The 138,564-nt window shown below is 47.4% G+C and overlaps 3 protein-coding genes across 7 annotated transcripts in view; 1 reads left to right on the top strand and 2 right to left on the bottom strand.

Annotated features, from left to right (window-relative positions):
* The first annotated feature begins 32,565 nt into the window (after positions 1–32,565).
* On the top strand, positions 32,566–105,702 carry KCNH3 (potassium voltage-gated channel subfamily H member 3). Its single transcript, XM_080994451.1, has 15 exons — positions 32,566–34,308; positions 68,687–68,920; positions 69,855–69,989; positions 81,730–81,860; positions 82,042–82,294; positions 87,167–87,324; positions 89,307–89,514; positions 91,154–91,420; positions 93,860–94,059; positions 97,237–97,486; positions 98,352–98,566; positions 100,344–100,627; positions 101,737–101,840; positions 101,978–102,045; positions 104,595–105,702. Exons 1-15 carry the CDS (start codon positions 34,233–34,235, stop codon positions 105,195–105,197), a joined length of 3,186 nt encoding a protein of 1,061 aa, XP_080850577.1. The 5' UTR covers positions 32,566–34,232; the 3' UTR covers positions 105,198–105,702.
* A 2,078-nt stretch (positions 105,703–107,780) lies between these two features.
* MCRS1 (microspherule protein 1) lies at positions 107,781–126,057 on the bottom strand (the record flags this gene model as incomplete). The annotated part of the gene is made up of 14 exons (XM_080994704.1): positions 107,781–108,277; positions 108,858–108,985; positions 110,287–110,374; positions 111,509–111,591; positions 112,304–112,396; positions 113,056–113,084; positions 114,639–114,714; positions 114,809–114,947; positions 116,473–116,581; positions 117,402–117,511; positions 118,929–119,087; positions 119,336–119,474; positions 122,530–122,659; positions 125,904–126,057. The coding sequence occupies 14 exons, from the start codon at positions 126,055–126,057 to the stop codon at positions 108,191–108,193; spliced, it is 1,524 nt and encodes a 507-aa protein (XP_080850830.1). The 3' UTR covers positions 107,781–108,190.
* Positions 126,058–131,532: 5,475 nt separating this feature from the next.
* ITGA7 (integrin subunit alpha 7) overlaps positions 131,533–138,564 on the bottom strand; it is a 91,980-nt gene continuing 84,948 nt past the window's right edge. For all 5 annotated transcript variants that reach the window (XM_080994402.1, XM_080994406.1, XM_080994404.1 and 2 more), the window contains 3 exons: positions 138,235–138,333; positions 136,596–136,721; positions 131,533–134,148 (listed from right to left, as the gene is read on the bottom strand). In XM_080994402.1, coding sequence (XP_080850528.1) covers positions 133,969–134,148; positions 136,596–136,721; positions 138,235–138,333 — 405 coding nt within the window. In that variant the 3' untranslated portion in view covers positions 131,533–133,968. The remainder of the gene's footprint in view (positions 134,149–136,595; positions 136,722–138,234; positions 138,334–138,564) is intronic.

Genomic DNA, 138,564 nt, shown 5'->3' with positions numbered 1-138,564 from the left:
CCATGACTTCCCTACTCTTATTATCAATTTAACTTGTCTAAAGAATTGTTCTCATAGGACAAGCATTAATAAATTGTGGTGTGTTCCAGAAGCACAGAACTGTGTAGGTTAGAATAGGATGGGGGCAATAAATGGCAAAGCAGTTCATTTAGAAAAGCATCACTATTACATCAACAAAATATCACAGCTATTTGAAATAAAATTTCTCTCCTGTTTCTCAAACCTTCCAATCAACCAGAGGGCAACAACATCTACCTGGTTGCAGACTGAAGCGTTTACAACAGCGAAAAGGATATTCAAACACACCAAGGCGAATCAAGTACATTAGAGGCATGGGTAGTAGTGAGAAATGAGTGAGGGCAGCGTGTATTTTCATCTTTCATTGCTTGGAGCACATTCACTTTCTGTCTTGGAAGCTTAATCAAGCGCACCTCAGCTACTTGGTTTGAGAAGATGGGTGTTGGAACATAGGCAACAGATGTAGGGAACCTTTTCTCCCTCCAGATGTTGGCGAACTACAACTCCCAGCCAGTGGCATTGGCATCGCTAGCTAGGGCTGATGGAAGTTGTAGTTCAGCAACATCTGAAGGGACAAAGCTACTAATCTAGGTTGCAGGATTAACCATTGCAAACATGATACAGTTCTGTTGGCTCGAAAGTGTGTAGTGGTTAGAATAGGATGCATGTTTGTTTTCCATATCCTTGAGTACGGAGTACTGCTTCTTTTTGCTGGTGTTCACCAATGGATCTAAGTGCCAACGGTGCTATCAAGGAATCTAAGCTCTTCATCCAAATCCTGCTTGCAGCTTCATGCCATCTCAAAATGTGATTCATTTTTTAGCTTTTTTTTTTTTTTAATCCTTTCTCCTAGTGCAGTGTTCAACTTGTAAGGGGAGAGGGGGAGCTAAGAGCAGGTGACCTCCTAGAATTCAGCAGCAGAAAATTCATGTTTTACAGAGCTTGGAGCAAGCAAGCTTATCCTGATTTTCCCAGTGAAGCCTTTTAGTTGTCCCCTGCCGTATATAAGCCACACATTTGAAAGTAAAAGAGATCCACTGACTCGCTTATTAGGAAGATGCTATGAGAAAGGTGTTTTCCTCAGCGAATATAATCCCTGGAGTAGCTTGTTTTGGTTTAGCTTTATATAATTAGGAATATACTTAAGCTGAAATGAAAAATGAAGTACGTGGAAAGAAGTCTATCCGTAAACAAAGCCTTCAGCTTTGTGAAGTGGATTTGAATAATCTTCGTCTTACAAATGCCTTGAAAATTTACTCCTCTGGTGAGCCTAAGCGTTCTTAATTGGAGACATTTTGGCAAATATCAGGTTTCCATTTCTCCCAGTCCTCTATTCCCCCTGCACCCATACCGCTGTCTCTGCTGCTGGCCTGCTGCTTGCCCACAGCAGGTGTAGAGGGTAGAATAACCTGCTGTACAGGGATGAATGAATTAACTCTTAGGTCCTGTGCCAAAAGTTTGCAGGAAAGCATCCAAATACGCTCCCACTGCAGCACAAACTTTTGATCACCATTTTTCTTACAACTTGCCCTTTCTCAAAAAAAAAAAAAAAAAGCTTAGAGTGGCTAACGAAATTCTTAGACGGTGACAAAATGAGCAGGGAGCATGCCTATGTTTCTGTAGCATTGTTCAGTTTTTTAAATGAAAAACGTTTTAAGTCTTCCTGATCCTGGAAGTCCTGAGCATGAAAACACTAACCTTGCCACAGAGGGTGGTTTCTCAAAAGTTTGCACCACGTGCTGGAGAGGCAATTTATTTTTCAGTTTAAACCCTAGGAGCAGCTTGCCTCTATTTGTGTAAATGACTGCAGTGGAAAATGAAATGAAAAAAACAATTGCCTCTGTGTGTATTTGTCTCTCCGCCCCACCCCACCCCAATGTTACACACATAGCTTTATTGAACAGTGGCAATGGAGGATATGGAGCAGTTGGGCTTCCCTTATATCGTGGTCAGCCGTGAAATGGTGAAATTGGAACTGTAGAGTTGGAAGGGGCACCGAGAGCCATCTAGTTAAGGAGTTACGCAAATAATGGTTCTCAATAGATACCATTGCATTAAGGTCAGTGTGTGTACTTAAATCTTTGGGGAAGACTCCAAAAATGTTGAGCTTTGGTTAGACAAAAATCCCAAAGTCGTCCCCGTCCCCCCCCCCCCCATGTGATTTTTCAATCGACTTGCCTAAGATCCAGGACAAGGCACCACATTTTGGAAGTTTCCTCCAGGCAGCAATTCTGCCTTTGAAATCTTTGAAATACTGTTGGTACCGATTGCCAATCAGCCGCACTGATAGATACGGTACTTTCCTTGTGGGCTAAGAGCTAGGAGATCCGCAGAGGAGCAAGCTGGAATTGCAGATGAAGCTGCCTGCAACTTCTCCCCTTCAATGGGCAAGTACCGTATTTTTCGCTCTATAAGACGCACTTTTCCCCCTCCAAAAATTAAGGGGAAATGTGTGTGCGTCTTATGGAGCGAATGCAGGCTCCATGGCTTCAGCGAAAGCAACGTGAAGCCTCCGAAGCACAACGGGAGCGCTCCCGCTGCGCTCCAGAGGCTTCGCGTTGCTTTCGCTGAAGCCAGGAGAGCAAGAGGGATCGGTGCGCACCTATCGCTCTTGCTCTCCTGGCTTCGCTTCGTTGGAGAGGCGCTGCACAACTTTCCCTCTCTGCGCAGCGCCCCTTCAGCGAAGCAGGAGGAGAAATGGAAGGGGCTCCGTTTCTCCTGCCGCTTCGATGAAGGGGCGCTGCGCAGAGAGGATTTTTTTTCTTGTTCTCCCCCTCTAAAACTGGGTGCGTCCCATAGAGCGAAAAATACGGTGATAAGTGAGTGGGAATAGGGCGGAGGTGATTGTGCAAGTGCAGGAGAGGGTAGCTGGGCTTGAGGGATGCAGAACGAGAAAGCACCAGGGTGACATCACCTCTCTGGTTCCTCATCAACTCATAAGGACTGTCACTTGTAGCTTAAGGTAAAGGGTAAAGGGACCCCTGACCATTAGGTCCAGTCGTGGCCGACTCTGGAGTTGCGGCGCTCATCTTGCTTTATTGGCCGAGGGAGCTAGCGTACAGCTTCCGGGTCATGTGGCCAGCATGACTAAGCTGCTTCTGGCGAACCAGAGCAGCACACGGAAACGCCGTTTACCTTCCTGCCAGAGCGGTACCTATTTATCTACTTGCACTTCGGCGTGCTTTCGAACTGCTAGGTTGGCAGGAGCAGGGACCGAGCAACGGGAGCTCACCCCATCGCAGGGATTCGAACCGCCAACCTTCTGATCGGCAAGTCCTAGGCTCTGTGGTTTAACCCACAGCGCCACCCGCGTCCCTTCAGTTGTAGCTTACTACTCATAATAACTCCCATCCTCCTTGTCCCCACGGGCAACTGGGTTGCTAATCAGCATGCACAGAAGCAAGGGTTCCTATCCTATTCTCCCTCCCCTGCCCCCCCGGCTATGCAGACCCACCGGTCTGAATCAGTTCCAAACGGTTTAGACCAGTTCCTACCAGCTTGAACCAGTTCAAACCGGCTTTGACCGGTTCTAACCGGTCTGAACCAGTTCTAACCGGTCTGAACCAGTTCCAACCGGTTTAGACCGGTTCCAACCAGCCTGAATTGGTTCAAACTGGCTTCAACCGGTTCTAACTGGTCTGAACCAGTTCAAATCGGCTTGGACCGGTTCTAACTGGTCTGAACCGGTTCTAACCGGTTTGAATCATTTCCAACCGGTCTAGACCGGTTCCAACCAGCTTGCACCGGTTCAAACCAGCTTTGACTGGTTCTAACCGGTCTGGACCGGTTCCAACCGGCTTGGACCGGTTCAAACTGGCTTCGACCAGTTCCAACCGGTTTAGACTGGTACCAACCAGCTTGGACCGGTTCAAACCAGCTTGGACCAGTTCTAACCGGTCTGAACCAGTTCCAACCGGTCAAGACCAGTTCCAACCAGCTTCAACTGGTTCAAACCGGCTTCGACCGGTTCAAACCAGCTTTGACCGGTTCAAACCAGCTTCGACCAGTTCTAACCGGTCTGAACCAGTTCCAACCGGTCTAGACTGGTTCGAATCGGTCTGGGCTGGTTCCATCTGATCTGGGATTGTTCCAACTGGCCTAGATCTGTTCCAACCAGCCAAGACCTGTTTCAACCGGTATGATCCGGTTTCAACCGGCTCAGACCAGCTCCAACCAGTCTGAATTAGTTCCAACCGGCCGGGACCTGTTCCAACTGTCCTAGACCTGTTCCAACCAGTCTGCACCTGTTCCAACTGGCCTGGACCTTTTCCAACTGGCTTGGACCTGTTCCAACCAGTCTGAATCGGTTCCAGCTGTCCTGGACCCATTCCAACCGGTCTGAACCGGTTCCAACTGGCTCAAACCAGCTCCAACCGGTCTCAACTGGTTCCAACCAGCTCGGACCAGTTCCAACCGGTCTGAACCGGTTCCAAGCAGTTCAGACCAGCTCCAACCGGTCTGAACCGGTTCCAACTGGCCTGGACCTGTTCCAACTGGCCTAGACCTGTTCCAACCAGTCTGCATGTTTTCCACCTGTTTCAACTGGCCTGGACCTTTTCCAAATGGCTTCGACCCATTCCAACCAGTCTGGGCCGGTTCCAACCAGTCTGAACCAGCTCCAACCGGCTTGAACTGGTTCTGACAGGCCTGGGCTGGTTCCAACTGGCCTGGACCCATTCCAACTGGTCTGGGCTGGTTCCAACCGGTCTGAACCGGTTCCAGCCAGCTCGGACCAGTTCCAACCGACTCAGACCAGTTCCAACCAGTCTGAACCAGTTCCAACTGGCTCAGATCAGCTCCAACCGGTCTGAACCATTTCCAAGCCGCTCAGACCTGTTCCAACTGGCCTAGACCTGTTCCATTCAGTCTGTACCTGTTCCAACTGGTCTGCACCCGTTCCAACCGGTCTGGGCCATTTCCAACCGGTCTGAACCGGTTCCAACCGGCTCGGAGTTGCTCCAACTGGTCTGAACCAGTTCCAACCAGTCTGGAGCTTTTCCAACTGGCTTAGACCTGTTCCAACCAGTCTGGGCCAGTTCCAACCGGTCTGAACCGGTTCCAACCGGCTCGGAGTTGCTCCAACTGGTCTGAACCAGTTCCAACCAGTCTGGAGCTTTTCCAACTGGCTTAGACCTGTTCCAACCAGTCTGGGCCAGTTCCAACCGGTCTGGGCTGGTTCTAATCGGACTAGTCCTGTTCCAACCAGCTTGGGCCAGTTCCAACCAGTGTTGGCCAGTTCCAACTGGCCTAGACCTGTTCCAACCAGCCTGGACCTTTTCCAACTGGCTTTGACCTGTTCCAGCTGGTCTGGACTGGTTCCAACCTGCTTGGGCCAGTTCCAACTGGTCTGAATTGGTTTCAACCGGTCTGGTCTGGTTCCAACCGGACTAGTTCTGTTCCAACCAGCTTGAGCCAGTTCCAACCAGTGTGGGCCAGTTCCAACCGGCTTGGACTGGTTGGAACTGGCCTGGTCCTTTTCCAACTGGCCTAGACCTGTTCCAGCTGATCTGGGCCGGTTCCAACCGGTCTTGACCTGTTCCAACTGGCTTGGGCCAGTTCCAACTGGTCTGAACTGGTTGGAGAACAACCACATCTGGGAGGCATCCAGTTGAGCTAGATAGACCATTTGTATAAGGCAACTTCCTATGTTCCTGTGCTGATAGTTGAACTATATTAGAAATCATTATTAGCATTACTTTTGTGTGAGAATACAACCAAGCGAAAATTTTCACTTCCCCAAGGAGTTGCAGACAAGCAAAGCGTGTCACAGGCAACCCAAACATATTCCCTTGTTTCCCGATCAGTTGTGGAATTGAGTCATCTGTCTATATTGGGCAGGGTATTTGCTTTCCAACTTTGTAGAATTGTGCATTTAGCCAGAAGTGTTACATAAGAAGCTGGATCCTTTTTTTTCCGTTTAGAAAGCCACAGGAATATAAACCAGAATCACTGAAATGAAAGTTTTCCAATATGGTAAAATGCATGGAAACAGCCCTGTAGCAAGTGAAGTGTTATTATTTAGAAGAGGCGTCATTTGCTGCAACCCCCGGTGCTGGTTGCTGTTAAGATGGCTAACCATAATTAGAGACACTGGACCTCAATTGTGTTTTGATCATTAAAGTAAACAGTTTTAAATTATTTCATAACAAACTGTGACCTTATACGCACGTCACACTAAGCCACATTTATGTGTGGCTTTTTTTTCATTTACAACAAGTAAGGGGGAAATTCTTTTTAAAAGATCTCTAAAAGAGATTAGAAGTTGGAGGAAAAGATGTAGGTTCTGACATTCTAGTCACTGGCCAATCAGGATTGAACCTAAGCAGGGAATTGTATGTGTACAAGTATGGTTCCACTGGGGAGAAAACTCCTGCTATGGCGTGGAGTGAATGAACACTAAATTAAAGAGCCAGTTTTTGTTGCGATCTATCATAACATGTAAGGGACGCGGGTGGCGCTGTGGGTTAAACCACAGAGCCTAGGACTTGCCGATCAGAAGGTCGGCGGTTCAAATCCCTGTGATGGGGTGAGCTCCCGTTGCTCGGTCCCTGCTCCTGCCAACCTAGCAGTTCAAAAGCACCTCAAAGTGCAAGTAGATAAATAGGTACCACTCCGGCGGGAAGGTGAACGGCGTTTCCATGCGCTGCTCTGGTTCGCCAGAAGCGGCTTAGTCATGCTGGCCACATGACCCGGAAGCTGTACGCCGGCTCCCTCGGCCAATAAAGCGAGATGAGTATCGCAACCCCAAAGTCGGCCACAACTGGACCTAATGGTTAGGGGTCCCTTTACCTTTATCATAACATGAAGTAGTGAGGAGAACAGTTCAATGGCAGAGCACATGCACTGCAGTATGTTTGTCACAGAGCTAAAATTCTCAAACTTTGGTTCCCAGGATTCCTTGATGCGAGGGGGAAGCTAAAGTGAGAGAAGTGTGGGTGCAGAAACCTCTGACGTTTTTATCTGTCAGCTTGACTGTAGAAAGTAAGACACCTGTCTGTTGCTCCACCCACTTTCCCCCTGGCCTTCCTCGCTCACTCGCATGCAGCACCTAAGGGAATATGGCTGGGGGGGCGGAGTCCCCCTGCTTTAAGGTGCCGTGAAAGTCGGTTATGCTGCAAAAACCTAAGCAGGCGACCCCTCCAAAATCCATTGTTAACAGTTCTGCAGCAGCTTTTCCTGTTCCACTCCTTTTGCAATCCTTTTTATACAGTACACACAAATACACACACACACACACACAGAGAGAGAGAGAGAGAGAGAGAGAGAGGGAGGGAGGGAGGGAGGGAGACTTTCCACTTGCTGCAGCAAGTAGCATACTTTCATTTTACCCCACAGTAGCAGGTGGGCAAATGGGGTAGGGACAAGCCCCGCTGTCACTTATTAAAGGTAAAGGGACCCCTGACCATTAGGTCCAGTCATAACCGACTCTGGGGTTGCGGCGCTCATCTCGCTTTATTGGCCAAGGGAGCCGGCATACAGCTTCCGGGTCATGTGGCCAGCATGACTAAGCCGCTTCTGGCAAACCAGAGCAGCGCACGGAAACACCATTTACCTTTCCTCCGGAGTGGTACCTATTTATCTACTTGCACTTTGACGTGCTTTCGAACTGCTAGGTTGGCAGGAGCAGGGACCGGGAAACGGGAGCTCACCCCGTCGCGGAGATTCAAACCGCCAACCTTTTGATCAGCAAGTCCTAGGCTCTAAGGTTTAACCCACAGCGCCACCCGTGTCCCGTCACATTATTACACACTTTTAAAAAAGCAAACTTCCTTGATATGTGTTCCATTGCACAGACAATAATATCTTAAGTAGGTTTAAAGAACACAAACTATTCACATAAGAATTTGACTGAATAGAAGTCTCGTAACTAGCATTTAATCATATACCGTAACAGCATGTTGAAAAGATCAAAGGTGTGTGGATGGTGTGTTTTGTTTTTTCTTCCTTTCAAAGCAGTAAGCAGAACTCATTAATTTGATGCGGACTGTACCTTCTGGAACAAAAGGTGAGGGGTGAATTTGGGTTTCCCTTTTAAAGAGACGTGTCCCACCGTTTTGTACTTAATTTGAAAATGTCAGCAGATAAGAGGTTACTTACTTTATTTCACTGTTAAGATTTAGACTCTGTCCTCCAAGCCTATTTTCAGGACTGCTTGTAATGAAGTGTTAAACACAGTAAAAACTCATACACAAAGGCTAAGAATAAGCTTATCTGTACAAAAGCAGACTAAAAATAACGGCCACTGAATATTTTGGTGTTTTGTTTTGTTTTTATAAGAGAGGGCATTCCTAAAGCCACAAGTTCTGCTTATGCAGGGAGGGTTTGAATGTGCACATCAATATATGTCCTTTTAAACAGGGTGGGGTATTGTTTTTGTTTGTTACTGTGGCATGCATTTTTTGTGCTTTCATGTTGCAAACTGCCCTGTGCTCCTTGAATGAAAGGCGATATAGAAATTTAATAAATGAATAAAATAACGTGAATATACCAAGGAGCTCAGAACAACAGCTGGCCCAGTGAGCTAGGTCTGACTGCAAGTACGGGGCTTCCTCAAAATCACACTGTGTGCTTAATTGCTAAGTGGGCATTAAAACCTGGCTTTCCAGTTTCCCGGTTTTTTCACCAGCATGCATTTGCACTGTATTTCTGAATACCAGTTGCTAGAAACCACAGGAGGGGAGAGGGTTTCCCACAGACAGGCACTTGTGAATACAGGATGCTGAGCTACAGGGGCGTCTTACCCATAGAGGCTAGTGGCGTGGGGCGCCCTGGCGCCAAGTTCTGGAGGGTGCCAGGGAAGAGGCGGAGGCTGGATGTGGTGCCTCCTGGCATCAGCTCGCTGCCCTTGCCCGCCTCTGCCATGCCGCGCCAAAGCAGCACTGTGCCCGGAGCCTCCGTCTGCCATGGCCACTACAGCATGAAGCAGCCAGCTGAGCTGGGAGGTGCCGTGTCCAGCCTCTGCCTCTTCCCCACCGGAGGAGCTGCCCTCCAGCCGCTGCCTGCCTCCTCCAGCCCCGCCAGCAGCTCTGTCCTCCCTAAAAATCTGGGAAACGCAGGGGGGCTCCAGAGAGAGCTTTGCACCACGGTGCAAGATATGCTTAAGACGGCCCTGCTGAGCTGGATGGTCTAGGGGCCTGATCCCGCAGGCCTCTTCTCATGTTCTTATGCCACAGACAAGTCCCTATTTGGTAAACTCCTCTCTCTATTTTATCCCTTGCTTGTTGGACTATTGTTAATGTCGCTAACATTGCAATTCATCGTTGTCTAGCTGCCTTTTCCAGCAGGGTCCTTAAATGTTGAATCTCTGGGAGGGGGAGCGGCCACACCTTGATTCTAGTATGCACCCACCCATGTGAATATGTGTTTAAGCCCAGGACCCTCCAAGGGTCCCTATTTTCCAGGGACAGTCCCAGATTTAGAGAAGCTGTCCTGATTTCTGATTTGATCCCGGAATGTTCCACTTTTCCTTAAGACGCCCCTATTTTCGTCAGAGAAATGTTGGAAGGGATGGAGTTATGTGACTCCCGAGCTAAGGAGATAAGTAACTATACAACCTTTAGAGGGCATCCCTGTATAGGGAAGTTTTGTTTTTTTAAGTGTTTAAGGTTTTATTATCGCCTGGTGGATTATGAAGTGCGGGAAGCATGAGGCCTCGATGAGCTTCCTTAATAAGGTACGAGTGTATAACTGAGGAAAATTTAAATCTGAAATCTGCTGCGTATTAATATAGCAGGGCATTGTGTTCTGCTGTAAGAGACTTGCAAATCTAGTGCTGTGTTTTAAGATCACTATTGGTGAATTGGCAACAATTAAGTAACAAAACCAAAGCATATTTGGAACACTGCAAAGGGAAGCTTTTTAAAGGTTTATTATGTTTCTATATATGTTGGAAGCAGCCCAGAGTGGCTGGGGCAACCATTACAGATGGACAGGATATTATTATTGCAGTGGCGTAGCGTGGGGGGTGCAGGGGGGGCTGGCCGCACCAGGCGCAACATCTGGGGGTTAGGGGGCGCAAATCCACGGGTTAGGGGGCACAAATTACTTGCCTTGCCCCGGGTGCTGACAGCCCACGCTACGCCACTGTATTATTGTTATGTATTGAAGTTCTCATCCTGGCCACCAGGGGTATTGTGTGTATAGTTTTCACTCAGGTCCACGTCAGTTAATTTAGGCGGGAAACCCTGGGTTGTCGTTGTTACAATGTTGACAGCCGGCTGCCTATAAATGCAGGCCGGCTGAGCTATTTGCTGTTCAGTTCAGTTCCAGCTTACTTATAAAGAACTACTTGGAGAAATCTCTGTGTCATCTACTATGTCCACTATTTAATAATAATTATTATTATTGACATCCCTATTTTCCTCAGAGGAATGTTGGAAGGCATGTAAGCCTACTGATGCTGAGGTATAGCCATGAGTTGCCACGTTAGCAACAGCCGCACTCTCAGAACGGCCAAACCCCAGTTCCCTCCTCCCCCTGATAACCAATTGAGCAAACAGAGCGAATTACTTTTTAAATTATTATTCTTCGCATAGTGACAGTGCCCCGGGGAGTGCTGAGTCAGTGGGTTTGCCGGCAAGCGAAGCGGCCCCCCCCCCCCCCGCTTCTAGCCAAGTTTCCTAGACACCTTCCCATCTCTCTCTGTTAGGCCTGTCACTCCCACTAAAATTTACAGAGTCAAGAAAGGCATTGGAGGAAAGAGGGCTGTCATTTTGTTGTGCTGGGACTAGAGAGAAAGAAGCCCTGGGGTGAACCCACAAGGAAGATTGAGGCGCTGAGCAGAGCTTCCTATTTACACGAGTGGTTTGAGCCAGGACAATTGCGTGCATGGATTGGGGGTCAGGACTCTTCATGCAACTCTGGTGTAAAAATTGCCAGCTTGGCAAAGCCGGGCCTGTGTGTCTCCTATAAATACACCACAGTTGGTACATTCTATCATTTATGGCGGCTGTGCAGGATAATAAAAGAATTTTGGGACATGGTTGTATAATGAGCTTAAGAAAATGTTTAAAAGAGTAAAAAGGTAAAGGTAAAGGGACCCCTGACCATTAGGTCCAGTCGTGACCGACTCTGGGGTTGTGGCGCTCATCTCGCTTTATTGGCTGAGGGAGCCGGCGTACAGCTTCTGGGTCATGTGGCCAGCATGACTAAGCCACTTCTGGCGAACCAGAGCAGCGCACGGAAACGCCGTTTACCTTCCCGCCGGAATGGTACCTATTTATCTACTTGCACTTTGATGTGCTTTAGAACTGCTAGGTTGGCAGGAGCAGAGACCGAGCAACGGGAACTCACCCCATCGCGGGGATTCGAATTGCCGACCTTCTGTTCGGCAAGTCCTAGGCTCTGTGGTTTAACCCACAGCGCCACCCGTGTCCCTGTTTAAAAGAGGGTTCCCCCCAAATCCAGAAGTTTTTCTTCTGGGAATAGTAACGACAGAAATCCCAAAGAAACAAATAATATTATGGATGTACATGACACTCGAGTTCTATTTGCACAAAAAATGGAGAGCAGATACAGTACCACCGAGAGAAGAATGGCCTGTCAAAATATTAGAATACATAGAACTAGTCAGTATGACAGAAAGATTAAGAAATAAAGAGGGTAAGAGACTGAAGGAGGACTGGATATTATATACGGAAAAATATTATAACAACAAAATAATCGTAACAGGCTGAAAAAATACTCAGCAGTATGTGAGATTATATAAGACAATGAAAATAATTTAGTAGTATTTATTCAACTTATACACCGCTCTATACCCGGAGGTCTCAAGGCAGTTCACAACAAGACCACAACATATAAAATCAAACCAAAAGCAGTAACCCAATAACACCCCCCCCCCCAAAAAGCCACATTATAAAAGGGTGTTGGATGTCAATCCGATCAACCAAAGGCCTGGTTAAAAAGGAATGTTTTTGCCAGGCGCCTAAAGGTGTATAATGAAGGCGCCAGGTGAACTTTCCTGAGGAGAGCATTCCACAGATGGGGGGGCCACTGCAGAGAAGGCCCGTTTTGGTGCTGCCACCCTCCGGACCTCTCAAGGAGGAGTCACACGAAGAAGGGCCTCAGAAGATGCTCTCAAGGACTGGGTAGATTCATATGGGAAGAGGCGGTCCTTGAGGTATGGAGGTGCTGAGTCGTTTAGTAGAGTAGGAAAACGCAGTTAAATAATAATAATAATAATAATTTATTATTTGTACCCCGCCCATCTGGCTGGGTTTCTCCAGCCACTCTGGGCGGCTTCCACAAAGACCAAAATTACACTAAGATGTCACGCATTAAAAACTTCCCTGAACAGGGCTGCCTTAAGATGTTCTATAGTAAACAGGAAACCATGGAAAGAGTGGAAGGGAAGTTTAATTCAAGATAAAGTGGATTTAAATAATCTTGGGAGACTATAGATATGTTGCTATTACTATGGGTCAGATTTAAGGTGCTGGTTTTGACCTTTAAAGCCCTTCACGGCCTAGGACCCTCGTACCTCTGGGACCGCCTCTCCTGGTATGCCCCATGGAGGACCTTAAGCAAAACCCTAGTGGTCCCGGGCCCTAAGGAAGTTAGATGAGCTTCAACCAGAGCAGGGCCTTTTCAACACTGGCTCCGGCCTGGTGGAACGCTCTGCCTCATGAGACCAGGGTACTGCGGGATCTGATTTCTTTCCGCAGGGCCTGTAAGACAGAGTTGTTCCACCTGGCCTTTGGCTTGGAATCAACTTGATCCCCTCCCCCTCTTTCCTTTTTCCTTTCTCTTTCTGTGATGGAACTCCTATTTGGGGACTTCCCTGGCTTTTTTCTGGCCCACGTAGGACCAGTCTGGATAGTTGGCCTTGGTGAAGATTTGACGTTTTCATCCCCCAAAAAGTTTTTGATTTGAGTTTCTACTGAAATTAATGTTGTATTTTAATCTTGTTTTTAAGTTGTATTTTAATAAATTGCTTTTATACCTGGTGTTAGCCGCCCTGAGCCCGCTCTTGGCTGGGGAGGGTGGGGTATAAATAAATGTTGTTGCTGCTGTTGTTGTTTTATTATTAATATCTACGCTCCCCCCTTATTTTATGTATGCCTATAATATGGTATGTGTTGACAACAAGATATAACAGAAAAGCATACACAAACAAACAAACAAACAAACAAACAAACAAACCGACAACTTCGGACTAACATGGCCAGATGCAAGAGAGGATTCCTGCACTTCTGAATAGTTGTGAATTTCAGAAGGCTGGAATTTGCGTGACAAACACCTTGCAAGCAAGACATAGGACTGGTGGTTTATAGCTAGCATGGTCGGTCACAAGTTGTGTGGTCTGCATCCCCTCCAACATTTCTCCGATGAAAATAGGGACGTCCCATTCCACAGTGATAGTTTTAATATTTGTACCCCACACACTGAGTTGCCCCAGCCACTCCGGGCAGCTTCCAACATATATAAGAACCTAATAAAACTTTAAGCATGAAAAACACTTTACTATACAGGATTGCCTTCAGATAGCTCAGGGGTCCGATAACTCCATACCCTCCAACGTTTCTCCAATGAAAATAGGGACGTCCTGAGGAAAAGCAGGACATTCTGGGATCAAATCAGAAAGCAGGATGCTTCTCTAAATTGTTCTCTAAATCGTCCTCTAAATCGCCTCTAAAACAACTTTGCACCCCCCCCAAAAAAAAGCTCAGCAACTTTAAAAATTAATTAAAATCTCAATATTTTTTTGTTTCTGGATATTCACTTTTTGAAATATGGCAACCCTACATCCTGGGCCTTCACATCCCAGGTTTTGGAACAGTTAGAGGTGCTACCTTTTTCTGTGTCAGGTTCCTGCACTTGTCACAGCTGAAGCTTTTTCCACTAATGAACTTCTTTCTTGGGGAAAAGCCTCAGCTGTTAGCAATTATGAATCTCTCCATTACTGACAAAGGTGGCAGCCCTGTTAAACCAGAGAGAATATTTATCGCTCAATAGCTTCTAATTAAACTGAAGACCCCCCCCCCCCTTGAGGTTTCAAGATCCAAATTTGGCCAAGATTAGGAAACAGGATATTCTCGGGGCCGAATGACTTGAGCTGGGGCAGAGAGATATAACTTATTTCAGTTTAGTGCTGGAGTCGATCACCGTCTAAACTTTGCTGCTCAGTTTTTCTCAGAACAGATCGCTATCTCTTGGTGGATTATCAAGTCCAGGAAGCACAAGACCTTGGTGTGCTTCCTTAATAGGTAAGAGCCAGGTACATGGTGTAAAACGGGGGGAAATTTGATTCTGAAATCTGCTGTGTATTAATATAGCTGGGCACTGTGTTCTGCTGTAAGAGGCTTGCAAATCTAGTACTGTATTTTAAGATCACAGTTGGTGAATCGGTGACAATTGAGTAACAAAAGCAAAGTGTGTTAGGAATACTGTATAGGGAAGCTCTTTTAAGGTTTAAGGTTTTATTACATGGTATGTTTTTAAAAAATAATATTTATTTGATTTTACAAGTATAAAATTATAACAATGCAATCATACACATCCAGGGCTTTTTTTTCTTAAAAAAATGTTTAGGGGTACTCTCATTTTGACCCAAGAAAATCACCATTTTTTAGTTCAAATTGGGAAAAATAAATACAGTAAATGGACAAAAGTACAGTGGTACCTCAGGTTAAGTACTTAATTCGTTCTGGAGGTCCGTACTTAACCTGAAACTGTTCTTAACCTGAAGCACCACTTTAGCTAATGGGGCCTCCTGCTGCTGCCACGCCGCCGGAGCACGATTTCTGTTCTCATCCTGAAGCAAAGTTCTTAACCTGAAGCACTATTTCTGGGTTAGCGGAGTCTGTAACCTGAAGTGTATGTAACCTGAAGTGTATGTAACCTGAGGTACCACTGTACAAAGATTCACAAAATGTTTAGGGGTATGCTTACCCCTACATTCCCCCCCCCCAGAAAAAAAATAAGTCCGCATGTTTATACAATTCTTGTTGTATGTCTGTATTCATTTACCACTACTGTTAGTTATATTAGTTTCCTTATACATTTTGCTTCTTATTATTTTCATTATCCATCATCTTTCCCGTTATGAGGTTTGTTTCCAATTCTACTGGTTTTACTATTTCATCTTATCTTTCCTATATACAACATAAATTTTTCCCATACTTTTTGAAATGTTTCCTCGCCCTGTTGTCGAATTTTCCCTGTTAGTTTGGCTATTTCTCCATATTCCATTACCTTCCGTCGCCGTAGGATTGGACTTTTAGTCACTTTGAAGAAACCAAGCTTGTCGCTGCATCCCTACACATCCTTCCGATACTTTTATAGCCTTTCTAACCTCGCTCTCCTTTGCTTAACTTGTTCTGCAGAGCGCTGCAGATATTGCCAGTGCCATAGAAATAACAGCATCTCCAAAAGCAGGTATCATTAGGAATATGATGTGTCACTCGGTACAAGAGACATTTTCTTCATGTTTAGGAATTGGGAGAAGGTTAAATACTGTCGGGTTGTTGTTGTTTTTTTAACCTACTAAGCTTTAGCAAAGAAGATTTTGATGTGTGTGTGTGTGTGCGCACACTCTTGAATACAGATAGACTTCTGTTGCTTTTAAATGCAGGTGCCTTTTTTTATTCACATATATCTGTTCTCATATCCTTTCACAGCCAGCCTGCCTGTAAGCACAACAATAATTGCCAGTGCATCAGGCTTTTAAACTATGTTTTGTTCACTTAGATAATGAAAGCTCACGAAAGCGCTTAAAGTGGCCCGAAATACTCTTGGAGTTTTCTATCCCTTCTCCCAAAAATCACTGTTGTTGTGGGCGGAAGGGGTGGAACTATTAAAAGCAGGCAGATAATAATTCTGCACTCCAAAAGAAAAAAGAAAAGGGGGGGGGGGAGGCCTATGCTAACTATGAGTTAGAATAGGGCACATTCACAGATCTCAAAGCAGTGTCAGTACATAGCATAATATCCAATGTATTTTGTAATCTTGTGCATAGTTACCCGGAAGTAAACTTCATTGAGTTCAGTGGTGCTTCCAATTCCGTTATTCCTGAAAGGCAGGCCTTTGTTTTGTTTTGTTTTGTTTTGTTTTGTGGTGGTATGTGTGTGTTTTTGAAACGTCAGCTTCAACATCATCTTTAGCTCAACGTAATCTCCCAGGGACGCGGGTGGCGCTGTGGTCTCAACCACAGAGCCTAGGACTTGCTGATCAGAAGGTCAGCGGTTTGAATCCCCACGACGGGGTGAGCTCCCGTTGCTTGGTCCCTGCTCCTGCCAACCTAGCAGTTTGAAAGCACGTCAAAGTGCAAGTAGATAAATAGGTACTGCTCCAGTGGGAAGGTAAACGGCGTTTCTGTGCGCTGCTCTGGTTCACCAGAAGCGGCTTAGTCATGCTGGCCACATGACCCGGAAGCTGTATGCCAGCTCCCTCAGCCAGTGAAGCGAGATGAGCGCTGCAACCCCAGAGTCGTCCGTGACTGAACCTAATGGTCAGGGGTCCCTTTACCTTTAATCTCCCAGAATACTGCCTATTTCTAAGCCTCTGTTGATAGACTCATCCTCCACAAATCGGTATAACCATCTCTCACTCGTATCTAAGGTAGCGGCCACCAGGATGTTTTATGATAGCATAATCCATAAAATAATTGTGTATTTGGGTGAAGGTATGGTCTTACTTTGTTCTGTTTGTCCTGGCTCTTCCACCAGCCAGTTTCGTTGGGCCGACCCTGTGCTCTGGAAGTATGAGAGAAGTAGGAAAATGTCTTTTTATAAACTTACTTCACACCGTGCATGATTTTATAGACCTCTGTCATTTCCCTGTCTGCTTAGTTGACTTTCCTGCACCTTGCAAGCTAATAAACCCCACAAGGAAAAAATTTAGGTAGTCATTTTAGGAAAGAGCCTCAAGCCTTTCATCGTTTTGCTTGCCCAGCTCCATCCTTGGGTGTCTGTTCTGAGAAGGAGTAACCCAAATTGCTACAGTATTCCAAATGTGACCAGGCCATAAATGCATTATAACAGTGATTATAATAACGGGGTGGGAAGGTAAATTAGGTTCTCTTGGTGATTTGATCACCAAAGGTTTCTTATTGCCAATGGTAGTAACAACAAATTTATTTTCCCCCCTCCAAAAAATCCAAAAAAACCCCTCATCCTGCTGACATGACGATATATTGTGTTGCCAAGGAGTAACCAGCCATAAGTGGGTTTTTATGTGGCATGACAGTGAGCTCAGTTCAATTCTGATATTCAAAATAAATTCCTGAGCTCACCATCATTAACCACGCTCTGTTTGGTGGATCTCTGTTGTTGTTAAAACAGCAAGAGCAACAACCCAAAGCTGATTCTGCAAGCCTGAAGATCTGCCCATTCCTGGATTTTAACACCTTATTTCCAAACCCATCTTCATTGCTGCTGCTTACAGAGTTGGTGTTTTAAGTGAACTATCCACACAAACCTAGGCTCTGTGTCCTGGATCCTAACCCCCAGTTCCGTTTAGATCTCTATTAATGTTATTATTTTACCCATAAGTGCTTCACTTTTCACTTACATTGCCATTTGTGTTGTGAACCGCCCTGAGATCTAAAGATGAAGGACAGTAGACAAATTCAATAAACAAATAAAATACATTGAATCTTTATTGCCAGTTAGCCCGTTCATCTTGTTTGGAGAGATCCCTTTAGTGTTCTAATTGGTTGCAATAATTTGGTGTCCTCTGCAAACCTGCAAATTTGGCTGCATCACTGGTCAGTCTTAGCTATGCAAAATGTATAAATATTTAAAAAAAACACCAGCCCTCATATGTGACCTGGGGTGGGGGAACCCCATTGTTTAACTCCCTTCATTGTTTCCCATTTACTTTCTGTTTCCACTATTTAACCAGCTTCTCATCCATAAGAGACCAGCCCGATATGCAGTCTATAAGAAGACCAATCCTCTTATTCCTTTTTTGCTTTCAGCACAATAATTATAATCTTCTGGGTAATGAAAAACTTGAAGGACAGTTATTCCATTATTTAATGTGATATAAATGTATGAAAACAGTTTTAGCAGGTGTCAGAATGCTGCAATGTCAATTCCACCTCCCTTACTTTTTACTGCTTTAACAGCTGTGTGATGAGCAGAAATTCGGCGCATGAAACTTCTTTCGTGAATGCATTCTTCCTCTTAAGAGGTCCATGTAAATATCTGAGCCCATGCAGAGGGGGTCAAAGTATCTGATTTTCTAAAATGCTATATGTTTTTTGTAAGCTGCTTTGGTTCAGTCTGCAACCCATTGAACTCAATGGTACTCCTGAGTAGGCTTTGCAGGGGCCTGCACTGGTAAATAAATTATAAATCCCAAAAAAAGAGTCCCCCACAGCCTATCTAGTCGAGTGTTGTCTATACTTCCTGGCAGTGGCTGATCAGTGTTTTCAAACAGGAAACTTTACTGATGCTGTTAAGTCGTGGGTTGACATAGCAGCCGGCACAGCGATTTCTTCAAGTAGCTCTTTATTATGGTAAGCTGGAATAGAACTGACTGCGAACAGCTCAGCCGGCCTGTATTTATAGGCAGCCGGCTGTCAACATTGTAACCACAACAGCCCAGAGTTCCCGCCTAAAATAACAGACGCGGACCTGAGTGAAAACTATCTACAGACCTGAGTGAAAACTATATACAGTATCCCCCTGTTGGCCCAGGGTGAAACTACACTACATAACACCCCTCCCCACCGAGATAAGGCGTTAGTTACAATCGTAATGGTTTCCTTATATACAGCACTACGCGTAATGGTTCAATTAAGCACAAAAGCATATCGGTTACATTTCCCATACTTAGACCAACAGTGATACCTGTCCAACAACATAGTCCTTTAAATAAGTTGGGCGCTTGGAAACTCTGCCAGACCGCCGGGGACTGGTAGCCAAGTCCGGAGGGCCACACAGTTCTCGCTGAGGCTGTGGTGCGACCCTAGGTGGCGTTGGAACCAACTCCCCTGGATCCGCTGCTGTGGGTGGAGCCTCCGCAAGTGGAGTGGTCTGAGTCTGTTCTGAAACGGCTTGGTTCGGCTCCACGCTGGCAGCTTGCGAGGGAGGTGTAGGTGGGGCCTCGCCATCTGTACGTGTCTCTTCTGGAGCCGCAAGCGCAGTTGGGGGCACCTCGGTAGTGTCCAAGTCCCCAACCCTGCGCCTAAGCTGGTCTATGTGCCGTCGCCACAAGCGTCCGTCTTCGAGTGCCACCTGGTACGAGCGAGGTCCAGTGACTCCCACTACTGTGGCTGGCACCCAAGGGATGTCCCCCACATAGTTCCGGGCAAAGACCTGGTTTCCTGGGACAAATGACCGTGGTGCGTTGGCACAGCCTGGGGGTTCAGCCACGGCAAAGTCTGGGTGTAGCCGGTCGAGCGGTGACCTGAGGCGGCGGCCCATAAGCAGTTCAGCAGGACTCCTCCCTGTGGCCGCATGAGGGGTGATGTGTTGCACGAACAAGTATTCGGCGACCCGCTCATGCCAGTCTCCCCGGTCCAGGCGCGCCAGTGCCTCTTTTGTCGAGCGCACCATTCTTTCCGCTTGCCCGTTGCTGGATGGATGAAAGGGTGCCGTTAGGGCATGGCGGATGCCCAGTCCCAAAAGATACCGCTCAAACGTGCCTGACGTGAACTGCGGTCCGTTGTCAGAGACAAGGACATCAGGACACCCATGCGTTGCAAACAGGCCTCGCAGCACCCGGATGACAGCTTCGGTAGTGGTGGAGGGCATCAGGGCGACCTCCAGCCATTTGGAATAGGCGTCCACCACTACCATAAAGGTCCGGCCGTGAAAGGGGCCAGCCAGATCGATGTGCACCCTCGACCAGGGTGTCTTTGGCGTCTCCCAGGTGTGTCCCTTAGCTGCCGGTGGTGCAGGCCTCGACTCCTGGCACGCTTGACAGGCGGACACCCAGGCAGTGATGGCATCGTCCATATTAGGCCACCAGACGTAACACCGAGCCAACGCCTTCATTTTGACAATTCCCGGGTGGCCAACGTGCAGAGCCTCCAGGACGCGCTGACGGAGTCCCTGGGGAATCACGACGCGGTCTCCCCACAGCAGGCAGCCGCGATGAGCTGAGAGTTCATGTTGTCTGGTTGCGAAGGGCTGGAACTCCGATGCAACAGGCCCTTGTGGCCACCCCCTCCACACCCAGTTGAGCACCCGGCTGATGGTGCGATCCTGGGCAGATGCGGAGGCCACAGTGGCAGCCGATACAGGCGCTGCCGGAAGATCCTCAATCAGAAGGAGCGATGAAGCTGGAGCCGGGTCTTCCACAAATGCTGGAAGAGGGCAACGGCTGAGGGCGTCGGCATGGCCCATCGATTTCCCCGGGCGATGGATGAGCCGGTAGTGGTAGGCAGCCAGGAAAACAGTCCATCGCAGCATGCGTGGTGAGAGGACCGGTGGAGTTGGACGATCACCGGCGAGGAGGCCCAGGAGTGGCTTGTGGTCAGTGATGAGGTCAAAAGTCCTGCCATAGAGGTATTCATGGAACCTCTTCACTCCAGCCACAAGTGCCAATGCCTCCTTGTCGAGCTGGCTGTAATTCCGTTCCGTCGGAGATAGTGTCCTGGAAAAGTAGGCGAGCGGTGCTTCTCTTCCATCTGGAAAACGGTGACTAAGGACAGCACCGATGCCAAAAGGTGAGGCGTCGCAGGCAAGGACCAGCGGCCTGGATTCACTGTACTGTACCAGCACACTGTCTGAAGAAAGGAGAGCCTTGACCGCGTTGAAGGCCGCCGTCTCCCGATGACCCCAGGCCCAAGGTGTCTTAGTGCTAAGGAGTCGGTGAAGAGGCTCAGCCACTGTGGCTTTGTGGGGCAGGAACATGTTATAAAAGTTCAGCAGCCCCAGGAATGCCTGCAACTCCGTTTTGTTCTTTGGGGTGGGGGCCTGCTGGATAGCGCGGATCTTGGATGTGGTTGGATGAAGACCGGAGGCATCGATAAGATAGCCCAGGAACTCTACCTGTGGAACGGCGATCTGGCACTTGTCCCTCTTTACCTTGAGCCCGGCCTCCTGGAACCTGGTCAGCACGGCACGGAGGTGCTCGAACAGCTGCTGGTGTGAGTCTGCAGACACCAAGACGTCATCAAAATATGGTACCACGCCCGGAAGCCCTTGCAGGAGACGCTCCATAAGGCTTTGGAAGATGCCAGGAGCCACACTCACCCCGAACTGCAACCGGCGGCAACGGAAAGCCCCCCGGTGGGTGACGATCGTCTGGGCTTCAGCAGTGGCATCATCGACTGGCAGTTGTTGATAGGCTTGGGCAAGGTCCAGCTTAGTGAAGACCTTACCCTCACCCAGGGAATGCAGCAGGTGTTGGACAACAGGAACCGGGTAAGCGTGCTGCTGAAGTGCCTTGTTGATCGTGCACTTGTAGTCAGCGCAGATTCTCACCGACCCATCTGGCTTGACAGGCGTGACGATGGGGGTTTCCCACTTTGCGTGGTCAACCGGCTCCAAAACTCCTTGGGCGATCAGTTTGTCCAGTTGTTCGTCCACCTTAGCCTTGAGAGCAAAGGGAACCCGGCGTGGCTTTAGCTTGATGGGGGCGACTTGTGGATCAAGGCTAAAGGAGATGGGCGTACCTGTATATTGGCCCAAGGTGCCGTCAAAAACCTCGGCAAAGTCTTTGACCAGACCCTCAGTCTCTGCGTTAGAGATGCAGTTGATGCCGGTGACTTCCAGGCCGAGGGCATCAAACCAGTCTAGCCCTAGGAGGCTTGGCCGCTGACCTTCGACCACCACCAACCGGAGCAGGCCCGAAAAATCCTTGAAGGCGATCCGGAACCGGCCAACGCCTACCACGGGAATGTCGTTTCCCTGGTAGTCTCTCAGGTGTACGCGGTGAGAGTCGAGTTGCCTTTTGGACACTCTGGGTACCAGTCTTTTGATGGTGCTCCATGACACGATGGACAGGGCAGACCCGGTGTCGATCTCCATGTCACATGGAGCTCCTTCAATGAGCACCGTGACGTTCAGCTTGCGTCGCGTAGGCGAGTCGGTTTGGCCAATCGTGGTTCCAGACGGGCAGCGGCAGTTGGTGAGAGCGAAACAACTTTCCTTGGCAGACTGGAGTGAAGACTTGGACTTGCGAGTCGATGAAGGGGGGGTGTCAGACGGAGCCGATCGGCAGACCTTAGCGATGTGGCCCCTTCTGGAACACTTCCTACAGATGGCGTCTCTGAATCGACACTTGGCACGGGAATGGTTGCCTCCGCAGCCAGCACATTCCGGTTGGCCCTTGGACTTCTGTTGGAACTTCCTGCGCTCCCGCTTTGTCTGGTGCACGTCATCGTCTTCACTGGAGGATGCCTCCTCACTGCTGGCCTCTTCATGATGCACCGGAACTGGCTCCCTAGCAAGACGCGGGCTGCTGGACTTGCGGATCTCCTGGGCGGAGCGTTCAGCAGCTTCTGAGGCCACAGCCTCCTCAATGGCTTTCTGTAGCGTGAGGTCTGGCTTGGCTAGGAGGCGCCGTTGCAGATGGATGTCCCGGACCCCGCAGACGATTCGATCCATCAGGGCATCGTCTAAGTCTCGGAACTCACAGTGCATGGCAGCCTGTCGCAGGGCGGTGGTGTAGTTGTTGATTGACTCCCCCTCTGCCTGGTTCCGGTGGTAGAACACATGGTGGGCAGCAATCTTGGACAGCTTTGGTGCGTAGTGGTTGCGGAGCTTCTCTTGGATCGTGTCCCATGGTGTTGCCTGGACTGCTTCAGGTGCAACCAACGCTCGGGCCGTCTCAAACACCTCAGGCCCACAGAGGCTGAGGAATAGGCCCCGCTTCCGCTCCTGTGATACTTCTGTCAGCTCGTTGGCTTGGAGGTAGCAGTCGAACCGAGCGAGGTAGGAGTCCCATGATTCAGAGGCTGGCGCAAAAAGCGGTAGAGGCACAAGTGAAGCCATGATCCCGATGCCGGCGTGAAGGGCGATGGATGGAACACAGTGCTCTAGCCAGAACAGTCAGCTCTGAATTGGTTCTGCCCAGTGATTTCGCTCAGTGATTTCGCTCTGTGATTCAGCTCAGTGATTCAGCTCAGTTCAGAGGCTGGCCGCATCTGGCTGTGCTCTGATGTCCATCCATCCCATCCTCGTCGCCAGTGTTAAGTCGTGGCTTGACATAGCAGCCGGCACAGCGATTTCTTCAAGTAGCTCTTTATTATGGTAAGCTGGAATAGAACTGACTGCGAACAGCTCAGCCGGCCTGTATTTATAGGCAGCCGGCTGTCAACATTGTAACCACAACAGCCCAGAGTTCCCGCCTAAAATAACAGACGCGGACCTGAGTGAAAACTATCTACAGACCTGAGTGAAAACTATATACAGTATCCCCCTGTTGGCCCAGGGTGAAACTACACTACATAACAGATGCTCCCCGGAAATGACAGGGGTTTAACCCTGAGTATTACAAGAGAAATGCTCTGCACCTATTGAGAGGGGGGGAAGGCAAAATGGGCTGGGCTACCTGGGTTGCCCATCATCAGGGAACTCACAAACTCTGTCTAATAGTAGCCCCATGACACCTCAGAACTACATTCTGGCACTTCAAATCACAGTGGCTCTGAATGAATCACATTTTCCCCAGCGAAAAGGACATTACATTTTGAATGCTGGCCTGGCGGAAGAATGCAATATCCATGAAAGTCTTGGATTGAACATTTTATTCTTTAGAGAAAGTGTGTGGTTCCTGCAGACACACATTTTTTGTTGTTGTTGTTTAGTCGTTTAGTCGTGTCCGACTCTTCGTTACCCCATGGACCAGAGCATGCCAGGCACTCCTGTCTTCCACTGCCTCCCGCAGTTTGGTCAAACTCATGCTGGTAGCTTCGAGAACACTGTCCAACCATCTCGTCCTCTGTCGTCCCCTTCTCCTTGTGCCCTCCATCTTTCACAACATCAGGGTCTTTTCCAGGGAGTCTTCTCTTCTCATGAGGTGGCCAAAGTATTGGAGCCTCAGCTTCAGGATCTGTCCTTCCAGTGAGCACTCAGGGCTGATTTCCTTAAGAATGGAGAGGTTTGATCTTCTTGCAGTCCATGGGACTCTCAAGAGTCTCCTCCAGCACCATAATTCAAAAGCATCCATTCTTCGGGGATCAGCCTGTGCAGACACACATACCTACACACATACACACACAACCCACACAGCAGCATTACGTCTTTGTTGCTTGATTTTCCAAGAAGGACCTAACATTTTATTCTGATCTTTTTCAGACATGGAAAAGAACAGTCAGGCATTTGAAAGTTTTGATGAATGGATCTGAATTATGTTTCAATCTGCCACGGTTTCTGTTTTGCTTTTTTTTTAACTCGCCTCTCAGGTGCTGATCCCTCAGCATATCATTTTCACAGCTACCTCCTCATTTTCTACCATGAGGGCTAGAAACGCTTACATTTTTTTAAAAAATGAAAGTTAGGGTTCTCCATGGAACCTGAAGGAGGAATACAGAAATGAGCACTTTTAGACTGCTTGGCCGCTTCTCTCTCCTCCTGATTCCATCTTCTTTCCCTGCCTCATTTTTTTTACCTTCCCATTGTACCCAGAAAGTATTTTCACCGCCCATCCCACACATGCTGTTCTGGAGACAAAGACTCTGCTTAATAGGTCGGGTGCTCGCCTACACAAGAGTAGGAGATGGTACTGGAGAAGCAGGTACACAGCGAGAGAACACCCCCGACCTTGTCACTCTCTCTTCTTTTGCTGATGTGTAGATCAAACTTGCCTTCACTTCTGTTGCTGCTAAAGACGCCTTAGATTATTTAATTGCCAGTGGGACGGGGACAATTCTAATAAACCCAAGACCTCTCTATCTGAAACAGGCTGTTGTGTGAGCAATGGACCCAGACCTTGTTCTGAGGCGACTTTTATTACTAACTGTACTTGTGTGGAGGACGGTCACAAGAGCTGTGTGTACTTCACGTTTCTGCAGAAGCAGAGAATTTGGCAGTGGTTGGAGAATCTCAACTTCCGCTTTTAAAAGAAGAGAAAAGAAAGACAGGCTTCTAGCCCCTTTAGCTACAAACAAAGGCTGGTTACATTTCACAAGCCAGACAATAAGCTAACTAGGATGTCCAGTGATCAGATTGGGGCCTTAGTTACGAGGTTTTAAAAAAATCCTCATCAATAGCACAATAAATAAAGTAAATTAAAGTAAATAAACCCCTCTGCTCATTTTGTGTCTTAGGCTGCAAAAATTAGGTTACTTAGATGGAGTCCGACGCTTCCACCTTTAATGCATAAAGTGTAGATATACAGTGGTACCTCAGGTTAAATACTTAATTCGTTCTGGAGGTCCTTTCTTAACCTGAAACTGTTCTTAACCTGAAGCACCACTTTAGCTAATGGGGCCTCCTGCTGCCGCTGTGCCGCCAGAGCACGATTTCTGTTCTCATCCTGAAGCAAAGTTCTTAACCTGAGGTACTATTTCTGGGTTAGTGGAGTCTGTAACCTGAAGCGTATGTACCGGTAACATGAAGCGTATGTAACCCCAGGTACCACTGTACATGATTATTGCTCCTAATATCACACACTACAAATACCTCTTTCATCTAGAACAACAATTAAAGTGTACAGTCTGTTCTGTTACAACTGGCCAATAGCAATTTGCTCCAGTAGAGGCTTATGCACAATGATCCCATCAAGTGTTACTCCAGCGTAAACCCAGGCAGGGTCAGTTATAGCAAAGTAAACCCAGTCAGCAGACTAGAACCTCTTGCATTTCACGGCTTCCCAAACACACTTTCAGGATTAGAATGGGGGAAAGGGTGGCCATCAGAAAGGACATGAAAGCCAAAATCTGTGCACTGTTTCTAACCTGGCAAGTATCTCTTTTTGTTTTTCTTAAAGCAGGGCTATCCTGCCTTTCTGTTTGACAGTCTGCCCCAAAGGCAGCGAACAGTCATTTAAAGCACATTAATAAAAAGGACAATTTACAAAACAAGCCAAGTAATTTAAAACAGCAGCAACGAAATCAAAGCCAGTGTAATAAAATCGTCTGGGAACCACATGGCAAATGAACCGAAAGCACACTGAAATAAAGCAGTCTTAACCAGGCATTGGACCATCACAGGGCGGGGGTGGGGAATCAGCCCCACAGGTTGGGCACTGCAAGCAAGAAAGCCTTGTCCGGCAAACCAGCCAGCTACACTTGTGATAGTGGCATGGGACGCGGGTGGTGCTGTGGTCTAAACCACTGAGCCTCTTGAGCTTGCCAATCAGAAGGTCGGCGGTTCGAATCCCCGCGACGGAGTGAGCTCCCGTTGCTCTGTCCCAGCTCCTGCCAACCTAGCAGTTCAAAAGCACACCAGTGCAGGTAGATAAATAGGTACCGCTGTGGCAGGAAGGTAAATGGCGTTTCCGTGTGCTCTGGTTTCACTCTGGTTTCTGTCATGGTGTCCAGAAGCGGTTTAGTCCTGCTGGCCACATGACCTGGAAAGCTGTCTGTGGACAAACGCCAACTCCCTCGGCCTGAAAGTGAGATGAACGCCACAACCCCATAGTTGCCTTTGACTGGACCTCATCATCCAGGGGTCCTTTACCTTTTGCCTTTAGTGGCATGGGGCACAGAGCAGGGGCTTCTCAAAGACCTCAGCAGATTGGGGCGGCAGACCAAGTGTCTGTCTTTACAAAGGACATGTGGCTGACGGCCCTATACAGTGGTACCTCAGGTTAAGTACTTAATTTGTTCCGGAGGTCTGTTCTTAACCTGAAACTGTTCTTAACCTGAAGCACCACTTTAGCTAATGGGGCCTCCTGCTGCTGCCGCGCCGCCGGAGCACGATTTCTTTTCTTATCCTGAAGCAAAGTTCTTAACCTGAAGCACGATTTCTGGGTTAGCGGAGTGTGTACCCTGAAGCGAATGTAACCTGAAGCGTATATAACCTGAGGTACCACTGTATTTGAAGGGCTGCTGGGTTTAAAGATCAAGAATCATAAGGCCGGGAGAGCAGGGCCCACAGGTTAGCTACCTGTGGCCGAGAATAAGATAAACATAGGAAGCTGCCTTATACTGACTGATTCAGACCATTGGCTCGTCTACCGCAGTGTAGTCTACACCATGGTTTCCCAAACTTGGGCCTCCAGCTGTTTTTGGACTACAACTCCCATCATCCCTAGCTAGCAGGACAAGTGGTCAGAGATGATGGGAATTATAGTGCAAAACAGCCTTACCTGGAGATGTTGGGGACCAAACAGAGGACCTTCTGTGAGTGATGCTCTGCCACTGAGTTATATCATTTCCCCCAAACAATTCTGCATCAAGCAGTTCCTCTGGAGATAACCAGTGTGGTGTAGTGGTTAAGAGCGGTGGTCTCGTTATCTGGGGAACCGGGTTCGCGTCTCCGCTCCTCCACATGCAGCTGCTGGGTGACCTTGGGCTAGTCACACCTCTCTGAAGTCTCTCAGCCCCACTCACCTCACAGAGTGTTTGTTGTGGGGGAGGAAGGGAAAGGAGAATGTTAGCCGCTTGGAGACTCCTTCGGGTAGTGATAAAGCGGGATATCAAATCCAAACTCTTCTTCTGAAGCACCCCCTTATAAACTTGAAATGAAATGAAGCAAACTTTTAGAATTTTAGTGGTTTTCATTTCAAACCTTTGCAAATCCTGCTTTTATATATATATATATATATATATATATATATATATATATATATGCGCTTTTCAAGTTTATACATTTCACTGATTTTACAATCATTTTAACATTTCAAAACCTTCCTCCTCTTTCTGTGGTTCTTTAAATTTATTTTTAATATCTTCTGCATATCCAAATTAACTTAATTAGCTCATTTATTCATCTAAATAAATACTCTTATAAAACTGCAGGTTATGACAATAATCCTGCCAATGTTCTTATCTGTTTACAATTTATCTGTAAATATTCAATAAACCACTTCCATTCTTTTATAAAAAGTTTATCTTTATTTCTTATTCTTCCAGTAAGTTTCGCCATTTCTGCATATTCCATAAGTTTTTGTATCCATTCTTCCTTTGCTGGGACTTCTGCTTCTTTCCATTTTGGGGCAAGTAACGTTCTTGCCGCTGTAGTAGCCTACACGATTTACTTTCCATAAAAGTTTGGGTAGTTCTGTCCCTATAATTCCCAAAAGAAAAGCTTCTGGGTGTTGTTTTTTAAAAAAGTTATTTTGAACATCCTTTTCAATTCATTATATATCATTTCCCAGTAAGCTTTAACCTTACTACAAGACCATCACATATGATAAAAAGAACCTTCTTTCTCTTTACATTTCCAACACTTACTTGATTTAGATTTATACCAAGTAAATTGCAAATCCTGCTTTTGAAACTCCGAGAGGTCCTTTAAAAACAGCAAACAAATCTTAACATTTTGGGTGAAAAAGTATGACCTGCTCTATTTAATCCTGTCTTTTTTAACCTTGCCTTTTTCCTTTAAAAAAATTACAAGATCCACCATAAAGGCAGTTTATGTTGGTTTTTTAAAAAAGGATTATGAGTAAATATAAATTCAACAATTTTATAAGCTGGGAAATTTTTCTCAAGATGTCCCTCACCCCTCTGAAATTTTCCTCAAGATGTCCCTCACCCCTCTGAAAGAATCCACTTATTCTCAAATCCCTCACTAGGTTTGAGGGCTGCTAAGTAGATTCTCAGAGAGAGAGAGAGAGAGGAGAGAGAGAGAGAGAGAGAGAGAGATTTTGGCTTCAATCCTGAACCATTCTGGAGGGAGCTGGTTGTGCTTCTCTTGTGGGACCTGTTGCCGAGAAACAACACCGAAGGCCAAATCTGTGTCTTTGTCATGCAGGAATAGCAGCAGGTGATGCATCGGAGTGAGACAGTGAGACAGCTGGAGTCAACTGCTATGAAAGAAATCAATGCTGGGATGGGCATGTTTTGAACCAGGCTGCTTATATAAACTCTTTCAGAGGGTTCCAACGCTTACAACGTACATGTGCTGCACGTTGTATCTGTTCAATCTTCTTTGTTTCAGTGCAGCTTATAAAAAAGAGGTTTCTAGCCCTCATGGCTTTTGAAACTTCCTTATTGTAGATTGAACAAAGGCTTGCAAAAACAGAAGATCTGCTCATTGAAAGCGAGTCAAACGATCTTTTTGGCACTACTCGGGAGTAGGCCTCCATGGGTGCAAGAGAAGCAGGGGCATCATATGAACCTGCCCGCCCTATGCCACTGAGGCCCCATCTGTACTACAGTGGTACCTCAGGTTACATACGCTTCAGGTTACATACGCTTCAGGTTACAGACTCCGCTAACCCAGAAATAGTACCTTGGGTTAAGAACTTTGCTTCAGGATGAGAACAGAAATCGTGCTCCGGCGGCGTGGCAGCAGCAGGAGGCCCCATTAGCTAAAGTGGTGCTTCAGGTTAAGAACAGTTTCAGGTTAAGAGCGGACCTCCGGAACGAATTAAGTACTTAACCAGAGGTACCACTGTATGCTTTATCACAGCATCACACTTTAAACTGTCACAGCTTCACTCAAAGAATCCTGGGAACTTGTAGCTTATAAAAGGGTGCTCTGGGAACAGGTGGCGCTGTGGTCTAAAGCACTGAGGCTTTTGGGCTTGCCGATCGGAAAGTCAGAGGTTCAAATCCATGCAATGGGGTGAGCTCCCGTTGCTCTGCCCCAGCTTCTGCCAACCTAGCAGTTCAAAAGCACACAAGTGCAAGTAGATAGGTACTGCTGCGACGGGAAGGTACATAGAGTTTCTGTGCGCTCTGGTTTCCGTCACAGTGTCCCGTTGTGCCAGAAGTCATGCTGGCCACATGACCCGGAAAGCTGTCTGTGGACTAACGCCGGCTCCCTCTGCCTGAAAGCGAGATGAGCACCACAACCCCATAGTTGCCTTTGACTGGACTTAACCGTCCGGGGTCCTTTATCTTTTTTTATATAGTAGTATTGGGGGTGATGTTACTGGCCTACCTTACAGGGTTGTTGGAAGGAGTACTGAAATCACGTGTGTGAAGTGTTTTGAGCACTTGGGGAAAGTAGCATATTGCGATATGAAGTCCGTTTTACCTGCGGCATATTAGAAGCAGGACACTTGAATCCATCCGGCAAGACCATTGAAATAAACAGGACACACCTGTTCATGTGACTGCTTATTGGAGGGTGCGTTTGTGTGCAGCAGGTATACAAGTTAAGGACCCTCTCATCTGTGCAGTATCAACAACAGCACAATAGAGCCATTGTCGTTGCTGGTATCCCTACCTTAGTTTTAAATAACCACCACCACCAAAAAAAACAAAGCAAACACCACGGCTGAATCTCTTTACTCAAGCTGAGTTAATTTAAATACAGGTGTTGCCATTGAAATTTCTTTCTATTGAGTGCAGGAGTGAGGAGGTGTTAGAAACAACCAGGGGCTCTACTAAGTATTATTTCACAAGCAGAGAGTGAAGGGCTTTCCTGCTGAGTTAAACTGCTCCCTTTGGAAGAGGAAAATAACAGGCATTGATTCTTGTTAACAGGCTCCCCCAAGCAGATGAAACTTCAGGGCAACCTTTATAGGGTGATTTTTTGGGGAGGGGGGAAGAGGGAGATGTAGGGACTTCCAGTGCCTTTGGAATAATCTGTTTAAAAAGTGTACAGGTTGAACAGGCATCACTTGGGTGCAGAAACCAGCATGCAGACAGGCAGCCCTAGTCTCAAAGCAGCACAAATTCACCCCCTCCAAATCTAAATCAGCCGCCAGCCAGCCAAATCTGCTTTTGTACAGCTCCTCTCGCACAGATCAAGACTGGGCAAACTGGCTTCAGCCCCTTCCCACAGTGCAGACAGAGGTGATTTGATGTGGCTCAGGAGGAGGTGCAGAGATTTCTCCAGTCGGCTCAGTATAACAACACGACTTGCAATCTTTGCCAGATTTCATTTGGGCAAGGCATGCTTTGCGTTTTGCAGAATCCAACATTGAGAGCCAAACGTACAGTAAATAAGACACTTGTACTACTGCGCAGCCATTGCTGTTGTCATGTCTGTGTGGAAGAATTTCCTGCACTCCAGCAAAATCGGAAGTGCAGGAAGCTGCGCCCCCCCAATTTAATCCTCCCATGCTGTTTGACAGTGCAACTGTCTCCCTTGGGAGGTGGTGGACTCTCCTTCCTTGGAGGTTATTAGGCAGAGGTTGGATGGCCATCTGCCATGGATGCTTTAGTTGAGATTTTTGCATTGCGGGGGGTTGGACTGGATGACCCTTGGGTATCCCTTCCAGCTCTGTGATTCCATGATTCTATGCTGTGGTGTCTGTGGGGAAAGGCAATGGATGTTCAGGCAGGTAGATTCTGTTCTTAATGGTTTAATAATATGAGTAGCCATGAATGGAAAAGAAGTCAGTAGGGACTGGAAACCTGTCCTTTTTCTTACTTGGCATCTGTCTCTGGAGTGCACCTTCAGGTCAAAAACTTTGTAGAGTTAAAGAACCTGCTCTGGATGTAGATACTGAAACAGGAGAGACATGTTTCATTGCAGCTGGGGCAGATGAAGGTGTCCAGTTGTGCTGATGGAGGGGTACCATGGTTTCTTCTTCCTGTGCACCTCCCAGTGGTCACTTCTCCTCTGGTCTCCTCTGGGGATGCGGGTGGCACTGTAGTCTAAAGCACTGAGCCTCTTGGGATTGCCAGTTGGAAGATCGGCAGTTCGAATCCATGCAGCAGGATGAGCTCCCGTTGCTCTGTCCCAGCTCCTGCCAACCTAGCAGTTCAAAACCATGCCAGTGCAAGTTGATAAATAGGTACCGCTGCGGTGGGAAGGTAAACAGTGTTTCCGTGTGCCCTGGTTTCCGTTACGGTGTCCCATTGAGCCAGAAGCGATTTAGTCATGCTGGCCACATGACCCAGAAGGGTGTCTGTGGACAAACACTGGCTCCCTCAGCCTGAGAGCAAGATGAGCGCCGCAACCCCAGAGTCGCCTTTGACTGGACTTAACCATCCAGGGGTCCTTTACCTTTATCTCTCCTCTGGTCACTGCTGTGGATACACAAACTGTCTACAGGTGCTGCGGTCGTCTCTGGAAGGGATTTCCACATGGCAGGGTTGATGTTGCTAGGCTTCATGTCCTGTTGGCAGACCTCTTTATAATACAAAGTTGGTCTGCCAACAGGCTTGGTGCCAGCTCCCCATTGAGCACGTCCTTGAGGATCCTGCCATCTTACCTTTCGTGGACATGACCAACCCAGGGCAGACACCACTGAGACAGGAGTGTGCAAACATGCTGGGGAGAGCACACATTTGTTTGAGACTCTGCCCCGCCATGTGATGCCTCAGACCTTCCTGACACAGCAAATGTGAACGAACATTGTCCCCTTTCCCTTGGACCATTCCCTTTAAGTGTAAGGAAAGAGGGGTTAGTTTTAGTTACTTAATTTTAAAAGTTTGACACACTTAGACTTAGTGGGTGAGCTGCTCCTGTGATGTGCAAAACTTCAGCCAATTTATTTCCATTGTACCAGAAGCGGTTTAGTCATGCTGGCCACATGACCTAGAAAGCTGTCTGTGGACAAACGCTGGCTCTCTCAACCTGAAAACAAGATGAGCGCCGCAACCCCATAGTCGCCTTTGACTGGGCTTAACTGTCCAGGAGCCCTTTACCTTTACCTACCTGCTACTAAAGGCACAGAGCTGGCATATAAAGTGCAATCCCTAAAGTTAAATTATTTTGCCCAATTTCAGCTTTATGGCTTGCAATACAGAGCCTGTCAAAACCCACTGCTGTGGAGTGGCATTCTGATATTTGAAAACGCCGTATAAACTGGAGAATCTCTTCCCTGCTAACTCTGGAGATCTCTGTAATATTCCACGGCCTCTCTCACTGTGGACACTTTGAAGATGCTATGGCCGGGTAGAGTCACATGAAGTGCATTTATGGCAGCCTCCCATGTGAAGACCCAATGCTTTTAAAGAGTGCACATTGGAGCTAATTGCTGGGGGCCGAGGGGTTCCCCCATAGTTGACGGGCCTTGCCATTCAAATGGTGCACGTGCATCTCATCATGTGATCAATTATGCCGGGCAAGGCTTAACCCCCCCATATTTTATTCAAGTTGGCACGCCTGAGGGTGCGTTTTTTTCATCCTCAGTCCATTTCAGTTCTCTTTCTTTCTTCAAAATAACAGACCCAAGTTTTGTGCGTGTGTGCACGTACGTGTGTTCTCTGAGACACGTGTAACTTCTTAATCTGCCAAAGCAAAAAAAACAAAACCAAAACAAAACTCCAAACTTGCAACTCTACAGGTTGGCTGTCCCTTTAAGGGAGAGCCACCGGGTGTGTCTTAAGTAGCTATGGTAACTTTCAAGTTGAGGATGCTGCGCGATGCTCCGGGTGGCTGAAATTGACGAAAGATGGTTCGGAAAGGGGAGGGAGTGGGCTTCACTTAACAGCCGCTTCTTTCCGAGGATTCGAATAACCGCTGGCCGAGGAGCTGCCAAGTCACGCGAATGACAAAGCGGAGCAACTTTCGGCTCGGGGACGGTTTGAGGATCTGCAGAAGAAGAAGTGGCGACGGCAGGAGGAGGAGGAGGACGGCGGCGAAGGCGGCTCTGCGCTGAAAAAGGCAGCGCCTGGAAATTATGCCCCGGGCGGCCAAAGCTTTGCTGGCGATCGCGACGCCTGGCAGTTTCTGGGACTTGCCGTCGGAGTTGCGAAGGCGCACAGACCGGAGCGAGCCGGGGACGAAGATGTTGGCGCTGCTGCAGCGGGGACTGCCGGGTCCCAGATGGGGGCGCGAGGAGAGGGCAGCCGGTGGGGAAGAAGCCCTAAGCCCCTACGGCTCCGCGGACGGGGACGCATCCTAAGCAGGTGGCAGCCGTCGGGGGACTTCCAGCCGGGATCTCCAGACCACGACCCGGGCTTTCTTCTTTTTCTCGCTCCGTCCAGTCCAGCCACTTGGAGGGCAGAGCCGGACTTCGCGCCAGGCCACGACCGAAGGGGACTAGGGTCCGTCTGCCTTTGGGGTGGCTGCTCATTTGCGAAGGGAGGGCGCCCCCTCTCCTTTTTGCCGTTTCTTTGCCGGATGCGCTTGCCTTGCTGTCTGGGCACGGGAGAGATCCGAAGGCTGGGGCAGCTGTAGACTTGGCAGCGAGCCCCGCTGCGCCCCACAAGAAGTGGGAGTCGGGTGGGTGGAGAGATCCTCTGACTTGGGGAGACTAAGGGTGTTTCTTCCCCCTCCCCCCCCACCCCCACGACTTCTGGATCTCTTTTTCTCCCAACCATTGGACGATGGAGAGGTCCTCGAGCAAGTCCTAAAATGCCGGTGATGAGGGGCCTCCTGGCTCCCCAAAACACCTTCCTGGATACCATAGCAACCCGCTTTGATGGCACGCGTGAGTTGACTTCCCACCCTCTCTTTTTTTAAAGTCCTCTTCCCTCCCCCACCCCCAAATCCCAACCTTGTTGCCTTGGCCTCCGTAGGCAAGCTCGAGGGCTGTCACGTCTAGTTGTTTTCCTTTGCAGAAGACCTCCACTCGCTGGGAAAACCTCTCTCCAAAATATGTTCAGGTCCCCCTCACTCTTACCACTCACAGTTCCATTCCTGAAACCTTTCATCCGAGCCAGCCTAGATGGGCTGCTCAAGGAAGCGGTGGTGATAGTGGATTAGCACTCATTCGAGCTTAAAGGCCTGTTTCGGAGGCAACACGATTCCTACATTCAAAGCGGTCCTTCTGGGTGGGGAAGAGCAGAGCAAATTAAAACGGCGTGCGTGTGCATCGTGCAAGGGGACACATGCTGGGAATCTGCAACTAACTGTAGCTCCCCAGGATGTGATGTGCACGCAACACACTTGTGCATTTATCACATGTGGTGCAAGCCACGTATGGGCTGGGTGCTATTCTTGAGTGGGCTGCAAATTCAGTCAGATTTCTCCCCCCCCAATCTCAATGGACTCTCCAAAAACCTATACAAAGGTTGTTGGCGTTTTGTTTTTTTTATGGTTTGCCACTGGGGGTTGTCAGTTACAGACCGTGGCCGCAGAAACAGTATACCTTTTAAAGCACATTCTTTCCCTCAAAGAATTCTGGGAACTGTAGTTTTGTTAAGGGTTGCTGGAGGGTATATTACAGTGCCCAGAATTCTTTGAGGGAAAGAATGTGCTTTCAAGGTATAGTGTGTGTGAGCACACTCCATGAGAGGGCTGCTATGCCTTTTAAGATATGCGCTAAAGGTAGAATTTCATCAAGTGGAAATTCTCTCTCCCCCCCCCCCCCAATTCAGTGAACCACTGTGGCTAAGGAGAGCAGCATTTAGTAGAAATCATGGCTTTTATGTCACTTACAGCAATCCCTGGAGTCTCCATTTGGTGACCCAAGTGATCAGGTATCCAAAATAGCTTTTTCTTTGTTTCTTTTACTGTGTTCAGGATCTTTTTCTTTCAGAATTTAGGCCTAGGATTCCTAGGGGATGAATATGCCCTTTCTTTCTTTCTTTCTTTCTTTCTTTCTTTCCGTGCTTCATGTATAAACCTGAGAATGCAATGTGTGAATGTGATAGACATGTTTGCAAACCTGTGTGTCATGAGATACACTCCTTAGGGCGCCATTATGAACTGCACTTTCAGGTTGTATACACTTGTGTGGCATGTGAAATGGAACTTGGCTATCTTGCATCGTGTGCACCTGAAATGTGAGAATACAACAACCGGGTGTCTATAGACACAGGTACTCTGCAAGCTGCGATTCCCTGCTGGGTCTACCCTTGGCAACAAACCTTCATTTGTCATCCATATTCTGTGTGAAAAGGGGAGCTGGGCAAAGAGTCCTTTTTTTTAACAGGACTGGGCTTTGGAAAGGTTGACAGTTCAATTTATGCCCCTGCCATTCTTTTATGGAGATAAGAGTGGTCTGTTCTGTGGTGTCAGAAGGGTGTAGCTAGAGATCTGATTTTTCATTTTGACTTTCTTCCAATGAGCTCAGGATGGCATACTCAGTGTCCTTTTATCTCTCACAACAACCTTGTGGGGTAGGTTGGGCTTGAGAGGTGATGACTGACTGGCCCAAGATCTCCCACTGAGCTTCTCTTCTGAGCAATGGTTTGAACCTGAATTTCCTCACTCCAAGCCCACGACTGCAGCCACTATCCCGGGACTTGGGTCTAAACCACTGAACCACTTGGGCTTGCTGATTGGAAGGTTGGTGGTTCGAATCCCTGTGACGGAGTGAGCTTCCACTGCTCTGTCCCAGCTCCTGCCAACCTAGCAGTTCGAAAGCATGCCAGTGCAAGTAGATAAATAGGTACCCCTGCGGCAGGAAGGTAAATGGTATTTTCATGCGCTCTGGTTTCTGTCAGGTGTTCTGTTGCGCCAGAAGCAGTTTAGTCATGCTGGCCACATAACCCAGAAAGCTGTCTGCGGACAAACACTGGCTCTCTTGGCCTGAAAGCGAGATGAGTTCTGCAACCCCATAGTCGCCTTTGACTGGACTTAACTGTCCAGGGGTCCTTTACCTTTTTTACCTTTTTATACCATACAGTCTCTCAAAATAATAGAGCAAAAACAATTATTGTCAACATAAAAATCTAAAGAATAGAGGTGAACTGAAATGGCTGGATGTGTGTGTCTGAACTGAAATGGTGAACTGAAATGGCTGGATGTGTGTGTGCTAAGGAGCAGGGTGTCCTTTTTGATGAGGGAAGTGTCCTCTTTACCTTTTGTTACGATGTTTATTAGTGTCTTCCTTTGGAGAGCTTGGAAGGCCACACTTTTGCTAAAATGGGGGCGAGTCAAGGGATGGACCATGTAGATTTAAGTAAGGTTCCCCCTACTCCCCTTCCTTAAATAATTCAGGCATTGTTGAGATGGCTCATTGTACTATGGGGAAGAAGCAAGGGTTCTGGGATGAAGGACTGAGTCACACAACCTTTTTAGAGAGACTTTTTCATCACCAGATTGGCTCCCCCCCCCCCCCCCCGGTTGAGCAAGTTTGAATTGACTTGTGATGACAGGTGATTTGACTTGGCAGCTCATGATCTCTATTCAAAGCTGTATACAATTAATTGCAAAAAAACCCTACAAAGAAACTACTACCATATAGAAAATAATGCACCACTACCATATAGAAAATAATGCACAACTTGAGTGTGGACCGTGGTGTGTGTGGCTAACCTGTGGCCTGCCAGATGTTCTCCAGCTCCCATCAGCCTCAGACAGCATGGCCAATGATCAGGGATGATGTGAGTTGTAGTCTGAAAACATCTGGAAGGCCAGGGGTTCCCCGCTTTTAAATGGACACATATAGAAAAGGACATACTGAGTTTTCACTACACCAGCCCAGCTAGGAACTTGTGCTTGGCTATGACTTCCCAATGACTGTGGCTTCTCACATCAGAAAAGGCTTGCATGTGTGATCATCACATGCACCTTTCTACACCCAAGTTGCACATCAGTTGCTACATGGAAGTACCTTCTGGATAGGAATGGTGTGAAGTGCTCTCCTAAATTAGTACTAAATGCATCCTGTGCCCTGTGGCTGGCTATGTTTAGCTTGGAGAAAACGAAGCGAGCAGACTTGAAATATTGGAAGGGTTGCCACACAGAGGATGGAGCAGGTTTTTTTGCAGTGTTCTTCAGCCTTTGGTCTCCAGATGTTGTTGGGCTACAACAACCATCATCCATGGTCAATAGCTAAAGCTGGCTGGGGATGATGGGAATGGGAGTTTCACAACATCTGGGGTCCCAAAGTCGAACACTCTTCTAGAGGACAGGACCAAGGGGTAGAAATTACAGGGATGCAGATTTAGGATAAAGGTTAGAATAAATCTCCGACAGGCAGGAGCTGTTCAACACTGGAACAGACTGCCTCAGGAGATGATGGGCTCTCCTTTGATGAGAGCATTTAAGCAGAAGTTGAGCAGCCAACTTTCAGGGATTCTGAAGCTGGCACCTGCATTGCAGATTCTGCAGTGAGCAAGGGAGTTAGACTAGATCTGCAAAGATACCTTCCAACTCTGGGGGTATCCGTCTCAATAATTGCAAGTGTGAAATAAATTCTAGTTGCACAGTTGGACTTTCCCCTCTCTCCTCCCCACACCACTCCAAAGAAAGGGGGGAGGTATAAAAGGAGAATTCCTGGATGCCAAGATCCAAGGTTGGGACAAGTATACTTTGGCGAGAGAACCCCTGCAGAGATTTTAAATCACAAAATATGCAGCAAAGTATGGAGAGATAGGCTATTATGTAAAGGTAAAGGTAAAGGGACCCCTGACCATTAGGTCCAGTCGTGGCCGACTCTGGGGTTGCGGCGCTCATCTCGCTTTACTGGTTGAGGGAGCCGACGTACAGCTTCCGGGTCATGTGGCCAGCATGACTAAGCCACTTCTGGCGAACCAGAGCAGCGCACGGAAACGCCATTTACCTTCCTGTCGGAGTGGTACCTATTTATCTACTTGCACTTTGAGGTGCTTTCGAACTGCTAGGTTGGCAGGAGCAGGGACCGAGCAACGGGAGCTCACCCCGTCACGGGGATTTGAACCACCAACCTTCTGATCGGCAAGCCCTAGGCTGTAAGGTTTAACCCACACCGCCACCCACTATTAGACCTTTAAAATATGCTCTTGTGAGTTACAAAGCTTCCTCCTTCCCCATCATAGAAAAAGACCACACATTTAGGTAAATTTAAAATTGTTTACTTAGAAACTCTCCAAAGGTCAGTTTCATGTGTTTTTCCATACTGCATCCAGGAAAATGTTGCACATGCAGTAAAACCTGCCTTGGTTACAGTGGTGAAAGTTCCTAAATTATTGGTATAGGAACTCAAGGAAGACTTGTTAGAGCCATGTGGCTAAGCTGAAGCAACCAGTTCAGACCTCACATGCTGAGCTCATCAGGTAGACAGCAAGAGGCTTGATTGCCTTCCTCCCAAGGCGAGGGGGAGAGACCTAGCTAAGCCTGGCAGGACAGCTTACTCTATGGCATTAACCCCTTAGTGCATAAATTAGACTTAAGCATGTTGAGTATATGAGGCTGGTTATCCCACAATTAGTAGGTGGTGGTTTTTGGTTTAAATTATCCCACTTTTTAGCAAGGAACCCTCAGGTCTGCTTCCTTGCTTTGCTCTGGTTCTAATTGAGTTAATAGGAAAGGATGAGAGGAGGGGAAGGGAAGGGATGGGGGAAAAAGGCTTTCCCTATTCTGCATTCTTGTGTGCATCTTGTGTACTATTTTCTCGCTGTACCTCCACCTGACTTTTCCTAATGGGAGAAACACAGAGGCCAGCCCTACCATTGGGCAGTGGAGACCAGCCCATTAGGACAAAAGGGGTACTGCTCCACCAGCCTCAGCCTGCTCTCCTCCTCTTTAACCCCAGCCCTTGTAGAACCCAGAGGGGAGGAGGATGGTGACAAAAGTAGAAGGAGTTGCTCTGTCAGTCATTGACTCGGACTTCCCTGCCTTCTAGTCCCAATGGCCAGTAGCCGCTGCTGCCATTAGGCAGAGTGTAGTGACCTCCTCAGACAGCAGATACTAGGGAGCATTTCCTTGGCTGTTCCCTTCTTCAGAGGACAGAGCTGTGTCCTGCACTCCCCTCCCCCGACTAGCCTGTGACCTTCAGGTGCAAGAGGTGGTGGTGGATACTATGACAACACTAGTACTGAAATAACGGCCAGTCCAGTTCATGGAATGCTTGGTGGTGAAGGGGGGGGGGATGAGGAAGGCACCATCTTGTCCTTTGCCTCAGGTGGCAAAATGTCTTGGGCCAGCCCTGAAGCAGTACGTATTATTGATTGATTGAATTTATATACCGCCCTATATCCGGGGGCCCCTCTAGACCAAGTTTGGTCTTTTAATTGGGTGTATTCTGCAACAGGTCATTGATGCAATAATAGTGCATTTGTGGTATATTTATACTGAGCTATTTACTTGCTTTGTTAGTGGTTCTTTGATGCTTCCTCAATGTCAGTGCATTGCTGCTGTCTGGAAGTATAGTGCAACAAAAGTGGGGCAAGGCTAAGCTGGAACATTTGTCGTATTTTAAAAAAATAATATAGGGTTTCAGAGGAAATCAAGTGATGTGCACTAATGGGGGGGGGGGCAGCATGCCTGCCCCAAAACTTTTGCAGGTGCAAACAGTATTGAAATCAAAATCAAGTACAGTGGTACCTTGGTTCTCAAACACAATCCATTCCGGAAGTCTGTTTGACTTCCGAAACATTTGAAAACCAAGGCGCGGCTTCCGACTGGTGCAGGTAGCCCAGAAACAATAGCCGACAGCCACGTCGGATGTTTGGCTTCCGAAAAATGTTAGAAAACTGGCACACTTACTTTTGGGTTTTCATCGTTCAGGAGCTGATTTGTTCATCGACTAAGCCGTTTGAGAACCAAGGTTCCACTGTATACCATCATGAGCACAAATAATCATGAATGCACAATAACAAGGATGGTTGGCTGGGGCTGGGGCCCGCTAGGAAGTTTACCACACAAGTCCCATTGCAGTGATTAGCAACAGCAACATTTCTACAGAGTTTGCAAATTATGTGCCTCTATTATTAAAAAAAATAAATCAAAGAAGTGTCCCGTCTTTAAAGACATCTCCTGTTCTCCTCTCTTCTCTTCTCTTCTCTTCTCTTCTCTTCTCTTCTCTTCTCTTCTCTTCTCTTCTCTTCTCTTCTTTCCCCTTTCTGGTCAACGGATTAAAGTGGTGGCGACCCATTTGGTGGTTTTGTTTGTTTGACCCAAGCACAAACTACTTGGGACCAGCCCTCTTGGGAATGCAGTTTGCCCAGGGTTAGGATAGCCTGGATAGTTCAGCTGGTTAGAGCATGGTGCTGATGATGGTAAGGTTGCAAGTTCGATTCCCTATTTCTGCATTGCAGGGGGTTGGACTAGATGATCCTCAGGGTCCCTTCCAACTCTATAATTCTATGCAGAGGAGTTTGGATAGCCAGGAGTTTCTGAGAAAAAGCTCTGTGTGTTTTGAGGGAAGTTGTGGGGGTGCGGGAGGGAGAATTTGCTCCCAGCCAAGCTTACTGTATCTTAAGCGTACGCCCTGCAGAAGGCTTCTTTCCGCTTCACAAGTTTGATCTTCGAGTTCTGAAGAAACTCTTGCATCTTATTCCCTTAAGAGAAGCTTCCATGAGGCAGTAGCAGCATCTATCTACCTCTTGCCCATGGGATGCGCTTTGCTTTGCTTTCCACACCACAAGAGACACACATGTATCACGGTCTCTCTCTGTCTCTCCCCCCATCCCTATGTTCTGCAGAGCTGCTGACCCATATCAGCAGATTAGCCTGTTCCCACACATTGCACCAGACCCTTCTAGTCTTCTTCTTCTTTGGCAATCACTCATAGCTGAGTAAGATTGTCCTCCATAAACAGTTTTAACAGTGAGTCCATAAGTGACTGTGGAGGCCAATTCTGGATCCACATGTTCTTCCACAGTGGGGACATAGGTTTCTGGGCGGGAGCTGATCACGGTGAGGGTTTGCCAAGGGTGCCTTCCTCTTAGCGTGTTTCTCCCTTTCATCCTGAGTTCAAGTGTCTTCGAAACTCATGACATCTTTGGTAAAGGCTGTTCTCCAATTGGAGCGCTTGCAGGCCAGTGTTTCCTAGTTGTCGGTGTTTATACTACATTTTTTTAGATTTGCCTTGAGAGAGTCTTTGAACCTCTTTTGTTGACCACCAGCGTTACACTCACCATTTTTAAGTTCAGAATAGAGTAGTTGATTATAGTAATCAGGCATCCGCACAACATGACCAGTCCAACAAAGTTGATGTTGGAGAATCATTGCTTTGACACTGCCAATCTTTGCTTCTTCCAGTACACTGGTATTAATTCACCTGTCTTCCCAGGTGATGTGTAAATTTTTTTGGAGACACACCCTTGATGGAATCTTTTAAGGAGTGGGAGATGGCATTCATAAGTGGTCCACGGTTCACAAGTATACAGTAAGGTTGATAGTACAATAGCTTTATAAACAAGCATTTTGGTTTCCCTGCGAATGTCCCGGTCCTCAAACACTCTACACTTCAATCACTTGCAGTACCAAAGGAGGGATGGCAGAAATCCAAAAGGAATAATGAGATGGCGGGGATGGCAAGTCTGTAGCCCAGGAGTGCAACACCTGCTTTTCACAAGCCTGGATAGCTCAGTTGGTTAGAGCATGGTGGTGATCACACCAAGGTTGCAAGTTTGAGCCCCTGTGCGTATGGGACAGCTGCATATTCCTACATTGCAGAAGGTTGGACTAGATCAGGCATAGGCAAACTCGGCCCTCCATATGTTTTTGAGACTACAATTCCCATCATCCCTGACCACTGGTCCTGTTAGCTAGGGATGATGGGAATTGTAGTCCCAAAACATCTGGAGGGCCAAGTTTGCCTATGCCTAGACTAGATGTTCATCAGGATGCCTTCCAACTTTGATTCCTCGGTGTTGTTGGTGAGATCCCCATTGAAAGGCTCTGAAGGTTAGGGAAGACCTCTGCCTGGGGGCCAAATCTTACGCTATATCATCACTACAGCACGGAGAAAAATGTACCGAGGAAGGAAGGAAAATCAATACCTGTGTAGCACATAATTGGGAGAAACTATTCCCAAATGTGATCTGTCTCTCTTCCTCACTCTCTCTCTCTAAAGCAAAAGTTGTGGTCCCTGGGTCAGGCAGTGGCAACCCAGTGGAGGAAGAGCACGAGCTGGCTGGCTGGCTGTAGAAGCGAGTGCCTTTGAGCAGGCTCAGCTCTTTTCTATTTTCATATTATGTAGCTAGCCTGCTTACGCAGAGAAAGGTACTCTTAGGAAACCTGGGTTACAGGGCTTGATATCAAGTTGTAGAACAGATTTAGTGTGGGCTGTAGTGTACCAACAAGCCCTCTTTCTCCCCCTTGTTTTCTTTCTCCTCCCCTCCCCTTCCTCTCCTTGCAAAAGCAACTTGGTCACATAAACCTTTTGGGAGGATATTTTCAGAGCTCCTGTGCCCGTGGTTGGAAGCTGACATTACAATATACTATGAAGTTTTGGTTTCCTCTTCTCTCTCTCTCTCTCTCTCTCTCTCTGTGTGTGTGTGTGTGTGTGTGAGAAAGAGAGAGGGAACTTGAGCTGGTGTTTAAGCAGTGGAGTCTGTTGCATCTAGTCACCCTTTAAGGTGGAATGTGGAAGGAGGTAGCAGGCTCTAAGAGGTGCTATTTCACACCTACACCTGCTAGAAAGGAGAAACATTCAATGGTTTACCCCTAATTTTTTTAAAAAAATCTGGTTTTTATATTGGATAGCAGCTGGATTTTATTTTTAATTTTTGAAAAGCGGGATCTTGGAGAGCCACGGCCATTCAAGGACCCTTCAGATGACCTGCTTAATCAGCATTCAATCTTGCTTTGCTTGCACAATGCTTACAGACTGGTTAGACCCGTGGTTCCCAACGTGGGGCACATGCTGCACAAGGGGGCAATTCGAGCTTCTTTAGACCAAGTTAATGGCCTTTTAGGCTTCCTCCACATAAATAGGAGTTCACTTTTTGAATAATAAGATTAGCATATGTCACAAGGGGGGTTGGGCATCAGGATTTTAAAGAGAGGCTTAGGTGGGGCATGGCCAAAAAAAAGGTTAGACTATGCCCAGTCTATGTTGAGTATTTGTTTTGATTTGTCCGCAAGGTTGTTTATACACCCCGTTACTTTCCAAACCACCAAAAGACTGATTCTTTTTTAAAAAAGTGGATTTGCTATGCTAGGGCAACAGAATGCTGAAATCCATTTTCACTGTGCAATTGCAGTTGGATCCCTCCTGCAAAACAGTGACAATCTGGGGACACCCTCAGAGACCACAGTGCTGGATGACAGAGGCCAGTGGTCTTGCTGAGTTCTACTTCCTTATCTTTTTGCTTGGAGGTCTGCAGCTCCAAACAGGGAGCATAGAAAGCTATGCAGGGCTTTGGTTCTTAAGTCTCACGCAGAGGAGGATTGCATGGAAGCTTGCCAGGAATAAAGGGCAATGGCACCGCTGCTGTTGCTTAAATTTGTCACACGGGTGTCCTTCCTCCACCTTTCCCCTTCACTCTCCTTCCCTTGTATGGCTTGTCTTTTTAATTTGTTAGCCTGAGTGCAGGACCTGCCCCCATTTAATGGATGTGAATGGCTTTGGGAGACGTTTGCCAGAATGCCTAGGGAGGGGATTCCGCCAAGAGGGGGATTCCACAGGGGGAAAAGCCCTGCTTCTCACACTTGCTCTTCTTTTTGATTAAAAGTAAATTAGGTACGTTCAGGCTAGTGTGCTTTTAGGTGTTGTTGTTTAGTCGTTTAGTCATGTCCGACTCTTCGTGACCCCATGGACCAGAGCACGCCAGGCACTCCTGTCTTCCACTGCCTCCCGCAGTTTGGTCAAACTCATGCTGGTAGCTTCAAGAACACTGTCCAATCATCTCGTCCTCTGTCGTCCCCTTCTCCTTGTGCCCTCCATCTTTCCCAACATCAGGGTCTTTTCCAGGGAGTCTTCTCTTCTCATGAAGTGGCCAAAGTATTGGAGCCTCAGCTTCACAATCTGTCCTTCCAGTGAGCACTCAGGGCTGATTTCCTTAAGAATGGAGAGGTTTGATCTTCTTGCAGTCCATGGGACTCTCAAGAGTCTCCTCCAGCACCATAATTCAAAAGCATCAATTCTTTGGTGACCAGCCTTTTTTATGGTCCGGCTCTCACTTCCATACATTACTACTGGGAAAACCATAACTTTAACTATACGGACCTTTGTTGGCAAGGTGATGTCTCTGCTTTTTAAGATGCTGTCTAGGTTTGTCATTGCTACTTTTAGGTAGACTCTGGTTTTAGCAAGGCTGTTTGAGCTAAGGTTTGAAGTCTGGAGTTTCCAGTCTAAATCCTTTGGGCACTAGACCGGATGCACCCATTGCCCAATCGAGAAGATATTTTGAACTACGACTTCCACCATCCCTAGCCATTGACTATGCAGGTTTCTGAATTTTGGGCGTTGGGGTTGGGAGGTTTTGAAGTCCAACAACATCTGGATTTGGAGAATGCTGCCATGTTGCAGATAGCTACTGGTTTAGGGGGAGCATGAAAATCCATACAGGATCACACCATCCCATGAATTTCTCTGCCCATCACTGGCCTTGCTGAGGATTCTCCAACATACAAGCAACCGATAAGCCATGCTATCTAAATGGAATGTCCAGTTTCAGAAGCAGTTACTGGGGGACAAAGAATGAGGGCAGCTTTTGACTTCATGTCCTGGTTGTGGAGAGATCAGATTTAGTCACTGATAAATGGTTGCAGAGTTATCGAAGGACTGGCCCTTCCGCTAATGCCACGACACTGCTTTTTTGTGTCCCTTTCTTCAAAGAGTTTTCCTTTCTGGATGTAGCATTCTGGATCCACAGTATATTAAGGTCTATGGAAAATGTCGGGTCAAGACAGTTTCTCACAAATCCTTAATGCCCCATCCGGTCAATTAAGGTTTATATACTATTGTTGTACTGTGTATTTTGGGTTTATGGACTGCAGTAAAACTGTGTGTGTATTAAGGTCCACATCTAGGGTTGGCATTCATGTCCTGGGAGAGGCTTGGTTTGCTTTTAACAGCCACATAGTATGTGGAAATCCAGAAGTCATGTGACCATTTCCCAGCGATGCTGTACAGTGGTGCCTCGCAAGACAAAATTAATTCATTCCGTGAGTTTTTTCGTCTAGCGAATTTTTCGTCTTGCGAAGCACGGTGTCGGAAAAGTTTTGGAAAAGCTTCAAAAATCACCAAAAACCTCAAAAAAGGCTACCACACCACGTTCTATGAGTTGCTCCTCGAAGTCAAGTCGCAACTGTATTAACGGTGTTAAGAAAAAGGAAACAAACTTGCAAGACGTTTTCGTCTTGCGAAACAAGCCCATAGGGAAATTCGTCTTGCGAAGCAGCTCAAAAACCGCAAAACCCTTTCGTCTAGCGAGTTTTTCGTCTTGCGAGGCATTCGTCTTGCAGGGCACCACTGTAGTATGAAAAGCTGCACCTGCTGGACTTCTGCCTACTTTTCTGTTAAAGGCACAACTCTACTTGCATTCTGCTGCTGGTTGGAGCATTCTAGCATTTAAAAATGAATGTTCTTTCCTTTTTTTCTTCCTTCTCTAAAGCAATTTAAGCAGTTCCTATAACAATACTACTACACTGTGTGTTTGTTTTTTAAATTAATAATAGGGCACACCTCTGTAGCATGTATAAGATTATTTAAATCAATTGGGGCATTTTAAGAGACGGAACTTGAGGGGAATACATTTGCAAATGTCTCTAGGCATGGCAGCCGGGGGGGGGCGACGACAATGCCTGCATAAATCTATAAATAAATGATCCCTCCATGTAGTACTTAGTAATATCGCTGCAGTTGGGCTGCTGTGTAATTTGAGTAATCTGGGTCCATCTCCTGCACCCTTTCCTGTTATTTTGGGTGCAATTAGAACTCTACCGCGGCGACATGAACACGCACATTGAACTCTGGCATTCTGTGCCCGCTTTGTACAGTGTGGTTTGTATCTAATGGTCTTTCTGGATATATTTTTTTAAGGTGGGGTAATAGTCTTGAATGAGACGAGTGTGCTGCTAGCCTGACCTGCTGGTATATTTTTAAATCCTAGGAGGATTAGAAGTGGGAAAATAAAAGTATTCAGAAAGAGAGGCTTTTGGGTCTTTTTCCTGTTTCCCCCCTCACGTATCATTATCACAAGGGTTAAACTCTGCTAGATGCAGAGAGATGATCCCTCATTAGCGGGCATTGCAAATGTGCCTCAGCTTTGAGATGAGCTGATATTAGCTCACACTTTCCCTTCCTAATCATTGGCTAAATTAGTCAGATTTCTGCAACACTGATAGTTACCATATCTCCCTAAAGAAGATACATCTGCTATGTTAAATATGTGTGCGTGGATATGCGGAAGCATAAACACACACCTGTTACATAAAACAGATGCAATAGGTGCAATTCTATGCATGTATCCTTGGAAGAGGGACACGGGTGGCGCTGTGGGTTAAACCACAGAGCCTAGGACTTGCCAATCAGAAGGTCGGCGGTTCGAATCCCCGCGACGGGGTGAGCTACCGTTGCTCGGTCCCTGCTGCTGCCAACCTAGCAGTTCGAAAGCACGTCAAAGTGCAAGTAGATAAATAGGTACCGCTCTGGCGGGAAGGTAAACAGCGTTTCCGTGGGCTGCTCTGGTTCGCCAGAAGCAGCTTAGTCATGCTGGCCACATGACCCGGAAGCTGTACGCTAGCTCCCTCGGCCAATAAAGCGAGATGAGCGTCGCAACCCCAGAGTCGGCCACGACTGGACCTAACCGTCAGGGGTCCCTTTACCTATCCTTGGAAGAAGGTCCCACTGTGTTTAATGGGTTTTACTTTCAGTGTGCATAGAATTGCAGGCCAAATTGGTAGTAACTGCTGTGGAACAGTTGCCTCTTTCCCCCCCGTGCTGCGGAACAGTTCCGTGCTCTTTGCTTGCTTTCTAGGCTTGGGTCTGAACAGTTTTTCCCCCTGCCTCCAAGGGAAAACTCACTCTTTAGTGGTAGCTTGGAACAAATGGCAATCGGGGGGAAATCTGAATTTCCGTTTGCTCTGGTTGAATGCCAAAGAGAGGTTTTCCCTGGAGGAAAGCAGCAGGACAAGGCAAAATGTGGTTAAGCTTTGAGAGACGGAGCTAGACATCAGAAACTCTCCGGTTTGAATGTTACCTCAGCTATAACCTGAACTTTGCGGCCTTAGACACTTCCTCTCAGCCTCAGTCCTTCCCTGTGAAATATTGTGGGGGGAATGTTGGAGGATAATTATACTGACTTACCTTCCAGGGTTGTTGTTGTTATTGTTGTTGTTGTTGTTGTTGTTGTTGTTGTTGTTGTAAGGATTACTGCAAGGTAATGTACACAGGTGGCGCTGTGGTCTAAACCACAGAGCCTAGGGCTTTCTGATCAAAAGGTCAGCAGTTCGAATCCCTGCGACGGGGTGAGCGCCCGTTGTTTTGGCCAAGCTCCTGCCTACCTAGCAGCTTGAAAGCACATCAAAGTGCAAGTAGATAAATAGGTACCATTCTGGCGGGAAGGTAAATGGCGTTTCCGTGCGCCACTCTGGTTCACCAGAAGCAGCTTAGTCATGCTGGCCACATGACCCAGAAGCTGTCTGTGGACAAACGCTGGCTCCCTCAGCCAGTAAAGCGAGATGAGCGCCACAACCCCAGAGTCGTCCGCAACTGGACTTAACAGTCAGGGGTCCCTTTACCTTTAATGTACATGAAACCCTTTGAATGCTTGAAGGTGCTATCAAAAAGTTAAGTAGTAGTATTTTTATTCATTACAGGGACATATGGTGTAAGTAAACCCATCTCCTATGTTTTAATGCTGCACAATGCTATTTTTATATAATCCACTTGGAGATTTTCTTTACAGTCAAACGGTAGCTGCATTTCATTAGGTAAAGACCGATTGAATGTGTTCTCATGCCTTGAGAGCTTACACATGAGCAGAGCCTTTTAAAGCCTTTGGAAATTTCCTTACCTAGCCTACTGTGACATGTGTTCTTCGGGGAGCGCATCCTCCCTCCTCCCTCAGATCTGTGGGGGAGGCATTGCTCCATGCGCCACCTTTAATGGCAGTGCCACTGCCGCCACCTCCTCCTCCTCCTCCTCCGCCTCCTCTTTAGTGGTGCCCACACTCCAGAAAACTTTGCAGACAGAGGAACGTCTGGCCATTTCACTGTCGGCTTTCTGGCATTTAGTTCTAAACATGGCTAATTCTGGAAGGCTGTTAAAATAAATAAATAAAGAACACTGGCTGGTGACAGTTGGTGTTGGGCTTTTTTAGGTGTGTGGGTTTTCTTTATTTATTTATTTGCCTGCCAGAATGCAGGTTGAGGAAAAAACATCTTTGTGTTTTTATTTATGCTTTGCTCTATTTTTTGATACTGGGTTTTTAATGTTTAGTATTATGCTTTGTTTTTGGATTTTTTAAAATCACGGTTCTGCACTGCTTTTTTTGGGTGCTGTTGGGGTGGCAGAGAGAAGGGTGTGGCGTACATGTTTTGAAATTAATATTTTCCACATTCCCATGATATGCATGGCAGATGAATAGGTAGTACAGTGGTACCTTGGTTCCCGAACGCCTCCATTGTCACATGTTTCGGTTCTCAAACGCAGAAAAACTGGAAGCAAATGCTTCCGCTTTCAAACGTTTTTTGGAACCCGAACGTGTGATGCGGCTTCCGCTGAGTGCAAGAAGCTCTTGCGACCAATGGGAAGCCGTGCCTCGGTTTTCGAATGTTTCGGAAGCCGAACGGGCTTCCGAAATGGATTCCATTTGAGAACCAAGGTACCACTGTACATTGTTAGTCAGAGCTAATGAATTGCCTCTCCCTCTTTGTGGCACTACCCACAAAGCAAGGACTGCCTGCTGCAACAACCAGAAGGATTTTCATAGGGCTTCCCAGGTACCATCAGTTAGGCACTGTGGGTTAAACCACAGAGCCTTGGGCTTGCCGATCAGAAGGTCGGCGGCTCGAATCCCCGTGACGGGGTGAGCTCCTGTTGCTCGGTCCCTGCTCCTGCCAACCTAGCAGTTCGAAAGCACATCAAAGTGCAAGTAGATAAATAGGTACCACTCTGGCGGGAAGGTAAACAGCGTTTCCGTGCGCTGCTCTGGTTCACCAGAAGCGGCTTAGTCATGCTGGCCACATGACCCGGAAACTGTACGCCGGCTCCCTCGGCCAATAAAGCGAGATGAGCGCTGCAGCCCCAGAGTCGACCACGACTGGACCTAATGGTCAGGGGTCCCTTTACCTTCACCTTTTACAAACCAAATTTTAGCCCAGCTGCATCTTTACCTGTCCCCACTGGCACCAATTCCAGGGGCCCCCCAGAGCACCCACAAATTTTTTGCTGCGGGTGCCTGGCCTCCACCCCTGCCGCCTCTGCCAGCCAAGTGCCAATTGCTGGGAACAAACAATAGACATCTATAAACACCATCAGATTGGCTGCTGTGTGATGCAATATTAAGCTGACCTTTCTGTTTGATCCAGGAGAACTTTTCTTATTTTCTTGCCCTACTGTTTTTTTTTAAAAAAATCTTTTTCTGTTGGATAGAAGCTCACAGTCTATTTAAGGTAAAGGGACCCCTGACCATTAGGTCCAGTCATGGCTGACTTTGGGGTTGCGGTGCTCATCTCACTTTATTGGCCGAGGAAGCCGGTGTACAGCTTCCAGGTCATGTGGCCAGCATGACTAAGCTGTTTCTGGCGAACCAGAGCAGCACACGGAAACGCCGTTTAGCTTCCCGCCAGAGTGGTACCTATTTATCTACTTGTACTTTGGATTTGGATTTGAAATCCCGCTTTATCACTACCCAAAGGAGTCTCAAAGCGGCTAACATTCTCCTTTCCCTTCCTCCCCCACAACAAACACTCTGTGAGGTGAGTGAGGCTGAGAGACTTCAGAGAAGTGTGACTGGCCCAAGGTCACCCAGCAGCTGCATGTGGAGGAGCGGGGAAGCGAACCCGGTTCACCAGATTACGAGTCTACCGCTCTTAACCAGTACACCACACTGGCTCGAAAGCACTTTGATGTGCTTTCGAATGGCTTCAGTGTTGGTAGCGGCATGCTGATATTTTTCTTTTTAATGTTGTCTTAAGGAAATCAACAATTTGCAAAGGAAGGGATGCCTCAAAAAGTGAAGCCAGAGGCCTTGGCGAAGACCTCTTTCCATGAATCAAATGAAAACCACAATGTGCTCCGTGGAATACAACTGTTCAGGACCTTGGACAGCTCCACCCAGCATTCCTGAGAGATCTTGAACTGAAATTTGTGTGTGTGTGATGTTTTTTCCAGTTCTAGCTGCTAGCAAGGCTACAGCTCCTAGGCAAGCAGACCGCTTAAACGTTTCCCACCACAGCACCTTTTAATATAAAAAGTTTGGTACAGTTTTCAGGCATGATGACTAGGGCTGGAAGCCTTAATTGGTTCAATCAGTAGATTAAACAACTAAAGCTTTAGTTGATTAGTTGGTGGTAGGAAAATTTAATTGGTGTGGCTGAGAGTTAAAAGCACATTTTCTTTCTTTTTTAAAAAAAGTTACGTTGGTTCCAGCTTGTTTATTAGAACAGGGAGTGGAAAAGAAAATGTTAAAAGATGGCATTTTTCTTTAACTGCAAGTTATCTCATGCTTCTTTTAACATACAAAATAGGGCACCCGTGTTGAGCTATTGGTAATAGGAAGAATATCGTCAATGAATAAGCGATAGGCCAGTTAAAAAGAGTTAATTTTTAATCAACTAAGACTGGGATTGGCTGACAGCCCTAGTGGTTACTTTTAAGAATCTTCCAGATCACTTTTATTATGGAGGCTCAGAGCACTCTTTCAGCATTTAACTTCCAACAACTCTGATGTGTTACCACATGTTGCTTAACATATGACTTTCCCAGATTTTTTTTGGGGGGGTGGAGTTTTCCTTTCCTTTCCTTTCTATATTTCCTCGCACACTTACTTAGTGCACCAGAGTCTCTTGAGACAGGAGCATATGACGCCATTGTTTGAACGAGCCCTTTGTATCTCCATGGGAATGTAGACTTTAGGCTGAAAGAAATTAAAAGAAACTGTGTGTGTGTGTGTATGTAAATTTAATTCAAATTCTCAGATTACCGATAAATACCCTTCAGTCAAAGCGTTTTAGTTGCAATTTCAAAATTTAAAGGCACCAAACAACTGAAGCTTAAAGAGAGAGAGAGAGAGTTCATCATCTGGCTTTAAATCAAGACCAGGATATATTAGGGTTGTGGTGAATTTTTGCCCATGAACATTTTCAGGGCAAAAGGCTGGAGGAGGGAAGCATTTCATGATCCTCCCTCATATGCTGTTTCACCACCTATTCAAAGCTGCTTATTTCTCCAATCTGTTCCTTCGGTCCTATTTTCATTTATGAACAGGGGCTTCTTTCTGAAGTGATCCCAGATCACAAACCAGATTTTAACTATATGACGTGGTCATGAAGTGAAATCAGAATGGGGGATGGATGAATGGTATCGTTCCGAATCATGGGTAGGCAAACTAAGGCCTGGGGGCCGGATCCAGCCAAATCACCTTCTAAATCTGGCCTGCGGACGGTCCAGGAAACAGCGTGTTTTTACATGAGTGGAATGTGTCCTTTTATTTAAAATGCATCTCTGGGGTTATTTGTGGGGCCTGCCTGGTGTTTTTACATGAGTAGAATGTGTGCTTTTATTTAAAATGCATCTCTGGGTTATTTGTGGGGCATAGGAATTCCTTCATGTATATTTTTTCAAAATATAGTCCGGGCCACCACAAGCTCTTAGGGACAGTGGACCGGCCCCCTGCTGAAAACGTTTGCTGACCCCTGCTGAATGGTACAGTGTACATGCTAAATTTCTAAAGCATGTTTCCTCCCTCAGAAAAATTCCTGGCACTGTAGTTTGTTAATAGGAAGGACTTCACCCCCGGTGGGAGACAATCTCCCCCATCTGAGCAACTCTTAAATCTCCCTCACCTTTCTCTGCTGGCCCCACAGGGAAATTCTCCTTCCCCGAGCTGAACTTGGTATACCCCTGTGCTTTTAGCATGTGCATTTACCTCTTGCACACCCACACCCCAGCCCACCAATAGCAACTGTTCCCCTGAGCTGCACTCCCCAACAGACTACTTTCCCTGAGTAGGCGAAGGGACATCGCAAGAGGAAGGAGCACACGGTGTCCTGGGGTATAAATAGCTCCAGCCGTGAGTTGTAACAATAGCTGCACCACCTGTGCTGGGAACAAGTTGCCTATATGCAGGAGGGGAGCTGGTGTCAGTTCTCCCCATGTCGCTGGCACATGCATACCCCCTGAAGGTATAGATTTAGTTGTGTCTGTTGCTCCTATACAAAAGGAAAACTCTGAATTTCCTGTGCAAGGTCTGTGGCTTTGCATTACTCATTAGGCTAAGGGTACCATAGCGTAGGGTCCCAGTCCTATACTGCAATGATCGGATGGGACCCTCAGCTGCCAGGGGAAATTTGTCTGAATAATAATAATAATAATAATAATAATAATAAATGCTCCACCCATCTGGCCGGGTTTCCCTAGCCACTCTGGGCGGATCCCAATTAAAAACACAATAAAACATCAAACATTAAAAACTCACCTAAACAGGGCTGCCTTCAGATGTCTTCTAAAAGTCTGATAGTTGTTTATTTCCTTGACATCAGGTGGGAGGGTGTTCCACAGGACAGGCACCACTACCGAGAAGGCTCTCTGTCTGGTTCCCTGTAATCTCACTTCTCACAGCAAGGGATCCGCCAGAAGGCCCTTGGAGCTGGATCTCAGTGTCTGGGCTGAACGATGTGGGTGGAGACACTCCTTCAGGTACACTGGGCCAAGGCCGTTTAGGGCTTTAAAGGTCAGCACCAACACTTTGAATTGTGCTTGGAAACATACTGGGAGCCAATGAAGGTCTTTCAGAACCGGTGTTAATATGGTCTCAGCGGCTACTCTCAGTCACCAGTTTAGCTGCCGCATTCTGGATTAGTTGTAGTTTCCCCCAGTATGGGGGGGGAGTGAGAAGCACCCCTGCCCTCTAGGGCCATGGCCCCAATCCAAATTGTTCCTCTCCCTCTGCTTCATTTACCCTTTTACAATGCCAGGGGTCTGATCACAGGCTTCCCCCCTGTCTTATCTAGTTGCATTCTGAGGGTTATGCCTCAAGAATTTATACAGCTCCAAATTTGGTGACTGTTCCCTTATTGAGGGATCCCTTTTGACTAGATTAAGATGAACAGCTGAGATGGTGAACGGGTGCCTTGTATGGACACACCATTCATAGGAATAAGCTCATGTGTCACTGATGAGCAGCAAGGTAGAAAACTGCAACCTCAAACATCATTTTGCAAGGAATGCCAAGATATGCATTGCAACCCCACCACCTGGTTGCAACATCAGAACGTTTCACACATTCTTTATTTTAAAAAAAAAACACAAAACCCCATGATAGTTGAAATACTTGTTGCTGCTCTTTATTCACCGTACTTGTTGCTGCTCTTGATTCACACGTGCCACGGCTTCTCTGAAGATGGCATTCACGTTAGGGATTTACTTTCTGCAATCCTGAGGACCGGAAACTTCATTTCAATCTATTTTTGACCAATCTGCCATTCTCTCAGTTTGAATCCCAGGGTGCATGATGCATGAATGTCAAGGAAAAGTATTACAGCAGCCAGGGCCGGCCCACCCACGAGGCAAGTTGAGGTGACGGACTCGGGCGGCAGGATCCACAGGGGCAGCAGATCTGGCCTCCAAGAAACCCAGCTACAGCCACCACGGCTGCAATGGCAGCAGGAGCTGCAGCACTCTCACTGGATGCCAGATCTGTCACCGAATTGGCAGCCCCACCCAATGCCTCTTCCACAGCGGCTCTTAGTGAATAGGGGGCACTGCTGGTCTTCCCCAACCCCTAGGGAGGAAATGGCAGGAGCTGCCCTCAGGGGTCCGCTGAGCTTTGTACCTGCCCAGAGTGATTCAGAATGGGCCACTTCCCCCCTCACAGTGGCCTTTGATTCCCAGTTCAACCATCAGGTCAGGTTGATTTGATTCTCACCTCTGCTTTTTCCTGATGTATATCTTCATTCTCACCTTGTTCCCAGTGTACATCTTCCCTTCCCCTCTTCTTCCCGGATTGGAGGGGGCAATTCTGTGATTCGCTTCAGGTGCCAAAATATCTAACACCATCAGGCACAACTTCAGACCCTCCAAGTATCCCTATTTTCCAGGGATGTCCCTGATTTAGATGAGCCACCCCACTTTCTGATTTGATTCCAGAATGTCCTGCTTTTCCTTAAAGGGTAAAGGACCATTAGGTCCAGTTGCGGACGACTCTGGGGTTGCAGCGCTCATCTTGCTTTATTGGCCGAGGGAGCTGGCATATAGCTTCTGGGTCATGTGGCCAGCATGACTAAGCTGCTTCTGGCGAACCAGAGCAGCGCACGGAAACTCCGTTTACCTTCCCGCCGGAGTGGTACCTACTTGCACTTTGATGTGCTTTTGAACAGCTAGGTTGGCAGGAGCAGGGACCGAGCAACAGGAGCTCAGCCCGTGGCGGGGATTCGAACCGCTGACCTAATGATCGGAAAGTCCTAGGCTCTGTGGTTTAACCCACAGGGCCACCTTAGGACATCTCTATTTTCATTGGAGAAATATTGGAGGGTATGGAGTTATCTGATCCCCGAGCCATCCGAAGGCAATCCTGTATAGTTGTTTTTTAATGTATTATTGTGTTTTTATGTATGTTGGAAGCCACCCAGAGTGGCTGTGGCAACCCAGTCAGATGTGTGGGGTTTAAATAGCAAAATGGAATGGGACGTACCCATTTTCATCAGAGAAATGTTGGAGGGTATGCAGCTTATGTTCTAATTTAGCAAATGCAGAGTAGTGCAAATTGCTGGCGGGTATTTTTGCAGTTCTTTTTGGCACAACGTGCTGCAAAGAACATTGAATTGTTTCTGATGTTTCCCACCCTCTCACCCTAGCTGTATACAAATAGGCAATCAAGTTGTATTCCAAGCCAACGTACGGCGCAACTTCTGTCCAAATAGCTTACAGTAGATGGGGAAGTCGGTGGGATGAGGGAGAGCCAAATGAGCCGCCCATGGTGGGGCAGTGGAGGGGGAAGCAGGTCCTGCTGCAGTGAAGAGGCAGCCTGACTGCTGGAGGGGTGTGGTGCCAATGAAGGCATCTTGCCTGAAGCTGACACAGGAGTTGAGTGACAGTGATGGCCAAAGGAAGGCACAAAGAGGGAGAAGAAGAGGGAAGTGGCTTCTCGCATTGGAAGCAGGGGAGTGTAGAGAATAGCTTGACAGGGAGAGGGAGAATAAAGGAGGCAGATGTGTGCTGTGAAAGAGGAGGAGGTTGTGGCAGGGGCTTGCAGGAGATCCCAGCTCGCTCACTCTCTCAGGACCTCTGGAGATCCTTCGCTGCACCAGACCTGGTGACTCACAGCCATGCATTTGACCCACCCCAGAGGGGCCTTGCTAAACCCCTCGTTGCTGCTGCTGCCTGCTCTGCTTGGAACTGAAAAAGCAAGAAAGAGGATTGCCCAGGGTGGTGGTGGTGGGGAAGCAGGGTCAACAGTAAGGTTAAATACAAGGAGCCAACGGGCCGAGTGGGTCGCTCAGGGTGCCTGCTCCCTCTTTTGCTTTCGTCCGATGCACTTAACCAGATAACTCCCCGAGGATCCCAGAAACCCGGCTGCTCTATAAATACCTAACCCATCCCACATTGCTAATAGTGAGTAACAACAGCAGGCAAATTACAGAGCAGGTCTCGGCGTTCTCGTAGGCACCAACTCAAGCAGATCTAACGGGTGCATGCGAAGCCTGAAATCTGCTGTCACCCTGGGTATAATTAGAGGGGAGAGAGGAGCTGGGGAACACAGTTAAAACAGCCAGGAGGAGGCGGAGGGGGGGCCTCCTGCCTGCCGCCACCACCCTGCCACCCAACGTCTTAATTGCCTTTTAATTTCAAAAGAGCTGCAGCGTGGCTCGGAGCGATGTACAACAGAGCAGTAGGGAGGTGGGCCCTCGGAGCTGCGTGTTAAACGGCGATGCTCACACAAAGCAAGGCTGCCTTGAGGGTGAAGGGTGAGGGGCTGGGGTTGTGGCGTTGTACAGAGGGCCGGGCCAAAAGCGTGGAAGGAGGAGAGCGCTTGAAAAGAGCAGCCCAGGGTCTGATGCAACCATGGCAAGTTCACTTGGTGGCAGAGGGAGGGAGGGAGAGAAAGGCCTCGTTTCACCTTAACGAGAGAGCAATCGTGTAGGCTGGTGCCTTTGCATGCTAAGGGCTGCGTGCCTTTGATATCTGGTGCAAGCACGGAACAAGAACGCAGAATGGCACTAGGCACAGAAATCCCTAGAAACCGCAGTATTTAGCAGCAGGCCTTTGCATAGCAAATCGGGGTTCCAAAAGAACATGAAACCCCAGGAATCATAGAATAGTAGAGTAGGAAAGGGACCCCGACGGTCACCCAATCGATCTCAACAAGTGGTTACCCATCCAATTTGAAACCAGACTAGACCCTGCTTAGATTTGCAAATGTGCTAGCAGTTTTATCGCTGCACCACTAGGGTCACCTGAGAAGAGGAGGGGCTTCATAATAATATTAATATTCATAATTTATTATTTATACCCTGCCCATCTGGCTGGGTTTCCCCAGCCACTCTGGGTGGCTCCCAGCAGAATATTAAAAACATGATCAAACATCAAACATTAAAAACTTCCCTAGGCAGGGCTGCCTTCAGATGTCTTCTAAAAGACAGATACAGTGGTACCTCGGGTTACATATGCTTCAGGTTACAGACGCTTCAGGTTACAGACTCTGCTAACCCGGAAATAGTACCTCAGGTTAAGAACTTTGCTTCAGGATGAGAACAGAAATCGCGTGGCGGTGGCGCGGCAGCAGCAGGAGACCCCCATTAGCTAAAGTGGTGCTTCAGGTTAAGAACAGTTTCAGGTTAAGAACGGACCTCCGGAACGAATTAAGTACGTAACCAGAGGTACCACTGTAGTTGTTTATTTCCTTGACATTGGATGCGAGGGCGTTCCACAGGAAGGGTGCCACTACCCAGAAGGCCCTCTGCCTGGTTCCCTGTAACTTCACTGCTCATAGTGAGGGAACCTCCAGAAGGCCCTTGGAGCTGGACCTCAGTGACCACTGGACCTTCAGTGCTCCTTGCCCCTTCCCCCTAGCTAGCAGGAGCAGAATATTATTGAGAGTAAGCAAATCAGCTCAATTGCACTTAATCAGAGCAATGGTTGCAGAATCCAGCTTTTCGTGATACAGAGTTTGGGCTGCCCTTGGTACTAAACGTCTGGGTGGTTTTTATTTTGTTGTGAAGAACACAAGAGTCCATGCAGCTATGAAGTAAGGGATGCTGTGCCTTGTGGTGCAGTCTCTTTCTGTACCAGGGATCTTTCCCGGGCACTGAGATAAAGTCGCTGTCTCTTGGAAGGAGGAACTGCTATTTATAAAGCATTTCCTCATCTGGTGCTGTTGATTACAGCTGCAGCCCCAAGCATATAGGCAATTATAGGTAGCAGCCTAGGGCAATCATTTGTAAGGTTAGCACCTCTCTTGCAGCAGCAGATGGAATGGCCCTTCGCTGCAAAGTGCCACTGTGAAGCAAAGAAGGAAGGAAGGAAGGAAGGAAGGAAGGAAGGAAGGAAGGAAGGAAGGAAGGATTCATTCCTGTATAGACAGTGAAGTATCGGGAGGCTTGGCAGTGGGCGAAGGCAATCTAGCAGCATGTTGGGATGGGAGAAGTCCAATGAGAGATTTTAGTGAACAGTAGGAACCAATTCCCATAGAGGCTGCATGCACAGCTCATGACTTCCCCCAGAGAACCCTGGGACAGGGGTCAGCAGCCTTTTTCAGCCATGGGCTGGTCCACCAATCCTCAGACCATGTGGTGGGCCGGACTATATTTTGAACAAAAATAATGAACGAAATCCTAAGCCCCACAAATAACCCAGAGATGCATTTTAAATAAAAGGACACATTCTACTCATGTAAAAACATGCTGATTCCCAGACCGCCCGTGGGCTGGATTTAGAAGGCGATTGGGCCGTATCCGGCCCGCGGGCCTTAGGTTGCCTACCCCTGCCCTGGGAACTGTAGTTTAAGGGTGCTGGGAATTGTAGCACTGTGTGTGGTAAACTAGAGTTCCAGGAGTCTTCGGGGGAAGTCATGGGCTTTAAAGCATTTGGTGGGTGGGTGGCACTGTGGTCTAAACCACGGACCTCTTGGGAAGGTCGGCAGTTCGAATCCCTGTGATGGGGTGAGCTCCCATTGCTCTGTCCCAGCTCCTGCCAACCTAGCAGTTCGAAAGCACACCAGTGCAAGTAGATTAATAGGTACCATTGTGGCAGGAAGGTAAACAGCGTTTCCATGCTCTCTGGTTTCCGTCAGTGTTCCATTGCACCAGAAGCGGTTTAGTCATGCTGGCCTGGGTACTGCCTGGTTAGTGTGACCTGCAACAGGTCTGGTTCTCCATTTGCGAAATTCCCTCCCTGGGGAAGTGCTTGTGTCTCCCATATTATTAACACTCACGGGGAATTTAGAAGCATCCCTGCTCATCCAGCAATTTGATGGCTGAGAGATGCTGTTCCTGGAATCCTTACCTTGAAACGCTTAGCTGTGAGCATATGTTGACTGATTTAAAACGTTTTTAGGTGTTCTTAATGTGTGGGTTTTTTCAAATAATAATAATAATAATAATAATAAGAAAATTGTATTGTTTTGCTGGTTTGTTATTTGATGCCCTGGGCTCCTCTGGGAGGAAGGGGAGTTACTAAGTAGTAATAATATTAATAATCATCATCATCACCATTGGTATGTGTATCAATAATTTATTTATTTATTTATTTACAGTGGTACCTCGGGTTAAGTACTTAATTCGTTCCGGAGGTCCGTTCTTAACCTGAAAGTGTTCTTAACCTGAAGCACCACTTTAGCTAATGGGGCCTCCTGCTGCCGCCATGCCGCTGGAGCCCGATTTCTGTTCTCATCCTGAAGCAAAGTTCTTAACCTGAAGCACTATTTCTGGGTTAGCGGAGTCTGTAACCTGAAGCGTATGTAACCTGAAGCGTATGTAACCCGAGGTACCCCTGTATACCCCACATATCTGGCTGGGTTTCCCCAACCACTATGGGCGGCTCCCAATCGAATATTAAAAACACCAAACACTAAACACGTCCCTAAACAGGGCTGCAGCTCAGACTGACACTTCACGCACCTGACAACGTGGACTGTAACTCATGAAAATCGATGCCAATAATACATTTAAGGCGCAAGAAGACAAACAAGCGCACACACGCCATGCATTTAAATCACATCCAAAATCCATAGCTCCCCCCCCCCCCCAATCCTGGAGACTGTAGTTTGTTAACGGGTGCAGGGAATTGTAGCTCCACGAGGGGAAGCGAGTTCCCAGGATTCTTTGGGAGAAGACATGTGCTTTAAACGTATGGCGTGTATGCAAGCCTTTGCTGTTTTTGCTGTAACGTGCACTAATAAGCCAACCCCTGTGGTACAGTGGTTGCAACATATGAGGCTGAGTGAAAGAGTGGGAAAGGCAAACAGAAGTCATGGACTGGGTGGCTGGAATATAGTACTGGGGGACGACGACACTGATTTACATACTTTTGGCTGCAAACGTGGACTTCTGCCTTTATTCTGAGTGGATTTATTAGGACGGTAGGTGTACCAAGGGTACCCAGATACAGAGCATCCTGGCAGGCATCCCAGCAGAGTTATTTGTCTGTGATATGATGAAGGATCCTGCAGGAATTGAGAATTGTCAAACCTTCGGGCAGCAGTCAGATTTCTGTGACAGTTTCCAAATGCCCAGGACGTTTTTGTGATTTGCAAAACTGCCGAACTTGCAAGGACCAGCCTCGAAAATGCTATTTTTGGTTCCTTATTGCCCTCCCTTCCTGCTCTCGCAGTAGCCAAGATTTGAGGAAACTGGGTTGTGCTTTGCTTGGAGTGCGCTAGTGCCTCTTGAGATTGCCCCCTGGTGGGGCTGCCATTGTGAAGGGAGGCCATTAACGACAGTGATGGCAAACAGGCAGGCTAATTGAAATAAGCAAGTTTGGAGAGAAGAGAGTCCTTCCAGCTGAATTGCAAGGAGGGGGGGCCTCCAGCTTAAACTGGAGTAGGTGAGATGATACCTTCTATCGTACTGGCTTGCCTGTGAAATATGGAACAGAACGCAGGCTCTGGCGCTGTTCAGAATGAGGGAGCCAGACAGATGTCACTCAGGTTTATAGAAAGGAGTGGGGTCCCTTAGATGTTTGGGGCAAGGGCACCTTAACTCGGAGCAGAACCTTTAGTGTGGTTGCCTGTTTTGCGGAATAGCATTTCTGAGATTTGACAGGAGCCACTCTCTGCATTTCTTCCCCTGTGTTGGCAAAATGACAATTCCCCCAAGTGCCCAGCACTGAAGTTTCCTTGCCTAGGCGTGCCCCTCCTGTTCTTCCGGGTTCTCCCTCCCCATTGCTCAATCCCCACTACCTACCCCTCTGCCACCCAAAGATAGGTGGGCTGGCTTGTTTAATTTAGTAGCTTTTTGTCTTCTTTGGAGCATTCTGAAGACTCCTGCTTTTCCAAGTACTTGCGGCTTTATCACTTGTTAGGTGAGCTAGATGAGAAACTTGTGTCACTGCGCTTTATTAACTTTGCTAGGGGAGAGAATGGGGACACGGGTGGCACTGTGGGTTAAACCACAGAGCCTAGGACTTGCCGATCAGAAGGTATGTGGTTCAAATCCCCGCGACGAGGTGAGCTCCATTTGCTCGGTCCCTGCTCCTGCCAACCTAGCAGTTCGAAAGCACATCAAAGTGCAAGTAGATAAATAGGTACTGTTCCGGCGGGAAGGTAAACAGCGTTTCCGTGCGCTGCTCTGGTTCGCCAGAAGTGGCTTAGTCATGCTGGCCACATGACCCAGAAGCTGTACGCCGGCTCCCTCGGCCAATAAAGCGAGATGAGCGCCGCAACCCCAGAGTCGGACACGACTGGACCTAATGGTCAGGGGTCCCGTTACCTTTACCTTTTTTAGGGAAGAGAAACCATAACTCTTGGTGGGAAACCACCTGCATTACATATTGAAGGTCCATGCTACCTGGCCTCTTCAGGTGGTGGAAGAAGAAGAAGAAGAAGAAGAAGAAGAAGAAGAAGAAGAAGAAGAAGAAGAAGAAGAAGAAGAATTTATTATTTATACCCTGCCCATCTGGTTAGGTTTCCCCAGCCACTCTGGGCAACTCCCAGCAGAATATGAAAAACACAATAAAACATCACACATTAAAAACTTCCCTAAGGGCTGCCTTCAGATGTCTTCTAAAAGTCAGATAGGTGTTTGTTTCCTTGACATCTGATAGGAGGGCATTCCACAGGGCGGGTGCCAATACCAAGAAGGCCCTCTGCCTGGTTACCTGTAACTTCACTTCTTGCAGTGAGGGAACTGCCAGAAGGCCCTCGGAGCTGGACCTTGGTGTCTGGGCTGAACGATGGGGGCTGGAGATGCTCCTTCAGGTAGGGCTGGGAATGTCCCCTTCCTGAAACCTTGGAAAGCCATCCTTGCAGACCATAATAGTGAGCTAGATGGACCAATGCTCTGACTCAGTATATGTCAGTTTCCTATGTTCCTAGTTTGGGTTTTGCTTTATTTTGTACTCCACTAATCTTTCACCCCTACCCCCCACACCTACCTTCCTTCATTATTTTTCAAATTAACTTTTTTATTATTTTGGATAATAAAAGAGGTTGGCTGGTTGCTTTAGGTCACTGTGGTTTTATCTCCCATGAACAAGGCTGCTTGGCCAACACACTCACAGGGTAAGGATGCTCCCAGTAGTCTCCATAGCAGGGGCATATTCAGCTACAGGGAACCAGGCAGAGGGCCTTCTTGGTAGTGGCACCCACCCTGTGGAACACTCTCCCATCAGATGTCAAGGAGATGAGTAACTATAATTTATAAACCTTTAGAAGGCATCTGAAGGCAGCCCTGTATAGGGAAGCTTTTAAATGTGTAATGCTTTACAGTGGAACCTTGGTTGTCAAACATCTCCATTGATGCACGTTTTGGCTTTCAAACACCCAAAACCCGGAAGTAACTGCTTCGGTTTTCCAAAGATTTTCAGAAGCCGAATGTACCTCACAGCTCCTGTGTTGAGTTTGCCTATTGTATTGAGGCTTCAGCTTTCAGTTTTCGGTTTTTGAACATTTTGGAAGTCGAACGGTCTTCCAGAACGGATTACATTCGAAAACCAAGATTCTACTGTATTCTGTTTTTATATATGTTGGAAACCACCCAGAATGTCTGGGGCAACCCAGTCAGATGAGTTGGGGTATACCGTAAATAATAAAATTGTTGTTGTTGTTGTTGTTACAAGCTTGTTGTTGTTGTTGTTGTTTAGTCGTTTAGTCGTGTCCGACTCTTCGTGACCCCATGGACCAGAGCACGCCAGGCACTTCTGTCCTCCACTGCCTCCCTCAGTTTGGCCAAACTCATGCTGGTAGCTTCAAGAACACCATCCAACCATCTCATTCCCTGTCGTCCCCTTCTCCTTGTGCCCTCCATCTTTCCCAACATCAGGGTCTTTTCCAGGGAGTCTTCTCTTCTCATGAGGTGGCCAAGTATTGGAGCCTCAGCTTCACAATCTGTCCTTCTTACAAGCTTACACCAGGTTAATGGGCTTGATTGGTGAGAATGCTGACAACCCCCTGAAAAAGATCCTTAAAACACACATACCCCTCATAGAACTACAATTCCCAGAGTTCCACGAGGACCGGAGATAATTCTGGAGCCAGTTTAAGTCTGTAGTCCTAATGTATCTGCAGGTCCTTCCCACAAGAGAGTCTGTCACTGATGGCTCCACATGTGTATTCCTGGAAACAGCTCAGTTGCACTGTGTCACTGCTGGTTGCATGACCCTCTCTCTCTCTCTCTCTCTCTCTCTCTCTCCCTTCCCTGGTGGCTCATTGCCTTGCTACCCACACAACATCTCCTCAGAGGTTTGAGATGAGCACATCTTGCCTGCAGGTTCGGGGATAAGCTCTCCCTTTGGTGTGGAGTCAAGGAGGGGCAGGAGAGGCCCTATTTCAGAGGGATATGAAATTAGCAACGTCTGAACTGTTCTAGGAGATATGGCAAGGGAGAAGGTTGAAATAAGAAGTGTTAAAAGAGGTGTAAAAAAATAATAATTCAGGAACACAGAAAGCTGCCTTCTACTGGGTCAGGTGATTTATCCATCCATCCCTGCACTGACTGGCAGGGATTCTCAACAGGGTTTAAGGCAGGGGACTTCCCCAGACCTATCTAGAAATGCCAAGGTTTGAACTTGCTGGTTCTGCTCTGTTCCCTTGGGCTTGGGAGAATTCTGCTTTGAGCCTTGGAGAAGCAGGTCTGTTGGTGGTGGTCTCCTTGTCAGGGGTGCCAACTTGAATAAAATATTGAATAAAAAACAAAAATATCACATGATGGGCATACCCACCCCATTTGAATAGCAATGTCCATCAACTTGGGGGGGCTGGCACCCTCAAATATTTTATTGGGGGATGTGGAAGGGACCTCTCCCCAGTCTTTTGGAAATGTAGCATTATTTTTAGGTTATAAGTTTTGCTTTGGAAATAGATGGGAAACTTCTAGCTACTAAAAAACATTTTTTGTTTAGGCAACCCTATCCAGATGTATAGAATGTTGTTGTGTGTTTTAATCTGGTTTCAGCTGATTGCTGGTTTTAATTATTTTTGAATGTTGTGAATAGTCGTTTTTAACTGCTTTTTAACATATACTTTTATTGTTCTGCTCTTTCCGTAAACCACTTTGGGGTTGTATTACAAAAAAGCGATTATTATTTTTAAAGTATTTTTATTAAAGATTTCTTGGTTTACAAAAGTATGTGCAATGTCTCTTTTTTCAGGTTACATTTTCTACAGATCAGTTTCATTTGTTATGTAGATACAGTGGTACCTCGGGTTAAGTGCTTAATTCGTTCCGGAGGTCTGTTCTTAACCCGAAACTGTTCTTAACCTGAAGCACCACTTTAGCTAATGGGGCCTCCTGCTACCGCTGCGCCACCGGAGCACGGTTTCTGTTCTCATCCTGAAGCAAAGTTCTTAACCCGAGGTAATATTTCTGGGTTAGCGGAGTCTGTAACCTGAAGCGTATGTAACCTGAAGGGTGTGTAATCCGAGGTACCACTGTATTGGGAAATTAGTCAATCAATTAAACAAACTCCGCTTTAAAGCGGAGAGCAAGTGCTTAATCCTTCCCTGCCAGCTGTTTCCCCTTTTAAACCCAACCCCCTCGAACTGCTTTTCTCTCTTTAGGGGTAAAGATGCCATGAACCAGCCTTCCTTTACTCCTGATTGTCCACTTCTGGGTTCCACAGAAACTTGTGTAATGTGTAGTCTGGGCTTTGACACACAGAAAGGCTCGGGTAGTTATGAATGCCAAATCAACTAATCACCTTCACCTAGCAACTTTCAGTGGTTATAAACCAGGGGTCAGCAAACTTTTTCAGCAGGGGGCCGGTCCGCAGTCCCTCAGACCTTGGGGGGGGGGGGCTGGACTATATGGGGGGGGGGGTTTGAATGAATTTCTATCACCCACAAATAACCCAGAGATACATTTTAAATAAAAGCACACATTCTACTCATGTAAAAACACGCTGTTTCCCAGACTGTCCGTGGGCCGGATTGAGAAGGCAATTGGGCCGCATCCGGCCCCTGGCCTTAGTTTGCCTACCCATGCTATAAAAGGTAAAGGGTAAAGGGACCCCTGACCATTAGGTCCAGTCATGGCCGACTCTGGAGTTGCGGCGCTCATCTCGCTTTATTGGCCGATGGAGCCGGCATACAGCTTCCAGGTCATGTGGCCAGCATGACTAAGCCACTTCTGGCAAACCAGAGCAGCGCACGGAAACGCCGTTTACCTTCCTGCCAGAGCGGGTACCTATTTATCTACTTGCACTTTGATGTGCTTTCGAACTGCTAGGTTGGCAGGAGCAGGGACCGAGCAACAGGAGCTCACCCCGTCACGGGGATTCGAGCCGCCAACCTTCTGATCGGCAAGTCCTAGGCTCTGTGGTTTAGCCCACAGCGCCTTCCTATATTAATGGGTTCGCTCACTCGGGGTTTTAGGCATGACCTGGTGTGTGTCTTAAATTAGCTTGTCCTGTTCCCCTGCTGTTTGTAAACTGCCCCACTGCCAACCCTCTTTTACACACACACACACACACACACACACACACACACACTTTATTTTGCTGTAGCCACTAGGCCTCACTCTTCTGCCTGTTCTGGCAAAGCCCTCACTCTTTCATCCTCCTCCTCCTCACCAAACAGCCTTCTCTAGGATCCATTTCCAGCATCCCACCCCCACCTCCCCCACGGACTGATCCTCTGGATATAGTAGGGACAAAGAAAAATGCCACTCCAGCTCCATTCCTATTCAAATCTATGCAAATGAATCAAGGTGGCGGAGGGGGAGAGGGGGAGGGAGAGCTCTGGCTCTCCACTGGTGAGAAGTTGGGGGTTTTGAGTCCAGATGCTGCCGGCGATGACTAACTCTGCATGGAACAAACAGGGTAAAAATAGTCAGAAACTGGGGATGTACCAGATGGTGCCAACTCCTGGGGAGACGGTGGGGAAGAGGAACTAGGAATGTTGACTCCCCCTCCCCTCCCTTCCACCCCATACTGGGCATCTGGAGGATGGGACATGAGAAAGCATTTTTACATTCCCAACTCCATTCTGCACCTATGGTTCCCCAACGCACCTTCTTCCTTTCCATTGCCAGGTTATTTCCCCACTCTATCCTGATGCCAGTGTTTCGTGAATGCTTGCATTCCTAACCTTGCGAGCCTAACCTTTTGATTCCTAACCCTGAGATTCCTAACCTTGAGAGCCAGTTTGGTGTAGTGGTTAAGAGCGGTAGACTCGTAATCTGGTGAACCGGGTTCGCGTCTCCACTCCTCCACATGCAGCTGCTGGGTGACCTTGGGCTAGTCACACTTCTTTGAAGTCTCTCAGCCCCACTCACCTCACAGAGTGTTTGTTGTGGGGGAGGAAGGGAAAGGAGAATGTTAGCCGCTTTGAGACTCCTTTGGGTAGTGATAAAGTGGGATATCAAATCCAAACTCTTCTCTTCTTCTTCTTCTTGCACAGCTCCCCAGGTCCCCTTCCAACAGTACCAGGAGTTTCCTGCCTTGCCACTGGTGCCACTCCCTATATCTCACTTAGCCGTGCATTTTCAGTAGTTTCAGTGTTTATGCATCGAACATACGTGCTCCTTTTCTTGCACGTGTTGCACCATGAATCCGTTTCTGATGATCACTGTTGAAATCCAGGGCTGGTTGCATTTCGCTGTGGTACGTGCAAACAGTTGAAAAGAGCTGTGTCGTCGCAAAGCCATGCATTATGAAAGTCACTGATGGCTTGGTGTCTGTGCAGTATGCACAGTGTGGGTGGCGCTGTGGTCTAAACCACTGAGCCTCTTGGGCTTGCTGATCAGAAGGTTGGCGGTTCGAATCCATAGCTGTCAACCTTCCCTTTTTTTGCGGGAAATTCCCTTATTCCAGAGCCGTTTCCCGCTGCTTCCCGCTGCTATCCCGGATTGTTAGATATCCCGTAGACTGTCCCCGGGACAGGTGAGGCTGCTGATCCCTTATTTTTGAGGCTGCTGATCCCTTGTTTTCAAATCTGAAAGTTGACAGCTATGTTCAAATCCCCGCGACGGGGTGAGCTCCTGTTGCTCTGTCCCAGCTCCTGCCAACTTAGCAGTTTGAAAGTATACCAGTGCAAGTAGATAAATAGGTGCTGTTGTGGCAGGGAGGTAAACGGCATTTCCGTGTGCTCTGGTTTCCATCACAGTGTCCAGAAGCGGTTTAGCCATGCTGGCCACATGACCCTGAAAGCTGTGTGTAGACAAACGCAGGCTTCATCAGCCTGAAAGCGAGACGAGCACCGCAACACCATAGTCGCCTTTGACTGGACTTAACCATCCAGGGGTCCTTTACCTTTACCTTTTTATAGTTGAGCCCTTAGTTCAAATATTCAGCTGAGAGCCATGGAGTGTTTACATCATCAAGCGATGAGATCTGGGGGTTTCCATGTGTTTTATTGTGCATTCATTATTTGGGCTCGTGAATGGATAGTTCCGTTGGTTAGAGCATGGTGCTGATATTGTGTCAAGAACATGCTGCAGAATATGCCCACAATTAAACACCATCGATTTTGACCTATAAAGCCCTAAATGGCTCAGGACTGCAATACCTCAAGAACCGCCACTTTCCATATGAATCGACCCAGACCCTGAGATCATCTTCTGAGGTCCTACTTTGTGTGCCTCCTCCTCGAGAGGTCCGGAGGGTGGCAACATGAGAACGGGGCCTTCTCTGCAGTGGCCCCCGTCTATGGAATGCGCTCCCTAGGGAAGTTTGTTTGGCACCTTCATTATACACCTTTGGGTGCCAGGCAAAAATGTTCCTTTTTAACCAGGCCTTTGGCTGACCTAATCAACAACCTATACCCTTTAAAATGTGGCTCTTTTGGGGGGGGTGTTATTGGATTACTGTATTGTTTTTATTTTTATTTCATATATTATGACCTTTTGTGAAATGCCCTGAGACCTCCGGTTATAGGGCAGTAAAAAAGGTAAAGGGACCCCTGACCATTAGGTCCAGTCGTGACCGACTCTGGGGTTGCGGCGCTCATCTCGCTTTATTGGCCGAGGGAGCTGGCGTACAGCTTCCAGGTCATGTGTCCAGCATGACTAAGCCACTTCTGGCGAACCAGAGCAGCGCACGGAAATGCTGTTTACCTTCCCGCAGGAGCGGTACCTATTTATCTACTTGCACTTTGACGTGCTTTCGAACTGCTAGGTTGGCAGGAGCAGGGACAGAGCAATGGTAGCTCACCCCATCACGGGGATTCGAACCGCCGACCTTCTGATCAGCAAGTCCTAGGCTCTGCGGTTTAACCCACAGTGCCACCCGCGTCCCCAACAGGGCAGTATATAAATTCAATAAACAACAACAACAATAAGAGCCTGGAAGGGCCCCAAGCGGTGTGAATGCCAGACCAAAGGCTAAGGAATAATGACTTGCCCGAGTAATTCTTTGGCTTAGGTGGCGGGTTCTTGAACTAAGATCTTCACCAGAACCAAAGTCACCCAGTAGGCATCTCTCCCTCCCTCCCTCTCTCTCTCTCTTGCAGACAGCAATTTTGTACTGGGCAATGCCCAAGTCCGTGGCGCCTTCCCTGTGGTCTACTGTTCCGATGGCTTCTGTGAACTGACCGGCTTCTCCCGGGCTGAGGTCATGCAGCGCTGCTGTGCCTGCAGCTTCCTCTATGGACCTGACACCAGCGAACTCGTACGCAACCAGATCCGCAAGGCGCTGGACGAGCGCAAGGAATTTAAGGCGGAGCTCATCCTCTACAGGAAAAGCGGTGAGTCCTTTTCTCACAGATGGGGCTGCCCTGGTAAGGGCCTCGTGACTCTGTGGGGCGTAGTGGGGAGGTGTCTCTCGTATGTTGGAATGTAGAAGGCTGAAGTCTGGGGCAGGTTGCTGGATTGGTCCTTTCACAGCAGCAAAGTGGAGCCTTGGGTGTGGGAGGATATAGATCCCTTGTTTTCAAATCTGAAAGTTGACAGCTATGTTCAAATCCCCGTGATGGGGTGAGCTTCTGTTTCTCTGTCCCAGCTCCTGCCAACCTAGCAGTTTGAAAGCACGCCAGTGCAAATAGATAAATAGGTACCACTGCGGCGGAAAGTTAAATGGCATTTCCGTGCACTCTGGTTTCTGTCACACTGTTCCGTTATGCCAGAAGCAGTTTAGTCATGCTGGCCACATGACCTCGAAAGCTGTCTGTGGACAAACACCGACTCCCTTGGCCTGAAAGTGAGATGTGTGCCACAACCCCATAGTTGCCTTTGACTGGACTTAACCATCCAGGGGTCCTTTACCTTTACTTTTACCTATTGGACCAGGCATCCCAGTAATGGCAAGAAAGAGTAGGTGAGGCACAGACAGGCTGTTTAGCAGCTCTTCTCAAACCCTAAGGTCTCCAAGGGAAGAGAAGGTGAAAGGCAAGGCAAGGCAATTGACCCATCTGTCCAAGTAGAGTCTCCTCTGTTCTGTAATCTAGACCAGGGGCTCCCAAGATGAGGTGTGCTTTCATCCAGGTGGTCCACGGCACGTCTGCGAAGAGCACTTACAATTTCAGTTCTACAGGAGTCAAACTGTAATTCAATAAATTGCAATGCAGTCAAATACAATGATCAATAGAATACAATGAAAACCCATGCAGCATCTAGCACAGTGCATTACGATTGCTAAAACAGTTATTATCATCTGACAAACAAGACTGCTTGTCTCCTTAGGTGTCCCCTTCTGGTGTCTCCTGGATGTGGTGCCAATCAAGAATGAAAAGGGAGAAGTGGCTCTTTTTTTAGTCTCCCACAAAGACATCACAGAGACCAAGAGCAGAGCATCTGCGGACAACTGGAAGGAAGGAGGTGAGGAGGCACACTGGCTAGGGAGAGCAGAGATTGTCCCATGGGCAGGTCATTTTAGAGAGTGAAACTTGCCGATTTCTTCAGCCAGGGGTCTTAAAAATAAGTTGTTGGGTGAAGTCTCATATGCTCAGAGACTTTGAGCCTGTTCATTGGGGGATATAGGAAGTCCAGAGCACTTGTTCTTTAGATGTCCCTTTTATGAGGAGGCACTGCTGGTGAAGCTCGCTGACCTCCTGGAAAAGCAAAAATTAGACCTTTTCCTGTTAGGCAAAGATCATAAGACAACCCGGATGGCTGCCAGATTCTGTGTACAGATCTGTAGGTGCAGACCATCCCTCGACTCAAACTAGTTCGTTAAGAAAATCCCCAAACTCGGTTCCATGGGTGATTCTGGGTCATCTCTCTGTGGTAGCTTATCTTAAAGTTTTAAGTGTCTATACGCTTATCGCATTTATAAATTTTTTATTTATTGTTGTACATTGTTTTAAATGTTTGCTTTCCTTCTGGGATTGTACCCCTAAGTGTGTTTTATAAGCTGGTCTCCGACCGTAATATAAAAATATATATAAAGTTGTTGGGTGTGAGGAATTCAAATCTGCGGTTATTTTTTTGTGACTGGACAACATTTAGCTTGGTAAGTCTTCGTTTGGTGAAAAAGCACACAAACTGCTTTTTAAAAACAATTTGTTACTGGTTTTTAAACAAATACAAGAAGCACTAAACCATAAATAGCAACACCCTAGTGGTCCCGGGCCCTAAGGAAGTTAGATTGGCTTCAACCAGAGGCAGGGCCTTTTCAACACTGGCTCCTGCCTGGTGGAACGCTCTGCCTCATGAGACCAGGGCCCTGCAGGATCTGATTTCTTTCCGCAGGGCCTGTAAGACAGAGTTGTTCCGCCTGGCCTTTGGCTTGGAGCCAATTTGATTCCCTCCCTCTCTTTCTTTTTTTTTTTCCTTTTCCTCCTGCGATGAGGCTACATTTTAATATTTTAATGTTTCATTATTTTAATGTTGTATTTTAATTTTGTTTTTAAGTTGTAATCATTCAACTAGTTTTTATTATTGCTTGTAAGCCGCTCTGAGCCCGGCCTTGGCTGGGGAGGGCGGGGTATAAATAAAAAAATTTATTATTATTATTATTATTAAACAACTTATCCAGCAGCACATCTTTTTTTAAAAAAATGATATTTATTAAAATTTCAAAAGAAAAGAAAAAGATTACATTAATAAGAAAATTAACAATAAAAAGGAAAAATACAAAATACAAAATACAAAAAAAGAAAAAACAGTTAAAAACAATTCCATCTTTTCATCACTTCTCTTACATTTACTTGTTTCCTGGACCTCCTCATACCACCCTCTTTTGTATTCCAATTCAATTTGTTAGTACAGCAATTCCTTTCCCTCCTTTTTAATCCTGATCTTTAATCTTGATATATTATAACATTAAATTTTTACGTATTAAAAACCAATTTTCCCATATTCTTTTATACCATTACAGCTAGAAACCACTTAACTTCAATCCGACATCATTCTAACATTCATTAATTTTACAATATTTCTGTAAGTAGTCTTTAAATTTCTTCCAATCTTCTTCCACCGACTCTTCTCCCTGGTCTCGGATTCTGCCAGTCATTTCCGCCAATTCCATGTAGTCCATCATTTTCATGTGCCATTCCTCCAGTGTGGGTAGATCTTGTGTCTTCCAATGCTTTGCAATAAGTATTCTTGCTGCTGTTGTAGCATACATAAAGAAAGTTCTGTCCTTCTTTAACACCGATTGGCCGACTATGCCCAGGAGGAAGGCCTCTGGTTTCTTCAAGAAGGTATATTTAAATACCTTTTTTAATTCATTATAAATCATCTCCCAGAAAACCTTAATCCTTGGGCACGTCCACCAAAGGTGAAAGAATGTACCTTCAGTTTCTTTCCATTTCCAACATTTGTTATCGGGCAAATGGTAGATTTTTGCAAGCTTGACTGGGGTTATGTACCACCTGTATATCATTTTCATAATATTCTCTCTTAAGGCATTACATGCCGTGAATTTCATACCTGTGGTCCACAACTGTTCCCAGTCAGCAAACATTATGTCATGTCCAACATCTTGTGCCCATTTAATCATAGCAGATTTCACCGTTTCATCCTGAGTATTCCATTTCAACAGCAAGTTATACATTCTTAACAAAATCTTAGTTTTGGGTTCTAACAATTCTGTTTCTAATTTTGATTTTTCCACCTGGAAGCCGATTTTCTTGTCCAAATTGTATGCCTCCGTTATCTGATAATAATGAAGCCAGTCTCGCACTTTGTTTTTTAGTTTTTCAAAACTCTGCAGTTTCAATCTATCTCCATCTTGTTCCAAAATTTCCCAATATTTCGGCCATTTGACCTCCATATTGAGCTTTTTCAGAGCTTTCGCTTCCATCGGTGACAGCCACCTTGGTGTTTTATTTTCCAATAAATCCTTATATCTTATCCAAACATTAAACAATGCTTTCCTGACAATATGGTTTTTAAATGCTTTATGTGCTTTGACCTTATCATACCACAGATATGCATGCCATCCAAATACATTGTTAAAGCCTTCTAGATCCAAAATGTCAGTGTTTTCAAGAAGCAGCCATTCTTTCAACCAGTAAAAAGCTGCTGATTCATAATAAAGTTTGAGGTCTGGCAGGGCAAATCCACTTCTTTCCTTTGCATCTGTTAATATTTTGAATTTTATTCTGGGCTTCTTGCCCTGCCAGACAAATCTAGAAATATCTCTCTGCCACCTCTTGAAACAGTCCATTTTGTCCACAATTTGCAATGTTTGAAACAAAAACAACATTCTAGGCAATACATTCATTTTAACCGCAGCAATACGGCCCAGCAGTGAAAGCTTCAAATTTGACCAAATTTCTAAATCTTTTTTCACTTCAGCCCAACATTTTTCATAGTTATCTTTAAATAAATTCCCAAGCAGTACATCTTAATGATGTTTGCTTTATCCATTGTCTCTAGACATGCACTTACATGTTCAACATATTACTTAATGTAACCGCTCCACTGAGAATATTGAGTGGTTGGTGTATTGATTTTGGTCATTAGTATAGTTAAAGAAAGGGGTCCACGTTTCTTGGAAGGTATCTCTATTCATTGTGCCTTCAATTGTCCTCCTGTGTCTGGTGAAACACTCAGACATTGCTGTATCCAAGATATTATTTTCCTATAGGTTCAGGGGTATTTCAGTCTGGCTCTTCTACTGCTGAGCTGTCACTAATCGTGTTATGGTCAATAAGAAATAAACTGCATTTAGGAAACCATAGAATTTTAATTTTGCCTTCTGAAAATGTCAGGTAATGTGAAATAATAATAACAGCAACAACAACAAGTAAATAAAATAATATTAATATGTAATACAACTGCAGGTACTTGGCAATCATTTCAAATGATTTCTGTGCAGTTTGAGAAACATTTTGCTTACCAAGAAAAACTAAATTAAATTAATTTGACCCAAATATCTTTTGAATTCCCAAGACATGTTACAACTTTTTAGCACCCTCATTTTTGGAATTCAAAAGCTGAAAAATTTAACACGCCCAAATTGGGCTATGCTGGGGTAGCTAACACGATGCCTTCAGAATGTTGCTGGACTACAAGTCCCATCATCCCTGACCATTGGCCATGCTGGTTGAAGCTGATGGGAGTTGTAGTCCATCAACATCAGGAGAGTACCACATCCCCAAGCCATGGTTGGACCAGAGAGGCCTGAGAGCTCTTAGAGATTGTGCAATGGAGAAAGGTCATATTTCAGTAGCTGGTAGAGAGAGGAAATCCTAGGGAAATTGCTGATGTGGGGAGTGTATCCCACACCATCCCCTATTTTTTTCTGTGCCTTTACATCTTTAGCGGGGCTTCATGTGAGATAATTATAGCAGATTTCCTTCCTCCTGACTACCAAAACATGCTGCCATTTTTAGTCTGCAATTCTAAAAGTGAGAGGCAGGCATTCATTGAACAGATGCTAAAGAAGGTGTGAATAAGGACAGGTAAGGAGGAGGAGGAGGAGACAGACAGAGAAAATAAATAAAAAATACTGCTCCAAATAACTTGCAACTTTACCAGTAGAACCCTCCAGAAACACACACACACTGTAACAGAGTTAGCAACTCCCCCTTCCCCCATGGTCCCGGGCCTGGCTCCTGTGCCTTTAATAGCAGCGTGACCGGCAGAGATTCAGCAGGTGAAGTTTGTACCGCCCTGTGGAACGCCCTCCCATCAGATGTCAAAGAAATTAACAATTATCTGACGTTTAGAAGACATCTGAAGGCAGCCCTGTTTAGGGAAGTTTTTCATGACTGATATTTTAACGTATTTTTAATCTTTTGTTGGAAGCCGCCCAGTGTGGCTGGGGAAACTGTTATGTACTGAAGTTCTCACCCTGGGCCAGGAGGGGGATACTGTAGATAGTTATGCAAATAAGGGATCGAAAGTGACATTCAGTGATTGGATAGTTTTAGAAAATTGTTACAGTTACATTGCGCTGGAGCTCTATATAAGCAGGCTGACTGAACCCTTCAGTCCAGTTCTGTCCTGGCCTGTGAATAAACAAGAGCTGTTGAAGAATCGCTGTGTCGTCTGATATGTTCACCCACAACTTAACAGAAACCCAGCCAGATGGGCGGGGTAGAAAAAATATATATTATTATATTATAATTATTATTATACCCACATCTCTGTGCTAGGAAAAAAACAGCTCTGTTTGGGTGCCCTGCCCACAGTGAAGTGGCAACCCTGTTTATTTGGCGTATCACGGCACATGCAGCAGTGAAAAGGTGGACTTGCGTTAAGTAACTCCCCCCCCCCCCTTTGCTGGAAATTATCTGAAAATGTTAAGCTTCCCCTTCTCCCCCATGTCAATGTAGTTTCTTAAGTACATTGTACTTTAATGCTCTGGTCCTGTCCACATAACTTGTGATGGTTCTGGCATCTGCTGCCCAAGCCCTTCTGCTGATGCAACTGTGCTGTTTGTTCTCTGCTGCCTCCACATTCAACTCCCCTGCCAAGGGAAGCCAAACGCTGCATTCTGAAAAAGTTGCCCATATTTTGGCATAATATATGTTGCTTTTGCTAGCTGCAAAGAGGGACAGCGGACAGTGTAGAGAATTGGAGCCCTGACTGACAATATGGACTTAATTGACATTTGGAGATCAAAGAACCCTCTCGAAAGAGAGGGAACTTTCTTCTCTGAAGCAAAAATGACTTGGACAAGAATTGACCAAATATGGGTAACTAGTGGAATGGCTCCAAAGATAAAGAAAGTGGAAATCTGCCCAAAGATGTGCTCCGACCATAACGCCGTAAAGATGGAGATGAGGCTAACAACAGCTGGTTCTTTTAGATGGAGGATGAATGACACCCTTTTTAGAGATGAAGAGGTCTATAAAAAGGCCCAAAAGACTTTGAGAGATTATTTTGAGATAAATCTGAAAACAGAGGTGGAAAAAAGAACAATTTGGGATGCAAGTAAAGCTGTGATGCGAGGCTTCCTAATACAACAGAACTCTATAAAGAAGAAGAAACAAAATGAGAAGAAGGATAAAATCCTGGAAAAGATAAGAGAAGAGGAAAAAAAGTTGAGGTCTAAACCAAAGTCCCAGGAGATCTTGAGAGAAATTAAGCTGTATCAGACACAATATTTGGAACTGATGAATCAAGAAATAGAATGGAAAATTAAACAAATGAGACAAAGGACCTTCGAATCTGCAGATAAATGTGGGAAGCTTCTGGCATGGCAATTGAAGAAAAGACAAAAATTAAATACGGTTACCAATTTAGAGGTGGAAGGAAAGAGTATCAACAAGCCAAACGAAATTAGAAACTGTTTTCAGAGCTTTTTCAGAAGATTATATTCACAGGGCCCGGTGAATGAGGGAGAAATAGACGAGTTTCTCAAGAAATATGGATTACAAAAAATTTCACAACAGAGTAAAATAGACCTGAACCAGAAAATAACTGAGCAAGAAATAGAGGGTGCCATTCAAAATATGCAATTGGGAAAATCTCCAGGACCAGATGGACTGACTTCCAGATATTACAAAGCTTTGAAGGAGTGGTTGATACAACCTTTGAAGGAAGTCTGTAATGAAATATTAGAGGGGAAACAGGCACCTGAATCGTGGAAAGAAGCGTATATTACACTGATACCAAAGACAGAGACTGAAAAGACTCAGATCAAGAACTACCGCCCTATATCACTACTCAATGTGGATTACAAAATTTTTGCAGACATTTTAGCAAAAAGACTGAAAAAAGTGTTGGTGGGTGAGATTCATAAGGACCAAGCAGGCTTTCTCCCAGGAAGACATTTGTCAGATAATGTGAGGAATATAATAGACATTATGGAATTATTAGAAGTCAGTAGAAACACTAAGGCAGTTTTGATATTTGTGGATGCGGAGAAAGCCTTTGATAACATTTCTTGGAGTTTTATGAAGAAGAATCTACAAGGGATGGGGGTAGGCCAAGGTTTTGAGAATGGTATAGGTGCAATATATTCTGAACAAAAGGCCAAATTAATTGTAAATAACGTGGTAACTGAAGCAATTCAGATAGAAAAAGGGACACGACAGGGGTGCCCAATATCTCCACTGCTTTTTATATCAGTCCTGGAGGTCCTGCTAAATATGATTAGAAAAGACCAGTTGGTTAAGGGGGTTCAGGTCGGAGCAAAACATTATAAATTGAAGGCCTTCGCAGATGATTTAGTACTTACTTTGCAAGAGCCAGACACTAGTACGAAAAGGGTTTTGGAATTAATTCAAGAATTTGGTCAAGTTGCAGGTTTTAAATTAAACAAACAAAAAACTAAAGTGCTGGAGAAAAATCTAACAGCTACGGAAAGAGAGCAGTTTCAAAAGGAAACAGGATTAGCTGTGGTTAAGAAAGTGAAATATTTGGGGATTAACATGACATCTAAAAATGTGAATCTATTTAAAGATAATTATGAGAAATGTTGGATGGAAGTTAAGAAAGATCTAGAAGTTTGGTCAAATTTGAAGCTTTCCTTGTTAGGCCGAATTGCTGTTATTAAGATGAATGTTTTGCCTAGAATGCTGTTCTTATTTCAGGCTTTGCAGATTTTGGACAAAATGGACTGTTTCAAGAGGTGGCAGAAAGATATATCTAAATTTGTCTGGCAGGGCAAAAAGCCCAGAATAAAATTTAAGATACTTACGGATGCAAAAGAAAGAGGGGGGTTTGCCCTGCCGGACTTAAAGTTGTACTATGAATCAGCAGCTTTTTGCTGGTTGAAAGATTGGCTGCTCCTTGAGAATACAGACATTTTAGATTTGGAAAGGTTCAATAATACCTTCGGATGGCATGCTTATATATGGTACGACAAGGTAAAGGTTCATAAAGGTTTTAAGAATCACATTGTTAGGAAAGCTTTATATAATGTTTGGATTAGATATAAAGACTTGTTGGAAAACAAAACCCCAAGGTGGCTGTCGCCAATGGAAGCTAAAGGGTTGAAAAAACTTAATATGGAATCGAAATGGCCAAAATATGGGGAAATTCTAGAGCAAGAGGGAGATAAGGTAAAACTACAGAGCTATGAAAAATTGAAGTCTAAAGTTCGAGATTGGCTCCATTATTATCAAATAATGGAGGTTTTTAAACAAGACAGAAAAATTGGCTTCCAGGTGGAAAGATCCAAATTAGAAACGGAATTGTTAGAACCCAATACTAAAACTTTGTCAAGAATGTATAACTTGTTGCTGAAGTGGAATACACAGGACGAGACGGTTAAGTCAGCTATGATTAAATGGGCACAGGATTTCGGTTATAACATTATGTTTGCTGACTGGGAAAAGTTATGGACCACCGGTATAAAGTTTACGGCATGTAATGCCCTAAGAGAAAATATTATGAAAATGATTTACAGGTGGTACATGACACCAGTCAAGCTTGCAAAAATTTATCATTTGCTGGATAATAAATGCTGGAAATGTAAAGAAACTGAAGGTACATTCTTTCATCTTTGGTGGACTTGCCCAAGGATTAAAGATTTCTGGGAGATGATTTATAATGAATTGAAAAAGGTATTTAAGTATACCTTTCTTAAGAAACCAGAGGCTTTTCTCCTGGGCATGGTTGGCCAATTGGTGTTAAAGAAGGACAGAACTTTTTTTATGTACGCCACAACAGCAGCAAGAGTCCTTATAGCAAAGTATTGGAAGACACAAGAACTACCCACACTGGAAGAATGGCAGACGAAGGTGATTGACTACATGGGACTAGCTGAGATGACCGGCAGAATCCGAGATCAAGGAAAAGAGACAGTGGAGGAAGATTGGAAGAAATTCAAAGTTTATCTTAAGAATTATTATAAAGTAAATGAATGCTAAAACGCCAAGGTTAGGAAATTATGAGGTTACTGCTGTATTGATTTGGTAATGACAAGAGGGTTTAAAGGTCAATTAATTAAAATTTGAAGAGAGGATTTGCTGGAAGAAATTTGAAAACAGGGATGCAGAAAGGGAGGGTATGGGGAAGTCGGAGAGAATAGGGTTATGAAAAGAAGGATTTGAAATTTTACATGTTTATGTGTTTGTTTGTTATTGTATTGTGTTTTGTATGTGTTAATTAAGTGTTAAAAAATCAATAAAAATATTTAAAAAAAAAGAGAGAGAATTGGAGCCCTGCCCTGCACCTGGGGAATCCTGCACAACCCTCTCTGGCACCTGAAATTTCATGAAAACTGCCCGTTCCAGCCTCCCTGATGACCATTGTTCCCTATGTTTTTCATTTTGAAAGGAACCATGGTTGGACAGCAGCAACTTGCAGGTGGGGGCCGTGGAGTTAATAATAGTACAGTCGTACCTTGGTTTTCGAACAGAATGCGTTCTGGAAGTCCGTTCGACTTCCGAAACGCTTGAAAACAAAGGCATGGCTTCTGATTGGCTGCAGGAGCATCCTGCAGCCAATCGGAAGCTACGGAAGCTGTGTCGGACGTTTGGCTTCTGAGGCAAAGTTTGCAAACAGGAATACCTACTTCTGGGTTTGTGACGTTTGAGTTCCAAGTTGTTTGTGAACTAAGCTGTTCAAAAACCAAGGTACGACTGTAATATTTATACATACATAAATACATACATACATACCCCGCCCATCTGGCTGGGTTTCCCCAGCCACTCTGGGAGGCTCCCAACAGAATATTAAAAACACAATAAAATATCAAACATTAAAAACTTCCCTAAACAGGGCTGCCTTCAGATGTCTTCTAAAAGGCAGATAGTTGTTTATTTCTTTGACATCTGAAGGGAGGGCATTCCACAGGCGGGCACCACTACTGAGAAGGCCCTCTGCCTGGTTCCCTGCAACCTCACTCCTCGCAGGGAGGGAACCACCAGAAGGCCCTCGGAGGCGGACCTCAGTGTCCGGGCTGAATGATGGGGGTGGAGATGCTCCTTCAGGTATACTGGGCCGAGGCCATTTAGGGCTTTAAAGGTCAGCACCAATACTTTGAATTGTGCTTGGAAATGTACTGGGAGCCAGTGTAGGTTTTTTAGGACTAATAATAATAATAATAATAATATTTATACCCTGCCCATCTGGCTGGGTTTCCCCAGCCACTCTGGGCAGCTTGCAACAGAACACTAAAAACAGAATAAAACTTCAAACATTATGTTATATGATCTCGGCAGCCACTCCCTGTCACCAGTCTAGCTGCCACATTCTGGATTAGTTGTAGTTTCCGGGTCATCTTCAAAGGTAGTCCCACGTAGAGCGCATTGCAGTAGTCCAAGCAGGAGATAACCAGAGCATGCACCACTCTGGCAAAACAATCCGGCCATTTTACAGAAGAGCCACACTTCAGAGACGTAGATGGGCAGCGGGTCACAAGTGCATCTGCAAAATCCCATTTTTTGCAGGTACAATAACAGCAATTGCACATTTCTGTCTGCCCTACAGGTGCACAGAATCATGCAATTAACACTATCATGCAACTAACGCTGTATTTAGCTTGATCCTTGGGCGCACTTACCGGCAATGTCTTTCCCAACCTTGAGATACTGAGCATTGAACCTGGGACTCCTTTTTTGCGTGCATATCGTGTGCTCTGCCCCTGAGCTTGTACAGAAACATTTAATTTTTCACCTAGGTCTCCCATTAACTTTACAGGCATTTGTTTGCTTTACTCTCTGTGAATTGTGCCCCTGGATTTTGTGCATGCAGGAAGAGGTTTTTTTCCCCCCTTCTCCTATATTTGGAGATGCATGTCTAAAATAATGTGTTTATACTCCTTCAGAGCAGCAATGCCACACGGAGGATGGCATTACAGCCAATTAGTTCTGCTAGCTGGCAGAGTTACTCTGCTAGATGGAATTTCTGACAACGCCTTTGTGTGTGTGCAAGATTAGCATTGTTGCGTGTGCATTGTCGTGGCTGATGGGTAAAGAGGAGTGTATGCATGCCAGCGTAGAAGGAGGGTATAGACAGAAGACTTACGGCAAGACATCCAGGCACACAGGAGAGATATTTCATCTGCCTTCAAAATCTGAGCAGGATTCTCACTGAATTCCATAGTGCTTAGAACTGAGCTATAGGATTGTCCTGTAAAGTATCTTATCATTATTAAGGACTTAGCATATCAGAGTGCTAAGGAATCAAAAGGTTTTGTGTCCCTTTTGTAGGAAATGCGTCCTTTTGTGTGTGTGTGTGTGTGTGTGTGTGTGTGTGCGCACACACATATATATGCACACCCCTTGGTCATGTGATGTTAATGAGCAGATAAACATGAGTATGGTCATGGAATCATAGAATTGGAAGAGACCCCACGGGTCATCTAGTCCAACCCCCTGCAATGCAAGAATCTCAGCTAAAGCATCCATGACAGATGGCCACCCAACACCTGCTTAAAAACCTCCAAGGAAGGGGAGTCCACCACCTCTGGTGGGAGTCTGCTCCACTGCCGAACAGCTCTTACTGCTGGAAAGTTCTTCCTGATGTTTATTTAGTCAGAATCTTCTTTCTCGCACACAACTTGAAGGCGTTGTTTTGAGTCCTGCCCTATAGAGCTAGAGAAAACAAGCTTGCTCCAATGTGTACATGTGCGTGTGTGTGCTCATGCGCATGCTGAAAGCCTTGTCATCAAAACTTAAGGATCTACATATGCACGGGATTCACAAGAAACAAAGATCCACTCTAGGCAACAATAGAGAGGAATGTGTGGAATCACCCAGAAATGCAGGTGTGTCTATCAAAGTGTTGGTGCTGACTTTTAAAGCCCTAAACAGTCTCAGCCCAGTATACCTGAAGGAGCGTCTCCACCCCCATCACTCAGCCTGGACACTGAGGTCCAGCTCCGAGGGCCTTCTGGCGGTTCCCTCCCTGAGAGAAGTGAGGTTGCAGGGAACCAGGCAGAGGGCCTTCTTGGTGGTGGCACCCGCCCTATGGAACGCCCTCCCGTCAAGGAAATAAACAACTACCTGACTTATAGAAGACATCTGAAGGCGGCCCTGTTTAGGGAAATTTTTAATGTATGGTGTTCTATTGTGTTTTTAATATTCTGTCGGGAGCTGCCCAGAGTGGCTGGGGAGGCCCAGCCAGATGGGCAGAGTATAAGTAATAAATTATTATTATTGTTGTTGTTATTTTCCGCTGGGCACCTGCACACCTCAGAATTGCCCCTTCCATAAGAATGTAAAGGAGCATCTCTCGTCTTAACCAACCAAATGTCTGCCCTTGTCAGGTGGACGGCGACGTTATAGCCGAGCTGGGACCAAAGGCTTCAATGCCAACCGTCGCCGGAGCCGGGCTGTGCTCTACCATCTCTCTGGGCATCTCCAGAAGCAGGGCAAAGGGAAGCGAAAGCTCCACAAGGTATGTATGCATGGGCAAGGGAACCTTTTTAGATTGCCTGGGCTGCTTGCAGTGCTTTGATGTCCACTTACCGTGTGGCCTGGACTGTGTGGGTTTTGATGCGGGGGCAGCCGATATGGGAGACAGCCCTGTGATTTGGAGTGGTGACCGCTCTTGTCCTTCTCTCCCCCCCCCCCACCAGGGTGTCTTTGGGGAGAAGCCTGCCCTCCCCGAATACAAGGTGGCTGCAGCGCGCAAGTCCCCCTTCATCCTGCTGCATTATGGGACCTTCAAGGCCGGATGGGATGGCCTGATTCTGCTGGCCACCCTGTACGTGGCTGTGACCGTGCCCTACAGCGTTTGCTTCAGCGGCACCAAAGATGAGGGGCTTCCAGAGGCCGCTCGGGCACCCCCCAGCATCTGTGATCTTTCGGTTGAGATCCTTTTTATCCTAGGTAAGGAGATCAGAATCGGACGAAAGACTGGGAAGGGGCCATTACTCACTGTTAGAACAAGCAGAAGGTCATAGAATCAGAGAATTGTAGAACTGCAGAGTTGGAAGGGACCCCAAGAGTTATCTAGTCCAACCCCCTGCAATGCAGGAACCTCAACTAAAACATCCATGACAGATGGCCGTCCACCCTCTGCTTAAAAGCCTCCAGTCAAGGGTCTCGGCTTCAGTTCCCAGCCTATCTGTCAAGGATGCTTCATGGCCAAAGGAATGCATACAGCAGTTAGGTCACTCTCCAATGTCTTTTCTTTTTGAAGTATTTTGTATTTTATTTTACAAGTATCAAATTATAACAATACAACCTTAGGTAAAGGTAAAGGGACCCCTGACCATTAGGTCCAGTCGTGGCCGACTCTGGGGTTGCAGCGCTCATCTCGCTTTACTGGCCGAGGGAGCCGGCGTACAGCTTCCGGGTCATGTGGCCAGCATGACTAAGCCGCTTCTGGCAACCCAGAGCAGCGCACGGTAACGCCGTTTACCTTCCCGCCGGAGCGGTACCTATTTATCTACTTGCACTTTGAGGTGCTTTCGAACTGCTAGGTTGGCAGGAGCTGGGACCGAGCAACGGGAGCTCACCCCATCGTGGGGATTTGAACCGCCAATCTTCTGATCGGCAAGTCTTAGGCTCTGTGGTTTAACCCACAGCGCCACCCGCATCCCCATACAACCATACACATCCACATTTAAAGAAATCTCTAGACTTCCCACCTTCCCCTCCATTTGTCCTGTTGTTAACTTTTTCAACTGCATATTTTTCAATAGTCCATGTTTTATATGGCTCAATTATCTGCATAATTCTTGCTACATTACAAGTGTTATTGCAATCCTGCTGTAGTTTTCGTCTGCTTACAGTGATCTCCAAGATAAATTACACATTTTCCCCATTCTTTGTTAAAGTTTTGGTCTTCTTGGTTCCCAAGCTTTCCGGTTAGTTTTGCTATTTCAGCATAATCCAACAGTTTAATTTGCCATTCTTCTCTGGTAGGTGCTTTATCTTCTTTCCATCTCTGGGCTAGTAGCATCCGTGCGGCTGTCATCGCATACATACTCTTCATTGTCAAAGAATGAACACTTACCACTGTTTCCGCGGCTCCGAATACCCACGCACGCCAGTCTAGAGTCTAGGCAGCTATTCCCATGTCCATGCTTCATGTAACACTTGCAGCAACTGAGGACCACTCCAGCAGTTTATGAACCTTCCCCCAACGGGCTGCGCACATGCCACCGGAGGCTATGCCCGCATGGAAGCTGCCTCTGCTCTTCTCTCTTCCGTTCCCTTCTGGTTCTGGGAGACAGGGGCTGAGGAGAGGGTGGGGAAGCTCCTGGTTCCTACCCTTTCCTGGGAGGTGGAGCCAGAGGTCTCCGCAGTCAGTGTTAGGTAAGCACACCGTGGTTGACTGAGTAGCAGTATTTGCAAAATCTCCAGCCTCTTTTAATCCACAAGAAAAAGTTTACAGTGGTACCTCAGGTTACAGATGCTTCAGGTTACAGACGCTTCAGGTTACAGACTCCACTAACCCAGAAATAATACCTTGGGTTAAGAACTTTACCTCAGGATGAGAACAGAAATCGTGCGCCGTGGCGGCAGCAGGAGGCCCCATTAGCTAAAGTGGTACCTCAGGTTAAGAACAGTTTCAGGTTAAGAACGGACCTCCAGAACGAATTAAGTTCTTAACCCGAGGTACCACTATATTCACAATATGACCTGTTCCTGTATCCAGCTTGTGTGATTTGTTTTAACTTTTATACGGATACGGAGTTCCCTTTGTTTGTTAAACCCTTGCTTTGCAAGGGACTGAATCCGCTCACCTTTGCTGATGTCAGGATCCTTCTGCCAGGTTCAGGAAGCAAAATGGCTTTGTTCACATGTGTGTGTGTGTGTAACAGATACCAGACTTTTGGCAACAAAGAAGCAATGCGATACGCGGTGCCATGCTTGCCAGCTGCCAACCGTGGCTGATTTCTCCATTTGTTTATTTCGTAAAAGTTATATACCGCTTGATTGGGGCGGGGGGAGAAAACACCCTCAAAGTAGTTTACAAAAAACTAAAACTATATAATTATTACTTTTCATTTCATTTCACTTTAAATTTGTATAACTCCTTTCTATAGTACTATACACAAGGCAGTTTATAGCAACAAAATATACAGCAAAGAACACACACCTTATAATAATCTGATCCAATACAAAAAGTCATAATAAAACATAACTTTAAAATGGAATGACTTATATCTTCTTCTTTCTTCTTTGGCGATCACTCATAGCCAAGTAAGATTGGTATTACCAGTGAGTCCGTAAGTGACCGTGGAGGCCAATTCTGGATCCACACGCCCTTCCACAGTGGAGACATAGGTTTCCAGGTGGGAGTTGATCACAGTGAAGGTTTGCCAAGCGTGCCTTCCTCTTAGCACGTTTCTCCCTTTCGTCCTGAGTCTGAGTGTCTTCAAAGCCCATGACACCTTTGGTAGAGGCTGTTCTCCAATTGGAGCGCTTGCAGGCCAGTGTTTCCCAGTTGTCAGTGTTTATACTACATTTTTAAAGGTTTGCCTTGAGACAGTCTTTAAACCACTTTTGTTGACCACCAGCATAACACGTTCCATTTTTAAGTTAGGGAATAGAGTAGTTGCTTTGGAAGACAGTAATCAGCCATCTGCAACAGTCTATTAGAATATAATAGTATGCAATAAAATTAACTCTCAGAATATCAGCAAATAATAAACAGAAATTCACTCTTAACAATTACAATAAATACTCAACTATGATCAATAAAAACAACGGCAAGTCAAATTGCCTGAAATACCACAATACATACAAACCCATGTAAAAGGATCAAATTGAGAAACAAAGACACAAAACTTATAAAACTATTTTTTTTATAAATCCTAGCAAGTAAAACAAACTACAGGGGTACCTCGGGTTACAGACGCTTCAGGTTACAGACTCTGCTAACCCAGAAATAGTACCTCAGGTTAAGAACTTTGCTTCCGGATGAGAACAGAAATTGTGCGGCGGCAGCAGGAGGCCCCATTAGCTAAAGTGGTACCTCAGGTTAAGAACAGTTTCAGGTTAAGAACGGACCCCCAGAACGAATTAGGTTCTTAACCCGAGGTACCACTGTATTGAATACGTTATAAACTGAAACCCACAATAAACTGAAAAGCACACCAGCATTCTAGATATCTGGGAAGGCTTCCCTAAACAAAAATGCCTTTAGCAGGCACAAGTAATAATACAGTGAAGGCGCCTGCTTGATCTCAGTGTTCAGGCAGTTCCAAAGTTTAAGTGCTGCCACACTACCTCCTAGTGCTTACATGCAAAGGTGTAAAAGTTTCCCTCCCTCCTCTATCCCTCCTCATTGCGAGAAGTGAGGTTACAGTGAACCAGACAGAGGGCCTTCTCGGTAGTGGCTCCCGCCCTATGGAATGCCCTCCCTTCAGATGTGAAGGAAATAAGCAGCTATCTTCTCTTTAAAAGTCATCTGAAGGCAGCCCTGTTCGGGGAAGTTTTTAATATTTAACGCTGTTCTGTTTTTAACACTTGATTGGGAGCCGCCCAGAGTGGCTGGGGAAACTCAGCCAGATGGGCGGGGTATAAATAATAAATTGTTGTTGTTGTTGTTGTTGTTGTTGTTATATCACAACATCAGGCAGAGATTCTGCCTAGCAAACTGCCTCCTCAACCAGCAGGCGCCTTTATAGCTCACATTGCCTCACATTACCTCAATTCAGTAATTTCCAACAGACATTGTCTTCACATTCATTTCTGAGTCATCAAATGATAGGTCAATTGGTAGAGCGCGCACACACACACACACACACGAACGAACACACAATACAACACTTTAGTGTGCAGTCATTAATTGCTCCCATTTATCAGGTGAAGCAGTTAAGGCAGAGCCATCTCCTTTACTATTCATGGTGCCTTTCAGCCCACAGCCTCTGCTCCTATGCCTTCCTCAGCATTTGAGCTGAAAGTGTGGGAATGTTCAGGGTGGCAGGAGAGGATATATTGTTTATTAATATCCTTTTTACATTCCCCTTTTTACATGCACAGCAGATAGCTGGTTGCAGGCTCATGTGAGCTTCTCACTAATATACAGTTCAGTTTGTCTCAGACTGAATCGTACATTCCTGGTAAGCTCCCTTGAATCCCTCTTAAAAGAATAAAGACACCAGAGTCTTATTGATAAGTAACAAAAGGAAGGTTTACTCATGATCAGGCAGAGCACAGTGTGATCCCTGAAGGCAGACTTAGTTACAAATATGTACATGTGGATCTACCCCATAGGGAGGAATGATCCCAGTGCTTTGGCTAGCTGGAAGCTAGCAGAGCAGTCCTAGCTAGAAGCTGGTCAAATGAAGAATAAGAGCGAGGTGTGCTGCGTGACTCGTCCTTTTGTTACTTGGACAGGTTAGGTCATGCCCACCTTCTATCACATGCGAAAGGAAGGATGCTCCAGCCAGGAGGAACAGAAACAGGAAGTTTTGATTGGCTGGACCAAACATTCCCTTGCATGTCTTCTCTAGCATTACAAGGAATGTTGTACTTGACTGCTCCCAGTGGATTACATCTCACAGAAAGGAGGCAGCCAATCCCGATTAAAGCTGTGTTTCTTTATTTATTTCCATTTAGCTTCACCGCAAACCATAGTCTAGCTCAGCGGTGATGGGGAAACATGCCCTGCTTGACTCCAACACCCATGAGCCCCAGCCAACATGGCCAACGGTCAGGAATTATGGGAAATGTAGTGCAACAGCAACCACAGGTGCAATTGCTGCGGACTTGCTCCTTAACATTTCTGCCCTTTCTTTCCAGATATCGTGCTGAATTTCCGCACCACCTTTGTGAGCAAGTCAGGGCAGGTGGTATTTGACCCTCATGCCATTTTCCTGCATTACCTGACCCGCTGGTTTGTACTGGACCTCATAGCAGCACTGCCGTTCGACCTCCTCTATGCTTTCAAGGTCAATGTGGTGAGTTTTTGGTGATGCGCTGTGTTACAGGATGCAAAAAAAAGGGCTGAAGTCTGCAGCTGCCTGTAGATCTCCCGCTGGTGCCTGGTGCCATTTTGCTGGGCAAAGCTGGTATTACAACCTAGTTGGGTTTGGGGTTTTCTCCTACAAGTCCCTGAGACTTGTCTCTCTCCCTCAACATTTAATTTACATGTAAGCAAAAACAAAACCTAAAAGCTGGAATATGTTTCTGCAGCAAAGTCATGCCTTCCGTCCCTATGGATTACAAGAACCGTGATTCATCTGGCATGAGAGAAATCTACTCTGTATATGCTCAGAGGTGCTCTTCACCCCAGGCATGAATTAAAATAGCCCACGCTAATGCATCATACAGTTGATTCAAGTTATCAACATTGTCTGAAACACACTTCAGGGTCCTGTGAGGGCTAATAATCACTAGCATCTGGGCTTAAACAGTTTGGAAAAGCTGGCATGCCCTTCCAAGCTCAGCAATGGCCTGATAGGATTGGTAGAGTCACCTCTGTGGCGATGTACGGCCTCCTCAGCGGGAGACATTAATACAACGATAAAAAGAAACCAGCTTGCTGAAGATTCTTAGGTGATTGCCCAGACACGATGTTAAAAACATGAATACACTGGAATGCACCTGTTTTTTGTTTTTCGAACCATAACAGCTTCAGCGCTGTGTGTGTGGGAGGACAAGCAGGACTGCAAATATTGTATGTCGGGAGGCAAGTTTCCTTTTTCCCCACCCCCTCCATGGTGCGGTTCTGCTTAAAACCCCTCCCCACTTCAAAACTGCTGTTAGCGCTAAGCCAGAAGCTTCCCTTTGCTCCTATGGAACTCTTCACTCTTAAACAAAGACAGGGGGCTTCCCCTTTCCTAGGGGGCTGTCCTGCTACCTGGGCTCCAACCCAGTTTTGAGCTCTACCCACCCAGCCACATGCCCCCCCTCCCATTTTTCAGATGACCTCCCAGTTTGTGGCAGGCCTATATCCAGAAATGTGATAATGAGACGGCCACTTGGGCTGTTGGCTGGTGTCTTGACGGAAACGGTAAAAACCTAAATCTAAGTGTGATGCACTTTAAAGCTGTTTAGCTAATTAAGCTAATTCATTAGCAGACCTGGCATATATTTTATTGTTATCCTTTTCCTTACTCCCCCCCCCCCAAAAAGTCATGCTTTAAATTTTGGGAGGAAAGATAGTAAACATTTTTTCAATGCAAATAGGGACATCCCATTCCACAACGATAATTTTACTGTTTATACCCCACATGTCTGACTGGGTTGCCCCAGCTACTCTGGGCAGCTTCCAACATATATAAAAACATAGTAAAACATTAAACATTCTCTGTACAGGATTGCCTTCAGACGGCTCAGGGGTCGGATAACTCCATACCCTCCAACATTTCTCCAATGAAAATAGGGACGTCCTAAGGACATTCCAGGATCAAATCAGAAACAGAGATGGCTTCTCTAAATTAGGGACATCCCTGGAAAACAGGAACACTTGGAAGGTCCGAACTTGCATTTAATTCAGAGGGAGATGCATTCTGAAGGGGCAAGCTCACCACCCCCACCCACCCACCCACCCACATCTGCTTGAAGCCCCATTCTTGAGGATCCCTTCTTCCATCACCAGGAGCGCCAACCTGCCCCCACAGCCGTGGGTGCCTGGGGTCATGCATGCCACGCAGCGTGCTTTGCCCTGGCACCAAAATTTGTGGGTGCTTGTTCCCTTGATGGAAGATTTTGTGGGTGCTCGGGCACCCAGGGCCCCAGGTAGTTGGCACCTATGCCCATCACACCCCGCCCCACAACTTCCCCTCCGTCAGCCCTCCAGGACCTCCTCTTCTTCCGTGGTTCGATTCCCACCCCGGCCCTCCACATTGCAGCTCCCCCCGCGCCCGAGGGGCCAATGCAAGTTGACGCAACTTCTCTCTCTCTCTTTCCTTTTCCCTCTCCTTCCCACCCCACTCAGTACTTCGGGGCTCATCTGCTTAAGACGGTGAGGCTCCTGCGCCTGCTGCGGCTGCTGCCCAACCTGGACCGGTACTCGCAATACAGCGCCGTGGTCCTGACCCTCCTCATGACCGTCTTTGCGCTCCTGGCGCACTGGGTCGCCTGCGTCTGGTACTTCATCGGGCAGCGCGAAGTCGAGAGCAGCCCCTCTCAGCTGCCGGGGATCGGTGAGTGGTTGTTTTTCTTTTGGTCTTTGCTCTTCCCGCCAAATAAGCAAGCATTGTGCGACTCAATGGGGGCGTGCACGCGTGTGTGTGCATGTGGGTGCGTGCACACGCGTGCATGCAAACCGATGCTGCAGATGCCACATAAATAATAGTCCTGGCGCGCACGCTCGCTTTCACTTTGGGGGCGATGAGTTCTCCTATAATTACTGTTGTCTACCCGACTCCTGGGACTGCGTGACGGCAGGCTTAGCAAGCAACCGCTGCCTTTACCTTGCCAAATCTTCTGGGACTCGGATCCTGACAATCAGCGGGCGGAGCCTCGGTGCTCCAAATGCGGCGCTTATTGCCACTTGGCGCATAGTCGGAAGATCACTCCCAAGCCCCTCGCTTACTTGATCTCGTGGGATTTACTGACACAAACGCACACCTTTTTCCTCTCCCCGCCCCCCGTCACTTTTAAAAAAGCAAGCAATATTTTTTCCCCTTGATAACCAGCTGGCGCAACTGATGTTGCCGGGGTTGTTTTTGGGCATGTTTTGGGCTCTTCTGTGCACTGCGTTGTTTTTAGCAAGAGAGGGAAAGGGGCTGTTCGTGCATTTCTGTGGAGCTTGCCTGAAGATCCCAACTTCTCCTGGCACTTTGGAAAAAACCAAAGCGAGTGAAAGGAAACAGACCCTGCCTCTCCGCTGCCCAATTTTCGTTTGCAGAGATAACGATGAGCAGGGATCTCGTGCCCCCACCTCGTGTTTTTAAATGAACGAGATGCTAGCCAGGAAGTAAGCCCAACTGAATTCAGTGGGGGCTTGTTGTTGTTGTTTAGTCGTGTCCGACTCTTCGTGACCCCATGGACCAGAGCACGCCAGGCACTCCTGTCTTCCACTGCCTCCTGCAGTTTGGTCAAACTCATGCTGGTAGCTTCGAGATATGATAGCCATGTTCAAATATATAAAAGGATGTCACATAGAGGAGGGAGAAAGGTTGTTTTCTGCTGCTCCAGAGAAGCGGACACAGAGCAATGGATCCAAACTACAAGAAAGAAGATTCCATCTAAACATTAGGAAGAACTTCCTGACAGTAAGAGCTGTTCGACAGTGGAATTTGCTGCCAAGGAGTGTGGTGGAGTCTCCTTCTTTGGAGGTCTTTAAGCACAGGCTTGACAACCATATGTCAGGAGTGCTCTGATGGTGTTTCCTGCTTGGCAGGGGGTTGGACTCGATGGCCCTTGTGGTCTCTTCCAACTCTATGATTCTATGAGAACACTGTCCAATCATCTCGTCTTCTGTCGTCCCCTTCTCCTTGTGCCCTCCATCTTTCCCAACATCAGGGTCTTTTCCAGGGAGTCTTCTCTTCTCATGAGGTGGCCAAAGTACTGGAGCCTCAGCTTCAGGATCTGTCCTTCCAGTGAGCACTCAGGGCTGATTTCCTTCAGAATGGAGAGGTTTGATCTTCTTGCAGTCCATGGGACTCTCAAGAGTCTCCTCCAGCACTATACACACACACACACACACACACACACACACATTTAAATGATGCTAACCCTTTTCCAGATCCTTGGTTTCTTTGAAGGTTTTCACCAGCTAGCTTTCAGGAGGAGAGGATCTTTCTAATAACCTGCTTTCCCCCTTCCTCTTCCTCCCAGGGTGGCTGCAGGAGCTGGCCCGTCGCCTCGAGACACCCTACTACTTGGCTCAGAGGAACAGCAGCGCTGAGGACGACTCCGCCAACGGGACCAGCCCGGCTCTGAATGGCAGCACGTGGGAGCTTTTAGGGGGCCCCTCACTGAGAAGCGCTTATATCACCTCCCTGTACTTCGCCCTCAGCAGCTTAACCAGTGTGGGCTTTGGCAACGTGTCGGCAAACACCGACTCGGAGAAGATTTTCTCCATCTGCACCATGCTGGTGGGGGGTGAGTAAGGCCCTAAGCCTGGGGCGGCAGTGGGTTGGGAGTGAGGAGCATCGGCAGGTTTTGTTTTGTTGTTTTATTAAAAAAAGAAAACAACAACAACATGTCATTCTGCTCTTCCTCCTCGTTTCCCTTTTCGTAGCTCCTGGGCAATCTGGTTATCATGACAACCACGGGGCAAGCGCCTTCTATAAATACGGCTTTTAATTTGGTGCTGTCCCAAAAACCCAGCAGCAAGGCAGTATTGGTGTTTTGAGAACCTTCCCTTACGGCAGGAAGGTAGTTTCACGGCCCCAGTTCTTAAAAATGGTCGGTTCAATACAGGCCAGAGCCAGTGTGGTGTAGTGGTTAAGAGCGATAGACTCGTAATCTGGTGAACCGGGTTCGATTCCCTGCTCCTCCACCTGCAGCTGCTGGGTGACCTTGGGCTAGTCACACTTCTCTGAAGTCTCTCAGCCCCACTCACCTCACAGAGTGTTTGTTGTGGGGAAGGAAGGGAAAGGAGAATGTTAGCCGCTTTGAGACTCCTTAGGGTAGTGATAAAGCGGGATATCAAATCCAAACTCTCTCTAGCTGTTGTCGGACTTCAACTCCCAGCAAGCCCCAGCAAGCATGATCAATGGCCAGGGATGATGGGAGTTGCAGTCCAACATCAGATCCCACCAACCCACTGTCCTTAGATGGAAGAAGGTAGGAAATAAACGAGAAGGGGGAAACGTGAGGACCTGCGGTTAGTATCCACTCTTGCCAACCATCAGCAAGGAGGATGCAGGTGGGCCCAAGCGTTGGGAGTTTGTGGCATTCTTGGACAGGGACAGGAATGTCCACAAGCTTAGCCAAGGCCTGCTGCACTCATGCCTGCTGTCCTAGAAAACGAAAGCAGAAAGTCTCGGGATGCTGGCTTCTGCACCCAGCACCTGTTTCTGTGCACTGTGGAGCGGTCTCAAAATTAGGGAATACCTTCAGCTTCTGCTAAAGTTAATGAACTGGAGGTGAAAAGCCAGTTCCCCCTCACCCCCAGGAGGATTAAAAAGAGAGAGAAATACGCGGCACAGGGTCTCATCTGCAGCTCTGTTTCTACTGAGGCCTGCAAATGCAGCAGAATGAGCTTGGAGTGAGATGGGTTAACTTCTGAGGTGGTGGAATGGCCTGTACTACTTTTCGCTGCAGGTGGGGGGGGGGAGAAATTGTGTTTTTAATGCTCCCTTATGTGAAAAGCAGGGACGCGGGTGGCGCTGTGGGTTAAACCACAGAGCCTAGGACTTGCCGATCAGAAGGTCGGCAGTTCGAATCCCCGTGACGGGGTGAGCTCCCGTTGCTCAGTCCCTGCTCCTGCCAACCTAGCAGTTCGAAAGCACGTTGAAGTGCAAGTAGATAAATAGGTACCACTCCGGCGGGAAGGTAAACGGCATTTCCGTGCACTGCTCTGGTTCTCCAGAAGCAGCTTAGTCATGCTGGCCACATGACCCAGAAGCTGTTTGCCGGCTCCCTTGGCCAGTAAAGCAAGATGAGCGCCACAATCCCAGAGTCGGCCACGACTGAACCTAATGGTCAGGGGTCCCTTTACCTTTTTTTATGTGAAAAGCACCAAAGCAAGTAGAAAACTAGTACAGTGGTGCTCCTTTTTTAAAAAATTACTTGCAGGGAATTTAATTACCTGCTTGTGGGGGGGGGGACATTTCAAAAAAGTGACCCACCACCTGCAGCCTGAAGAGGTACATTCTACTACCTCAGAATTCTGCAACCTGCATAGTAGTAGTAGTAGTAGTAGTAGTAGTAGTAGTAGTAATAAATTTATACCCCTACCATCTGGCTAGGTTTCCCAAGCCACTCTGGGTGCCTCCCAGCAGAATATTAAAAACACGAGAAAACATCAAACATTAAAAACTTCCCAATACAGAGCTGCCTTTAGATGTCTTCTAAAAGTCAGATAGTTGTTTATTTCCTTGACATCTGGAGGGAAGGCGTTCCACAGGGCAGGCACCACTACCAAGAAGGCCCTCTGCCTGGTTCCCCGTAACCTCACTTCTTGCAGTGAGGTTACTGCCAGAAGGCCCTCGGAGCTGGACCTCAGTGTCTGGGCTGAACGATGGGAGTGGAGACGCTCCTTCAAGTACACTGGATCGAGGCCGTTTAGGGTTTTAAAGGTCAGCACCAACACTTTGAATTGTGCTCGGAAACATACTGGGAGCCAATGTACGTAGGTTGCAGGTCAATGGATTTTTGTTCAGGGAAAGGCAGGGCGGGGAAGACCAGTGTCTTAGCCGCCATGTCTTGCTTGTGCTTTTAGGTCACATATAATACTTGGACTTTGCACAGGTGGGCAGAACAGGGTAAACATTTATCCCACGTTAAGGGGTGGCAGAGGGGACATTCTGCTCCATGTTTGGTGGACTACCTTTGACGCCGCTTTCCTCCCTCTCCTCTCCCTCCCCCCCCCAGCCTTGATGCACGCAGTAGTCTTCGGGAACGTGACCGCCATCATCCAGCGCATGTATGCGCGCCGCTTCCTCTACCACAGCCGCACGCGTGACCTGCGCGATTACATCCGCATCCACCGCATCCCTCCGCCGCTGAAGCAGCGCATGCTGGAGTACTTCCAGGCCACCTGGAGCGCCAGCAACGGCATCGATACTCGTGAGGTGAGGCGGGAAGCCTGGGTGGGGTGTGGGCCCGAACCACGAGGAAGAAGAAGAAGAAGAGTTTGGATTTGATATCCCGCCTTTCACTCCCTTTAAGGAGTCTCAAAGCGGCTAACATTCTCCTTTCCCTTCCTCCCCCACAACAAACACTCTGTGAGGTGAGTGGGGCTGAGAGACTTCAAAGAAGTGTGACTAGCCCAAGGTCACCCAGCAGCTGCATGTGGAGGAGCGGAGACGCGGACCCGGTTCACCAGATTACGAGTCTCTCGCTCTTAACCACTACACCACACTGGCTCTCCCACCCAGAAGCTTTCCCACCCAAGGGGCAGGGGTTTGGGAGGAGACAGGGAGAACAGCTGGTGAGGAAGTAGATTAGGGCACCTCAGCAGTGCGCAAGTGCCTCAGGAACGCCGGCAAAGCCTTCTGTTCTGCTGAACGCTTCCTAAAATCAAATCCAAGGCTATACTCCTGGACACCATGCAGTTCAGGGGAGTGGCATAGTCCCCTTCACTCTCTGCTTCACAGAGTTGTGATGAGGATAAAATTGGGCAAGGGGCATGATGTGCCATGCTGAACCCTTGGGGTTTTTTCTGGGGGTTGAGATATGACAGGAAGAGTGGAATACAGTGACATAGCAATGAATGCATAGAAAAAGTGATTTGGCTATTAAGGGGGCAAGGAAATAAGAGTAGGCGAGCATAAACTAATGGAAATGTTTGCTCACCCCCAGTCCTTGCTGAAATCCGCCCTCGTCGTCCTACACACTGTCAGTGCTTTAACCTTAAACCAGAGACCCCCAAACTCAGCCCTCCAGATGTTTTGGGACTACAATTCCCATCATCCCTGACCACTGGTCCTGTTAGCTAGGGATGATGGGAGTTGTAGTCCCAAAACATCTGGAGGGCTGAGTTTGGGGGTGCCAAACCTTGCATTCCATTCAGAATCTTCCCCTCTGACCATCTTTCATTGCAGAACAGCTGCATCAATGGTTCCCTAACTTGGGGGGGGGGCTTGGTTCCTTGAGCTCCTCCCCAGCACTCCCTACCCTGTAAACAAAAAAACAACAACCATTAATCAGAAGAGCTGTTTGCTCGACCCACTGAGGCTAGCATAATAAAATTCGACACAGAAACAATTGCGCATTTATTCAAAATCCAGTTAAAATTATTTCATTTATTCACTTGATCCAGTGATGCCAGCTTTTCAAAGTGTTATACAGTGGTACCTCGGGTTACATACGCTTCAGGTTACAGACTCCATTAACACAGAAATAGTGCTTCAGGTTAAGAACTTTGCTTCAGGATGAGAACAGAAATCGTGTTCTGGCAGCGCGGCAGCAGCGGGAGGCCCCATTAGCTTAAGTGGTGCTTCAGTTTAAGAACAGTTTCAGGTTAAGAACGGACCTCCGGAACGAATTAAGTACTTAACCCAAGGTACCACTGTAGTCACTTACACCACCAGCGTCTCCTTGTTACCCCCTTGCTTCTTAGTGCCCCCCTAGGGAATCCCACTGCCGACTTTGGGAAAATCACTGAGCTAGAAGGTAGTCCATTGTATCAAACTGGCCTATCAGAGCCTGGTGGGGAGGAGGAAAGGGAAGCACACCTGTGAGACCTTTTCCCAAGGATGTAAGATGAGCCCTGCATCTAGTGCCTCATCCTGTCCTCCCAGTGGTCACCCAGATGCCAGTGGGAAACCAGCGAGGAGGATTTGAGCACAAGAGCTCTCTCTCTCCCTTTCCCGTGGCTTCCAGCAACTGGTATTCTGGAGCATCGCTTGGGTGTGGGAAGAGCTGTGTGCACATGGTGCTAAAACAGAAGGCGGGAGACATCAAAATGAGCAGCTGAATTCCACGGCTTGTGTAAGACATTCATATCAAGCCAAGCCTGTGTGCTGGGTTTTTGTGTGGTTTTTTTCTGCTGGTCATGGAGAGGGGAAGAGCAGCAGCAGTGTCCTGGCCAGTGGAAACTGCTTCCGCTAAGGTACACGAGGTTTCACAAAACCTTCCCGTATCTTTTCAAGCATACGGGCTTGAAACCTGTTTCAAAACAAAACAAGCCATTGTTCGTCAGGTGCTGTTTGGTGCCCACTGCAAAATTCCGCACTATCTCTGAGCTCAGATAGAAACGTAGCAGATGCAGGTGGAATTAAACAGTATGTTTGTTTTGCCACATTGCCATCCCATCCTTACTCCCAAGGGATTCAAAGCAATGTAGAAGGTGTTATCCTCACGAGTCATGACGCCGTGTACAGTCGTACCTTGGTTGTCGAGCGCCTTACAAATCAAACGTTTTGGTTCCCGAACGCCACAAACCTGGAAGTGAGTGATTCGGTTTGCAAATGTTCTTTGGAACCCGAACGCCCGCCGCGGCTTCCGATTGGCTGCAGGAAGCTCCTGCAGCCAATCAGAAGCCACACCTTGGCTTTCTAACGTTTTCAGAAGTTGAACGGACTTCTGGAATGCATTCCGTTCAAGAACCAAGGTGTGACTGTATCAGCAATGGGTTGTGTGACTGGCTGTGGGCCCCACAATGAGGAACGACGGAGGCTTTCGATCCAGACCACCCCAGTCCAAATCTTGCATTCTAATCTTGACTTACACTGACTCTCTGCATTCAGGAGGAAAGATCTGCTGCTCCTTGTAAATCTTGGGCTGAATCACTCTTTCCAAAAGCTGGGGTTGAAGGGTAGAGCCATAGAGGCCATCCATTTGGAGGACTTGGGGTGTGTGTGTGTGTGAGAGAGAGAGAGAGAGGGGGGGGGAGAAAGAAAGAAAGAAAGAAAGAAAGAAAGAAAGAAAGAAAGAAAGAAAGAAAGAAAGGAAGGAATGTGTGTGTGTGTGAGAGAGAGAGAGAGAGAAAGAGGGAGGGAGGGAAGGAGGAAGGAGGGAGGGAAGGAAGTCACTATGGTAAGAGACCACAAACCGTAGAATCTACTCTGTAATTTTCATTTTGTCCTCCATTGTGATGTGGTCTCTACACTTGAACTTTATGTACTCGGTTGCCATTAGTGGCGATGGAGGGTGTTTGGGCCCAGACTCTCTTCTCTCACTTCCGTCACTTTTGTGATGTGCTTTTGGGGAAAAGCAATGGGGAGTGCACCACCAGTCCACGTGTTGATGATGGTACCAGTTGTGATGCTGCCACCGTGACCATTGTCTCCCTTTCCTCCCTCCAGTTGCTGCAGAGCCTCCCAGATGAGCTTCGCGCAGACATCGCTCTCCACTTGCACAAGGAGCTGCTGCAGCTGCCCCTCTTTGAGGGGGCCAGCCGGGGCTGCCGGCGCTCCCTTTCGCTCAGCGTCCGCACGTCGTTCTGCACGCCAGGGGAGTACCTGATCCGGCACGGGGATGCCCTTCAGGCCCTCTACCTTGTCTGCTCAGGCTCCATGGAGGTGCTCAAAGACGGCACTGTGCTCGCCATCCTAGGTACGGGGACCTCTTTTGTTCCTGCCCCTTCTCTTCCCTCCTAGAAGGGGTGGGATATTTGATGGCATTTGGGAGGGAGGAACAGGCAGGTAGACTCCTCTGCTTAAGAGCTGCTGCATGTGGAAAACCAAAGGTTCAGACTAGGGTCTTCTCCTTGACATGAGAGCAGGCCTTCTCTGCAGTGGCTCCCCATCTGTGAAATGCTCTCCCCAGGAAAGTTTGCCTGGCACCTTCATTGTACTCCTTTAGGCACCAGGCAAAATCATTCTTTTTTAACTAGGCCTTTAGTTGATCTGATTTACCCTTTTAAAATGTGAGTTTTGTGTGTGTGTTGGGGGGTGGGTGTTGGGTTGCTGTTTTTATTTTTATTAGGTATTTTGTGGTTTTATATCTTGATTTTATTCTGTGAACTGTCCTGAGACCCCCGGGTATAGAGCGGTATATAAATTCAATAAATAATAATAAAGTTTTTAGATGGAGGGGAAATTTAAGCATATCACTCCGCAACAGCATCTTGAAGTTTTATACACCGCCAAAACAACTGGAACATTTCCACCCCAAAGATGAAGATCAGATTCCCATTCTGTTCTGTGTCCTCAACTCTTAAGCCCTGCCAATGCCACTTTGCAGTTTGGGGGTTCCTTTAGCTCCTTTTGAAAACCAGCACCCTGCTTCTCTTGCTAAGTCAATCCAGGTAGGTGCTGCAGGTTGGCAGACCCAGGTGTGCACCACCACCCTCGCAACAGGGTTCCACAGAACTAGCTCGACGGACCTTTTGATGCCAAGGGAGAAGGTGCCTCATTCAAAACTGCGGCTAGTACTATTTTGCGAGTTGGATCTCACCAATTGCCTTTCGTTCTTTCAGGTAAGGGGGACCTAATCGGTTGCCACATCTCATCCAGGGAGGAAGCGGTCCAGGCCAACGCAGACGTGCGGGGCCTCACCTACTGTGACCTGCAGTGCCTGAGCTTGCCTGGCCTTCTCGCCAGCCTGGAGCTCTACCCAGAATTTGCCAGCAAATTTCGCCACGAGCTCCCGTGCGAGCTCAGCTACAACCTGGGCGGAGGCAGCAGCTTCCAGGTGAGTGGAAAGAACAGCTACAACAGGGAGGAAAGCACTGTAAGGAGTAAGCAACAAATGCCTTTGAAAGGGTCGTGGGTGCACTAAGGCCCTTCAATGTGACCTGTTTATTGATCATTCATCCTGATTTGCTTGCACAAAGGGTTGGATTGTGTCTGGGTCTTTACTGAGCATTTGTTCTGATCTGTGATATGACAATCATTTATTCTGATTTGCTTGTGGGATGTTTACATGCCTGCCTTTTAGTCATTCATTCATTCCATGTTGTTCAATTCATTTTCCTGTTGCTTTCAAAACTGCATAATGTCCAATTCTTTTTTAAAAAAAGCAGATTGGTGACAGAATCCCCAAAACCACTATAACTGTGCAAACCTAGTTTTCCAATATGCACTTGAACTCTTCCTACAAAACAGTGGCTTTGTGGAGACACCCCTTTGTGACACTGTCATTAGGCAGAGCTCTTTGTTCTTATTGCCCTTTCAACTTAACCTAGAAAGCATTTATCCAGATGCAGCCTCAGATACGACTGGCCAACTCTTCAGCACCCACTCCAGAAACAATCCAGAGCTAATAAATTACTTTCCTAGGAGTCTGATGGGTGTCTAGGAGGTTAACCTAGATTGTATCTGGACCAGCCTCCTTGGCAACATTGGGTCATCTGGGGAAGGTGGTAACAATTAGAGAGGCGAGTTCACCTAGTTCCTGCTTGCTTGGACACACCTAGCACAGCTGGTGCATTTACCACTTTTATACCATTAGCTGAGCTCTCAGCCATTTCTTCTCTGACCCTGGCACCCCCAATTTCTGGGGAGAAATGGGGATGCAGGGTTGCATCCATGGCATGAGAGCAACGGTAGCAATGATATGATTGCTGCATTGCCACGGCCTAGATAGCATAAGGAATTTTCCCACCGCCCCACAAAAGTGTGTCTGCAGGCCACATACCAGCAGTGGTCAGAGCCAAAGTATGCCTGCATACATGCACATACACATCTTACTTGCTTGGATTCCAGTCTGTGCACTGAGCAAGGGTGTTCCCTTTCTCCACAGCCAGCTTGCTTTGCTTCCATGCTGTTTAGTAGAAAAGGGGAGCTTTCTTGCCCAGCAGCAGTGGGCTCCCTCTTTCCTGCTCTGCTGAGCTGTACTCTCCACTCCCTGCCGTCTCCCACACAACATACATGCACGTAACACACAGAGAGAACTCATCTGATTGAAGGTGGCAGCTCAGCAGTGGGGAAACTGTAGCCCCTGATCAACTGTGGGCCTAGATGTATCTCTAGGCAGTACTGAGCCCAATCTGGATTGATTCTGGACCTAACACAATGGATGGCCCAGAGCCCAGTCTGGAACTGACCTGAAAGAAGTGGATGTAGTAAATGAACCAGGGATTCTTTCTGGATATAGTTGGCAACTGTAGCCTCACTATGAGGACTCCAAAACTGGTCTTCGTCTAGTCAAAAGATGGAAGGCTCTGTTCAAAGTGAAGAGGTTTTTAATATCCACATGTATGTCAGGTCAGTGGAAAACCCGCGTAAACACTGCAATGAATGTCACTCCTGGATGCAAGAATTCTGCTGCGTGCAAATGCAGAGAAAGTCACAATTGGTTTGGGCTTCTCTTGCACATGCATCTCTCTTGTAGAATCATCTCATTGCCTTATGTTCTATAGGTCAGTGTCTAATCATTTCCCCCTTTTGCAGGGGACAATTCAGAGAAGGCAGCAGGTTGTAAATGCGGCAACAGAAAAAGGTTGCACCTGCTTTTCCTTCCTTTGCAGGCTGAGACCCCATCGCTGAGCAACAGGGCACCCACCGCGTTGCTTTCCACCTTGGGGAAGGACTCTGATACTTCGTTCCCTTCACGCCGCAGAACTCCGTGCTTGCCCACAGAGGCTGTGGACGAGCCCTCCAGCCCCTTGCTCCCCTCTTCCGCTGGAGGCCACAGCAATCACCCGCCACGGCCAGGCTTTCCACGCCACCCACCTCCTGAAACTTCCTCACGTCCCACGGCGTTGCGGCTACATACAGCTCCCTGCAGTGGCCCCCCAGACCTCAGCCCCAGGTAAGGAGCACGCAAAGACAGACAAGAAGATGAACAGAGCAGTTGAATGGAGAACACAGGCAGTGGCGTGGGATAGCCTAGCTTGTTGTCTAGGCTCTGACAATCTCTGGGTAAGATTACTGCAGTGTCTTATATGTGGGACTGCCTTTGAAACTGCAGCGGGTGCAGAATTTAGCAGCCAGATTGCTGATCAGGGCAAGATGGTCTGCAGGTGTAACAGCAATGTTGGCATGACTGCAACGCCTACCAATTAGTCTACAGGCTTATTTCAAAGTGCTGCTTTTGACCTATAAAACCCACAGGCAGCTCAGAACCTGCAAGAACCATCTCTCCCAACATGAATCCGGACACTGCATTCATAATCTGACACCCTTCTCAGTGGGCTGTCTCCAAGGGAGTTGCAGAGGGTGAGGACACAAGAACAGGCTTTTTCAGTCGTGGCTTCCAACTTACGGAGTGTCCTCTCCTCGGACGCATGCATGGCACCCTTATTGTATGCTTTCAAACTGCAGGCAAAATACTTCTATTTACCCAGGCCCTTTGGTCTTTAATATGGAGGGTAACCAGTTAAAGGACGAGAATAAAAAGAAATCACAGGCATGAAGCGGGGTGGTAGGAGTTGTTTTAGACACAAAAACAGACACACAATTTAGGTTTTGTTTTATTGCTGTTCTTATATTTGGTTTTAATGTTCCTTGTTATTTTTATCCCTGTTATTTCTATTTTTATCCTGTAAGTTGCTTTGAGACGCTTCAGTGTAAAATGTGACTGATACAGTATAACAGATGAATAACGTGCTTCTATGGAGAGTTCCCAGCATTTGAGTTCTCACAGAGAGGGGGCATGGAAGGGTTTTTGTCCTGCAGGAAACATCTGCTGCCCATGTGCTCTTAGTCCCCATCTGGCATACCTGAGCCACCTGCGGCACTGGTCCCCTAAGAACCCGCCCTGCCCCTCTCAATGTGTTCTGTCCCATTATTGGAATGTAAGCTTATTGGAGTCTTCTGGTTACTCCGTAGGGACAGGCTTGGGGATCTGGGGTATAGAATTCCATCCTCCTAGGGCTGTATTTGAGCTGCTCTTTCCCCCCTTCCTATCTCCCTCTGAAGGGTTGTAGACGGCATAGAAGACGGATCCGGTTCCGACAAACCCATGTTTAGTTTCCGCCTCGGTCATTCGGGCCCGGACTACAGCAGCCCTTCACCTGGCACAGGTAAACCATTCTGCATGGCCTTACAGGGAACAAGGCATGATAATTAGGAAAACGTGGTAGCAGCACACAAGTCAGTGAGCTCCTGTGGGCTTCATTTCCCATGCCTTTGCTAAACCAGTCCGCCTCTCTTCTTACAGACAGCGGCCTGCTCACAATCCCCCCAGAGCTATCTGGTGCCGACACCATTGAGAAACTGCGTCAAGCGGTAAGGTTATTGGTTTTTTTTGTTTTTTTTTAAAGTGGTTCATATATAGGCCTGGGCAATGTATTGATACATTGCCCAGGACTGGTATGAGGGCCAGACCGTGATGGTGGCTTCACCCGCCAGTAGGGCTTTCAACTATCACCAGCCAAATGGCAATAAACCCTGATGTTGAAAAAAGCTGCATTGGCCGCAGCCGGCGAGGTGCCTGGGGAAACTGCCACAGCTCTCACAGCGGGAGCTGAGGCGCTTTAACCCAGGCATCCCCAACCTGCAGCCCTCCAGGTGTTTTGGCCTACAACTCCCATGATCCCTATCTAACAGGACTAGTGGTCAGGGATGATGGGAACTGTAGTCCAAAACATCTGGAGGGCCGAAGGTTAGGGATACTCCAGTGCCTCGTGGGCTGCAGCCAATACAGCTGGCCCCAGGCTGCTGCTCAGCTGGGGGATGGAAGAGCTCCTGCCCCAAGCCCCCCAACGCTTGTAGGGGGTGGGTGAGCTACCTTGCCTGCTTGCCCCCCACTCCCCGAAGACTGACCAAGCGGTGGGAGTCTGTCAGGTCCTGTGCATTTGACTGCCTTCGCCTGTACGGGTGCACTGCCTCTTTCGTCTGGGGGGAGCAGGTGTCCTTCACCCCAGGAGGAAAGACGCAGCCCACCCTCCCAGGCAAAGTCCACAAGGTGTGGGGTGCAAAGCCACCCTATCTGCACCTTGCGGAGAGGGGCTGCTGGCAAGCAGTGGACCTGCCAGCAGCATCAACAAGTCCCTACACTGCCTGGCTGCCTTCCACCGGGAGGATGGGCTCTGTCTTTCTGGGAGGAAAGGCGCAGCACACCCACCTTAGCAAAGGCAGCCAGGCGGCAGCTCTGCTTCTACTCATGTGCAAGCAGGGTCGGGGGTCTCAGCTGGGAAGGGGGAGCACTTTAACGGAGCCCCCTTCCTTGCCGTGGGCTCCGTAAAACTGCTTGGCTGAGGCAAGGGCAGCAGCGTGCTCCTCAGCCAAGCAGTTTAAAGAGGGAGGAACAAGCTGTATTGGCACCTCGCTGATACAGCTTGTTTCTCCCTCTACAGGGCAGAGTGCGGTGGTGGTTTCACCAGCGATATACTGCTGAGTGAAGCTGTCATTGCAGTCTCCCCTCCCATACTGGTCCTGGGCGATATTCTTCTTTGGCGATCACTCGTAGCTCAGTAAGATTGTCTTCCATAATCATGGTTTTAACAATGAGTCCGTAAGTGACTTTGGAGGCCAATTCTGGATCCACAAGTCCTTCTACAGTGGGGACACTGGTTTCCAGGCAGGAGTTGATCACGGTGTGGATTTGCCAAGCGTGCCTTCCTCTTAGCATGTTTCTCCCTTTCGTCCTGAGTTTGAGTGTCTTCAAAGCCCATGACACCTTTGGTAAAGGCTATTCTCCAACTGGAGCGCTTGTACGCCAGTGTTTCCCAATTGTTGGTGTTTATACAGTGGTACCTCAGGTTAAGAACATAATTCGTTCCGGAGGTCCGTTCTTAACCTGAAACTGTTCTTAACCTGAAGGACCACTTTAGCTAATGGGGCCTCTCGCTGCCACCGCACGATTTCTGTTCTCATCCTGAAGCAAAGTTCTTAACCCGAGGTACTATTTCTGGGTTAGTGGAGTGTGAACCTGAAGTGTCTGTAACCCGAGGTACCACTGTACTACATTTTTTAAAATTTGCCTTGAGAGAGTCTTTAAACCTTTTGTTGACCACCAGCATTACGCTTTCCATTCTTAAGTTCGGATCTATTGCCCAGCCTACCCAGTAGTATATCACGGGTGAAACAGCAGATGCTCCTCTGGTGCCAGAGAGACTCAGAAGCAGCTGGCAGGCAGCTTCGTCAAAGCGCTTCTCTCAGTGGAGCAGTTTAACCTGCGAGGGGGGGGGGCTTGATCATCTGAGAAGCGGGCAGTTTAAGCAAGCCTGCTTATCAGCTGTTCAAGCCCCCCTCCTCCAGCTGACACAATTGCCTCATTTGCCTTCACATGGGCAGGCCTCCTGGGAGAAAGAGGTGGCCCGCCCATGTGAAAATGGACATGCTCTGTGTACTTGGCTACTGCCACGTGGCTGCCTTCAGGCAGGAGGGTGGGCTATGTATTTCCTCCTGGAATCAGGAGTTAGGAAACTGTGCGCCCGCTAGGAGAGGTATGGGCACTGGAGAGATATGGGCGCTTCCTCCCTAAGGTGGGGAGGAAGAAGCAGCCAAGATACACCAATATATCACAATGTCCGGAATGTATCGCAGTATTTAGCTGCTGATGTATCACAATGTTGAAAACCAGATACAGTCATACCTTGGCTCCCGGACGCCGCGAACCCGGAAGTGAGTGTTCCGGTTTGCGAATGTTCTTTGGAACCCGAATGTCTGACGGGGCTTCCGATTGGCTGCAGGAGCTTCCATTCGACTTCCAAGGTACGACTGTATGGCCGAAGCCCTACCCCACTTCCAGGTTGCTATTGCGCCCAAGAGGAGAGTATAAGCAAACAGAGGCTGCTAATACTCACCCGGTTTCTCCTTGTCTCGTTTCCCAGGTGGCCGAGCTCTCTGGGCAGGTTCAGCAAATGCGTGAAGGCCTGCACTCCCTTCGCCAGGCCGTGCAGCTCTTCCTTCTCTCCCAGACGCCGACGCACTCGCGGGCCGACCCTTCCGCCTACGCGCCCTTTCCTCATGCAGATGCTACTCCTGCCACGCCTCTGCTAAGTCCGCTCCGAGTAGACACAGGACTCCCGCCCGCCTTCTGTCCCCACAGCGTCCCACCCGCCCCCTGTCCCAACGGTGCCTGTGGCAGGGTACAGTGGATGTGGGCACCGCCGGCCGGACAGAGCTCGCCCTGGCCCGGCATGTACTGGGCACGGGGGCAGGGCAAGGACTCCGAGACGGTGCCCATTTCGCCGGCGGGGCCCGGATCCAAGGACCAAGGAAGCAACGCGCAGCTGCCAAGCCAGCTCCAAAGAGAGAGCTCCCTTTCCCGAGCTTGCTCCCCCACAGACCCTACGGGCCTCACGGAAACCAAAACTTCCAGGACTCAAGCCTGCGATTCCTCAAGCCTTGAGATGGTGCTGATTGGTACTGGGGATGATGGGTCTGTGTGCGGCGCCCCCTGCTGGCCGGAGGAGGAAGGCACGGGCCTGTGAGTCTGCTTTTGGAAAACATTGGGGGGGGGGGAATGTCTTGCAATACTGGGTGCTAACTTGCTTGGGGGCGGGGGGGGAGAGAGGAGCCGAAAAGCCCCCATATGGCATTTCAAGAGAGGGCTGCAGCAGCTGTCAACACAGGGACGGGAAGAAAGAACTGGAACGCAAGCTTATGAATTCTCTGCAGCAGGCTGGAGCAAAAGCAAGACACAGAAGCTGGACCTATCCTGCTTGGATCGGGAAAATACATCCATTTCAAACTCAGATGCTTGAAATATGCAACTATATATATATATATATGTACACAGCCACCCCAGTTTTAGCTTCTCTTCTTTCTTCTGGCACTTTGATTGTTAGCCATGGGATGGCGGGGGAGATAAGATTGTGAATCCCGCTGTGCATGCTGTTCCTCTGGTGGGAGGGCAGAGGACTTTCCTAGCCATCTGCAGCACTGGGGCTGGGCGGGCACTCGTTTTATAAAATAAAGGTACGTTTTGGACTCTGACCTCATAGTTTACTAGCTAATTACTCTTGCTTGGGGTTTATTGTCCTCAACACCAAGGGAGGGGTGAGTGGGGGTGAATGTGATAAAGTGAACAAGTGGCGTGTTAACTAGGCCTGGCTGACGTATCGATACATCCCCCAGGGGCAGAAAGCAACGGCAGCTTCACCCAGCGGTATATCATGGGTGAAACCAACGCCGCTCCTGTGTCTCTCTGCCACCAGTGCTGCTTTCAACATCAGGCCACTGGGAGCAGCAGCAGTTCCACCAGCGATATACAGTGGTACCTCGCAAGACGAATGCCTCGCAAGACGGAAAACTCGCAAAACGAAAGGGTTTTTGGTTTTTTGAGTTGCTTCACAAGATGATTTTCCCTATGGGCTTGCTTCGCAAGACGGAAACGTCTTGCAAGTTTGTTTCCTTTTTCTTAAAACCGTTAATACAGTTGCGACTTGACTTCGAGGAGCAACTCATAGCATGCGGTGTGGTAGCCTTTTCTGAGGTTTTTGAAGACTTTGGTGATTTTTGAAGCTTTTCCAAAACTTTTCCGACACCGTGCTTCGCAAGACGAAAAAACCCACAAGACGAAAAAACTCGCGGAACGAATTAATTTCGTCTTGCGAGGCACCACTGTACTGCAATCCGTCCAGAGTGGCTGGGGAAACTGAGTCAGGTGGGCAGGGTATACGGTCGTACCTTGGATCCTGAACGCCCTGGAACTTGGACGTTTTGGCTCCCAAACGCCGCAAACCTGGAAGTGAGTGTTCCAGTTTGCAAACGTTCCTTGGAACCCGAACGTTTCACAGGGCTTCCGATTGGCTGCAGGAGCTTCCAGCAGCCAATCAGAAGCCGCACTTTGATTTCCGAACGTTTTAGGATTCCATTCGACTTCCAAGGTACGACTGTAATAAAATAATTAATACTGTCGGGTCAAGCTGCCATTGTGCTCTGCCCATCATACCACAGGAGGAGGAGCTGGCTGCGTCGCTAGGGCCGATACAGCTTGTTCCTCCCTTATCGTCTTTGAACTGCTCCACAGAGGCATAGGAAGCCACATGCTCCTCAGTGGAGCAGTTTAAAGAAGCCCCCCCAACATACGAGCCAGAGTGGGGGCTCCATTAAACTGTTCCCACTCCCCAGCTGAGCGAGCCACAATGCATTATTGCACACGAGCCAGAGAGGCATCGGGGCTCACTCAGCTGGGGGCAGGAGCCTTTGCACCCCACAGCTGAGCAGCACAAGGGAGCTCCGGCGAGAAACCTGGGTCAGGCAGCCTGTTCACTCTGCATGCTGGGGAGAGAAACGCTCTCTGCCCCCAGAGCTGGGAACAATCTTCATCATCCCTGGCATCAGGGTGAAACTGCCTCACTGCAGTGTTATCACCAGATTGCAGTGCTGAAAACCTGACACCGCCCAGGTCTAATATTAAACCCTCATAGTTCAAAAGACATTCATGCCATAAACCAACTCTTCTACAATACTGAAAGAACCACATCCTACACACATCAAGAGGAGCCCCTAATTCTGTCTACAGAAGCTACACAGAACAACAAAACATAATTAGCACAACTGATACCTAAGGGATGTTTGCCAAAAGATTGGCAGCATCAGAGAATACAAATCTGGGTTTCCTCTCATGACCAAAGCCAACTCTAAACACCACACTGGAAACTTCAGTAAAAGCAGCAGGTAGCAAAACTATAGCCTGCATTATAAACACTAGGCGTGATCTGATTTCGCCACTGCTTTTTAAACAGAAATCATTCTTGACAATTGTCACAGTACCCTTCAGAATCTTATGTGACCAAACATAGTTAGGCAAACCAGCTATTCCACTCTTCCTTTAATAACTTTATGAAAATTAGACTACGCTGCAGAGAGACAGGCAAGGCAAAACATTAATCACTACTGCTGCAGAATAATGTAAAGAGAGCGTAGTATCAACTGACAGACCTCAATCATTGCATGACTGCTTCAAAAACATGTTCCTCCCTCCGCCCCAAACGTGCGAATCTGTTTGGCGAGAGCTGAAAAGATGGTTGTGTACAAGGAAGCAGGCCACCAGCACAACACAAGAGTAGTGAGATTTGCAACTATTTATTAGCTTGTTTTGACACTTACTCCCCGGCCCTTAATCCTCCATGGTGGTTTTCGTCACTCCGTCCCAAAGTATCCAGCGCAACAGCCGCACAACCCTCGCCAGCAAATGCCCCACACTGCCAAGAACACCCAAACAAGGGGCTGGTCTAAGGCCTGGCTCATACCTTTCTTTTACATAGATCCGCTGACGGATGAAGCAGAGCTCGCCCTCCTCCTCAGCCGCAAAGGAAAAGGCCCCCAAGAAGTTTCAGCCCTAGCCTAAGGGAGGGCAGGCTCTATATAGCTGCATCTTCATCATTAAGCATGGTGGTCCCTGCTGGCAAAAGGAGTCCGGGGCAGGGGATGGGCAGCAACACACAGGTCCAATGGAGCCTTGGGCTTGATCCAAGCCTCAGGGCTGGGCAATTTTGGCAGCCTCTGCCTTAATAAGCGCAATCAGGTCTTGGTTGATGAGGAAGACAAAGCGCAAGCTTGCGATCTAGGGAGAAAGAGAAAGGCTGTCAGTCTGGGTGCGGTGGGGGGCGGAAGGAAGCGCTGCATCTTTTACAGCAGAGCTTTCAAAACTTGTCGTGTTGGTGATACACTTTTTAGACGTGCATCATTTCACGACACAAGGAATTCAGTTTTTCTAGCAGCCGACACGCTGATGTGCCGCAACACACACTTTGGAAAGCTGTGTTTTATAGCCTAGCCCACCTCACTGAGAGGCCAAATTGGCTGCTGCAAGAAACGATGTCTTCCCAAACCGGAGGCTCTCTGGACAGGTAATAAACCAACCTCAAGGAAGTTGTCTACCTTCCAGCTAGCACCAGGCTCGTGGCTGACAGCAGCTGAAGAAACTACACCCCAGCACTTTTTATTTATTATGTTTGCTGGTTCTGTGCGGAATCAAAATTCACAACAGGCAAGGGAGTCTAGCATCCCATGGATTTAGGGCCGGGCTCAGCTGCTCTGGATACTGGCATCATCTTGTTAAGGAACCATCAACCAAGAAGACTGTGAAACCTTTCACCACAAAGCAGCACAGCCCTCCGCCCTGCCCACCTCCAACAGCTCACCTCCACCACTGAGTTGTTGCTGAGCTTCCATTTGCTGCCACAAAGCACTGGGCGCCCATCCACATAAATGGGCCGCCGGCCTTCGTTTGCCAGGAAAAAGTCGCCATTGTTCTTCAGTTTGATGACACCTGTGTGTGCACGCATGGAGAGATGAGAAGTTAGACTTTCCAAGCAGAAGGAAGAAAATCGGCCACAACTGCTTGCAGAGAATGCCTGATAAGTCGAGGGTGCACTCCGCTTGGGTAATTGAAACTGTGTGGTTTGAGACCCTGAATCTGCAATATCCTTATTGGAAATTTTGGCTCTCAAAAGTGAGCAGCTCAGGTCAATTTTTCCAAGGCTATTTTAAAATGTGCAAACTGGTAAATGTCACTGAATTTGGACTTTCCTAATTGTGCCTTTTTAAACACCAATATATTATTATTATTATTATTATTATTATTATTATTATTATTATTAGTCACTTTGTGTTGCAGCCTCAAGGGCCAGCAATTTAATCTCAGGCAGATCCAACCCCCTCCTACTGATCATCTGCATTTACAAGTTGTTTGCTATAGTAATAATTTATTATTTATAACCCCACCCATCTCGCTGGGTTTCCCCAGCCACTCTGTGTGGCTCCCAACAGAATATTAAAAACACAATAAAACATCAAACATTAAAAACTTCCCTAAACAGAGATGCCTTCAGATGTCTTCTATAAGTCGGATACAGTGGACGCTTGGGTTGTGAACGTGATCTGTGCGGGAGGCACGTTCGCAACCTGCAGCGCCACGTCTGTGCACATGCGGGTTGCAATTTGGTGTTTCTATGCATGCGCCGAAACCCGGAAGTAACCCGTTCTGGTACTTCTGGGTTCGGTGCGGTGCGCAACCCGAAAACGCGCAACTTGAAGCGTCTGTAACCCAAGGTATAACTGTAGTTGTTTACTTCCTTGACATCTGATGGGAGGGCATTCCACAGGGTGGGCGCCACTACCGAGCAGGCCCTCTGCCTGGTTCCATGCAACCTCACATCTCGCAGTGAGGGAACCGCCAGAAGGCCCTCGGAGCTAGACCTCAGTGTCCAGGCTGAACGATGGGGGTGGAGACGCTCCTTCAGGTATAGTTAAAAAGTCTACAGATTTCCATCTAATGTCTTGGAAGTCCTCATGTGGCCTTCAGTTACCAATTCCTGATTTAGGGCAAGGAACAGCAACTGCCTCGCCTGCAATTTCTGACACAGCAAAACACCAAAGGCACCTTGATATCACATGGCATTCACATCAGGAACCATGGAGAGAAATTAAACACGGAGGCGTAACTTATCAGCCCTACGCAGGTACTCAAAGGGCTGCCTTCCCTTTCCATCCTACCACAATTTCACACCCCTTGTCCTACAAAGTCCTTCTCCCCGAGCAACTCAAATGCGGTAGCCCAATCTCAAGCACCTTGCTTGCGAGATATTTTCCAGGCTGGCCCCTCGAGCGCTAGATCCACATCAATCTGATTGTCTTTGGTGGCTCTGCCAAGTGTGATCTGGAAGAGGAAACGAACAGAAACGTTCATCGTGTGTCAATGGGACCAGCATTTTGCACCAAGGAAATTGCAATCCACAACCATCAAAATTAATTAGCCAAATCGACACGGCTATGGCAATCGTTCCATCAGCGCAAGCATTTTACCTTCCTTGCCAAACAGAACAACCCCCTCTCTCCTCCCTTTGCATGCTGTTATAGGGGTTCTCCTGACCCCCCTCAGAACCAATTTAGGGGTGAGCAGTGGAAGCCCCATTGCGCTAGCCAAAGTTCCTGTGTGGGCTTCATTAACTGATTCTGGCTCACTGCGTTTTCCAGCTGAATTTGCGCATTGCATTCTGACATGGATATTGAAGCTGCTGTTAGCAAAAGCCTGCAATCTCTTGGGAGGCCGATTCCAGATTCCACATTACAGATAAAGTTGCACCATAGCAGAAGAGGAAAATAGAACTCCTTAGAAGTAGAATCATACTGAAGATACTTCTTACTTGTGAAAAGGAGTTCTCCAACTCTTGAATGTAAATACACACACAAACACTCCTACAACTGTTATTTTTGGCTTAGAAATATAGTTGGGAATTCTGTACAAATTTATATATATTGGTAAAAGGTAAAGGACCCCTGGACGGTTAAGTCCAGTCAAAGGCAACTATGGGGTTGTGGCGCTCATCTCATTTTCAGGCCGAGGGAGCTGGCGTTTGTCCGCAGACAGCTTTCCAGGTCATGTGGCCAGCATGACTAAACTGCTTCTGGCGCAACATAAAACCGTGACAGAAACCAGAGCGCACAGAAACACCATTTACCTTCCCACCGCAGCGGTACCTATTTAACTACTTGCGCTGGTGTGCTTTCAAACTGGTAGGTTAGCAGGAGCTGGGACAGAGCAACAGGAGCTCACTCCGTTGCAGGGATTCGAACCCCCCACCTTCAGATCGGCAAGCCCAAGAGGCTCAGTGGTTTAGACCACAGTGCCACAGTGTTTTAAAATTAGTGCCAGACACTGATGTTCTGTTCCGTTATTGTTGGCTCCGTTACTGACAGAACTATATGCAACTTGCTCTCTCTGATGCAATCCTACCTTGAAAAAGCTCTGCACTGTCTCAATCTAAGCAGCCAAAGGACAGACTGGACTCACCTCCCGGGAGCGCATGAGATAACGCACCATTCTTCCACGCAGCACAGCCAATGTTTGGTTATCAAAATCAGGGGAACTCATTCCTGGGAGAAAGAAAAGGAAGGATTAGACAGACATGGCCATTGGAAGGCCGTGGTAACCGAAGCATGCTGGGCAAGGAAAGGTGGGTTGTGTCTCCAGGACTCTCACTTAGTTGCTCTCACCAAAGGAGCCCTTTATTTAATAGTAATAGTAGTTATTGTTGTTTATTTGCCAGCCACTCTGGACAGCTTCCAACAAAATATGAAATATCAAACACTAAAAAAACCTCCCTGTACAGGGCTGCTTTCAGACGTCTTCTAAAAGTCAGATAGAAGTTTATTTCCTTGACACCTGATGGGAGGGCATTCCATGTTTATTCAAGGAAAATTTATATATTACTGAATTTAAAAAAATCAACCTCTATGAAGTATTCGCTCAAAAATAGCAGTAACAGCAAACTCTAAAAACAGTAGGCAATATTATTATAGAATAAAAAAATTGTAAACTGTGTTGAGGTTTCCTAGAATAAAGCGGTATATAAACAAAACTATGAAAATGGAGGCAAAAAGGCTTTAACAAAAACAAATGCACATAATAGCATTACATTGTCTGGATAGGGTTGCCTCCATGAAGCTGCTCTTAGCAGACGTCAAAAGCAATAAACAAACGTGCTTGCCTAGTATTAGCTGGAAGTCCCGGGGGAACAAGTGCCACAACACTAGGAGATGGGGTTTCTCACCCGCGAGAAGAGACATGGTGTGGCTCTTCTCTCACCTGTTATGCTGTCCACCAGCACCTGCCACTTGTGGAGCTCTTGCTCCAGTTGCCGGATTTCACGCTTCTGTCTCCGGTCTGCCACTGTCAGTTCTGCGAGGGGAAAGGCCGCAAGCATGAGGAACAGATTTTTGAAAGAAAAACGAAAGTAATTTTAAATAAATAATCATGAAAAACCAGGAGAGAGAGAAAGAGAGAGAAGTGGTCTTGGGGCTGGATAAATTATTCCACTGCAGGTAAAGCTTGCTTCTGTCTAGGGTTGGACCCACATTGTTCTTCTAAAGCTTTTCAGATTTAACATTCTATAATGCTTAATGCAGTTTCCCTTTGCTGGCGGCTCGCTGCTCTGCAGCGCCCTCTGGCGTTTTTAACGCGTTTTTTACCGTTATAAACCACGAGTGTAGATCCAGCCTGCGACCATTAAGGCAAGACTGAGGAGGCGGGGCGAGGAGAAAGCTTAGCTCCTCTCTCTGCAAGCATTCGTTCCCAACCCATGTTGAGAGTGCTGGCCTCCACAATAAAGGGGCGGTTTCCTTACATATAGAATACGTGAGGCTCAGTCCTGCTACCTGCTCATAATTCTAACACATATTACAAGTGATTCTGATTTTACAGAGCGGAGTTTTTTTTCATTTTCGCCCAAGAGCTGGCTCACAGGGATAACACCAGCCAGAATCACACAGAGTTTTATGGAGACGGAGCCATTTGAAGAGCGTTATTTTTGCTCCAAACAGCACTTGCAACAAACTCACCATGCTCCAACACCTCGTCTCGGACATCCCTACAGAAGAGAGGAGGGAGGGAGAGGGAGAGAGAGAGAGAGAAAGAGAAAGAAAGAAAGAAAGAGAGAGAGAGAGAGAGAGAGAGAGAGAGATGTTAGATCTTGAATCAGTAACTGATCACTCAACTCCACTGCCTGGGCCACTTATATATATTCTCAAAAAACACTAGCCTGTGTTGGCTGGATTAGGGATCTGCCATGTGCATGTTGAGAGAAGCACAGCAATGCTCAAAACTGCAGCACAGCAATAGCCAGACTGCTGGATGAAAAATGAGGAGAAACAAAACTCACCACGGACTCCACTCATTAACTAGTATTACCCTAGGTCTGAAAGGCCCCACATCTGCTCTCTCAAACGGGTGGCCTCAGGCATTAAGTCACACTGTGTCCTCATCTGGACAATGACAGCAGCAGCGACTTGTCTTGGATTTTAAGCTTTAAGGATGATGTGTGCCAACTGGGCACCGTGTTATATGTTATACTGCCCCCTAGTCTCCCTATCTAGAAATGCTTTCGTTTTCCCAGTGTCGATCTGATCAAGCCTTAGGATCAGTTAGAATGCATCAATTAATTGCTCCCACATTGAACATCTACCTAATCCGGTTTAGACCAACTCATTTAGGGGGAAAACCCCTCTCTCTGGCCTTCTTCTTGGTCACTTTGTGTTGCAGCCTCAAGGGCCGGCAATTTAATCTCAGGCAGATCCAACCCCCTCCTACTGATCATCTGCATTAACAAGTTGTTTGCTATAATAATAATTTACACCCCGCCCATCTGGCTGGGTTTCCCCAACCACTCTGGGCGGCTCCCAACAGAACATTAAAAACACAATAAAACATCACACATTAAAAACTTCCTGATACAGGACTGCCTTCAGGTGTCTTCTAAAATTCAAAATATATTTTTAAAAAATTGTCCAGTAGCACCTTAGAGACCAACTAAGTTTGTTCTGAGTTGCATGAACACTTCTTCAGATTCAGATTCTAAAAGTCAGATAGTTGTTTATTTCTTTGACATCTGAAGGGAGGGCATTCCACAGGGCGGGTGCCACTACCGAGAAGGCCCTCTGCCTGATTCCCTGCAACCTCACTTCCTGCAGTGAGGGAACCGCCAGAAGGCCTTTGGAGCTGGACCTCAGTGTCTGGGCTGAACGATGGGAGTGGAGATGTTCCTTCAGGTATACTGGGCTGAGGCCGTTTAAGGTTATAAAGGTCAGCACCAACACTTTGAATTGTGCTCGGAAATGTACTGGGAGCCAATGTAGGTTTTTCAGGACCGGTGTTATATGGTCTCAGTGGCTGCTCCCAGTCACCAGTCTAGCTGCCGCTATTCAAATTGCGTTCACGTTATAAATAAAAAAATGAATATAGATTCCTATTGAAGTGTGGACTGGATGTGAGTTTAACTAACCCTTAGGCTAACATATGTCCAGGCTGAAACCGAAGGTTCTCTGGCCACTAAGCCAGACAAACATAGGCCAGGAATACTGATGGCAGAGTGTTTCTAATGAACAGAGGGAACGCAGCTGGCCTTAGCCACACCTTTTTCACTTACTTTAGTTTGCTGTCATCTATCATGTCTTCGGCATCGGAGAAGTTGAGCACCTGGTCCCCTTTGGGCAGTGGCTGCACTGGAAGAGACCAGAGAGGGCAAAGGACGGTTCAGAATCCTGGCACAAGCCGCAGGTTCCAAACTTTACCTGGCAACAGATTAGCTGGCCATACCTGTTTGATCATCCAAGAGGTAGTACTGCTTCATGAGTTGCCAATGCGTCTGTAGGACCTTGGCAGTGCGGGAAGGGTAGAAAACCTCGGGGTGCTTGTGCAGAAGATCCTGGAAGGTGTCCAGGGTGGGTTGGCTGGTCTAGGAATAAGAGAAAGGAGGCTCAAGCAGGAAGAAAAGGACCTCCGCCAAAGGCTGCTTCTCACATTTATTTTCCACGAATAGAGATTTTAATTCTAGTTAAGCCCATCAAGTTAAAAGTCAACTGTCAAGAATATGTGCAGCTTGCAGACTTAACATACAGAACAAGAAGAACATACATTTAGAGAAGATTGGAAAACGTTTATTGAATATATGGGAAATAACTGTGTACAGCTGAAAATGCTGGCAGCATCAAGATAAATTCAACAGCGTAAATAAGTTTTGACAGATGTAATAATGGAATACTGAATGGTATAGTTTTTGTAAAATGTGCAGGGATTTATGATATGTAAAATGAACCATGGAAAGAGAAGAAAGGAAGTCACTGATATTTTAAGGATGTAAAAATGAGTACTTTAAAATTGTAAAACAGAAAATCTAATAAAAATTAGAGAGAGAGAGAGAGAGAAGGAAAAAACTGTCATGTTTTCTAGAAAGATGAGAATGAAATTTACAGGCCGCAAACTTTGTGTGGCCATTCAATCACCTCAAAATTATACAAGGGAGGCCTTCAAGAAACTGTTGCTGCGTGGAATGTTTCTGTTCAGGCTTCCAGCTTAGCCAGTGAATGCCCTTTGAGAAACTCTGATCCATCATCTTTCGTCCCTTTGTCTTTTTGTCGCATCCCCCACCCCAGTTACAGAGACAGGGCATTCTGCGCCCTCGCTTCTGGTTATCTCCCTCTCTTCAGGCTCATTTTTCTAATGATTATGACCACTTCTGCGTACCTGGGGTTTCCCCCCAAACCTGTTGACAACCCTCTTTCATGAGGAAGTGGTGTCATTTTGGGTACATAAAGACAACGCTTAGAAACGGAGTGTGCTATTAGTATACAAGATATTAAATCTCACGCACACACACACAAATATTTACACGCATAAAGAAGAAAAGCTTTGTAAATGCCAGGGTGGCTGTTATATCAAGCAAGCCACTGGCTATACAGGGCACGGCAAAACTCTACCAAAAATCATCAGGGAGAAAAGGAGCTACTCTGAACCCTGCCTTGCTTTCCTCGAAGGCAGCCTTTCTCAACCTGTGGGTCCCCAGATGTTGTTGAACTACAACTCCCATCACACCTAGCTAGCAAGGCCAGAGCTCAGGGATGATGGGAGTTGTAGTCCAACAACATCTGGGGACCCACAAGTTGAGAACCGCTGCTCTAAGGCATGGGTAGGCAAACTAAGGCCCGGGGGCCGGATCCGGCCCAATCGCCTTCTCAATCCGGCCCGCGGACAGTGCGGGAATCAGTGTATTTTTACATGAGCAGAATGTGTACTTTTATTTAAAATGCATCTCTGGGTTATTTGTGGGGCATAGGAATTTGTTCACACCCCCCCCCCAAATATAGTCCGGCCCCCCACAAGGTCTGAGGGACAGTAGACCAGCCCCCTGCTGAAAATGTTTGCTGACCCCTGCTCTAAGGTAACCAGGGCTATAGTTGAAGTAGCCCGTTCTTGATCCTTACCGATCCCACTTTGCTTAGTAGCTGCTCCTCTGCTTTGCTGAAGAGCACTTTACTCTGCATTGAGGCTATGGCTTCCGGATGCAGCTGCCGCATGGCCTGGCAAGACAGCCTGGTGGAGGAAGGGGAAAAGAGAATAAAAAGGGATCAGTCGCCCAACACCAAACAGCAACCAGTGGCATTCACCCAAGAAAATATAGAACTTAAAATAGAAAAGGAAAACATAAACAGTAGTTGGTTTTCTATCCTCACAAATGCCAAGATGAACCCATAGGGAGTCTCATTTAACACTCTTAAAACTTCCAATAAGCCTCATAAATGCCTTAACCGCAGAAACACAAGCAAAATTGCCTTCTTAGGTGAGGTTTGGATATGCCAAAGGGGCAATTCACTTTCAGGCACTGAGGAAGCAGGGAACAAACGCTTCCCAGTGAAACCAGGTCTGCTCTCAGCAGCTGTTTGGAAACAAACAGTGCTGAGATTCCATCTTGCAGTGCCACCTCATCAAGAAGCCTGACTTTATTTTATTTTTAAAGGGGACTAAATCGAGAATATTGCATCCTTCCTCCTGCTCTGTAGGGCTGAAGAACGAAGAGGAAAGGACAGTAAAGGAACCTCCTTGCCCATACACAGAGCCTTCCATTCCGAAAACAAACTTCAAAGGCAAGTCCTGTTCATTTCAAAAGAATTTACTTCCAAGTAAGAGCATTTATGAAAACTTTCGGAGCTGGGTGAAAACCATGTTCCTCCACTGGTATAACGGACTGTCTTCCCTCTCATCACAAGCTGATCTAGTCCTAGTCCTCAAATTGAGATGGTCCATAGATGTCAGACAGAAAAGGAAGCACTTTGTTATTGGGAGACAAGACACCCCTTTAATAGGATCAATCCCCATGCCTCCCACTCTGAGAAACGTGGGGGAGAAAACTTACTTGGAAATCACGGGGTCATAGAGCAGAGCGTACCATCTCTCCTGGATCTCCCGCAGATTAAAACGGCAGCTGAACTTCACTCCCAGGTGCACAGAGGTCAAGTCATTGGTCTTCAGAGAGGAAGAGAAAGAGAAATTACTCTTGGGAATACAGTGGACGCTTGGGTTGTGAACGTGATCCATGCGGGAGGCATGTTCGCAACCCGCAGTGTTCCCAACCCACGGCGCGCGGGTTGCGATTTGGTCTTCTGCACATGCACAAAGCACAATTTAGCGCTTCTGCACATGCGCCGAAACCCGGAAGTAACCGTTCCGGTACTTCCGGGTTTGGCACGGTACGCAACCCGAAACGTCTGTAACCCGAGGTATGACTGTAATAACTCTTCCTTCCATGTAACAGATGTCTGCGAAGCCTGCCCATACGAATCACAGTCGCTCACACAGAGATGCCCAACTCTCTGTGGACAACCATGCTCCAGCCTAGGGCAAGCAGACGATTTTGAAAAAGGTAGAAATTGGCTTCAACTGCTTTGTGCTCAAACAGAACACACTGGAGGATGAACTAAGAGGGTTATTGTTCTTATTTTCTTTTTTTATATTGTGATCTTTTCTGTGAACCGCCCTGAGACCTCCAGGTATACGGCAGTACAATACAATACAAATACCTTTATTGGCATTAGAAGTTAAGACATTTCAAACCACTAGGATAAATTTATAAGGGGCAGGAGTGAGGCTGTCGAGGGTCACAAGGCACTCGATTGTTCCGTTTCACCCTGTCTATTCCCTAGAGCAGTGATGGCCAAACCCGACCCTCCAGCTGTTTTTGACTACAACTCCCACCATCCCTAGCTAACAGGACCAGTGGTCAGGGATGATGGGAAGTGTAGTCCCAAAACAGCTGGAGGGCTGAGTTTGGCCATCACTGCCCTAGAGGAATGATTCATTAAGAACCCTTTCGGGTGAGATGGAGATTTAAAAGGGCAGTATATAAATTAAATAAATAAATAAAAAGGTAATTACTGAGCAATGTTGAAAATGCATGGAATTAGAACACATGAGAATATATATCAGCAGTTCTCAACCTGTGCGTCCCCAGATGTTGTTGGACTACAACTCCCATCATCCCTGAGCTCTGGCCTTGCTAGCTAGGGGTGATGGGAGTTGTAGTCCAACAACATCTGGGGACCCACAGGTTGAGAAAGGCTGATATATATGAAGCTGCCTTATATGGTCCATCTAGCTCACTACTGTCCACACGACCTGGCAGCAGCTCACCAGAAAATGTGGGAACGCAAGGCCCCAGATATACATACCCAGGCCAATATGGCAACAGAGAATGGGCTCAGGGCATTACAGATGTCATTATTTTAACATCTGCACATGGAAGACTGCCTGGGAGCCTCACTTCAGTCACTACGAGTTTCTTGAAATCAAAGACTGTTCCTGATCCACTGTGGATCTTGATTTTAAGATCGCCTGGCATCCCTATATCTGCATCTATCTGCAAGTCTTAACCCTGTTCTACTACCTGAAGCACAGCGTTGATCAGCAACAAATCATCAGTGGGTTTCCAGCGGCCCAAATCCTTGTTGACCTGCAAGGGCTGCTTGCTCTTCTTCATCCGCTTGGTGAGGCTGGGGTTTGGAGCTGGGCTTGGAGTGACAGGTGCAGAGACAGATTTGGACACCTGCGGAAGCAGAGGTTGGCATACAGACTACAACAGGCACAGCAACACAACGAAGCCAAAATGTAGCAGAGAGCCGTGGCCGCTGACAAATTGCATCGCAAGGTTACTTAAGGGGCACCCGCAACAGCGCAGGACAGCAATGAGATGAAAACGTTTGCAAGGGTTTCAAAAGCATCAAATTTGAATAACGTGGCCACAGATCTGCTATGGTGGCTCTTATCGAGGGAGGTATATATAACCTAACTCACCTTCTTCTTCTCACTGGAAGAGGGTTCACTGCCAGAGCAGCGCCCTGGCTCCACCCCACTGGGACCCTTGGCCCGGCTGGATGATTTGGCAAGGCTGCTCTCTACCAGTTCATCATCAAACTTCTTCCGCTTGATGAACCTAGAATGAGGAAATTCTGTATTATATTGCAGCAAGTTACCTCCACCAATGGCCTCATCAGCACTGCTACAAACAATATGAATATGGGTTGTCAATGGAACTTCCTGAAGGCTGAAGTCCACAAAGGGATTCAGAATGACTGGGGAGTTTCCCCACTTAAAGGAATTTGTTTACAAGACCAGTGAAGAAGAATGGGAAGAGGAAGAAGAAGAACAGCAACAACAACGTTTATATCCCACCCATCTGGCTGGATTTCCCCACCCACTCTGGGCGGCTTACAGCATATATAAAAACCTAATCAAACATAAAAAAGCAGAATATCTTATACAGACCATAAACCAGTAAATCAGTAAAAACTAATAATACTAATTATAATAGTAGTAGTAGTAGTAGTAGTAGTAACAATAAGAATACTAGTAATAATAATAATAATAATAATAATAAAGTTTACAGTTATACCCAAATTAAAATAACCATCAACCCCAAGTAAACATTTAACCAACCCCAACCCAACAAAAACAAAACAGAGGAAAAAAAATTAGAACCGTTTAAACCGTTATAAAACATTTTAGCCAAGAGCTGTTCCAGCAATGTCCCTCCGGCCTCCCAGGAGCCTTTTATAGCTGTTGGAGGTGAGTCTGGGCCCCAGCCCCTAGGCCAGGTGGAAATGGGCCTTGCAGCAGGGAGCAATCCATTCCTTTGCCTGCATTTGTTTTAAACTGACTTTAATATTGTATTGTGCGTAGGGCAGGTAAGAAATCAAACGAAATGGTAAAAGCCTGGACCGCAAGGGGAAATGAATAAGGTGCCAGGTTACAGCTCTGAATGGGGCATATTTGGTTCTGAACCCACCAGGACCACATTTGCAGTTACAGTGGATGCTCAGGTTGCAAACGTGATCTGTGCTGGATGCACGTTCGCAACCAGCAGTGTCGCGTCTGCACACGCGTGGGTTGCGATTCGGCGCTTCCGTGCATGCGCAAAGCGCGATTTAGTGCTTCTGCTCAAGCGCAACCACCGAAACCTGGAAGTAACCCATTCTGGTACTTCCGGGTTTCGGCGGTCTACAACCTGAAAAAACGCAACCTGAAGCATCTGTAACCCAAGGTATGACTGTATTTATATGAGCCCTTTGCGAATAAGATGAATACAAAGGGGCTGCAGTCAGCACCGCTCCTCCTAGCTTCTCGTATGTTGAGGCATAACTTACAGAGTGGAGGAGAGAACCTTTTCCACCTGTGGAAGCTCCTTGTGTGATTTGGAAGTCAGGGTTCTAAACTGTCCACAACTAGAAAGGGCTCTCCACTTCAGAAGCCATCCCTCAACAGACATGGGGCTAGACTAGAAAAGCTAACCAACAAACTGAAACTAGCACGGGGACCAGCAAAAGAAGATCGCTTCACCCCAGTATGTTCCCCCCTTTATCACATACACATCTCAATAAAACAACATAGCACCCCGCCCCCTGTAGAATACAAATTGATATAGTTAACTTGACGCAACAACCCCTCTCCCACACAAAGAAAACTCACTGCAAGCAACTAAACGCACACAATCATGCTATAGGCTCTCCAAGCTCCCACACTGCCAACAAAATCAAACAAACAGATAAAAGAACCTATCCTCATGATGCTGAGACAAAAAACTCTGCACATGCACTAAGCAAAAGAAAAATCTCACGCCCACTTCTTTCTCACCCCCGCAACCTCACAATGTCTATAACAGCAGAGTCTCACACCAAACGTAACAGACCTGTAGAGAGGACTCAATGAACTGAAAACAAAGACGTTGCATGTACCCTTGTTAACTATGAAAATACTTTAATAAAAACAACTATTTAAAAAAACCCACAGATACGGGGCCAGGAGAAGCTGCTTAACTTAAGGAATAGGGTAAAATGCACAGCTCCTTTAGAGCCATGTTGCCCCTTCATGTGAGTCATATTGTAGGATTGTAGTCACATTGTTTTGGGTTCCTCCTCCTAATTAAAAGAGCTTTTAGGGTTTTATGCTGTGGCCCCACAGGTGAATTTCCCAGTTATCTTCAGAACAGTGAAAACCCCTAGGCAAAAAAGGAGCCAGACTATTTATCTACCCTTTAGCACCTGGATTTCAGGGGGGGAAACCATAGCCAACCCACAATGATCTCTATTCTATTCAGCTACTCCAGTCTCCAAGCTCAGGCACCAGGTGTCCTCCTTTTCCCTAGCTCAGAGGTTTTCAACCTTTTTGAATCCATGGCTCCCTTGACCAACTACATTCTTTCTGCGGCACCCCTGTGGGGCTCAGGAGCCCAGTAACGTCACCCCTTGCCTGCAGAGCTGCAGCCTCTCACCCTTTTTCAAACATGCCCCCTTGTGCAATGTTCCCTCAGCCTTCTCTCCTCTCCCCTCTCCTTGGAAGTCCTCTGGGTAGCTGTTGCTGCTGTCCCTGATCTCTGACCTACCCACTCTGCCCCAAAGAGAGGTGCCTTCTCACGCTGCCCCACAGGCCTGGGAAGAGGATGCCACCAGCCTTAGCGGCCTGAAGGAGACTGGCCAAAGGTGAATGTGAGGCCAGCACCTTACACTGGGAGGCAGCAATGGCAGCAGCGGGCTTCGCCAGTCCTGTATAGTGGAAATACTCCCCTTTGGAGCTGGGCACTCAGCTCCCAGGCAGGCCTTGCACACTGTAACCGCAAGAAAGGCCAGCATGGTGCCTGCCTGCTTGCCTAGGCTCCCACTTGTCCATCCATTCCCAACAGCAAGGACTGGCTGGCTGGGCTCTCTCGCCCACTTGCTTGCTTACTCTGAGTCCACCTCAGCTCCTAGCAACCAGCACCCCTTGGCCAACCCCAGAGGCACCATTCGCCCGGGGAGCTAGTAGCCAGGACTGCTGCAACAAACAGCTATGCAAGCTTTTGGGAGGCAGAGACACGAGAGGGCATCAGAGGAAGGGAGGGAAGGAAAGAGGCCAATATTGCCCTGAATATCATTCAAGGGACCCCAAGGTGCCACGGAACACTGGTTGAAAACCACTGCCCAATGCTGCCTCCCCAAACCAACCCAGCATGGTACCTGGAAGAACTGCGCCGTTTTGGAATGGCACCAGACACTTGTGAGGAACTCCTTTTTTGCCCTGCCAGAGACTCTTCGTCTTCAGAGCGGCTCGCTGTGCCCGACGCCATCAGTCTGGAATACAACACGTCTGCGACAGAAAAAGAAACAAAATCACTGGCTGCACTACTGCTCTGTTTTATGCTGGGCTAATTTTAACCATGTGGCGAATACTGGATGCTGCAGAGGATAAGCAGTAAGGTCCCTCCCCCCCACCCCCGGCACTCATTCACAGATTTGTCTATTGATTCACCCATAACCTGGCAGCCCTAGGCATTCAGAAATCAACTGAGTTTGGTTGTGCTCCACAAGAACCCTTTGTTTGTGTACAGTGGTACCTCGGGTTACAGACGCGTCAGGTTACAGACTCCGCTAACCCAGAAATAGTACCTCGGGTTAAGAACTTTGCTTCAGGATGAGAACAGAAATCACGTGGTGGCAGCAGGAGGCCCCATTAGCTAAAGTGGTACCTCAGGTTAAGAACAGTTTCAGGTTAAGAATGGACCTCCAGAACGAATTACCGTATTTTTCGCACCATAGGGCGCACCGGACCATAGGGCGCACCCAGTTTTTTGGGGGGGAAATAAAGGAAAAAAATTATTCCCCCCCCCAGGCGCGGGGCTGGGGCGGGGGAAGCTCGAGCTTCCCCCGACCCCAGCCCCCAAACAGGCAGCTCTCTGCAAGCCGCGGGAGCGCTCCCGCTGCTTGCGGAGAGGTGCGCGAAGCCTGGGCGCGCTGCTCTCAGCGCGCGCAGGCTTCGGCATGCTGGCAGCTCTCCGCAAGCAGCGGGACCGCTCCCGCTGCTTGCGGAGAGGTGCGCGAAGCCTGGGCGCGCTGCTCTCAGCGCGCGCAGGCTTCGGCATGCTGGCAGCTCCCCGCAAGCAGCGGGACCGCTCCCGCTGCTTGCGGAGAGGTGCGCGAAGCCTGGGCGCGCTGCTCTCAGCACGCGCAGGCTTCGGCATGCTGGCAGCTCTCCGCAAGCAGCGGGACCGCTCCCGCTGCTTGCGGAGAGGTGCGCGAAGCCTGGGCGCGCTGCTCTCAGCGCGCGCAGGCTTCGGCATGCTGGCAGCTCTCCGCAAGCAGCGGGACCGCTCCCGCTGCTTGCGGAGAGGTGCGCGAAGCCTGGGCGCGCTGCTCTCAGCGCGCGCAGGCTTCGGCATGCTGGCAGCTCTCCGCAAGCAGCGGGACCGCTCCCGCTGCTTGCGGAGAGGTGCGCGAAGCCTGCGCGCGCTGAGAGCAGCGCGCGCAGGCTTTGGCATGCTGGCAGCTCTCCGCAAGCAGCGGGACCGCTCCTGCTGCTTGCGGAGAGGTGTGCGAAGCCTGGAGAGCGTGAGGGGTCGGTGCGCACCGACCCCTCTCGCTCTCCAGGCTTCAGCGAAAGCCTGCATTCGCACCATAGGACGCACACACATTTCCCCTTCATTTTTGGAGGGGGAAAAGTGCGTCCTATGGTGCGAAAAATACGGTAAGTTCTTAACCCGCGGTACCACTGTATTCCTAAATACATTTACCTGGAAATGTACCATCTGAGAAACTTGCTTCTAAGGAAATGTCCTCAGCCACTTTTTATTATTATACAGAGAACACCTTCCATGGAAATGGCTTCCACAAATCTATTGTCACAATGTTAATACAGTACTAACATTTGGGGCGATCCAAGGAAGCTGAATGCTGGAACATTCAGGATACACAAAAGGATGATTATTCAACATGCTCTACGTGGGGCTGCCTTTGAAGGGACATGGGTGGCGCTGTGGGTTAAACCACAGAGCCTAGGACGTGCCGATCAGAAGGTCGGCGGTTCGAATCCCCGCGACGGGGTGAGCTCCCATTGCTCGGTCCCTGCTCCTGCCCACCTAGCAGTTTGAAAGCACCTCAAAGTGCAAGTAGATAAATAGGTACTGCTCCGGCGGGAAGGTAAATGGCGTTTCCGTGCACTGCGCTGGTTCGGCAGAAGCGGCTTAGTCATGCTGGCCACATGACCCAGAAGCTGTACGCCGGCTCCCTCGGCCAATAAAGCGAGATGAGTGCCGCAACCCCAGAGTCGGTCAAGACTGGACCTAATGGTCAGGGGTACCTTTACCTATGTGGGGCTGCCCTTGAAGACAACTTGGAAGCTTCAACTGGTGCAAAATCCAGCAGCCACATAGCTAAGAGCAAAGGCTGTGGGGCTGAGCAGTCGTCTCCCAGCACCACCTTCTAGAATTCTAAAAACAGGCTGGCCGTTGGGGCAAATCAGAGGTTGAGACTAGGGAGGCCTTTGGTCTGATCCAGCAGGACTTTCTTTTCGATGTGGCTTTTCACATCATCCCCTGCCTGACCCCTTTAACTGGGAACTGAGCCTGGGGGGCTCCTGCAACTGAACTAGCACCAGAGAACTAGTTTCAGTCCAGGCCGTCTGGAGCTGCACAGCAACCGCCCACAGTTTGCCCCCCAAAAAGGGTATATCTGTGGCTGGTAGTTGCTACACATTCACTCAGTTTATGGCATGCCCAAACATTTATAGAGCTGCCATACGTCCGGAATTTCCCAGGCATAGACAGTCGTCGGAAACAGTGTCCAGGAGGAAATCACTGAAATCTCCAGGAAAATCCAGACAAATGGCAGCCCATGCCGGAAGTGTAAATTTTGTAGAATTCCATTAAATAAAAAAGCACACAACTTTTGTCTCTGGATTTTCACTTTTTGAAATATGGCAACCGTATTTTTAAGTTTTAAAAGGGTTGTGTTGTTTACAGCTGGGACAGCTCAGCCGGGGCTCTTAATCTCAGGGTTGTGGGTTCGAGTCCCACATTGGGCAAAAGATTCCTGCATTGCAGGAGGTTGCAGGAGGTGTGGTCCCTTCCAACTCTTATTCTGTGGTGTAGCAGAACAAAAATTCAAAGCTCCACTCAGGGCACGGACAGTTAATTAAATTATTATAGGGTTGCCATATTTCAAAAAGTGAAAATCCAGACACAAAAGTTGTTGAGCTTTACAAGATCTCGAAGAATTTGGACGTTTCTGAGCGATTCCGGGGTTGCGTGTCCGGGAAATTCCGGACGTATGGCACCGCGCGTTTTAATCGGCGGGAGCGCGGGCAGAAACTACTCAATCTGCGCAGGCTTGCAGGGGTTTCGCCCTGAATCTCGCTCGAACCCGACGCGAGGGGAGAAACGCAGGCGTCGCGCGCCTGCGCAGCGCCGCCACCCTCCCTCCTCGTCCGCTGTCGCGCATGCGCTTTCCACCCTCAGCCCTGCCGTTTTCGCCCTTAACCGACTGTGGCAAATGTTTCCCCCGCTTAACGGTGGTCCACCTCCGAGGTTTTAGAAAAGGTTGCCCCGACAATGCCTCACCATTCCCGAAAGTTACGACGGCTCCTGCCTCTCTCCGACGTCCATCTCGGAGACGCGAAAGAAAGCTGAATAACTTCCGGGGGGGGAAGGAAGGAGTCCACGAAGCCACTTCCGGTTTGTCATCGAGAAGCCCAAGTGAAGCCGAGACGGCCATCTTTGTTAAAGGCACAACAGTCGTTTGTTGTTGTTTAGTCGTTTAGTTGTGTCCGACTCTTCGTGACCCCCTGGACCAGAGCACGCCAGGCACTCCTGTCTTCCACTGCCTCCTGCAGTTTGGCCAAACTCATGCTGGTAGCTTCGAGAACACTGTCCAACCATCTCGTCCTCTGTCGTCCCCTTCTCCTTGTGCCCTCCATCTTTCCCAACATCAGGGTCTTTTCCAGGGAGTCTTCTCTTCTCATGAGGTGGCCAAAGTATTGGAGCCTCAGCTTCAGGACCTGTCCTTCCAGTGAGCACTCAGGGCTGATTTCCTTCAGAATGGAGAGGTTTGATCTTCTTGCAGTCCATGGGACTCTCAAGAGTCTCCTCCAGCACCATAATTCAAAAACATCAATTCTTCGGCGATCAGGCTTCTTTATGGTCCAGCTCTCACTTCCATACATCACTACTGGGAAAACCATAGCTTTAACTATACGGACCTTTGTTGGCAAGGTGATGTCTCTGGTTTTTAAGATGCTGTCTAGGTTTGCCATCGCCTTTCTCCCAAGGAGCAGGCGTCTTTTAATTTCGTGGCTGCTGTCACCATCTGCAGTGATCATGGAGCCCAAGAAAGTAAAATCTCTCACTGCCTCCATTTCTTCCCCTTCTATTTGCCAGGAGGTGATGGGCCCAGTGGCCATGATCTTCGTTTTTTTTGATGTTGAGCTTTTCGTTTCGGGTGCCCCAAAACCACGTAAACCGCATTTCCATGTCAATGTGCCGCGAAAACTTCATTATTATTATTATTATTAATTTTATATACACACACACTTTTTTATATTTTCTGTTTTACAATTTACTCATTTTTACATCCTTAAAATATCAATGACTTCCCTTCTTCTCTTGCCTTATCTTTTTTTTTAAAAAAATAATCACTGATTTTTTTATTAATTTATTTGCATGCCGGCTGCTAGGCATGATGGTTTTGAGTCCCAGTAGATTGGAACAAGCGAAAAGAGGTGCTTACTAGCCTGTGGAATTCACTGCCACATGAAACGTCTGAATGGCTTTAAAAGGGGATTAGGCAAATTCATAAACGTATCAATGGCTATTATGCATGATGAATAATAGAACCTCCATGTTTAGAGGCAGTTTAGAATTGTGAATGGCAGTTCCTGAGGAGCAACAGCAGGAGAAGAGGGTTGTCTTCATGTGCTGCTTGGGGGCTTCTTGGAAATACCTGATTGGCGCTGTGGGACACAGGATGTTGGACTAGATTTGCTCATGTAAACTGAGTTTGTGAATGGAGCTCGGTCTTTGGGCTCCAAGCTAAGTAGTGCCCAAATTCTTCTTTACAGTACAGTCCTAAACTTAGTGGGTTACTGCTAAGTAGACATATATAGGATCGCGCTGTAGGGTTGCGCTGTTAATCCTGGCAACTGTCAGGCCCAGGTCACACATAACACTAAGCCAAAACATGCCTTCGTGCAAAAGCACAAGCGTGCAGCTTCCCAGCGAGAACATCATGGCGGCTTTTTCTGCTTGTCCAGCCCTGCTAATGTGCTGCTTTGAGCTAAGCTATGGTTTGGCTTAGCATGTTGTTTGAACCTCTGGGTGGAATCTAGACACATATAAAAACCATTCTGAATATGCTTTGCTTTAAAGCGTTTTGAAAAATGCATTGAGTTCTCCATAAGGCTTACCATCGCCATCTGGTATCATATTGCATATTGCACTTAAAACGTTTTATTTGTGGCTGTACAGTCATACCTTGGATGACTTGCAAGTTGAACATTTTGGCTCCTGAACACCGCAAACCCGGATGTGAGTGTTCCGGTTTGCGAACATTCTTTGGAACCCAACTTTCAAAGCTTCCTGCAGCCAATCGGAAGCTTCGCCTTGGTTTCCGAATGTTTTGGGAGTAGAACGGACTTCCGGAACGGATTCTGTTCGACTTCCGAGGTACCACTGTATAGCTGAGTTCATTCTGTAGGGTAGCCAGCCTCTAATAACTAACAAGCTTGAGTCTAATTAATACAATAAGGGGTTAATGCAGTAGAGTCAGCTGTCCTGTCAAGCTTAGCCTATGTCATTTCTGCTCACCTCTGCATGTGAATTTGGTGTATGAGCAACTCTGGACTGTGGGATATAAAGCTGTCAGTCAAATCCAACATTCCAAGAGAGGACTAACTGCCTCTATGTAGCAGGCAGTTTTGTCCGTTGGTCAGTTGCTGCAAGGAGCGTTAACTGGTAACTGCTCAGATGCAGTCTTCTCATGACTCACTACTATCTAGTATATAGTTTATCTGTTATGTAACCTAAGCCTGCCTTCAGGAACAACTCTATAAACCTGAATGAATCTGATAGTAAAGTAGTTTATGTTAACATGATTCAGATTCATGTGTGTTTTCTTTAACGGAGCAGAAAGGGATTATCAACCAGGAAGGTATAATTATTGATAGGACTCAAACGAGTTAGCAACCTGCTTGTCATTGCATAATCTCAAACAGGGGATCGTTTAAACTCTGCTAAATTATATAAACGTTTCCACACAGATTGCTCCCTCCAGCTGCCTGGCTTTTACCAGCCTTTTTCAGACTACAATGGAGTCTGAAACAAGTGCTCTTCTATACCAATAGTTTTGGAAAGTCAGCTACATTTTAAAGCCTGTGCATCTTTTTCTGACTGCTGTATGGAAAAGCACATGACTGACCTTTGAAGAGTTTTGTAAGTAAACCATTTTATAATTTATCAAACATGCTAGGGAAGTGGGATACTTTGGAAATAACTACAGTGGTACCTCGGGTTACATACGCTTCAGGTTACATACGCTTCAGGTTACAGACTCCACTAACCCAGAAATAGTGCTTTAGGTTAAGAACTTTGCTTCAGGATGAGAACAGAAATCGTGCTCTGGCGGCACGGCGGCAGCGGGAGGCCCCATTAGCTAAAGTGGTGCTTCAGGTTAAGAACAGTTTCTGGTTAAGAACGGACCTCCGGAACGAATTAAGTACTTAACCACCATATTAAAGGGGACATTTTGGAACTCACTGGAAAGGGCACGTTTTGAAGGTTTTACAGCTTATATTTCCACACTTTTCTTTGCTCCATGTTTTGCCATGTTAGAACTCTGCTGGGGTTTTCTCACCAGAGTACTTGCCTCAGACTTGGGTCGTAGTTTCCAAGGATTTCCAACACATTCTTGGTTGGACCAGCTTATGGTTTGTCTGAAGAAGGAAACCTCTTGCATTTGCACTGAGTCATGATTTGATATAGCATTATGTCGCAACTGCACCTCAAAATCTTTCACCAGGGCAGCTCACACAGTACTTTTCTTTGTGTATATATAGCGTATGTTAAGCATTAATTAAGAATGTAAAGTGAGAATATGTATATATGCAGTGTTATTTTTCTAGAAAAAGAGGTGCTGGAGCTCACCATGAACTTCTCTCTTGTTCTCTTAGAATGGCAATGGTGCCCACCTGAAAGGTCAGGAGCTAAGCGCTAGTGAGCTCAAGCTGAAAAATAGTCCTGAATATATGTGAGTGGCGCTGTGGGTTAAACCACAGAGCCTAGGACTTGCCGATCAGAAGGTTGGCGGTTCGAATCCCCGCGACGGGGTGAGCTCCCGTTGCTCGGTCCCTGCTCCTGCCAACCTAGCAGTTCGAAAGCACGTCAAAGTGCAAGTAGATAAATAGGTACCGCTCCAGTGGGAAGGTAAACGGCGTTTCCATGCGCTGCTCTGGTTCGCCAGAAGCGGTTTAGTCATGCTGGCCACATGACCCGGAAGCTGTGCGCCGGCTCCCTCGGCCAATAAAGCGAGATGAGTGCCGCAACCCCAGAGTCGGCCACGACTGGACCTAATGGTCAGGGGTCCCTTTACCTTTACCTTTACAAGACTTTTTTAAACAAGATTTTTTAAAATTGCTGTAACTCACCCTGTCTCTCTAGGCAGACGGGGCTGTACATTAAATATAAGCTTTGTTTACATCTTGTCCATATGTTGTAGGAATTAGTCTTGATCATATTTGCTTTTTCATAGCTTCCTCTAGGCTTGCTGCCATTAAATCTTCCTCAATCCCCACCCACTCTTCCTATTCCAGAAAGTAGAGCCAGAGAATAAGCAGGTCATTTTTGCAATTAACAGCTATATAGGATTGTATTAACGACCTGGAACTTAATTTTTTTATTGTCATGTGCACTAAAGGGCCAGATTTGTCAATAACTCCAACCACCATTTACACTTTCAGCAGCACTTTCTGGAGCACATAGGTGAGCATGTTGCCTTTCTGAGGCAAATAAACAGAGAGGGAAATTGAGGTGCTTATAGGCGCACATTGCAATGGTTTGTTCATTTGTGAAATAGTTCACATTTTTACACAGGGGAAGCAAACTTGGTGCCCGTCGAATATGGAGGACTCCCAACTCCCATCAGCCTTAGCCAAAATAGCCAAAAGCAAGGGATGATGGGAGCTGTAGTCCAAAAACCCCTGTAAGGTACCCTATTATAACAGATCTGGGTCCCTACAGAGGAAATGCCAAAATCAGGGTAACTGAGGTTTTTGAATCAGTTCCTTCAAGTTCCTCAGTTGCTCCATCTGCCTAATTGATTGTCCCTCTTGCACACCCAGCCCCAAGTCATGTATGGGCAGTAAAATTTGCTCTCTGTGCCATATGCTGTGCTGATGTTACCATGTGAACTAATTTTATATATGGCTAAAATCCTCAGTGCAGTTGTTGTTGTTTCAATAGCGTCTTCTGTTGCACGTTTTGGAAACAAATGGTGTATCTGTTTGGGGTGGAGTAGGCTGTTATGCAGAGACCCGCCTAATTCCTGGATCCAGCAAATGGTTCCATTAAGACAAATTGGTAGGCCCCCTCCCTTAACTGTCTGGTAGTTGGAAAGACAAAGACCCTTGTTCAGAGCTGGAAGCAAGAGACGAGAGAGAGAGAGAGAGAGAGAGAGAGAGAGAGAGAGAGCAATGCTTGATTTCTTTTTGAATCCAAGGCTCCAGCTATGGGAGATCCAAGGCCTTCTTGGGAGTGTGAATGCTATGAGCCCCTCCATCGTAGCTGTTGGCATAACACACAGTTGTTTGGGAGCATGACAAGGAAAAATAAACAACCCAAGTGTGCCTACAGCCTTTTCTCAGTGTCCCTTGCAACTGAATGTCACCCTGAGGGATTTCTGCCCAGATATGTTATTAAGAAGTTTCATGCTTAATGTATTACACTTCATCAGCAGGAAGCTGGTTTTCAATCCGCAGGTGCCTTCTGTGTTTTTCAAGCAGCGTAATCCAGATACCATGCAGGAGGTTGTGTTTGGGAGTTTCCCTTCTTTTCTCTTAGCCCAAGTAGGGGAGTTGTGTCCCCATTATCAGCCAGGCACTTTCATTTTGCTGCCAACCTTCTGAGAAATGCAACATAAACCCACTGCAGCCGAGACGCTGATCACAGCAGTCATTTAACAGCAAAGAGGTTTGCAGCACAATAAAGATTACCAGATTTATTGCGTGGCATAAACTGGAGTGTGGACTGGAGACCTTATGCTTTGGTGGATCTGTAGTCTTTTGAGATGCCATAGTCCTTTGCCGTTTCTACTGCACTAACTCTGGCCTCCCTTCCAAAAGCCATTTAACAGTGGGTTGAATGGGTTTGCTGCAAGGTCTTGCTTTTATGAGTTTCAGTAAAGAGGTGGAAAGCTCTTGCCCTGCTTTTTCCACACCTTATTCTACCCACTAGTGATTTTGGTCACATCCACACGCCCTACACTTAAAGCACTCTTTATACCACTTTAACAGTCGCAGAGAATCCTGGGAACGGTAGTTTTGTTATTTTACAATCAACAATCACAAAAAGGTAGATCTGAAAGCAATGGCCGCCTGCAAATTGTCACCATTTGCATCTGACAAGAGATTGGAAGGGACAGTCCTTCCCGCAAAATTCAGATTAGTATTAACATTCCCCCCCCCCCGACCTTGGAAAAGGCACAGCTTGTTGGAAAGCATGGAGCTGAATGTAGGATCTAAGGGCACCAGTAAAAAAAGGGTTATAGGCACCTGTTCTTCCTGAAGAGTGGTCAGAAGGGGTTCTAGAGCAGTGAACCCTTTTAGTAAGGATAGTGGGAAGCCAGTGTCTCCTATACCCACCAACTTCTGATACTTTATGATTTAAAGAAATCCATTTTCTTCCTGCATTAAACATCTACGTCAACAGTGTGGTTCAACAGATGAGACCCTCCAAGTGTCCCTATTTTCCAGGGATGTCCCTGATTTAGAAACCATCCCAGTTTCTGATTTGATCCCGGAATGTCCCACTTTTCCTTAGGATGTCCCTATTTTCATTGGAGAAATGTTAGAGGGTTATCTGAGCCCTGAGCTGTCAGAATGTATAGGGAAGGGGTTTTTTTCTTTTTTTAAAAAAAAAAAGTTTCATTATGTTTTTATATATGTTGGAAGCTGCCTGGAGTGCCTGGGGCAACCCAGTAAGAAGTGTGGGCTATAAATAGTAAAATCATCATTATGGAATGGGACGTCCCTATTTTCATCGGAGAAATGTTGAAGGGTGTGGTAGAGAAGGGTAGGGGGCTTGACCCTGGCTGCCATTTTTATCATCCAAAATTTCAGTGACGTTTTCAATAAGGGCTGTGAAGTATTCTGCTTTTCCTGCTCACCATCCTCACACTATCCTAGCGAGGCAGGTCACTGCATACCAATGTTACAAAGAAGGAACAGTTGGAAAAGAGGCAGGGGAGTTGTCTAGGCCACCAAGGAAGGAGGTTGTGTGTGTGTGTGTAAGCGCACATGTGTGACAACCCAACTATAGTTGCCACTGCCATATGGTGACCAAGGAAGAGAAAGGAGGGGCTGGGAGGTCTCCTTCTGCATTCATTGTGTGGAACAATTTCTAAAAATGTTTTTCCTGCAGGCCCTGCCCTTGCCACTTTGCCCCCTACCCAGACTGTGGTTATTAGCATATGATTAAGACTGGCATTGATATCCTTCCAGAATGACAATAGCCTTCCTTGTTTTTGGAGAAAGCTGCAAACCATACCAGAGAGCCACCAACGTTATTGAAGAACTTCTGTTATTACACCAGCGATGGAGAACATGTGGTTCTCTAGATGTTGCTGGACTACAATTCCCCATCATCCCACATCATTTTGGCCGCACTGGTTGGGATTGATGGGAGCTTGAGTCTAACATCATATGGAAGGCTGCAGGTTATTCACTCCTGCACTAAAGCATGTTGTCTCAAACCCAACCTAGTTCTCAACTTCAGGCATCAAGGCTCTCCAATATTAGTTAGACAAAATAAATTACAAAAAGCTAGCATGAAGAAAGTGATCTTGCTCAAGAAGGGGGAATCTCTTGTCTTCTTCACCAGGGGTGGTTGGGGGTGGGTTTTTTTTGGCTTTGAACCCTTCTAACACACCCAAGGAATCCAGGTTCTTCTCTTTCCCAAAGAATCAGGTCTTGTAGCAAATGTATGCCCCATTTGCAGCGGGGTAGACAGTGATAGATGCTATTCCAACTCTCAGCAGCAAAATACAAAGTTCTGTTCCCAGCAGATAATGCTTTAGGAAACTAGAAATAGAGGGTTCCTCCTACTACTGGTTCAGTTTTCTGCATCGGCTGCTGCCCAGCTTTGCAAGGAAAAGCAGAATACCAGAAAAAAATATCCTTAGCAACCTTTGGCCTTGCAGAATCTGTCACCATAACCTCCATGGTTAAGCACGTGTCCCCCTGAATCTCTGCTGAATCTCCCACAAGAAAGGGGCAGTCCAGTGTCCGCAGATCTTCCAGAGAGGAGAGCAGGCAAGAAACCCTACTATCAGCCAGGCTGGTGCCAACACAAAGGTTTATCCAGTAGCAGCTCTCTCTGCCAATCAGAAGCATGCCACAGGGAGGCCAGGGCAGGGATGTATCTAGGCCGAGACAGGAACGTGACCATCGCCCTCCGCATTCCAGTTAGTGACCCAGTCCTTCTTGGTAATGGTGCCCGTCTTCTCCTCCCGGAAAAGCTGGCGCTCCTGGTGAGGAATCTTGACTGCGTGATACTGCGGCACTTTGTCTTCATGGTAGCGGGCACGTTTGAAGAAGCCAAGCTGGGGAAGAAGAAGCCACAATATTCAATCTATGAAAGTAATGAACAGATTCCCCAATGGAACAGCTGGAAGGCAGGGCAGGATGCCTGCTGTTTTGCCATCAACCCATGGGCTGCATCCAGCAGCTGTAACCAGCGGTGATGATGTATGTTCCCATGGGTCCTCTCCAGACCCCGTTCTTCATCCCCTGTTCACCACACACCGTGCATTGGGAAGACATAGCCTATTAGCATGCACTTTTGACACTCACAAACACTCGTAAGGATTCATTCATCAGGGCACTCTCACCCCCTTGCAGCCATCTACAGATTTCCCCTCCTGTGTGCATTTGCTAGCCGATTACTGAAAAGCGTCTTGCACTTTTGCACCACATCCAGGGGGACGTTTACCATATTCTGGGCTTGTAGGGTGGAACCTGTGCCCCTCCAAATGTCGTTGAACTACTACTCTTATCATTCCTGGCCCTCTGTCATGCTGGCTAGCATTGGTGGAAGAAAGTGTCCCATCAACATCTGGTGAGTCACAGGTTCCCCAACGCTACTACAGCACAAGAAATATTCTGGACAATGGCAGATACTCCGTCAGTCCTAATGGGAAGCCAGGCGTTTTGGCAGTACACATCCTGTCAGCTGTGGTAGCTTGCAGGGATGGAGGAGATAAAACAAGACCAGATAGAAGGACCTGCATGTCTAGACACTGGAGGTTCAGAAGTGCTGAATTAGGGTATCTGTTCCCATAAAGTAAAACCATCTGAGTGTTCCTCTGTTGTGACATAGTTTCTAATCCCTTGCACATTCACACACAAACCCGGTATCAGCTCCACGATCTGAGAGTCAGGTGGGATCAGGGGCAGGATGTCCTCAGTGGTCCTGCCTACTCCTTGTTGTCACTGCTGTCCATCCACTTGCCCTCCCACTTTGGGCCCAGTGCATCCAGAGAGAGAGAGAGAGAGAGAGAGAGAGAGAGAGAGAGAGAGAGAGAGAGGAGAGGCGAGGCAGCAGCTCCTTGTCCTTGCCTCTAGCTGCTGACTTACTTAGAACAAGCAGTGCCACTAAGGAGAACATGCAGTAGAGCCGGGGGGCTTCAGGGGTTTGCAGTGGGTTTGGGACCTCATTGGGTACCCAGCAATGCCATCCAGGCACCAGCTATCTTAACTAGCCCGAGGATTTTGTAGACTGTCATCTGCACTTGTGAGCATATACCTGAGTAGCAGCTAAGTACTTCACACTCCTGCTATTTTTTGCATGCATGCACCCAACTCTCAAGGCATTTGCAGAATTATATTCTGCTACACACTCACACGCCGTCATTTCCAACAGCATTTAGGCTTTTGGTGCTAGTGCTTCCTGAAGTCCTTGACTATCCGTGGATTATTTCATGGCTATGTATTGTTAACAGTCAACATCCTTGCAACCCACCAAGAAATCCACATGCACAACATAATGGTAATCACTCTTGTATGTTACGATCTGCAAAATCCTCCACACACACACACTCCCGGGTGCACTGAGGGCATACTTGGAAGTCCACTGGCCTGCTGTTTGCTTGCACATGCACTAATATTTTTAGTGAGCTCACATTAAGAGCACTCCATCACTTGTTATTCCCATTCCCACATCTGTGCCCTCACTCCTACACACGTACAAGCAGAGGGTCAGTCAGGTGGCGAGGCCGGGCATTACCGCTAGGCCTCCATGGCCTGCCTATCGGCATCAGACGGCTGTATGGCCAGCCGAGCCCGGTAATAGTTCGTGGAGTATTTGGATTCCCGGCTTGTCCTCTTGAAGAAGCCGCACTGGGAGCGAGGAGAAGTATGAATGGCGTTATCAGCTTTGCATATGACCTGTCTCCAGGGATGGGGTCTAAAGGCCTGAGCAGCAGCAACAGGATGGCATCCTAAGACTCATCTGTGTTCATGGGTACCACTCAAGCGGACTCCATCTCCCATCATTCTCCACAGGGTAGAGGCTTTAGGTTCCCTGCCACCAGGCAGTTAACTTCAAAATGTAAATCCCATCTGATACAGTCCAATTGTTTTGAAAGAATGTGACCTCGGGGCTCTGCGGCTGTGGGGAATGGCCTCTAGGGGTTGGACATTTGTTGCAATGGGAATAATCTCCAAGGGTCTTTATCAAGGCAATTATTTGCAATAATGGACTTTGTTGTCCAGATTCAAATTTTAGTGTGACGAAGTAAACTGGAACCACCTTGTAAACTCTGCTCCAGCATCACAGAATCGTAGAATTGTAGAGTTGGAAGAGACCCTGAGGATCATCTAAGTCCAACCCCCTGCCATGCAGGATCTCAGCTAAAGCATCTATGACAGATGGCCATCCACCCTCTGCTTAAAAACCTCCAAGGAAGGAGAGTCCACAACCCCTGGAAGAGGGGCAAAGCCCCACAGAACCACCCTGGTCACCGCTGCCCCTTTCTCCAGGCCAGCTCACCTTCCATAAGATGGAGACGAGCAGCCCCAGCACTAGGATCCCAGCTAGTACCGCAATGAGGATGATCCACCAAGGCACGCCTCGTGCCACGGCTACGCTGGGATCCAAGTAGACCATCACTGGGATCTGGGGGGGAAAGCAAGGTTGCAGAAAGTGAGAGAGCAAACCAAAATGTGGTGAAGAATGGCAGCCTGAGCTACTGCTCAGCTCAGCTGTAAAACCACCTCCCTCTCCGAGGAACAGGCACCACTATCACTGGCACTTTCTGAAACAAAAGACTGTGATCAAACTAAGGGTGCTCACAGACTGGTAGTCTCTTTGGACAGTCTGCTAATGCTATTTGCATAGGGAGGAGGTTCAGTCTGCATGGCATCCCATGCCACTACTGTTAGCAACACTCTGGGCTATGTGCATAAAAGCCCGTATCTGATTTAAAAGGCTTGTTTTCTTGGACAGTATCTCGCTCCTCATTTTCGTATCCTTCCCCCCTCCCTTTTTAAATGGGCATTGCATATTTTACTGGGACAGGGAGAAGTGGAACTGCCGCCGAGACCACATAACACCGGTCTTGAAAGACCTACACTGGCTCCCAGTACGTTTCCAAACACAATTCAAAGTGTTGGTGCTGACCTTTAAAGCCCTAAACGGCCTCGGCCCAGTATACCTGAAGGAGCGTCTCCACCCACATCAGCTCAGTCCGGACACTGAGGTCCAGTGCCGAGGGCCTTCTGGCGGTTCCCTCACTGCAAGAAGCCAAGTTACAGGGAACCAGGCAGAGGGCCTTCTCGGTAGTAGCACCCACCCTGTGGAATGCCCTCCCACCAGATGTCAAAGAGAAAAACAACTACTGTACCAGACTTTTACAAGACATCTGAAGGCAGCCCTGTTTAGTAAAGGTAAAGGTACCCCTGCCCGTATGGGCCAGTCTTGACAGACTCTAGGGTTGTGCGCTCATCTCACTCTAGAGGCCGGGAGCCAGCGCTGTCCGCAGACACTTCCGGGTCACGTGGCCAGCGTGATGAAGCTGCTCTGGCGAACCGGCACCAGAGCAGCACACGGAAACGCCGTTTACCTTCCCGCTATAAAGCGGCACCTATTTATCTACTTGCACTTAGAAGTGCTTTCAAACTGCTAGGTGGGCAGGATATGGGACCGAACGACGGGAGCTCACCCCACCGCGGGGATTCGAACCGCCGACCATGCAATCAGCAAGTCCTAGGCGCTGAGGTTTTACCCACAGCGCCACCCGCGTCTCTTTTAATGTTTAATAGACTATTGTATTATTGTATTATAATATTCTGTTGGAAGCCGCCCAGAGTGGCTGGGGAAACCCAGCCAGATGGGCGGGGTATAAATAATAATATAAATAAATCAATCATCATCATCATCATATCATTTCAGTTAAGATTCCTCTTCTCTCTGACCCGGCAGCAGCAACAGGGTGGGGGTGGGGACAGTGAGAAAGGCATAACTGTAGAAATCATTTATTCATTTATTAAATTTGTACGCTGCTCTTCGCCCAAAGATCACAGGGCAGTTCACAACCTAAAGATACAAACTGTCCTTGGCTGCAAAGTATTTCAGATTGTGCAAGGAAAATAACAAGGGGCAAATGAGCTAAGCCGTGAGGCTCCGGTACCTGCGCCGTGGCATCCTTCAGAACCAGGTTGCGGATGGTAGATTTCACGGTGATGCTGGCTCGAACAATCACTTCCACCGATGTTGTGTCATAGTACTCCTAAAGGCAAAAGGGAAGAGGGCTCAGAACAACCAAAAGTCATCATAGGATTGTAGAGTTGGAAGGGACCCTAAGTGCCATCTAACCCAACCGCCTGCACTGCAGGAATCTTTTGCCCAATATGGAGCTCAAACCCATGGCCCTGAGATTAAGAGTCCCCTGCGCTACCAACAGAGTTATCCCAGGGAATGGACAAGCCTGCAGTTAGGATACTGAAAACCATTGCCATGA

Source organism: Podarcis pityusensis (genome assembly GCF_964106645.2).
Source record: "Podarcis pityusensis genome assembly, chromosome: 2".
In the NCBI taxonomy this organism is placed as follows: Eukaryota; Metazoa; Chordata; class Lepidosauria; order Squamata; family Lacertidae; genus Podarcis; species Podarcis pityusensis.
Note: the sequence above shows the minus strand (reverse complement) of the source record. Positions and strands in the feature narration are given on the sequence as shown.

Bases quoted from the DNA above. Each gene is read 5' to 3' on its own strand.
- KCNH3 (XM_080994451.1), top strand. From the start codon at position 34,233: ATGCCGGTGATGAGGGGCCTCCTGGCTCCCCAAAACACCTTCCTGGAT. The intron at 34,309-68,686 runs GTGAGTTGACTT...TCTCTCTTGCAG, and splicing joins AACCCGCTTTGATGGCACGC to ACAGCAATTTTGTACTGGGC. The intron at 82,295-87,166 runs GTAAGGAGATCA...CTTTCTTTCCAG, and splicing joins TGAGATCCTTTTTATCCTAG to ATATCGTGCTGAATTTCCGC.